This window comes from Talpa europaea, assembly GCF_964194135.1.
Source record: "Talpa europaea genome assembly, chromosome: 2".
Classification (NCBI taxonomy): domain Eukaryota; kingdom Metazoa; phylum Chordata; class Mammalia; order Eulipotyphla; family Talpidae; genus Talpa; species Talpa europaea.
Window position 1 is genome coordinate 130,965,453 of NC_140068.1, and position 144,179 is coordinate 131,109,631.

Genomic DNA, 144,179 nt, shown 5'->3' on the forward strand with positions numbered 1-144,179 from the left:
ACTGCTTAAAATCAAACATGAAGAGAAAAACTTAAAAGCCACAAGAGAAAACAAAACACATTACAGAAAGGAGAAAAACAACAGAAATTGTATCTCCTCACTGGAATCAATAGAGACTAGAAGACACGGCCATGACAACTTTAAAGTGTTAAACAGAAAAACATATTAGTCTAGAATTCTAGAACTAGTTAAATTATCTTTCAAAAATAAAGTTATTTCCCAAAGGAAAAGGTGAAAGAAATTGTCTTAAATAGACTTCTATAAGGAATACTAAAATGTATTAATTTAAGAAATACTAAAGGAATACTAAAATGTTTAGTTCAAAAAGAAAAATACCAAGTAGAGACCCAGTTATTCAGGAAGGTATGAAGAACACTGGAAAAAGAAAAGACATGTCAGTAGATATAAGTGACAAACTCACACACACACAAATACATACATTTTAAAGACTATTAATCTTCTAAGGTAAAAATAGTAACAAGGTAATGTTAGGTTGTACCATATTTAGAAATAAAAAAAAATGTGTGGCAAGACAGAGCACAGGGGAAGAGAGAGTGATAATTAAAAATATGCTATTTTAATATCCTTACATTGTAAAGTAACAGAATTTTGTTATTATATACATATGACAAGTTAGAGATGTATAATATAATCTTTAAATCAACCACTAAGAAAATAACATAAAATGATATAACTAAAGATAATACCTAACATAGAAAATAAAAATAAAAGTGATTACCTAAAAATACTTAATTAACAATAAAAAGGGACGAACAAAGAAAGAGCAAATGCAATAATTAAAATCAAATATCAGCATTGTAGTTTAAAACCCACATATACTAATAATAACTAATAATAAGTAAAAAAGGAATTAAAAGATGCAGACTCAGACTGGCTAAAGAATGCAACATCAAAGTAGATGTTTTTGACAAGTAACACTCTTTAAACATAGCGACAACAGAAAAGGGGGCCTCCCTGGTGGCGCAAGGGTTAAAGACATGCACTATCAAGCTCTCCCCAACCACTGCAGCATGAGTTCTACCCTCAGTCAGCCAGGGCGCAACCCACATGGCACAGCAGACCTCTCCTGTCTAGCCCACTTCTCCCCTCAGCAGTATATTTCAGTAGATCTTCCTGTTCTGCTCCCCACTCTCTCTAGTGAATCCTCTCACTCCCCCCACTCCTCGCAACTCTTGTCTACACCCCAGTTCTTGTGTGCATAAATAAATAAATCTTAAAAAAAAAAGACAACAGAAAAATTGAAAATGAAAGAATGGAAAATATATAGCACTGAAATACTAATTATAAAACATCTTCCATCCCATATTTTATAATAGAAGTAGACTTCAAAGAGTATTACCAAGATAGACATTTCATAATGATAAAAGGTTAAGTCATCAAGAAATCTTAAAAATTTTAAAGCTGTCATATTACTAGTTCTCTTATGAACTAATAAAAAGTATAGACAGATCCAAATTATTGTTGTAGATTTTAGCACCTATCTCTCAGCAATTGATAACAAGACAAAAATTTAACAAAGACATCGGAGATATAAATCAACCTAGTTGAAAGTTATAGAACACTACACCCAAGAACAGAAAAGAATTGTATAATCTTCTCATGTGCACTTGAAAAATTCACCAAGGTAGACTATACTCTGAGACATAAAACAAGTCTCAATAAATGTCAAAAGTCAAAATCATACAAACAAAGCATGTTCTTAGGCTGTAACAGAATTAGATTAGAAATCATTAACAAAATATTACAATAGAATTTTCTGTAATGATGAAAAGGTTCTATATCTGTATTGCCCAAATATGGTACCCATTATCCACATATGACTTTTAAGCAATTAAAATTTGGCTAGAATGGTTTAGCCACTGAATTTTAATTTAAATTCATTTAAATAAATTAAATATCCACAATTGACCAATGAATATCATTGGTTCAAATCCATTAAATCTCCAAATATTCAGAAATTTAAAGACACATTTTTAATACACTTAATACACAAAACCATATTTTCTTGGGTCAAACAAATCTCAAGCAAAACTAGAAAATATTTTGAACAAACTCATAAAAAAACACACGATGTCAAATTTCATGGAATACACATAAAGCAGTTCTCAGAGGGTACTTCATAATTTGAAGACTTGTAGATATCACCTAACTTCTCTGAACCTCCATTCTGATTTCTTAATGGGGAAAATAATGCTACCTACCTAGATATTTTTGTAGGAATTAGATGAGAAAATCTTGCATTGGTTTGTGATTATAAAGTGCTATTACTTTTAGACATACTTTATAAAGATAAGATATCCAAAAAAGCATATTTAGGAACAAAATATCACCCTTGTTTGAATTATTATCTCGCCATTACCTAGCTGGGTGACTGTGGATACTTTCCATAAGGTCACCTGACCTCCGTTCAAAAAAAAGATAAAAACAAAAGCAAGGTAATTTTAAAGTTATTTTCAAACTCTAATTTTTAAGAACTATGAAAGTGTGACATTTCCTTTGTCATGTCTACATGACTACAAAGTGCACTGCATTATCATCACCAGGATTCCCTTCTTTCCTGCTGGATTAGGAAGGAGAATGGTGGAACCATCTCCTGACAAACACTGCACTCACTTCTTCACACGCATCATTCCATTTCCTCCTCACACTCCTCCTGGGGGGCTGGTATTTTAAGAAAAGTGTTACTGAAGAATCTGAGGTTCAGAGAAATAAAATGATTTGCCTAAGTCTGCACAGTTACACAAGAAGGGGCAGTTCTCAAATTTACCCCCCCCCCCTTCTCTCTCTCTCTGTCTCTAACTTCATATTCACCCTCGAAAGTGACCTCGAGGACCCGCCAAGCTCACCAGGGAGCAGGACCCAGGGAGTCTCTGCACCAGAAGTGGACACGCCCGTCCAGTCACCCGCATCCCCGCGGGGAGTGTCCGGGCCTCGCGCGTCCCCGTCTGTCTCGGGCCCAGGCCCGGGGACTCGCGCTGGGCGGGGCGGGGACGCGAGAACCACGAGGAGCCGCGACCCGCCGCCGGGTGACCGCGAAGACGGTCACGAGCACCAGCGCGGGCGCGTCACGCAGAGACGGGAACAGGGGTTTTCTCTGAGAGAACGTGTGACGTCCCCCAAGGACACCTTCTGTTGGGGCAAATGTTTTCTTTCTAAAGATTTATTTATTTACACACGCAAGAACTGGGCAACCCGCCGCCCCGGGGAGGTTCATTACCGGCTCCAGCAGCCCCGTTGGTGTCGTCACGCTCTCCGCGCTCAGCCGTCGCCGCGCTCCGTCCGCTCGGCCACTCCAGCCCCTCCTCCGGCCTCGGCACCGCACCACACTGCGCTGCGCTGCGCCACGCCACGCCACGCACGCCACGCCACGCACGCCACGCCTGTTACGCATGCCACACACGCCACACCACGCCACGCCACGCATGCCACGCCGTGCCACAGGGTGCGCCACGCCGTTCTGCCGAGTGCGCATGTGCAGTGGGAGGGCGGCAAAGCCTGAAGCTTCCCCCTCTTCTTACCGGCACACCCCTTCAGATGCATATTGTTATTCCACACCAACCACCAAAGCACCCACAACCCTCCACCAGTCCATTGTGGTTCCCCCCTTTCTCTCCCCCAACACGCCCTCTGGTAACCTCAATTCTATAGTAGGATTTCTAGGGTTTGATTTAATTGTGTCCGTTCCTTGGTTTTGATGTTCCGTATATGAGTATAATCATCCAGTATTTGTCTTTCTCCAACTTACTTAGTGTAATCCCCTCCAGTTCCATCAGTTCCCTCCATGTTGTTGCAAATGGCATGACTGCATTTTTTTGTGGTAGTTGAACAGTATTTCTTTGTGTAAATTTACCATAAATTCTTTATTCACCCATCAGTCCTCGGGAACTTAGACTACTTCCACAACTCAGCTGTTATAAACAGTGCCGCAATTAGCATAGGAGTTCATCTATCTCTTTAAGTTAGTGTTTTTGCATTTTGGGAAATTGATAGTTAGGAATAGAATTGCCAGACCATATGGAAAATATATTTTACTATTTTGAGAAACCTCCATACTGTTTCCGTAAAGGCTGAACCAGTGTACAGTCCCACCAACAGTATATGAGGGTTTCTTTTTCTCCTCATCAATATTGTTGTTTCTGATATTTTTGTTATGGGCCATTCTCACAGGTGTGAGGTGGGTGGTATCTTGCCAAAGCAATCCAAACCACAAAGAACAGAAGAATTACACTACTAGATTTCAGACTATATCATGAAGCTATAGTAATAAAAATAGTATGGTAATTGAATAAAGCAGACAAGTAGACCACTGGAATACAATTAAACACCCAGAAATAAGCCCATGCTTATACAGACAAGTAGTCTTCAACAAAAGAGCCAAGACTATACATTGGGAAAAGGAAAGCCCCTTCAATAAATGACACTGGGAAAAGTGGACAACCAAATGCACAAAAATTAAACTACACCACTGTTTCACACCATACACAAAAATAAACTCAAAATGTATTAAAGACATGAATGTAAGACCTTAAGTCATAAAGTACATAGAAGAAAAACATAGACAAAACACTCCACAACATTGGCTTCAAGGATGTTTTGGGGGACTTGACTCCAAAGGCGAGGTAAACAAAAGCAAAATAAACAAATGGCAATATAACAAACTAAAAGCTTCTGCACAGTGAAATAAATATTATTAAAATAAACTATCATTAAAATAAAAGATATCTACTGAGAGGAAGAAAGTATTTGTACATCACACATTCTACAAAGGACTGATTACCAAAATCTGCACAAAATCCACAAAGAACTCATACAACTTAGCAAAAAGAAAGCAAATAACCTAATCAAAAAATGGGCAGGAGAACAAAATAGACACTTCTCCAATTAAGACATACAGATGGGTAGCAGACGCAGGGGAATAATGTGAAGGAGTGAGGGTGTCTAGTGGTGGGTGTGGTGTGGTAAAATATACCTAAAGAGGTATAAACCTATACCTCTGAATCATACACAGTGTTGTGAAAAAATGTTATCTCAGTGGTAGACAAAACATTGGTTTTTGTTCTCATTCAGTGAAAATACAAAAATATGAGATAGCAGAATACATCAAAAGAAAAGAATATTCATTGTCACTTATCATCAGGAAAATGCAAATCAAAACTATAATAAAAAGTTCTTGGAATTATACCATATAGATTTTTTGAAAAATTTTCCACACCTTGATATGAAGATGCCTCACTATACCCACTAACAAAGTCCTAGAGCAAGTCTAAATAATTTGAGTCTATAAATATTTCTAAAACATTTTTGAGACACTATTTTCTCAGTACCTTCTATTGTATACTTAAAAAAGGAATTTTTATGAAATAAATTTAAGACAAAACAGTGCTACCTTGCCTAATGAAAGTAGTTATCTTGTCTTCATTTGATTACTTTTTAAATAGTGACCACTTTGGCAACAGCAATATTCATTGGCTTGAGAACAAATATTATCCACATGTATGAGCACGTATCTCAAACACATATTGCAGCATATCTCTGATAACTCACTTCATTTGTGTTTCACAAACATCTTAAAATGCTTCTGAGGTCCTTAGCTTCTGGGTGAAGTCAAACTACATGGACAGTTCATTTACTACATGCAGCTGTAAGGCACTAAACTGAATTTCAGCTATGAGATCTTTCAGTACAAGAAGTACGATGTGGGCCTCCCCTGGTGGCACAGCGGTTGAGCGCTGGGTTGCAAAGCTGCCCACAGCATCTGCAGTGCCGGTTCGATCCCCGGCTGCCAGGCAAGGGTCCCACATGGCGCGCAGACCTCTCCTGCTGCCCACTGCTCCCCTGAGCAGTGTACTTCGGACCTTCTGCCTGTTCTGCTCCCCGCTCTGGCTCTGGTGAATTCTCTCACCTCCCACGCTTCTGATTGTACCCAGTGCTTGTATAAATAAATAAGTCAATCTTTAAAAAAAAATTCTATTAAAAAAAAGTGTATGATGTATTTTATGAAATTCTATTTCTACTTTAACTCATATGAAGAAAAATTGATTATTACCAGTCTGTAGGAGTTGGAAACAGATTTAATATTATGCTGTCACTAAAGCATAATTAAGGGATTTTTTCCCTTCAGCAGATATTATAAATACTAGCATTTGTCCTAAGCATTAATTTTGAAAAGAAATTTTACAAATTGCAATAACATTTCCCTTTTGTATAGGAGTGAATAAATGATTTAACTTAATTTCACTGTTACTTTGATTTCAAATCCTTCTTACATGCTTTCATTAATAACTTAATTTTATCCCAATGAGAGCTAGTTCTTCTTACTCCATCTTTGTATCCCTCATAAGCATGTGTTCTTTTGTTAGGCCTACTCAGCTGCCTGGTCCTGAATATTTAACTTGAAAAGAATCTCCAGCATTTGTCATTAACTGCTAGTCTCTCTGCATCTGGTTTAGCTATGATCTTTGTATATTTATGTGTAGTCTTTTAAGCAGACGTTTTAAAAAGAAAAAAAATGTAGGACAAACTAGGAAAAGAGAATGAGGGAAATTAAGCAAAAATCTTGTACTGTAGCAGAATTTTTATAGTGTCTGGTAAAAAAAATGGGTTTAAAACGAAATTGATAATTACAGAGTTTCTCTAAGCTAAAATGTATTTTCAATGTTTCTATAACTTTTTGAGGGAACATTGATTTACAACACTGTATATAATTTAGGGATATAGGTTCATGCCTCATAAGCTATATGTTTACACACCATGCCTACCACACATGTATACCCAGAATCCTCTGCCATAGACCACTGAGCCTCCTTCCCACTCATCCCCTCTCTAGCCTCTATTCTGCAGCCATATTTCTGGAGTTTGTTTTTATTTGTTTTGTCTGCTCCTTTTGTTTATTTCTCTGTATTTCACATATGAATCAAATCATCCAGTATTTGTCTTTCTTCTTCTTAGTTCCTTAGCAAAATCCTCTCCAGTTCTATGCATGTTGTTCTGGCAAATTTTCATCTGTTTTTAAACTGAGTAATATTCATTTACATGTATGCCACAACTTCTTTACCCACTCATCTATCCTTGAGCACTGAGGAGGTTATTTCTATAACCAATGCAAATAGTGCTGTAGCAAACATAGGAGTGCAAATATCCCTTTGAATTAGTCTTTTTGTAATTCTTCTAATGCATATCTAATTAACTTCAGATAGATACCTAGGAATGTTAGATCAACCATCAGATCTATTTTTAATATTTTGAGCAACTCCATACTGTTTTCTATACGGGCTAGCCCTGTCTGCATCCCACCAACATCCTCCCCAACACCTGTTCTGGTCTTATCAGTATGGGTCATTCTCACAATGTAAGAAGGTAACCCATTGTGGTTTTGATTCATATATGATGAAAAGTTATGATGAACATTTTTTCATGTTCCTGCTGGTCATCTACATGTTTTCTTTGGAGAAGTGTCGATTTTATTGGATAATTTTTGTTGCTGAATTTTGTAGATCTTTGATATTAGTCCCCTGTCAGATATATGATATACAAATATTTTCTTCCACTCAGTGGGGCATCTTTTTGTTTTAATGATAGTTTATTTCACTGTGCAAAACTTTTCAGTTGGGTGTCATCCCATTTGTTTATTTTTGCTTCTGTTTACATTGCAGTTGGAGTCAATTCCCCAAATACATCCCTGAAGTCAATGTGGTAGAGTGTTCTGCTTATGTTTTCTTCTATGTATTTTTTATGATTTCAGGTCTTACATCCACATCTCTATTCCATTTTGAGTTAACTTTTGTATGTGGTATGAGACAGTGGTCTAGTTTCATTTTTCTGCATGTGACTGTCCAGTTTTCCTAGTACTATTTGTTGAAGAAAGTTTCCTTTCTCTAATGTATACTATTGGCTCCTATGTCATAGATTAATTGTCCATATAAGTATGGGTTTATTTCTGTAGTCTCTAAAAAATGTATGTTAGAATTTAGTGTGATAGATAATATTTTGTTATTTTATAAAGAATATGGTAAGTTGGGCTACTTATCTACTTTGGGTTATCTTCCCTCCACATTCAATCTGATGTAAAGCAGACCATTTAGTAGTTTGTTTTGGAATCTTTATGGAGCAGATAAATTTAAAGATTTGGGGATTTGATCCGTAGTAAAGTAAATAAGTAAAACTCCATGTCTTACCTACCTATGAAAGATGAAATAATTGAATTTCACAACTCTGAAATATTAAGACAAGAGTCAGTTTTCCTACTATGTAAAAAAATGAAAGGACATTATTCACCACATTATTCACCACTTCCTGAAAGCACAACAGGGAGTTAATTGAGTAATTATAACTAACTTACTCATAATGAAAATGGAAGTGCTATAGCTTATACTTATTAAAAATCTGAAAGGTTATAATTTGCTCTAGAATTGAGTCAAAATTGAGAACTATCTATTAACTTAAAATATTCCATGTAATGGTAAAATTACAAGTACTTATGACAATTGAAACTAACAGTAGCATCATTCCATAAATTAGCTTTTGCATTTTAAAAATTGCCACAGTATTACCCTTTGTCACAATAGTGGATAAATAATTTTAATGATTTTAATGGATATGGCAATCCTTATTTCATATGATCATTATGAAGTTTACATGAGTAAATTCATATAAAGCATATGTCAAACACAACAGTTCACGTATGGAAAATCTTCAATAAATTATAAACTAACAATTAAATGCTACCTATTTCAAATTACCAAATAAGTAAATATCCAAATCGTGATACAATCTTCCCATTGATGATGGCCTTGATCTTCCACTAGATAATACTGGATAGCTCTAATGCTGAGAAAGGAAACTTTTATATTATATTCCAGCCTTCAACTTTTGCTGTAAATTTTGTTCATTGGACAACACAGACCAGCTCCCCTGTTTTCCACATGACAACTCTTCAAACATTTCTGTACAGCTACATCCTCTTCCTTCAGACCTATCCCTTGACCTATCTTTAGAAAACTGAACCTGGAAATGACCCACTGTAGTTCACCGTAGTATAATCAGGACAGAGCTTAGATTTAATACTTTATTAGTAGTATCTAGAGATTTAATACTTTATTATTAGTCCACCCTTATTCCAGACACTATGTTGGAGGTCAAGTTTAAATATTATTACTGACATTTTGTGTTGCAAATGACAGAAACTTAATTAGCTTGAGTTAAAAGGGAATTTACTAGATTCTGGCAGGTTATTACAGTAGAATGACACTAAGAGAGAAAGATGCACCTCAGCCACAGAAGCAACTGACCCAAGGAAACTAAAAATAGAAAGAAGTCTCTCCTGTTCCTGTCTATACAGATCAGATCCCTGTGTTGCCCCCATAGTGGAGATATGGCTACCTGCCAACCCAAGGTTTTACCTCTTAGACCCCAGACTTCCTAAAAGGGACTGTCTTACCATTCTCAGATCTGATTTTGGACTCGAAATAGATTCTATTTCTTGTTCAAGTGTCCACTTCTGGTCTTATCACCTACGTCATGTTGTACCTTAAGTGCTTATGTGGCTACCATTCTGTATAGGTAGAGAGTTAATTTCTGGAAAAGATGTGCTGGAAGGACAGCCCTGCCAGTGTTCACTGGAGAACACGTTGTTTTAGTTTTCTTTTCTTTTTTTTTTTTTTGAATAGCAATTAGTTTAACCCACTTTAACATTTATATTTAAACCTCAGTTTAGTCTCATGTCCTGTTCTATTCTTGTGATTGTGACATCGTTTTTACTAACTGAACTTCAGAACACCTTTGCAGCCTATATCCATTGCTTTTGTATTCTACTTATCCAGAGTCTGACTTTCACATCTTCGTGAGTGAATGATAAAGTGTACAGAGTTACAGATAGAACCTTGTTGCAGCCCATTAGAAATTTCTTTGGGGGTGAACATGGATCCATTTATCAATACCTTTTGGGTACAATCATTCAAACAACCACGATGTCTTAGAAGTGAATCTTTGTAGGAGCTCATGGATGTAATATCAGAGACACTGAGGTTAGAACACTCAACATCTCCTCATCCCATGGGCGAAAACTATTTGAGGAGCAATGTTCCTGCTGCATCCAAAAGAATAAAAGCATTTCTTTTTTTTCTTTTTTTAAATTAATATTTTATTTTATATAATTCTTATATCATTTTTCATTTTTGCACAATGTCTGCATTTTCATATTGGTTATATTCCCCATACAATTGCACCCCCCCTTGTTTTGACCCAAGTCCTCTCTCTCCCTGCCCGTCCCCCCATAGTGTGTCTCTGGTTTATAGTTGCTTGTTGATTTTGATTTTTACTTTGTATTAATTAGTCTTTTTCCTGCTCCCTTATTTAGGTTTTTAAATTCCTGCTCTGAGTGAGACGATGTGGTATTTTTCTTTTTCTTTCTGACTTATTCCGCTGAGCATGATCCCTTCTAGCTCCATCCATGTTGCTGCAAACTGCATGTGTTTATCTTTTTTGATTGCTTAGTAACATTCCATTGTGTATATGTACCACATCTCCTTGTTCCAGTCATCTATTTCTGGGCATTTGGGTTGTTGCCATAGCTTAGCTATTGTAAATAGTGCTACTATAAACAAAGGCGTGCAGGTTCCCTTTGGAATTACTGATTCTGTGCCATTTGGGTAAATACCTAGGAGTGGAATTGCTGGATCATATGGAAGCTCTATCTTTAGTAGGTCAAATAACCTCCACACAGCTCTCCGTAGTGGTTGGACCAGTTTGCACTCCCACCAGCAATGCAGGAGAGTTCCTTTTTCTCCACAACCTTACCAACATTTGTTGTTGCTAGTTTTTTAATATGTGCCATTCTCACTGGTGTAAGATGGTATCTCATTGTAGTTTTGAATTGCATTTTCCTGATTACAAGTGATGTTGAACATTTTTTCATATGCCTGTTGGCCATTTGCATTTCCTCTTTGAAGAAGTTTCTTTTTAGCTCTTCTGCCCATTTTGTCACTGGATTATATTCTTTGTTTTTGTTGAGTCTCATCAGCCCTTTGTAGATTTTTGTGATCAGTCCTTTATCATTAGTGTCCTGTGCAAAAATTTTCTCCCAGTTGGTGGGATTTCTCTTTGTTTTGGTTATTGTATCTTTTGCTGTGCAGAAGCTCTTTAATTTGATGTTGTCCCAGCTGTTAATCTTTTTTTTTATCCTCTTTTTTTTTATAGAGGCACTTTGTTTAATTTACTTATTATTTATTTATTTATTTGTTTGTTTGTTTTATACATGCACTGGGTATAGTCGGAAGCACGGGAGGGTGAGAGAATTCACCAGAGCCAGAGCAGGGAGCAGAGCAGGCAGAAGGACCAAAGTACACTGCTGAGGGGAGCAGCGGGTGGCAAGTAGGTCTGTGCACCATGTGGGACCCTCCTCCTGTGGCCGGGTTGCCGCCGGGGATCGAACTGGCGCCGCAGAGGCCGCGGGCAGCTTCGCAACCCAGCGCTCAACCGCTGCGCCACTGGGGAGGCCCCCAGCTGTTAATCTTTGCTTTCACTCTCACTGCTTTGGGTGATGTGTCTGTAAAGATGTCTTTGAGGTGCATGTCATGTAGTGTTTCGCCTGTATTTCCTTCTATGTATTTTCAGGTCTTATGTCTAGTTCTTTAATCCATTTTGAGTTGGTTTTTGTGCATGGTGTGAGGTAGTAGTCAAGCTTCATTCTTTTGCATGTAGCGACCCAGTTTTCCCAGCACCATTTATTGAACAAACTTTCTTTGCTCCAGTGCATATTCTTTGCTCCTTTGTCAAAGATTAGCTGACCATAAATCTGTGGGTTTATCTGTATTTTCTATTCGGTTCCATTGGTCCATGTGTCTGTTCTTGGTCAAATACTATGCAGTTCTGATGATTATGGCTTTGTAGTATAGTTTGAAGTCTGGGAGTGTGATGCCTCCATTCCCTTCTTTTTTATTTCAAGCGAGCTTTGGCTATTTGGGGTTTCTGGTGATTCCATATAAATTTCATCAATAATTGTTCTATTTCTTTGAAGAATGTCATTGAAATTTTTATTGGAATAGCATTGAATCTGTAAATTGCTTTTGGTAGGATGGCCATTTTAATAATGTTAATTCTTCCAATCCATAAGCAGAGGATGTCTTTTTTTATTTCAAGATGGGCTTTTCTCTTGGGCATGAAGTGGTGCCTCATTGTGGGTTTACCTTTAAATTTTTTTTTCTCCACTAAAGAGAAAGGCATTTTTTTTTAAGATTTATTTATTTATTTATTCAAGCACTGGGTACAGTCAGAAGTGCGGGAGGGTGAGAGAATTCACCACAGCCAGAGCGGAGAACAGAACAGGCAGACTGACGAAATACACGGCTGAGGGGAGCAGCGGGCGGCAGGAGAGGTCTGTGCGCCACGTGGGACCTTCACCAGTGGCTGGGATCGAACTGGTGCTGCAGAGCCTGCAGGCAGCTTCGCAGCCCAGCGCTCAATTGCTGTGCCACCAGGGGAGGCCAAAGAGAAAGGCATTTTTTAAAAATGAAATCCAAAGCACAGGAAAAATAATTTTCCACCAATTTTCCCTTGGAAGCAAATTCACTTCCTGCTTATATTTCATCCCTTCACTGTTTTGTGTGCTCACTGAGGAAGACTCATTAGCCACCTCCTGTCTTCCCCCTCTTCTTTCTCACTGTCCCCCCCCCCCCCCACTGCTTTCCAGGCCTGCTAAGTTCGGGTAGCCAACAAGGAATTATTGACAATCCGCCCAGTAATGCCTAATGAAAACAGTGCAGGCAGTCACAGATGGCCTACTTGAATAAGTGCGGCAGACCAGCTTTTGGCAAAATATTGGGTCAGAGTCCTTGAAAGGAAAAGACGGCCTAGGTGTGGTATAAAGGACTGAGGGGAAGGGGATGAGGCAGTGAGGAGACACTGACACAGGATGAGGTGCAAGTATCTTCTGCTGAGAGACTCAGCAGGTCTTTCTTTAATCAATTTTAGTAATCAGAAAAAAAATGCATTATCATGTGTAAAGCAGAGACAATCAGAGTATTCTATTCCCATGGACTACTGGCTCCTACAGGTTTCAGCTAGACGGTAGCCTTCAAGGTTAATAGATAAAAAAACAAACCTAACACTAAAACTTATGATTTCAGCTAGACAATTACCTAAGACAGTGGATAGCCGCCAGTACATCTCTATCAACTAAAGCTTAAGCAAGAAAAGACTTTTCTTATTCGCATGGCCTTCAGCCTGGACCGGCTGCTATTCAGCATCAGAACTTTTTCTACCTAGAAACTTCTTAACACAGTTAACTTCATTTAAAAACTTTCCTAAGAAACTTCTAAATAAAAAGGAACTTCTAAAAAAGCAAAAGAAGGACTTACTATAATAGTTGTGCTGGTTTGCTTGTCAGGCATGTACAATAAATTGTCTCCCATTGTCAAGTGGGTCAAATTGTTTAATAACTAATTTCTAAAGAGATAATTTTCCGCGCCATCCACCCACAGTCTGCTGACACGTACAATCCACTGCCCAATATACACTCGAATAAATTTTTTCTCTCTCTATGACCAAGAACAAAAAGCGAAGGGATGCCAGATCTTCAGCCCCACGGTGTGAGGCCCTTTCTCTTTGCTGCTTGTCAGTATCCTATCTGGCTGGGGCAACAAGACCCCCTGCAGCAAATAAGCAAGAGCAGGACCCTTGTAAGAATCTTTCCAGGGAGGGAGAACAATGAATCAGTTTCTCAGCTACCTGGGGTTTCCTCATGCAGGCTTGTCTCTCACCAGCAACCTTATGACACCTTCATTATTGAGGAATCCCAACTCCAATCCTTCAGAGGAATGACATTTTAGGAGCCTTCAAAGGAGAAGCAGATGTTCCTCTAGTGAAGAAGGCAGAGAAAGATGGTCCAGGCAAAGGGACCAGCATATACTAAGGGACGAGAAGGCCTGGAAAAGAATGAACATTTAGGAAGCATCTAGAGGTCAGCTAAATTAGAGGGTTCCCAGGTAGGGCATGGCAGGGCGTGATGGGAACACACTGGCCATGGAGGGCCAGGTCAAGTCCAGATGTGAAAAGTGAAGGAATCCCTTTGTTACAGGAGGACGAGGGGTACCCCAGGACCTCCAAACCTAAATAGGTTCTGCCACCCAGCACATCAAGACAAAACATGCCCCAGTGCATGAAAGTTTCAATGGAAAACAACTTTAATACAATTAGTGTGCAATAAAGAGAAGAAAAACAGGAAGAATACAGTTTCCAAATCAAGCACCAAAAACTACCACCCATGCGCTTGTGGGTAAATGCCCAGCCAAACAGAGTTAGCTCAAAACAGGACCCGAGTCTAAGGCATTTCCTGGTGGGGGCCCATAGGAAAGGGGCAAAAGGGGCCAGGAAAGTCTAGAAGGAAAAGAGCAAAATCAGGGCCTCCCCGTGGTGCAGCGGGTTGAGCGCAGGGCTGTGAAACTGTCTGCAGCCTCTGCAGTGTGGGTTCGATTCTGGCAGGCCAGGGAGATACCCACATGGCGCGGCAGACTTCTCCTTCATCGCCCGCTGCTCCCCTCAGCAGTGTCTTTGGTCCGTCTGCCTGTTCTGCTCCCCACTCTGTCTCTGGTGAATTCTCTCACCCTCCCCTGCACCGGGCCTGTACCCCAGATCTTGCATAAAAATAAAATAAAAAACTAAATAAATAAATAAATAAATAAAAAGAAACAAGCAAAATCAAAATCAAAACCCAAATCAGTATAAAGGCTGCCAGTGTCAGCCTCCCCACAGGTCTCTTCCCCACATCTCTGTCTCTTTCAATTGTTTCCTTCCATATCCCCCAAGTTCCTGGTACAACCCAAGGCCAAGGAGCAAGTACAGCTTCTTCACATGTCTCTCTGCTCCACTGTCTCCTCCAGGTGCTGGTCTTGGTATCCCCTTCCTTCCTTCTCCTGCCTTCTCTTGCTCCCCATCCCTGCTCAGCTCCGCACTTCCATGACGGGGCAAGTGAGACACAGGGCAAGCTAGAAATTAGGCAGTTTTAGGGACAGTGCAGGAGGGGACCTCTGAAGAATTTAGGGATTTTCTCCTCAATAAACTTTTTCTTTCTCAAAACAAACCTGCCTCTTCTTGCTTGCTTGCCTGAGAGTCTGCGAAGTTCCTGCTGCGGCTTCGGAGACACCATCCCGTGGGGGTCTAGTGGCTGGGACTCAGCGCTGCACCTGCAGCCTGGGATCTGTTCCAGGCTGGAAGACTAGGCCTGACAATTCCGGTATCACAAGGAACCTGGAAACTCCCTTTTCCTGGGGATTGCCTTGTTACATCTTCAGCTCTAAAATCATTCCTGTGTATTGGCAGCAAGGTAGTTTCTCCCTGTTTGGATAATATTAAGTATTCACCTGCAGGAGGGTGGGGGAAGGACTTTCAACAATGCTTAAGAGAAACCCACACCTTGACCATTCACTCTGCTATCTGATGAGCACTAAATTAATTTCCATATGAACCCATGATGTGGAGGTAAGACACAGAAACACGAATTACAAGAGAAACAGCCAGCTCTTATTAAATTTCCCAGAAACACAATGTGTGCATTAATTAGTCTAAAGCACCTGGAACCTAATGCAAGAGAGATTTACAGAGAGCAGCTGTACAGAGATGGATTAACCCCAGAAATAGGTTTGGCTCTGAGGCTGATGTTTTCTTTTCCTCTCTGAATGGAACAAGATAAGACACATTACTTACAAAATGTAACCATTTCTGGCAGTTTTACCTCTGATTCCTGCCTCCTAACCCCCACCCCAAGTGCTGCCAGGCACAGAGACTGGTTCTGAACACAAACCCCTGGGGCCTCTTCAGCTCAAGCCCCAGAGACACTTGTGGGTGAATTGTGCAAATCGGGGGGGGGGGGATATGCCAGTTCCTGATCCTCTCAGGCTTGGCCCTGTTTTCTGTCAATCCAGCTTTGCATGAGGAATTGAAGAATTTCCCATATGGCCAAAGGCACCAAGGCACCATCACCACTGGGCTTAATCCTAATGCATTTTTAACTTCCCCTTTTTTAACCAGGCGCCAAGGAGAAAAGACCAACTTGAAAAAATTCCCTGAACAGGCACCAAGGAAGCAAGAGGCATGAATGCCACTTTCTTTGAAAGGCTGAGGCACTGGGAATAGAAGAGTTGTCATAAAATGCAGGCTAGAGCTCCAGACCCCCAGGGCTGTGACTGCGGCCAAGGCCAGTGTGGCACCCTCAGGACAGTTGTGACCTGCCTCTTTATGCTCCTGTGGAGAGTTCAGCAGGTGTGATGGGATTTTTTTGGAGTTAGTGGGTTTGGAGTGCGGGGTCCTTGGGCTCACTCTGGGAAAGGTTTCACCAGAGCTCCCGTTTCAGCAATACGCGGTGAGTTTCCCAGGCAAGTTCCTCCACGAGAACAGAGACATTGGTTATATTTAAAAAGCAGGTTTGTTAGGGAAAGGGACAGAAGAATAAAGGACACTTGCATAGACACAAGCAGGCAGGAAGAGCTGCCCTGAAAGGGACAGGTTGGCTAAGAGAGGCCTGCATGTTTGCAGGCAGGTGGCCTTGAAGAGAGCGGCCTCCGCTGAAGGAGGTCAATGAGGGGAAGTACAGGTCACGGGCAGGTAGGGAGCTGCTGCCCTGCAGAGGGAGAGGGTTGGTAAAAAGAAGCACCTGCATAGGCACAGATGGGCAGAGAGATGGCTCCCAGAGCCTGTGCAGAGACTGCACTGATAAAGTCTTCTCTTGTTTGGGAGGGGCTCACTCCTTGTGAGCCTTAGGTTAGTTGCTTATTTTTTTTTTAAGATCTATTTATTTATGCATACAAGAGCTGGGGTACAGGCCAGAGGTGTGGGGGGTGAGAGGTTTCACCAGAAACAGAGTGGGGAGCAGAACAGTCAGACTGACAGAAATACACTGCTGAGGGAAGCAGCGGGCGAGTCAGGAGAGGTCTACTGCGCCATGTGGGTTGCTCCCTGGCTGGGGATGGAACTCGTCCTGCAGTGGCTTCAGATAGCTTCATAGGTTGCATCTTAACCCCTTGTGCCACCAGGAAAGCCCACTTGCTCATTTTGGATAACTATGTAGAATCTGAAAAGGACAGGAGATTCCACAATGGACTTGATCTCCATATCTTTACCCTTGAACCTTTGCTCTGGACACTGCCTACAGCAGCTTGATACCTGCTTGGATCTTATGCTTTGTAAATTGGGCTTTGGCACCTAAGGATCTTGGTTTCCATAGCTGTGTCAACAGCTATGCTAATCTCTTCTACCCCCAATTCCTGTGTGAGCCAGGTCGCTGGTCTTGTGGGGCCGCCTTTGCAGTTTTGCTATTCCTGTCCTCCATCAGGTGTATACCATGTGAACAGTCTTGTTCTGGAAAGAACAGACTTATTTTGCTGTAATCTTGCTGAGTGATCATGGGCAAGTCACTGAACCCCACATTTTCCTCCACTGTTCAACAGAGAGGTAGACTGGCATGATCTCCAATATCCGCATGATGTTACGATCCTATTATTTTACTAACAGCAACCTTATGCTTTCACATTGTGGTGGACATGGTGATGGGCCTCCCAGATGGTCCTTCTGTAACAGGGAGCTTCCCAGGAAAAGGGGAAGTGCCAGATTCCCTGCCCCACCCAAGGGAGGTTATAGCTGATCAGGGAAGAGAAGAAGCTGAAGAGGAGACTGGAGAAGGAAGGAAGCAGGATGGAGAGCCAGAAGGAGACCTAGAGGAGGCACATGGAGTGAAGAGACATGTGAAGAAGCTGTGCTTGATGTTTGGTCCTAGACGGACTGAAACAGATGTGGGTGAGAGACCAATGGCAGCATTGATCTTGATTCTGATTTTGCACTTTTCCTCCAGACTTGTCTGGCTGTTTCTGACCCTTTTCTATGGGTCCCCACCAGAAGGTGCTTTAGACTTGTGGCAGAATTTTGGGCCTCAGTGGCCCTGCTTTGGTTCAACCCAGTTTGGCTGGGCATTCACCCATGAGGGCATGGGTAACTTTAGGTGCTTGATTTGGAAACTATATTCTTTGTCTTTTCTGTACTGCACACTAATTGTATTAAAGTTACTTTCCATTAAAGGTCTTGTATGTTTTGTCTTGGTGTGGCAGACGGCAGAACGTATTTAGAATGGGCAGGTTTGGGGGTTCTGGGGTGTCCCTCTCTTGCCCTGTAACACTTAAGTGAAGACCTTATTGTCCAGAGTTGGAAAGTGTCACCAGGAAAAATTGCCTCAAATTGCATAAAACTATATACCAGAGTCAATGATGCTCCTCAGTTCCTCCTGAATAAGCAGCCTTCCTGCTAAGCCCCTTCATGGAGTCAGCTTCTGAGAAAGCCCAGCCTGTCAAGGTCACTCCATAGAGTTGTACAGTTTGAGCCTCTGACTGCACGTCACCCCAGCCTTCCTCCCTCATTGTAGAGGAAATGATGTCTCAGATAATGACTTGCCAAGTTCATTCTATAAGCAGGGCTGGGACTAAGTCTTTAGTTTCCCACATCTCAACCAAGTCCTCCTATCATTACTCACTGATTTCCTCAACTTAAACCACTTTTCTTTGCATATGGAGAGAGAGAGAGATGTGTAGACAGAGAGATAAATAGAGTCATCCATCCATCTCCTCTGCGAGGAAGAATAATAAGCAAATGCATGCATTCATGAGCTCATTGCCTCTACTTTATATAAATAAACCATTGGCTTTTGTTTGAGGGAATTTTTTTATGTCCTCGAGAAGCCATATCACATAAAGACAATAAGCTGTGGCTCAGGAACCAGGAAAGGCTTCTTATTCTCAGATTCTCATTCTTGTGCTGCAAATATGCTGCCATTTGAGAGTAGGATTTTTTTCAGAATCCAAGACTGATGGCTGGGGGATAAGAGTGGGGAAGGGGTAATCATGTTATGAAATGAAGGTTCCACAAAAATTGATGTCATTGGGGAAAGCAGTGTGAAGGAGAAATAGGAATTTCTGTATACACACACATATTTGTATATATTTATATACATATATTTTTATATACACATTTATATTTTATATATGTATTTTTAGCAATATCTTGTGATCAAAATTATTTCATAAACATTTGATAATAATAATAACTCTCAATGGTTTCAGTTATTCTCACAAAGAGTGGATGACTTGAGGGATGGGGGAGGGATGGGCAAGATACAGAGCATACTCACAGCACCTCGTTGCCAAGCTAGTGTATTTTGAGTGCCACTCAGTGAGGTAGAGGTGATGAAACTTGTTGCACCAGGCATGTGTTTTTGAAAAACATGCTCTCTATGAAAAAGCTAAGGGACGGACATTCTTTAACCAAAGCACTGAACACTGTCGTCTACAGCACTTGTTTTCTTGTTTGGGTTATATCACCCCAGGTGATTTAAGTCAGACCAGCTCCTTCATTTCATAGGTGAACAAAAACAGAAACCCTGAGAAGAAAACAGCTTTTGCAGGTCGGCCAAAGAGTGACTGATTTAACAAAAGCAAACAATTCCAAATTGGAAATACATACCTGGTCCGTGGTCTGGAGAGCATCCTCTTCTGTTTCAAGAGCCCAGGGTGCATGGGTGGGGAGGAGAGAAAAGCCAGCTGCCGCTAGGCTCCCCGCCATGTGCACTGGCATCGGGACTGCCCCATGCAGGCTGCAGGCTCCAGCCAAGAGTGGCCTGCAGCATGGTCAGCAGGTTGTCCAAGGACGGTCATGGAAGTCAAGTCCTAAGAAAGGAGCCAGAAAGCAAGAATTAAGCATTTCCAGTTTTATAACTAAATAGCATTCCAAGGTACTATCAACTATAAATCAAATGTGATGTTAAAAAGGAAAAGAAACGAATCACCTAAATGGAAATAACTGTCTCCGTTCAAAATATCTTGCAATTAAATATCCATTTCTTCTCTAAGTTCTAATTTTCTCTTAGGAGAAGTCAATGTTTTTGCAGTGACAGTCCAAAGTCATGAGGAGAACAGTGTGAGGTTTTATCCCTGGCACTGAACATTTTAAAGGTATATGTTTTTAATAACGCTTTAAACTGAAATATATCTTATTTATAATCAAGTGCATGAAAATTGGTTTTTACGTTTTATAAACCTGATAAGCACTGCCCCGCTGACCAAGACCAAGAGGACATTTCCTGCTCCCTAGAAGCTTCCTGGAGTGCTTGGATATCTAAATAACATTAAAATATTACGAAAATGGAAACCTCCACCATCCGGGTGGCTAGCTCATCCCAAACCCGGCATTTATCCTGAAGACAGGCCTCCTAAGACATTCAGGCACCCGAGCTCAGAACGCCCCACCCACTGCCTTCTCAAAACAGCACCATGCCTTGAGAACAACTTATTGACAAGGTAAAGGAAGGCTAAGGCCTAGGGTAAGGCAAAACTTTATTCTTTGCTCCCTCTAAGGAGCCATGTGGAATGGGGGATTGCCGCAGACCAGCTTTCAGCAAAATGTCAGGTCTGAAGTCCTTGAAAGGAAAAGACGGTCTAGGTGCAGCGAAAAGGACTGAGGGGAAGGGGATGAGGCAGTGAGGAGACACTGACACTGGATGAGGTGCAAGTATCTTCTGCCGAGAGACTCGGCAGGTTCTTTATACTTTTTTAGCAAGCCGTGAGATGACAATATCATGTGCATAGAAACAAAGCAGAAACAATCAGTGCATCCTTTTTTCCATAGACTTTTGGCCACTACGTGCTCTCAGTAAGAAGGCAACCTTCAAGGTTAATAAAAAACTGAGCCTTACACTAAAACTCATTGTTTCAGTTAAACAATAACCTAAGACAGTGGATAGCCGCCAGGACACCCCTATCAGCTAAAGCCTAAGCAAGAAAAGACTTTTCTTATTCGCATGGCCTTCAGCCAGGGGACAGGCTGCTACTCAACTATCAGAACTTTTTCTACCTAAAACTCCTTAACTCAAATAGCTTCATTAAAAAACTTTCCCAAGAAGCTTCAAGAGAAGGCAAAAGAAGGACCTACTATAATTGTTGTGCTGGATTGCTTGTCAGGCATTTAAAATAAATTGTCTCCCATTGTCAAGTGGGCCAAATTGTTTAATAACTAATTTCTAAACAGATAATTTCCCTTGCTGTTCACTTACAATATGCTGATACGTGTAATTTATTGCCTAATATACTTTCTGATAAATTTTTCTCTTTTTTGTGACCAAGAACAAGCAAAGGGTTGTTAAATCTTCAGCCCCACGGTGTGAGGCCCTTTTTCTTAGCTGCTTGCTAGTACCTTATCTGACTGGGCCAAAAAGGCCCCCTGCAGCCGGGGATGGTGAGAACCTGAGGTTTAAGGAAAACCCGGCGTTTGGGGATGACCTGATAGTTTGTCTTATAAGTTATGGTTTTCAATAAAGAATATTGAACTTAAAAGAGTGTTCATCAGTTTGTTTAATCGCCACTGGGTGGTAGAAACATACACCTTGAAGTTGAAAAACGATGCTTCTGGTGTGTTTAAGTCCCTAAACTGATGTTTGCAGGAAGTTTGCCTTTTCTTTCTTCTGGATTGTAGAATCAAGTGCCAGGTATCAACTTCCATTCCATTTTTTTTTTCCCCAGTGGGAAATTTTCTTCAATTCTCAAGTCAGGATTTACTAATATTTGAAGCTACTGTCACCTGATGATTTTGGAACGGATTTCCCCAACCTTCTTCAGTCCAGTACACATTTCAAAATCCTTCATACTTAGAATCTTCACCCTGAAGATTTCTTCTGTGAGGGGTGTGAAATAGAAAGTTGTGGGCCTCCCTGGTGGTGCAGTGGGTGGAACACTGCACTGTGAAGCTGTCCGCAGCCTCTGCAGTGTGGGTTCGATTCCCGGCCGCCCAGGGAGAAACCCACATGGCACGGCAGACCTCTCCTGCCTCTCCCGCTGCTGCCCTCAGCAGTGTCTTCTGTCTGTCTGCCTGTTCTTCTCCCTGCTCTATCTCTGGTGAATTCTTTCACCCTCCCATGCCTCTGACTACACTCCAGTTCTTATATAAATAAAAAAAATCTTTAAAAAGAAATAGAAAGTTGCCTATATTTTCCAAAATTCAAATCCTGGTTCATAAAAGGGCTTCAATCACTTTCCCCACCTCTCAAAAACACTGTCTCAATTCCTTCCCAGTGCACGTTCTAGTTAGGAACTGAACCAAACTATATTAAGGACAATTATAAATAAAAGACTTGAAACTGTGGATCAGAGGGAGGGATAGTGGAGGAAAGATAATTGTAAATAGATGCCATCATTCCTCATAGGGCCCAAATCAGCCTTTGGAACAAATAAGCCAATTTAATTCCTCTTGTTATCTCTCATAAGTAAGAATTTTGAGGAAATACCAAATGCCTAAGAGTTTAGGACATTTTTTTTTCTTTTTCTCCAAGTGGGAGTTGGAGTTATGTGATTTCAGCAAGGTTGGAGGATGGTGTGTGAGGAGAGCAAGAGGTTCCAGTGGAGCTCAGACTGAAGTCCAGCCCTTGCTATGCAACTAGTGGGCTCTGCTCATGCCTTGACACTTGTTTTGACAAGGTAAAACTTCTATTTACTTCTATAGAGATGGGTTTGCTTTCTGGCTTCAGGAAAAAAAGATTGTTATGTGTAGATGTCTAAAGCGAGAAATACCACCTTGGCCCAAAGATCTATTTATTGTCTCATTATTTGTACTCCCATTTTTACTACGTTTCTCTAATTATATAATGTAAATATCACACATTGATTGTGAACAACTCAAACCATTTATAAAATATGAAACTTTTGAAATATAAAAATATAATAAAAATTATCTTGTCATCTTACCATAATAATAAGCATTAATATTTTCGTGACATTTTTGCATGCATCTCTTTACATATCTATGTGTTTTTACATAAACAGCATTTAGCATAAATGATAATTTTCCTGGGATATCTTTCCACACCCATGTCAGCAGATTTATCCCCATCTCCATTTTCCCCAAGTAACACACGTATCTTAGCCAGAAAAAAACTTGTGGTTTTGCATGCAAATAGTTAATTTGGGTTCATTACCATGGGAACAGGAAACATAAAGCAGGGAGTGGAAGAAAAGTTGATACCAGGGTGCTTTACTGACCTGGGTACTGCCATGGGCAACTGGGGTTCAGTCTCCCTGGGGCCCTCGAAGGAGCTAATTCTGTGGAATACAGAAAATTATCCACCGATGGAAGGAAAGATGGAGGGACCTATTAACTCGCTGATTTCTATCTCCCATAGATCGAGGGTCGCCACCTGGGCTATTAATTCCCTCTCCTAGGTTGTACATGAGTGAGCAGGTGCCAGACCAGTGCAGCAGTCATCTCACAGAATGGCTTCAGAAAGGACCTGAGGCAGCAAGTGACACATAAGGTGCAACTGGACTAAGGTGGTGGAAGGTTATACCTGCATGAAACTGCTCACTATGAAACAATAAACTATAGCAGTAAAAAGGTGAACTGAAGGGATAGAAGACATGAGGCCTGAGAAATGTCCCATACAGTCTACTCCTTACACCACTCAGATCTATTCACGCACTCTGTGGAGTCCAGTCAGTCACAGTCTTTGATGTGGTGGCCAGTGACAAGCTCTACAAAAGACTCTGTTAATGGACCAAGCCTCCACAGATGCATGTGGTCACAACACCATTATTAATGTGCTTTGTCTCTTTCCCACACAGTCATTCCAGATTCCACTCTCCCTGGAGCAAACCTATATTCTTCATCCCTGCAGAGTGGGAGACTGAGTCCCTCACCCCCATCAGGACATGGTTGCTGCATGGCCCGTTTGTATTTCTATTTGGCAAGAAGCCCCAGTTCTCCAGAGTTTCTACATGAGCTCCTTTCTTACTCCATTGTGCAGCAGCAACCCTAGCTCCTCATAGTAATCAGGGTCAATTATTCTGAAAACGATCACAATAGAGTTCATTATGGCTCACTGGCTCAAGGAATATAAATGCTTAGGCAGTAGATATAACATCAAATCCAGCAGAACCTTGCTGGTACAAATATGCCTCCCAACCTCCCACCTCACGTCCCTGGAGAGCCTCTAATCTAATAGGGTGAAGGTGTGGGGTGAAAAGTATAAATTCCTCCAGTGCATCATTAGGAGTAATGGTGAGAGTGGCTGATCCTTCTTCACCTCTTAGTTGCAGGATCCATGCTTTCTCAATATTGGAACACAGATTATATATTGGCCATTACTTCAATGTGTATAGCACATGTTGAAAGCTGTCTTCCACCATCTCAGAGTGTTTTGCCCAAGATAAAATGTTAAAAGTTTTTAATGTCTCTCATACTTCAATTATGCTGTCAACTTCCAGGTGACATGCTGTGTGGTAGAATCAGTGATTCCTGCAGACACGCTGCCAATGTCATACTTACTTCACCATAAAATGTGCCCCTTATCAGAGGCAATGTTATATAGGCTCTATGCTGGTGAATCAGGCAATCTGTTGGCTCTTGAAAGGAGATGCTGGCAGTCAGGGAAGGGAATCTTACATCCAGAATGGATGTCAATTCTTGAGAACAAATCACTCTCCATAACAGTGTAAACTGAGTGAAGAAATCCACCTGTTACCATGTAGCTGTCTGGTCTACTTAAGTGATGTTATCACAGCAAGAGCTTGACTGTGATTTCTTTGACTGGAAATCTGGGCATTCGTGAGTGACAGTGACTGATGAATCACCCATGATGAGAAGAAACTCATGCTACTGGACTCAGGTATGATCAAACCGCCCTTGATCTCGATTTCTATGACTTTCAGGGACTGTTGAATAAGCCCTGGGGTGACCAACGAGAGAGGCTGAGTGTTATCCACACAAAGGGGACATGATCTGTGGTAGGTGCTCTCTGAGGTGAGAACTAACATGAGACACAAAGGTCTTAAACCCTGTGTCCACTCCCATGGACAAAAATGCCTCATTTCCTAAATTCCTTTGACGTTCATCTTCTCATCTTTCGCCTTCTCAGCACTGAATCATTCAGAAAGTCACAAACCACTGCCAGGAGTCTATTTTATAGCCATAACGGAGGGAGGTCAACATTGGGAGGTCAACATTGCCACCATTCAAATTAAGTCATCAGGGCACTGCCTGCAGCTCTTGCCACTCCTCACTGTCTCATTGGGTGTTCCTGGGTAAGGCTATTTAATGAAATTGTAGCCCTGGATATCCCATTACATCTCTAATCTTAATATCTTCCTCCTAAAACATATGTTCTTATAAATGGATGTCCTAACATGGACTGATATAGACATTAATAATGATTCCTTGATTATACTTATGTAATGACATATGGCTGATTTGATAGATATTGCTCATTTACAAAACCCTACTGTTTAACTAAAATTCAATATCCCCAATTTTTTTTTTTTTCTTTCGGCATAGGGATAAGAGGATTCAGCAGAGACAGACTGGGAAGCAGAACAGGTAGATTTACTGAAATACACTGCTAAGGGGAGCATCTGGTGAGATAGGAGAAGTCTGCTGAGCCCTAGCAGGGTCAGCTCCCTGAGCTGGCCTAGATTCAGGCCTCAGTGGTGCAGCACTGAGACTTCACCCCTAGGACACCAGGGAGGCCCAACAAACCAAATTTGCATTACACCTACCATGTGTACTACCTCTATTGTGTACTTTGGAAGATCCCAGGTCACCACTTATTTGGTTCCTGCTCTGTAAAACGCCCGGGTAGAATTCAGAACAGAGGCAGCAGACATGTGAAGGAATCAGGGCCTGAGGGGCCTGGGCAGTGAGTGGTTTGGCTAAAGGGTTTACACTAGTTGTAGATCTTCTGCATAGGCCATAGCAAGAAGGAGGCCAGCACTATGACAGAACTGGACGCAAAAGGAGTGAAAAAATTTGGTTGATACAAAACAAACTTTATTAGTATTTCTATAATGAACAAGAAACCCTGGAGGAAATAAAATGAAAAAAAACGTGAAATCAATTAGGAAACAAAGATTTTTGAATTACAAGAGGAGGGCCAGGTGTCAGTGGGTGGAGGGATAGTAGAAGTTAAACGAGGATATGTGGCTAGAGAGGTGGGTGAGGAGAGGTTTGGGGTCAGCGGTGCTTAGTCAACACCAGAGGTGGGCAGGCAGGACAGGGGTCAGGGGATGGGACCCTGGAGGAATGGCATCAGGTGAGCACCCTCTGCATATGTTGTTCCAGAGCAACAGGAGAGCCCAGACAGACAATGCTGGGTCAGACAGACAATGCCCAGGGTACTGTAGCTGTTCCTGGGCACTCTGAGCTCACTAAACCCCTACATAGCCTGAAACCCTCCAGATTCCAGCAGGATGTCCCCAGGCTGCTGAGCTAATACCAGCCCTGCTGGGGAAACCAGTCCAGGACCTGAAACCTGTGGGACAACCTGCTGGGCATAAGCACACACCACCTATTTGTGGGGAGCCAGGCCCTAGCCAGGCCATAGCAGGGCATGTTGGCAGTGGTGTGTTTACACCAGCCCCACCGCAGGAGACAGGTAGAGGCCAGGATGCTTCAGGAGCTGCCCAGTGTGGGCAGTTCACACCCCACCCCTTCTGGGGAAGCCAAGACTGGCGCAGGATCCCAAAGACTTCTTTGAGGATTTTGAGATAAGAGGAGTGCTGCAGGAGGAACCAGACAATGACCAGGATGCTGCACCCCATGGGGACATTGCTGAGCTCACTCCACCCTGCTGGAAAAGCCAGGCCCTGGCCAGGAGAATGCAGCCTACGCAAGAGCGTCCTGAGCTCGAACCACACCTGTGGGAGGAAGCCACCTCTGGCCAACATCCTGCAGGTTCAAGTGAGGGTGCGAAGGCAGCAGCAGCCCTGCCTGGGGAACCAGCCCCTGCAGGGATCCTGAAGCACAAGCAGAGACAACCCCGGTGTCTGCTTCTCTCCAATCAGCAACTTGGCTGGGCTCTGGCCTGTCCCATGGGCTGCAGGGGAGCCCGACTGTGCTGCTTGAGAAGCAGCTACAGATGCAAGAGGACAGGCCATCAGCCACACGCCAGATTGCCTCTTGCCTTTTCAAACAGACCACATGCTAGAGCCCTGAGCAGGGACCACCCTAAAATAGGGGGCCCTTGGGATTCTGTTCCTCAAATGAGGCAGTTGCAGATGCCAGGTCAGACTGCTCGTGGTCCAAATCTAGCCCGTGTGGTCTCCTCCAAGGGCCACCTGACCCTACCCCGCCCAGCCGGGCCCATGCACCAGCCTGGGCCACTCACCCTCGGACGGCTCCTCCAGGGATTTCGGGTACTGCAGCCAGTTCCTTTGGACATGTGCCCCAATCTCAAAGTTGCAGGTGCACTTCAACCTGGGCTCTGTGCTGGGACAGATCCCACACTGGGCTGTGGGAGGACAGTCGGGGAATTGCACTCTCTGGATCTCTTCACCTTCCTGGACACAAAAGACCTCCTGGGAGTAAACAGACGCACCTGCTGGGTAGCAACCAGCTGGGGCAAGAGGGAGCAGCCATGACGGTTTGGGTCCCACCACCAGCCAGGCTGGTTCTGGTGTAGACATGAGCAGACTCCTGGGTGGGCCAGACCCTCCTTCCTGGAGCACGCACACACTCACTCTCACCGCACACACACCCGCACTCACAGGGGGAAGGGAGGGGTGGGGGCATCAGAGCCCTGGCGTGGTCTGACCTGTCCCCAGGGCCCCCCTAGTTACCTGAGGGGCAGTGCTGGCGCTGGCCCGAGGCGTACACACAGGCTCCTCATGCCTTTCGGCAGAGTGTGACACGAGTTTCGTGGACCTTTTTTGGGTCCACTGCGGGGAGACCTGGGCAAACAGCAAGAAAACGTGGGGCCGGGTCCAGGCCCACCAGGCAAGTGAGCTGGGTCAGGTTTGGTTCAGAACCAACTGCCTGGGGACCAGGGTTCCGAGGTCATGTGTGCCCTGTCATCTCGCGGAGGTGATGTCACTTCCTGGGTCCCCTTCCCTGGACTTCCTGCTCAGACAGATGCACCCCCCCCGCTCCCCCCCCAGCCCGCCACATGGCTGCCTGGGCCACTTCCTGTTGGCCCTCCATACCAGGCTCATCTCACAACACTGACAGCAGCACAGCCTCCCAGAGACCTTGGATGGAGCCATGCAGCCAGGGACAACCTGGGGACCCAGGTCTCTGGCTGCTGACCTGGCTCATCCTCCCTGCCAGGGAGCAGGCCCTGCAGCATCGGCAACTCCAGGCTCCTGTCTCCCATGGGCCCAGAGGAGCTCCAGAGTGTGGAGCCTCTCCCTGGGGAGTGGGCCACACCTCTCTGCTGCCCTTGGAGGGGAGGCTGGTGTCAGGCTCACAGCACTTGGAGGGTCCCACCCGGGGAAGGGCACCTGCACACGCCTCACCCAGGCCTGGCCAGCCCTGCTGGGGGCAGAGACATCTCCCACCCGGGGTGCCTGTCCTCCCACCCAGTGTACCTGTCAGCCCTGCTCCTCTCTGGCCGTGCCCTACAGGGCTTTGCGGTCCCAGTCAAGGTGCCAGGGCCACAGACAGTGCACACGTGCCGGCCACAGATTTCTCAGGGCCCCCAACCTGCTCACACACCTGCCCACCTGCCTGGAGGTTGTATTGACTTGGGACTGGATTCTGACTGGGACAAGGCCACCCAAGGCAGGGGGTGTCCACTCCAACAGTGACTGATGCCAGCGAGGCCTCTTCTGTCTCCTTCCCTGTCCTCACTGGCTGACTCTCCCTTTCTCTTTCTGTATGTCCCTCTGATGTTCTCTCTCCCCCTCCTGGTCTGTCCTCTTCTCACTCTCTGTGTGTGTCCCTGTCCCTCTTGGCCTCTCTGTCCCTGCCCCATTCCTCTGTGTCCCTGTCTCAGTCTCTCTCTGATCCCCAGTGTGCAGAGGACCAGAGGGAGGGAGGGAGGAGCACAGGGGACTGAGGTGATGGTGCACGGGTGCCTTGGAGAAGGAAACTCTATGGGGACTACACCTGAGGGGGTAGGTGGAAAACAAATAGTCTTTACAAGTGAAAAGTGAAGTTAAAAAATAAAAAAAAGAAGAATATAAAAAAAAATACAATCACGCCTGCAGGATCCTCATCCTGGTCCTGGTTTCTGCAGCAGTGGGGGTGTGAACTGTCCACACTGGGCAGTTCCTCAAGCATCCTGGCCTATACCTGTCTCCCACAGTGGGGCTGTTTTGATCCTGTCTCCTGGAGACAGCATAAAATTGGGTTTTGTTTTTTGGTACAACCAGTCACTCTGTGTCTTTCTCTTTGGTGAGTTCAATTCATTTCCATGAAGGGTGATGACATGATGACTTTCTACTGTGCTTTTGTCTTTAGTCAAATCCAGGCAAGAAATGTGTGGTAGGGCCTCCCCGGTGGCGCAGCGGTTGAGCGCTGGGTTGCAAGGCTGCCCGCAGCCTCTGCAGCATCGGTTCGATCTCTGGCTGCTCCCCGGCCACCTGATGATGGTCCCACATGGCGCACAGATCTCTCCTGCTGCCCGCTGCTACCCTCAGCAGTGTACTTCGTCAGTCTGCCTGTTCTGCAACCTGATCTGGCTCTGGTGAATTCTCTCACCCTCCTGCACTTCTCACTGTACCCAGTGCTTGTATAAATAAATAAATAAATAATTTTTTTAAAAAAGTTATATCTCAATAAATTTGCTTTAAAAACATAACAAATAGGGTCTACAAGTTGCCCTGTGTCTGTCCTCCACAGTATCCTCATCAAGGGCTTGTGTGGCAGGGAACTGCCTGAGCCCATGAGGAGCTGAGCACAGATGGTTTCACTGGACAGAAGCTGTCAAGGCGCCTCCTTTGTGTGGTCCTGAGTCACGCGATGAGATGCTGACATCACGCTGCTTCTGTGATGGGAGAGACTTTAGGGGCCTTGGGTGGGAGGCAGCTTATTTTTCATGTGGGCAGAATGGAAATAATGAGTGTCCAGAAGGTCTACTGTGTTGGTTTTCAATTCTCCACCAGTTCTGGGATACACAGGAGGGGAGACGGCTCCCCCCGTGAGTGTGTCTGACTCCCTGGCTCTTCCTCGTGAGGAGAATGAAGCAGAAGGGACGCGCCACGTCACAGAGTCAGGCTCACAGGGGCTGAGACTTCCCGCCCGGGCTCCCCCTCTCTGGGGTGACTCCCTGCACACGGTGGACCCTCAGCTAAGGGGACGCCCACAGGACAAGGACCTGAGGGTTTTCTCCAGGAGCCACATGCAGGAGCTCTGAGGCAGGTCCTTCCACGCTGATCACGGCCATTCAGAGTCGCCAACATCTCGTCCCCATCACAGCCTCGTGGAACCCAGAGCTGGAGCCTCTGAGTGAGGCCCCACCTGCCGCCTCCCCCTCAGAGACTGTGGAGATGCCAGATCTTTGTTTTAGGTGCAAAGGAGGAAGAGATTTGGTACAAACCAGTAAAATATTCAGGCGATAAAGTGATCAGTGGCTGTTTTCTCACAAGAAACAGTGGAGGCCAGAGTAGCTCACGTGACGGTCAAGGTCCTGATTGCAATGAGCTGTCAGACAAGGAATCCAAGTCCTCTGAAGTGTCCTTCAAAATATGTGATTTTTAAAAATCAGTTCTACCGTTTTCAGATTCCCATTTAATTTTGCTGTTTTGTTTTCTTTATACTATCCCCAGAGCGGTGTCTGCAGGGTCACGGCACAGAGGGGCTGTCAGCAGCCTGGAGCTGTGAGCAGGGCTGACTCTAACCTGCTAGCAGGGAGTGGGGCCCTGGAGCCCCAGAATCATTCCCCACAGATGGCCCTCCAGGGCAGCACAGGCCTTTCTCCTCTTGATTCCCTGAATCACCTCCTCTTCATTGCAGGAATCTCCCTGCCACCCCAGCATTGGGGAGTTGGGGAGGATGTTGAGGCTCAGGAAATGGGGGCCTCCTCCTAACCATCTGTCCTCTCCTCCTCTCTCTCCTTCATCAGCCTGAGTGTGTGTGTTTGAGTCACACCAGCCCTGCACTGACAGGAAAGGCCCAGAACCTAAGTGATTCCCTAATCAGTTACAGTTCCAGCCCCTCTGCAGTCCCACCAGGGGAGACAGAGACTCTCCCAGGCCCAGCCAGAGTCGCATCTCCCACACAGACCTTCCCCTCACAGTGTCCCCGATGCTGCCCCTTCCTGGCCCCACCCTTCTTCGTGCCCCCAACACTCCTTTTGGGCCCCATCCCCTAGTCCCCATTTTCATCCTCTGCTCCATTTCCAGGAGCCTCCCTGTCTTCCTAGTCATGCCATGGGGGCTCTCCTCAACCTCCCCTCATTCAGGGATGGAAAATTTTTAAAAGATGTATATTTGTTTATTCATTTCCTTACAGCGTGGGTCATCTTTCTATAGTTATTGTTCCTCTTAGGTGCGGCCCTTCCACCAATGATCCACCACACACCACCACCAGCTCCCCGGGTCTCTCCCCGGCTCTGATCACTCCTGCTCCCCCCTGCTGCAAGACGTGGATGGTGGTTGGCCCCGGGTCTTGGTGTTTTCCTGGAACCTTGTCCTTTTCTTGGGCGAGGCCCTGGGCTCCTGGGTAGAATTGAATGTTAATTCCCTGGAAGCAGAAGCAGAAACAAAGTACAGAGACTCTGGAGTCCAAGGATCCATCCGAGACTGAAGGAACCTCTATATTTGGGGATCAGCCCATAGTCTGGGAATCAGCTGTAATGACCTGGAAACCTGCTTTTGTCCTTTGTCCATAGGACTAAGAAAATTTGGGGACTTCTGACCTGACACTGGACTTGGGCGCCCCCTTGTGAGCAGATCCCTGTCCTGCCGCTGGGGGCCCAGGGAGCCTGGGGAGGGCCTGGCTGAGCAGGAGAAAGGGCGGCTCTGGTCTCCTGTGCTCAGCCCTGTGGCCACACGGGGGCGCTGCCGCGCTGCTCTGGATTTGGTGGCGCTGCCAGGACGGGGCGGGGGCTGAGGTGGGCACAGCTGGGGATGCTGGAGGGTGGCGACCTGGGGGTGAGATGCTCTGTGAGGAGTCAGAGCAGCAGGGCTCAGAGGAGAGGAGACTCCGGAGCCTGCCCTGTGTGTGAGGTTTCCATCTTTTCTCCCAGAACCCCTCTCTCCAGTCCCTGGACGGTGATGCCTGGGAAAACTGGAAAAGAAAAAAATTTTTCTTTATATAACCTATTAAATATTGAGAGTATTTTAAAAAATAACATTTAAAGAATACTGTTCGATTTACAGAAAAGTTGCAAAGGCAGTACACATATTGTTTATCCCACACCATTTCCCTTTTGTTAACATCCTACATGAGTACAGATTTTTTTTTTTTTGCCACTAATGCAGCAATGTTGACATAATAACTAAACGCCATACTTTAATTCGTTTTTGCTAATGTCCATTTTATGCCCAATAATCCCATCCAGTTTGCCTGGATGACAGTTTCTCAGACTTTCCTTGTTTCCTTGGGAGAGGTGTTGGGGTCACAGATGGGGGTTCTTGGGTCACCTCTAAGAAAAACTTCACCAGAGTCCTCCTTTCAGTGGGGTGAGGGCACACACACACACACACGCACACATATGAAAAGAAAGAAGTCCATGCTTGCACAGACACAAATTGTCAGGAGGACCTGATCCTGGAGTGGGGGGGGGGTGTTGGGAAACCTGTTAGTGGAGGCTCATTAGAAATCTGTTGGTGTGTGTGGTGTGGAATTACACATTTTAATAGGTGTGAAGCTGTACTCCAAAAATTTATACAGTGTTATAAACTAGTGTAACACACGCATATATATATTAATTATTGCTTTTGGGTGTTTTGCTTACATTACTGCTAAAAGCCATGATCCATTACGGAGGTCTTACTATGTGGGCCTCTTAGTTGAATCATAGTCTCTGGTATACTATCAGCTTTCCAATCCTCAGATATGGAGGAAATTTCTAATTCCATTTATACCACATCTAGGTCATGGGTAAGAAAATGTTTGCTCCTCAGTTGATCTATGTAGCCAACATCTGCATCAGTAATATAGAGAATCCTTGAATTTCCTCAAATTATGTCCTGGAAAATGTTCCTCAAATTATGTCCCCTGCAGTTATTTCATTGTTTTCCTTTCCTTTCCAGTCTGATTTGGCTAATTTTAATGCCATTCCAATAGGGAACAGTGGTAGAGAAAGAAATAGATGAGATAGTAATACATCACTCCTTAATTCTTGTAGCCCTATGAAAATCAAGTGTTCTCTATGGTGGTGAAAAGAGGAGATTATTTCCTGATGCAGGAGCACTCACAATGTAATGGAAATGCAGGGTTGTATTGCCATGGTTTGATCCATAGCACATTTTGGAATAGTGCCCAAGTCCTGTTTCATAAGCCTAAATAACTAACCTAGACCCGGGTTCCAAGGAGGACCATGAATTTGTGGCTCATGCGTGCACACTCCTCTGCCCCACAGGGGGCATATTGTGGCAACACCCTTGTACAGACTTTGTTTCCTGTGGTTTCCTGAGGGGAGGTTCCCCGAACTGTGTTTGCATGGAATAGCTGTGAGCCATCTACAAACTTCCATAATGGAGTTTCCCTTCATATATTTAAGTTGTATTCTGTTGTATAGTGATTTGTGGACTAGACAATGTAGCAGAAGTACACTGAAGCAAGTTGATTAAGAGTTGATAAATGAATGTAATGTAACAGAATTAGCTGACTGCTTTATTCTCAAAATGTTTATACTTCAGTTAGTTTATGCTTTAGTTGGAATTACCATGTTAATCCCTTCATCATATTGCTCTGTACTATTCTCAAATAGTTTCTCATTAAAGTCTTTTCTCCTTGATCTGCTTTGCAGACTTTCCAAACAAAGACTGCCACCTTTTTCCAATGTATGTTTTTCAAGCATCACAGAACTGGGGTGTAGACCAGAGGTGCAGTGGTTGAAAGGATTCACCAGAGAGAGTGGGGAGCAGAACAGGCAGATGTACTGAAATACACTGCTCCAGGGAGCAGCAGGCATGACAGGAGAAGGCTGCTGTACCCTATGTGGCTTAGCTCCCTCGTGGGGAATTGAACTCAGGCCACAGCAGTGATAGAGCTGAGACTTACTCTCAAAGCCAACAGCGTGGCCCCTTTCCCAATAATTTCTCACTGCACCATTGGCCATATAGAATTTAATATAAAATGAATGTGTCTTTACTGATCAATGAATCATGTCACAGGCAAGTTTTAGATTTAAATTAATTGGTATGCATGTGTAAGGACTACATACTACATGGTTACTATGAATAGTTTTTTCTGAAATTGAAAAGACTCTTTTTGGTAAATGTCAAAGTAAAAACTAATATGAAAATATTTAACCTTTCGTTCTTATTATAACAAAATGGAAAATAACAAATGACAGGGTTTCACATGGTAGCCCTGAAGGATAATGCTTTTCAGATCCCTTTTATCCATCTCTTTTAATAAATAGCCCTTCATTACCTTTTTATGTTACAAGTTTGCATACTGAACCAGATTGCAATGAAATAACAGTCTAATAAAAAACATTATGTTTGAAATAGATGTAGTTCATTCTGTGCCCATAAATTTTTAAGTAGTTGATGGAAAATTGGTCTCTCTAAGTAAGAGATTTTTGTTTTATTTTCAAGTTAGGCTATAGTTTTGGATCTGTGGACAAACCATTTACTCTCCCTGGTATTATCTTTCTTCTAGCTAATTCTGTGAGTCATAGTCTCTTCTGGTACCATCGATATTATTGCAAAGAGGAAGATTTAATCCGGTGGGGTTTTTTTAGTAGCTGAGTAGTATTTGTGTATTGTGCGCCATATTTTTGTAACCAACTCATCTATTGTTGGACCCTTAGGTTGCTTCTAACACTTTGGTATTGAAAATACTATTACAATGAACATAGGAGTGCACATATCCCTTCATATTAGTGTTTTTGTATACTTCAGAGAGATATCTAAGAATGGGATTGCTGGATCATCAGGTAGAACTATTTTTAGTGTTTTCAGAAATACCTATCCTACTTTTCTAGGAAAGGAAACAGTCTTCATTTCCACCAACAGTGGAGTAAAGACATGGATATAAGTTCTGAAATCACAAAATACACAGAAAAACAAAAATGACACAGTTCCTTAATCAGCCTTAGAGATGACTTTTGTCAATCGGATTACATTGGCAAAGGAAACAAAAGCAAATATAAACAAATGGGACAATATTAAACTAAAAGGTTTCTATAGAGTGAAAGAAACCACCATTAAAAAAGCTAATGATTTGGAGAAAATACTTACATATGTCAGACAAGGGCTTAATATAGAAATTTTATAAAGAACTCATTAAACTCATCACCAAAAGAACAAATGTCCCCATTGAAAAGTGGACAGAGATGTTGAAGAGAGCCTTGTCCACAGGAGACAGAGATGGCAGCAGGCACATGAACGTGGTTCCTCCTCTCCTATTCAGAAAGCAAATCAGAAGCAAAATGAGCGATCATCTCCTATCTGTTAAGAGGGTTATTATCAAAATAGACAAGAAACAAGTGATGGTAAAGTTGTGGAGAGAAAAAATTCTTTGTAGATTGTTGTTACAAATTTAAACTGTTCTAATCATGGAAATAGTGTAGCAATCCCTCAACAAAATTAAGAAAATAAATATCACATGACCCAGCTAGCTGACTTCTCTTTAGTTGTCAAGCTTTACCACAAAAATATACAAACTTAAATTCAAAGAGATATATGGAACACCATGTTCATCATAACATTATTCACAACACTCAAGACAGAGAAACAAACTCAGAGCCCACTGATAGATGATAAAATAAAAAAAAGTGACATATATGATATATATATATATCATATATATATACAGTGGGAGACTACTCAGCTATAAAGAAGATGAAATCCTGCCGTTTGCAACAACATGGATTGACCTAGAGTATTTATATTTTGCTATCTAAAATAAGTCAGAGGGATAATAAAAGCACCATATCATTTTGTTACAGGGCAATGAGAGGAGCAGCCCAGACACCACAAACCTACCTGTTCTAAATGGGTTCTGCCGTCCACCGCATCACCACAAACATATGAGACTTTACTGGGAAGGAACTTCAATACAATTAGGAAACAATACAGGAAAGGCAGAGACTACAGTTTCTTTTTTTTTAAATATTTTATTTTATATAATTCTTACATCATTTTTCCTCTTGGCACAATGTATGCATTTTCATTTTGGTTATATTCCCAATACAATTGCACCCCCCCCTTATTTTGACTCTAGTCCTTCCTCTCCCTGCCCTCCCTCCCTCCCCCCACCCCGCACCCCCTCCCCCTGCAGTGTGTCTCTATAGTTTCTAAATAAAGTATCCAATGTTACCAGTCCCCTTGTTGGTAAAAGTCCATCCAAAAGGGATTGGCCCAGAATAAGGTCCCAAAGCCTGCCACAGGTCTAAGGCATCTTCCAGTGGGGACCCATAGAAAAGGATCAGAAACCACCAGACAAGTCTGGAAGGAAAAGAGTAAATTATCAAAAGCAAGACAAAAACCGCCATTGCCACCTCCCCATGGGTCTCTCGCCCACATCTGTGTCACCCAGTCCACGACCAAAAGGCAAGCGTGGTTTCTTCACGCGTCTCTCTGCTCTACGTGCCTCCTCTGGGTCTCCTTCTGGCTCCATCCTGCTTCCTTCCTCAGTTTCCTCTGCAGCTTCTTCTCTCCCTGCTCAGCTCCACCCTCCCTTGGGTGGGGTGGGAACCTGGAACCTCCCCTTTCCTGGGGACCACCCTGTAACAATTTCACTCCTATATAGATGATAAAGAAACAAAACAAAAGAACAAACAAAACAAACCAAAAACAACATCTTAGTTTGTAAGAACCAAATATTTGCTGCCAGAGGGAAACAGGAAAAGGGGCTGAGGAATTTGGGTAAAGGAGTTCTTGTATGGTGAAGAATAGAAACTGTTTATTCAAATGTTAATTTTCAATGTACACCAAAGCCTATCCCTATATAATGGTACAAACCAGTGGAACTTCAGTAAAAATTAAAAGAAAATGAAGTGAAACACAAAGATGTTTATTAGAGCTCATGAAATTTGTGGTAATTCCGAAGCTCCATTTGTATATATATGTAAAAAAGTAAAAGCTATTCTGAGATATTTTGACTTGCTCTCTTAGATGCAATCCTCATACTTTTCCTTTTTTAAATTTTTTCTCCCTCAGCAGTTAATTTTTAAAAACAATGGAATCAACTGATGGCCTATGAAGGGACATTTCAAGGTCTTAATTTCAGAGGACATTTATTCTGATTGCTGTGTGTTCTTTACAGTTTTTGCTCTAATACATGGGAGTCAGAATCTCCAAGATGGATGAGGGTTGCTCAAAGACTCACATTTTGATGCAAATTTCCTAAGTCATCCTAAATTCCAGCCACTTCAAAATTCATGGAGCAAACCCAAAGATGTAAAATTGTGGAGAAAAGGGAAATGATTTCCTTAGAACAAGAAAATGACACCTCAGGCTAAATTCAACCTTGTAAATACAATGAAAAACCAGCCACATTCATTTGTTAATTGTCCTTGGCTATCTCCTTGCTGTAGTGCAGATTTTAGTAGTTGCAAAAGGAACTACAATATATGGTAAATAAAGTTTGAAATATTTATTCTTTGAGGAGAGAGAAATTTGTCAATCCTTGTTCTACAGTCATGATTTGTAAACATTCACGCCCAGCTTCTCTGGCATAGGGAGGGTGAAGAAAGAGATCTGAGCCTGTGTTCTTCTTCCCTTAGCAGGTCTCTGAATCTACAGAAAATAAAGGAACTTTTTAGAGTTTGAAAATCAGTGAATTTATCTTTGATTGCCCCATCAATATTAGCTTGCTAATGCTGTTAATAACATTTATATCAGAAATAATAATAATTCAGGGTCAGTGATATAAGCGATGATTGGATAGTTCATTAAGTGGAACAAACATTATGGTGGAACCATAGCTGGGGGAGGCGTGAGGTATGGGGGTGTAAGAGTGCGGCAGAGATGGAGTAGAGAACAGAAAAGGAGGATTTATTGAAATACCCTGCAAGGGAACAGGGGGCAAGAGGGATCTATACAGCTGTGTGTGAAGGATTTGAGACTTTTACACTAGGGTTCCATAGGGTTTCTTACTTGGGGAGCCAGTTTGCACGGGTTATCGGCTGGGGTGTCTGCTCTTGGGTGCAGACCCTTGACACAGACACATGTGCAGGCCCTGCCTCTGCATTCCTGGAGTTGGGCTGGTTTATCTGCCATGGTGGTCAGTCTAGCGGCCCAGTTCCCATGGCAGCCTTATTGATGCCCTTCTCTGCTCAAGTCTCTCAAACATGACTGTGGGGTAAGAGCGAGAGCTTAGTTTTTAACCTTATGAAATGACACCCTGACACCCGTGTTGGGCCAGATGTATACTGCAGGAGTGACAACATGATCCTTTCTCTGGAAATCACAGTATTTTCTTTCCTTTTTCCAGAATTTATACTATTTTTGCTGATTTGATGGGCTCATGTTTTAATATTTGGTAATTAAACATGGTTTTGACAGGGAATGAGTAATAAAAAAATAAAGCAACCCAATACAACCCCCTTTTGCTCTTTTGATTGTACCATAACTTACAACTTAATTGTCAGAAATTCTCTCTTAAGAAAATGTAGAATTGCTTCCGTGTTTAGCCTTTGGGGATTTGGGGTTCCCTTTTTGGTAATTTACTTGACATTCATTGATATAAGAGTGTTAAGTCATAAAGTGCATGCTTTGGATTGTTTCTGTCAGTAGAGACTTCCAAATTTAATGGATGCAGACAGGTGAAGACCAAGAAGATGGAATGTAAATCGCATATAGGAAATTACCCACTGTGGCAGAAAAACAGAAACCAAATGGTGGGGTAGTGTTAAATAAGGTTAAAATTAAGCCCCTACCCCTTGCCCAGCAGGAAGGTTTGGGAGGCTTGAACACAGAGAGAACGGATAAGGCTGCTCTGGGTCCCAATCTGTAAGATGGATCCCTTTGACCAGGAATGTGGAGGCAAGGCCAGGACACATTCTGGGTCAAAGATCAAGCCCCCAGGATCAGACACCCCTGTACTAACCAGCCCAAAACTAACTCCCCAAAGCAAAACTGACAAAACTATTTATAAAAGGGAGCCCAAAATCTTTCTTCACTTGCAGATCTTTCCTGTCTCCCTAGCTGCTTCTCTTAGCAGTGTATTTGAACAAATGTGCCTTTTCTGTTCTCCAGTCTGCCTCTGGTGAAATTTTTCACCCCTGCACCTCTGGTCTGTCAAGGTATCGTTAAGAATTTGAAAACCAAGCCCCCACTCCTTGGCCAGAGGCAAGTTTGGGAGGCTGGAATGATAAAGGGAGTGGATGGAACTGCCATGGAAACATGGACCTTAAGCTAGTGAGGCCCAGAACTGATGATCCTCTATGCTGATTCAGATCATCAGTCAGGACACACCCAAGACTAGTCACCCTAACCAGTCAATGGTTCTAAAGCGTAGAGACTTGGGACCCAAACTCTGAGCAGTCCACCCTTCCTGTTTCGCCCTCTGCTTCTTTTAGCAGTGTATTTCAATAAATTCACCTGCTATTTCCCATCTGTATCTGGTGAACTCTTTCACCCTGCAACAGGGCCTCCACCTTGATTCTTCCCCACAACATTCTATATCAATAATCTTTGTTAGATAGAGTGGTGTGATTTCTTATAAAAGAAGATGGAACCTAACCTCTTCAAATACACCAATCTTCCATCTACCCAAACCTCTACTCTTTGTTCTCTGAATTCAGCAAATAAAAATAAAACTTAAAAAAAAAAAAAAGCATGGGCCTCCCCTGGTGGCGCAGCGGTTGAGTGCTAGGTTGCGAAGCTGCCCGCAGACTCTGCAGTGCCGGTTCGATCCCTGGCCACCGGCGAGAGTCTCACATGGCACCACAGAACTCTCCTGTTGTGCCCGCTGCTCCCCTCAGCAGTGTATTTTGTCACTCTGCCTATTCTGTTCTCTGCTCTGGCTCTGGTGAATTCTCTTACCCTCCCCCACTTCTGACTGTACCCAGGTCTTGTATAAATAAATACATAAATCTTTAAAAAAAAAAAAAAAGCAAATAGCAATTACATCTACCAAGTTGCTCAGGATAGAAAGTTTGGCAGCATCTTTAATTTCTGTCTTTCCCTCACTTTCTATATCCATCCAAAGCAGCCCTATTAGCTAACATCCTAAACAAAGTACCATTCTGACCCACACCTCTCTCTTTGTCTACTGCAAGTTTCTCTGTTGTTTTCCCTGTTGCATCTTGTTCTCCTACAATCTAGTTTCCCCAATGCAAAGAGATTTTCCTCAAACACAAATTATTCAATTCACTCCACTCGCCAACACCTCTCTCCATTTTCACAATTAGCATGAAGTTCAGGCCATCCCCCTGAATTAGGAAGTTCTGAGTGACTAGTTTCTGTGAATATCTTTGACCTTGTCTCACAATTCCTTATCCTTTGTCCACATGAAACACTGACCTGCTTTTTCTTACTGCAGGGTGATTCAGTCCTTTCTGCCTCTCTGTGCTCCCCTCTGCCATTGTGCTTTCTCCCAAACTTTGCTGTATGCATCCTGGTCTGTAAATAGAGTTCATATTGTCATTTATTGAAGTCTTATAATTTCCATGAAAGAATAATGTTTTCATAGCTTTACAGATACATACATTTTATTAAAAATATCTTGATGGGTTTCATATTTTGATGTTATCCTAAATGGCATTGAAAATTCAATTGGTTTGTTTCGATCCTTTGTACAGATCCTATCACCATTTGTTATTTCTCTGTTGGATATTTTAAAACTTATTTATATTGCTTTTATTCCCTGCCACTGAAAAGTCAGTTTTATCACAACAATCTCTCTATATCTTGATCACTAGAACACTATCAATTCTACAAAAGTACAGTGTAGTTTCTCAATAATTAGTCATTGTTTCTTTTGAGTGAATATCATATATAGGTAACCTTGGAAAAAGTAATTAGCCTCTCTAAATCTCCTTCCTCAGATATTAATATATATGTAAGTGCACATATTGATATATGTAATATACATAGAATTAAACCAATGATACTTATACTTCCTGATATTTATCACTATTAAATCACTTTATTTTGGTTGAAGTGTTAAAAGCAACCTAAAAAACAAAGTATTCTGAATTTCCTAACATTTTTGTTTAGTTTGAAGCACACTGGTACTGTTATGACCTATTGGATTTGTTAGTATATTCCTTCTCAAAGGAACTTTTGTGCATATAGTATTATTATTTAATGTTATTTTTCTACTAAACTGACTGCATGACACAATTACAGCCCCCCCAAAAAGAAAGACAGGCTGAAAAAGAATCCTGAAATTACCTCTTGAAAATTTTAGAATTTAAACCTTACTAGTTCATTGCAACAGCAGTAACTGTGCCTTTATTTTTTTTTTTTTAATTTTCTTAAAGATGTATTTTATTTATGCAAGCACCGGGGTGCAGGCCAGATGCGCGGGAGGGTGAGAGGATTCCCCAAAGACAGCCTGGAACAGAACAGACAGACTGACTGAAATCCACTGCTGAGGGGAGCAGCGGGCGGGCCAGGAGGGGTCTGCGCGCCACATGGACCCTCGCGGGCGCGGCAGAGGCTGTGGACAGCTCCCCAGCGCGCGCCCAACCGCCTGCGCCCCCTGTTTGCTGTTCTTCCCACAGTGTGAGCGCGACAGTAAAGCATCTGCACAAGGCGGGGCCAGGATGGGGACGCCTGGAAAAGCCAAAACCCAGGCCGGGATTGCTCAGGACCGATGAAAGGGCCTCCCGGGCATTCCAAGGGTTGTCGTTAAGCGGCAGCTTTTTCGTTAAGGCTGAGAAACCGCTGGCGGTTCCCTCTGCCAATGGCTGTGGCCTGTGGCTCTGACGCCACAAAGAGCCCTTGTGACGGCACCGGCACCGCCTGCATCAGGCCCGCCCGGACTGCGCCTGTGTCCTCAGGAGCCGGGAAGCTCTGGACAGTGACCTGTGCACTCCGGACGACGTGAGAGACAGTGAGAGCCTGTTTTGGTTCTCTTTTGTTTTATTTATTGGTTTATTTATTTAATTATTTGTTTAGGCTATTTATTTTAGTTATTTTATTTTTCTTTCTTTGTTTTTTACCTTATTTTCCTTGTTTTTGTTTTTTTTTTTTTTTTTGTATTTGCTTATACTCAGGGCTGGTGAGGGTGGTCAGCGTAGTCAAGCGCACAGGCGCTATGTCCCAGGGACGGCAAGGGCAAAGCTACCTGGCGCTGCGGGAGCTGGGGCGGGGCTCCCACGCCAAGGTGATGCTGGCGCTGCATGCGCTCACGGGCACGAAGGTGCTCATCAGGGGCGTCCGCAAGTCCGAGGTGCCCGACCTCCGCCTCCTGGCCCGCGAGATGGGGTGCATGAAGGCCCTTCACCACCCGAACATCGTGGAGCTCTTCCAGGTGGTGGACACCGGGCCGGAGCTGCAGCTGGTCATGGAGTACGTGCAGGGGGAGGACCTGCAGGACTTCCTGGACAGGCGTGGGCGCCTGGGCGAGCGCGAGGCTCGCCCGCTCTTTCGGCAGATCCTCGCGGCCCTCAGCTACTGCCATGCCAAAGGCATCGCGCACAGGGATGTGAGGCCTGAGAACATTCTGCTGACCCGAGAGGGGAAAGTCAAGCTGGTAGACTTTGGGCTCAGCGTCCAGGCCTTCAACCGGGCGCTGAGCAGGTGCTGCTGTCGCCCAGAATACAGGGCCCCCGAGGTCTACCTTGGCCAGCGCTACAATGGCCCCAAGGTGGACGTGTGGAGCCTGGGCGTCGTGTTCTATAAAATGGTGACCGGCACACTGCCCTTCAGGGGCCCAAACCTCTGGGCGATCAGGGTGCGCGTCGTGGGCAGGCGGGTCCAGCTGCCCGACTATCTCACGGAGCAATGCCAGGACCTACTGGCCAAAATGCTGGCACCAGACCCCTGGAGGCGCAGCACCCTGGAGAGCATCCGGCAGCACGCCTGGCTAGCAGAAAACACTGAGGGACTCCTGCCCTTCAGCGAGCCGTCCCTCAGCCCCCAGGACCCGGCCATAATCAAAGGTATGGAGCGCCTGGGCTACCAGAGGCAGGAAATTCGGGAGGCCATTGACGCTAACAAGTACGACAAGGTCATGGCCACCTACCTGATCCTCCGCTCCAGGAAGCAGGCGGGGGAGGAGGACTATGAGGAGGAGGGCCAGGAGCGCCCCAGGCGCGTCACTTTCCAGGTGCCAAAGCTCGTCACCTTCCGGGAGCCCGGTGACCCCGATTCCAAGGACAGCCTCCCGCAGCCTGAGGTTTCGGGGAATACCCCAAGGCCGGGTATCCTGCGAAAGCAGGAAGTCCAAAAGAGGGCAAAGGATGCCACCCCGGGCACCAGGGTCATCTCCGCAGGAGTCCCTGAGCTGGAGGACGCCCAGAAGCACACCACCGCCGCAGGGCCAGGCCGCCTGTTAGATGATGCCCCGAAGGGCAGACCCTCTGAGCTAGGCCCGGTACTGGAGGACGCCTGGGGGGACACCAGCACCTCTGTGGCCAGACCCCAGCAGGAGGACACCAGGGAGCACAGTAGCACCTTGGTGTCAGTCCTCCAGCTGGAGGACACTGGGGAGCACGGCAGCACCACTGAGACAGGCCCCCAGCTGGAGAGGGACCAGGAAAGCAGGGCCAGCACGATCTGTCCAGCTCCACAGGCCTCTAGCACCCCCCTAAGACCTCCCCCAAGACGTGGCTGGCCTTCCAGTGCAGTGGCCCCTTCAGCAATCATCAGGGCCAGAGACAGGGTATTAGATATTATCCTAGAATTTTGTTGCTGCTGTGCAACATTCGAATTGCAGAGCAACAAAGACTAAAAATAGCACCACACCAGACAAAAGCCTCCCCACCCCCAAAGCACAAAGTGGCCATGGGGAACAGGAGTACACCAGGGAAGGTTGAGGCTCTGGAGAGGCTCAGGGACTGGGCCCAGTCACAGGAGCCAGGGGCAGCATGAGACCCATGGGACTGCAGCACAGAAATCTGGGCAAAACTGATGTCCCTGAGCAGAGCAGGTGAAGGGCCAGGAGGGCCACGGAACTGGTGAAACACCTGGAGGGGAGCAGAGTGGGTGAGTGGTGGGGTGTGGAGGGGCTGGGGAGAGCTGAGCAGGTACAGGGCCCAGGAGGGGTATGAGGCTGTGTGGGTGGCCCCAGGGCCAGAGGCAGGAAACCCTGGGCCTCTCTCCCCCATCATAGGCTCAGTTCCCTGAGGACCATACTGCCCCCTTGCTGGGAGAGACCTGCTGCTCTATCCTGGGCACAGGGATGGCATAGAGGATGCAGGAGCTCTTGCAAAGGCTTGGGTCCAGGTGGTAAAACGTGCAGATTGCAAGGAGCAGATAGAGAAGGTCTCTAGCTCCCCTTAAGAAAGACTCGGGGACCAGTATATTAGAATCCAAACAGGACTCTTCAAGGTGGACAGAGTTTATGCACAGACCAACCTTACTCCACACGACCTGCTCAGCTGGAAAATCTGCACATCTTCCTACACCAGGAAGCCCTAGGCTGTGACCAAACTCAATCCCACAGTGAGCATTGTCACCTCAAATTTTTGCAGCTTGGGATTCTTACACAGTGTCAGCCCAGCTGGTATTTCCCCTTTTAAAAATCCTCTCCAGAAGGCCACCCACCCCTCCTCCTCCCTGAATTCAAACCCTGCAGGGTGACCTTAGCCAAATTGGAAACGTTAATATCGCCCAACAGATGCAGGCTTTGGACACCAGTCTCTGCCAAGTAAATCACTGGGTCCAGGAACGAAAAGCTACAGGGGCTGTCTACCTTAAATTTGTGTTTTTCATCATTGTTTAGATGGTGTTCAAGATGGGTAAAATGAAATGGCAAAAGAAAGAAAGCAAAAGAAAGTGTTGAAGGTCTGAGAGAGATTTTGGTGAGAAATCATGTGTACTCAGGTGTCTCCCCCTCCTCCAACACATTCCTGGACTTGCTCATCTGACCAGCAAAGTCCCCTCTGATCGATACTTCGTCAGCCGAAGCTGGGGCCAGGACATCCAAATGTGGACCAGCTCTCCCTTACTGCCATGGATCCTGCCCCTAGTAGGCCCAGTGATTATGATGATGCTTTTCTTTGTTTCTACACCCTGTTTTCTCTGCTTTATCCACGCAAAGCTCTCTGAGATGAGCCTTCGCTCTCCCAGACCCGGGAAAGCCATTCCTGTTATTAACAGATGAGCAACAGGGCATTGCTCTAGGGGTTCTGGGCCAACCTGGGCTGTCCAGCGACCAGTTACTTATTTCCCTAAACAAAGGGATCCCACTGTAAGAGGATGGCAGCCCTGCCTGCACGCACTTGCGGCAGCTGCTCGTCTCGCTAGACAGGCCTTAAAACCCACACTGGGCCAATCTGTAGATGTTAATTCTCCACATCGGCTCCAGGACCTACTCAAGCAGTATGTATGCAAGTGCTGGGCCCAACTCGGGCACGCATCACTGCTCCCCTGGTCCAGGTTCCACTCAGCCTACAGAGCAGAGACCCACTGTTTCTAATCCCATCACTTCAAGCCACTTCCCGTTCTTCTGTCTATACCTTGAAATTCCAGATCAGCGCAGCCTCAGGCAAGGTATTAGCACTCACAGGGCCTCTGAACCTAACCTTATTTTTTTCTTTTTGCCCCATGCTTACTGCATTTCATCCAACACGGGATCCAAGATCCGCCCCGTAGCACCTTTAACCAACTCCTCCACCCATGTCCTCGCGTCCCTGCAAAGACCTTCTCATAACCAGGCCTGAGCCCCCACCCCGGTCTTCGCCCCCGTCCAGCAGGAAGTAGCCAAAGAAAGAACCGTCGCCCCTTTTCCTATCAACAAAAGGCTGGTATGAAAGGTCGATGCAGGGGCCAGGAATGGGGAAGCCCACATACAAACAACAAGATGGCCCTGACACCAGTACCCCTGATTCCATCAAACTGAAACTGAAGCCATAAGCAGGGGAAAACAACTCGGCTCCACGAAAAAACAACTTTGTTCCACCTAAACCTGTTCCCCCCTGCCAACCCAGTTTTCCTGCCTAACCTCTCCTCACCCTATGAAATGACATCTCCCCCCACGACGGGCGTGACTTCAGGGACACCCCACCTTGAATCAGCAAAGCTCGCCTGGGGGCACAATGAATGTCCCTTCCTTTGAGAAAGTTTAGCCTGGCTCCCCTTTTCTTTACCGCGCCAAACCTTTCATCTTGGTGCCCGAAACCTGGAAGGCTGTGTCCCCTGGCGCTGGGGCCGCCTTCCCATCCCTGGGACCTCTCCTCTCCATGGCAGACGCCTCACATCCACCACCGGCCTTGATCCTTGGGGTGAGTCACCTGCCTGACCCTCCTTCCTAGGAGGCCCTCACCCCTGGTTACCTGGCTCCTCTCCTCACCCCCATCCTGGTCGACTGTTCCATAAACCGCGGGCCTACACCAGCCGACCCCCATTGCTCCTGGTTCTGATTTGGGGAAGCCCATCCAGTCCAGGTGTCCCTTTCTCATGCCCTCCCATCTCTCCCTCCTGCAAACCAGTTGTACTTTCCAAGTCTCCATTCTCCTCTCCCTCTTCGCCCTCTCCTCTTCTGCGTTCTCTTGTCCTCTAGATGTTCAGTCTTCACCTCCTTCAGCTCCCCAGGCCTGCCCCCGCTTCCACCTCCCAGCTACCACACCTGCTCTCACAGTCGTCCTCTTTGTCCCCTTAGGGAGGTTGCGGGGACTGAAGGAGCAGGTGGAGTCCACGATCCTTTCCCTCTGTCTGATCTCTCCCAGATTGAAAAGCATCTCGGCTGTTTCACTAAGGACCCCACTACCTACACCAAAGAATTTCGTTATCTTACCCAAGGTTACACCTAAGGTTACACCTATAACCTTCGGTGTCATGACTACACGTTATCCTCTCTTCCACCCTGACCTCTAATCAAAGAGAACTTGTTTTTCAGTCTGCTCAAGGCCACCCAGATCAGGCCACTTCACTGACACAACCATGCCCCAGGCCCTGAAGCAGGTCCCCGCCAGGAGCCTGGCTGGGAATCCCAGACTGACACTGATGCGGGTCGCAGGGGCAGGGCTCGCTGCCTCTTAGCCAGGCTCCAAGCAGCAGCCTGTCTCCAAGGCAGTTAATTTTGACAAGCACGGGAGATCACCCAGTTCCACCCCATACGAGGAGGACGGTGACTACAAACAGCGATGAAGAGCATGTGGGTGCTAGATCTGTTCATAAACCTACCCGGGATGGGTTGGTTGCACTACAACTAGCGTAGACGGCAGGATGGTTCAAAGCAGGACGGCTCTACGCAGACGAAACCCTTTGGAACCTGGGGAGGGGTTGCCAGGTGGCCGGCCACGAGCAGATGGTACTCGGTGGCCAACCTCCTCGCCCTGTGGGCACCTCTCCAGGAATGGCCAGAGGTAGATGGATCCCCAGGGCAGTTGGAACAGGCCCTGTATGAAATAGAAGAAACCCTGAGTGGATGTGTTATAGGACAGGGAGAGGGGCAGCCCAAACCCCGCAAACCTGCCTATTCTACATGGGTTCTGCCATCCGCCGCATCAACACAAAACATAGGAGACTTTAATGGGAAGGAACTTTAATAAAACTAGGAAACAATACAGGGAAGGCAAAGAGTCTAGTTTCTAAATGAAACATCCAGAGTTACCCGTCCCCTCGTGGGTAAAAGTCCATCCAAATGGGATTGGCCCAGAACAAGGCCCCAAAGCCTGCTACAAGTCTAAAGCATCTTCCAGTGGGGACCCACAGAAAAGGGTCACAAACAACTGAACAAGCCCGGAAGGAAAAGAGCAAAATCAACATCAAGATAAAAGCTGCCATTGTCACCTCCCCACGGGTCTCACCCACATCTGTGTTACCCAGTCCACGACCAAAAGACAAGCACAGTTTCTACACATGTCTCTAGGCTCCATGCGCCTCCTCCAGGTCTCCTTGCTCCATCCTGCTTCCTTCCTCAGTCTCTTCTTCAGCTTCTCCTCTTCCTGCTCAGCTCCACCCTCCCTTGGGTGGGGCAGGGAACCTCCCCCTTTCCTGGGGACCACCCTGTTACAGATGCAGTTCCCGCGAGGTGGCAGGAGCAGTGGGATGGGTGTTTCTCACAGCTCTGCTTGAGTCCAGGCAGAAAGAGCAATCTAGAGTCCAGCGAGTATGGGATGAGATGCGGGAAAAGATGCGAAAACTACAATGTTTGAGGATTCTGGAGGAAGAAGTTCGGAGAAACCAACCCACCATTCTGAGTTGCCAGACTCCTGCTCAGAAAGGAAGGAGAGGGAGGCTGGCTCTTTGCCCGAATCGCAGCTGGTGGTGGGAAACCAACCCATGACTCCAGAGATGCCAGACCCCTCCTCAGGACAGGAGGAGAGGGAGGCTGCCCCTTTGCCTGAGTCACAACCAGCAATGGCAAACCAACCTGCGACCCCTGAGATGCCGGACTCCTCTGGAGAGGAGGTGGAGGCTGGTCCCATGCTCCGGGCCCGCCGAGTGGTGACTCAGAAATAAAGCGGCAGCCACCCATGGCCCCAGGTGGGTGGTCAGGCTGCTGGACCACCACAAATGACAGAATTTACTTCCTATCAACCATACACCCAGGCGGAACTGGTGGACTTGGACAAACAGTTTCCACCAGAAACCAGGGGAACCCTTGGCAGCCTGGCTGCTACATTTGTGGGGCCTGGGGCTGGATGGGATCATTTGCACGGCACAAGTGATGGAGAGACTGGCCTCCATGGTTTACACCCATCCTTGCGACAGAGGCTACAGAACAGACAGCAGTATGGCCAGGGCGACCACACCCTCCGGGAATGGATAATGGCTGCCATACGGACGGTCTGGCTGATGCAGGAGACGTGCCGGACACAGTAAGTGGATGGCAGACGTACGCCGAGCTGGTACAGGTCCTTCGGGAATTGGGGATGCAGCAGGCCATGTTTAATGTGAATTCCCGTGGTCCTGATGATGAGCGTTTCACAGCAGGGATGAGAGACTTGGTATTAAAAAATGTCCCCTCATCCTCATTTGGATCCCTCATGGCAGTTGTAGCACCCCATGTGAGTCGTCAGCTACACGACGTCACAACAGTGATAGCCAGCTTGGGCGAAGTTGAGAACTGGCGCTCTCAAACTCAGGAGGGAATATGGGTAGTTGTTGAAAAGTTAAAAGGAATGCCAAGGAGGGAAAGGAATCTTCTTGGCACCACAGAATTTATTAAAGTCACCCATAACCAAATGTGGACAGATTTAGTGAGAGCAGGTGTAGATAGCACTAAAATACACGCACAGCCCAATCTATATTTGTTGGAATTATGGCAGCAGCTGCAAGAAGACCAGAGGTTCACGCCCATGAGAAGGACTGCTGCTCAGAGGGAGCCTGGAAGCTCCAGGCCTCAGGCACATGTCCTGCGCCTGGAAGACACTTGCTGCCAACCCTATCCTCGGGTGAGGCCTGATCGCTTTCAAATAGGGTGAGGGCCAAGGAACCTGTCCACAGGGGACGGGCGGGGACCGGAGGCCACATGTGGAGCTTGCCATCCACTGGTCCCCAACTAACATGCAAAGGGTTTTAGCTCTGGTAGACACAGGAGCAGAATGTACTCTGCTCTATGGAAATCCAGAAAGATTTCACAGGTCTACTTGTATTGATGGCTATGGAGGCCAGAGTGTCAAGGTGACAGCAGTGAGACTATCTCTGGGGATTGGGCCATTACCCCCCAAAAGAGTATAAAGTATATGTGTTGCCCATCCTGGAGTACATCCTGGGGGTGGATGTACTATGTGGCTTATGGCGAGAGACCACAGCCGGAGAGTTTCACCTTAGAGTGCGTGTGGTAAAGGCAGTGGTGAGAGGACACGCTAAGCATCTGCCCACACAACTGCCAGTCCCTAGGCGAGTGACTAATACCAACCAATATCAGTTGCCCGGAGTCTACAAGGAAATTGGGCACAATATCAGAACTGGAGAAAGCGGGCATTGTGCGTACTGCCCACAGCCCCGACAATTCACCGGTGTGGCCAGTGAAGAAGCCGATGGCTCTTGGCGCATGACGGTAGATTATCATGAGTTAAATAAGCTAGTTCCCACTTTGCATGCTGCAGTGCCTTCGGCAGCAGATTTGGGGATCATCTGCTGGTGCCAATGAATGTCTTTTGCCACTAGGTTGGTACCTCGCCTGGACTAACTTGTGTTCTGTTGTATTTTGTTGTTATAGTGTGATGTGTACTATTTACTTTTATGGGACATGGCTGCGTTGTTTATGTTTGCTAAGAAACAAAATTGTCTATATATAGATGGTCTGGCAGAAAACCCTGAGGGGGTGGATTGTAGGGTAAGGTAAAAAGTATCAGGCTTTTCTGCTCTCCCGCCATTAGGAGAGATGACGCATCAGTGCGGGCCTGAACGCAGGCCTGATGGCGGCACCTGGAGTAGGGTGGGGGTGCGGTGTCGAGGGTGGAGGAGGACAGTGGAGTGTGTGGAGGAGAGCGGCGACTACAAACAAGAGCGAGGAGCATGTGGCTGCTAGAACCGTTCATAAACACACCTGGAATGGGTTGGTTGCGTTACAGCGGGGTCCTGGGCTTCACTCTGGGATAGGTATCTGCAGAGCTCCCCTGTCAGTGGCACGCGGCGAGTTTCCCAGGCGAGTTTCTCCACGAGACAGAGACGGTAGTTATATTTAAAAAACAGGTTTATTGGGGAAAGGGAAAGGGGCAGGTTTTGCTGAGAGAGGCCTGCATGGTTGAAGGCTGGCAGCCTTGACAGGTCATAGGCGGGCAGGAAGCTGCTGCCCTGCAGAGGGAGAGAGTTGGTAAGAAGAGGAACCTACACAGTCCCAGGTGGGCAGAGGGAGTGCTGCCCCGAGCCAGTGCAGAGAATTTACAGACACAGTCCTCTTCTGTTTGGGGGGGTCACTCCTTGTGAGCCGTCAGTTGGTTGCTGATTTTGGATAACCACGCAGAATAAGAGGCACTGGAGATACCAGGATGGGGAGTGGAGATTCCAGGATGGGCCCAATCTCCAAATCTTTCCCCTCAGGCCTGTGCTCCACTCCCTAGAGCATCTGATCCTGCTTGGGTCTCATGCCTTGTGATAAGGCCCTGGTGCCTAAGGGTCATGACCTCTACCGCTGAGTTAATGGTCATGCTATTTGCCTCTATCCCTACCTCCTTGTGAGTCAGGTTCTGGTGTCAGGGTACCTCCTTTCCAATCTTTCTATTCTGTCTGCTATTAAGGTATTCCTATTTTGTGAGGAGGGGAAGCTGGGTCCCGAATGCTGGGTGAGTATGGAGTAAGTGGCTCCTACAGCAATCAGAGAATTAATATCTTACCTGTGACATCCAGGGTTACTCTAGGCTTAACCACAGAGACCATGACATTGGGGACCTGGTGACGTCCTTGGGCCCTATCACTTGTCATCCAGGAGGTGTCAGTAGTCAGTCTACTACAGGGCAGGGAGAGGGGCACCCCAGAACCCCCAAAGCTGCTTGCTCTAAATAGTTTCTGCCATCTGCCGCATGGACACAAAACATTTAAGACTTTAATGGAAAGGAACTTTAACACAATTAGTAAACAATACAGAAAAGACAAAGAATCTGTTAGAGGTCAGGGAGAAGGGCAGCCCAGACACCACAAACTTGCCTGCTCTAAATAGGTTCTGCCATCCGCCGCATCAACAGAAAACGTATGAGACTTAAATGAAAAGGAACGTTAATACAATTAGTAAACAATGCAGGAAAGGTAAAGAATATAGTTTCTAAAATAAGCATCCAAAGTTACCCATCCCCTTGTGGGGAAAAGTCCACCCAAACAGGATTGGCCTAGAGCAAGTCCTGAAAGCCTCTCCAAAGTCTAAAGCGCCTTCCAGTGGGGACCCACAGAAAAGGATCAGAAACAACCAGACAAGTGTGGGAGGAAAAGAGCAAAATCAAAATCAAGACAAAAACCACCATTGTCACCTCCCCACCGGTCTCTTGCCCATGCTGTTGTCACCCAGTCCACGACCAAAAGGCAAGTGCAGTTTCTGCACGTGTCTCTCGGCTCCATGTGCCTCCTCCAGGTCTCCTTCTGGCTCCATCCTGCTTCTTTCCTTCTCAGTCTCCACTGCAGCTTCTTCTCTCCCTTCTCAGCTCCCTTCCCTCTCTTCCTTTGGGTTGGGCAGGGAACCTGGAACTTCCCCTTTACCTGGGGACCACCCTATTATCTTGGATATCTCATACAGAAACACATATTTTAACTGTCTTAATTTGTTTAGGTGAGATGTCATTAAATTTTAGTTTTCTTATAATAAGAAGCAAAAAAATAAACCTGCAAGCTCAACAATATTTAGAGAAAGTGATATTGTTTAACATTCTCATTCTTAAACTTAATAAGACCTTAGTTTTATATGAAATTTGGCCACCATTTAAATAGTGATAAAAGAAAAATTTAAGGGAGAGATACCAATTGTAGCTGTTAGTTTTTCTTAGGACAGGAATTTTAAATTAATTTCAGAGTTGCAAATTCTAACATCCCAAAAACCAAATTTCTTTCTTAGGCAAGTACTAGATAGATTGATGAAAACCAAGAAAAATAAGAGAGACTTAATATCAAATACATTTCCTACATACCTGTGAGGAACACAGTGTTGCTAAGGAACTTGCCCATGAGGCTAGATTTTGCTAGGACAAGGGGAAAGAAAGAAGTCAATCTGGGATTTTTCTGGAAAAGAATTTTATCAAGAGATTTAGGACAAACCATCAAAATGCAAACTTATCTTTTTTGATGTAGACTAGGTCAATTACTCTTTTTTTTTTTCCTGAATACTGTGTGCTTCCTTTTGAAAATAGAGACATTTCAACATAAAATATTGATACTCAACATGAAAACTGTAAGGCTTGAATGCTACAAATTCAACCATTAAGTTTTGATCTAGTTTTTGATTACCAAAATCTTAAATCCTGATCTCAAAATTGGGAATTTTTTATTAGACTTTATATAGTTGTCATTTATAACTAATACTCCTAAGGCATTAGATAGTGATACAAACAGATTTTTTGATTTTTTTTTTAAAACTTTGGTCATGTGCATTAGTTTTAAAAAGTAGTTATTCATTTTTTTAATAATAAATTTTATTTTTATATTCCCCAACAATTGCAAACCCCCCCCCCATTCTGACCCCAATCCCTCCCCTCCCGCCACCCACCCCCAAAAAAGTGTCTCTGGTTCAAAGTTTTTTGTTGATTTTGACTTTTACTTTCATATAGTTACTCATTTTCCTGGTCCCTTATTTAAGTTTTCTAGATTCCTGCTATGAGTGAGTCCATCCGGTAGTTTTGCTTTTCTTTCTGGCTTATTTCGCTGAGCATGATCCCTTCCAGCGCCATCCATGTTGCTGCAAACTGCATGTGTTTATCTTTTTTGAATGCTGAGTAATATTCCATGGTATATATGTACCACATCTTCTTGATCCAGTCATCTATTTTTGGGCATTTGGGCTGTTTCCAAAGCTTAGCTATTGTAAGTAGTGCTGCTATAAACGTAGGGGTGCAGGTGTTCTTTGGAATTGATGTTTCTGTGTCCTTTGGGTAAATACCTAGGAGTGGAATTGCTGGATCATATGGAAGCTCTATGTTTAGTAGGTCCAGAAATCTCCACACAGCTCTCCATAGTGGTTAGACCAGTTTGCACTCCCACAAGCAGTGCAGAGAGTTCCTTTTTCTCCACACCTTCGCCAATATTTGTTGTTGCTAGTTTTTTTAATATGTGCCATTCTCACTGGTGTAAGATGGTATCTCATGGTAGTTTTGATTTGCATTTCCCTGATGACAAGTGATGTTGAACATTTTTTCATATGTCTGTTGGCCATTTGCATTTCCTCTTCAGAGAAGTTTCTTTTTAGCTCTTCTGCCCAATTTTTGACTGGATTATTTTCTTTGTTGTTGTTGAGTCTCATCAGCTCTTTGCAGATTTTTGTGATCAGTTCTTTATCATTAGTGTTGTGTAAAAAAATGTTCTCCCGCAACATGGATGGCGCTGGAAGGGATCATGCTCAGCGAAATAAGCCAAAAAGAAAAAGAAAAATACCGGATGGTCTCACTCATAGCAGGAATCTAGAAAACTTAAATAAGGGACCAGGAAAATGAATAACTATAAGAAAGTGAAAATCAAAATCAACAAAAAACTATGAACCAGAGACACTTTTAGGGGGGCGGGGCGGGAGGGGAGGGATTGGGGTCAGAATGGGGGGACTGCAATTGTATGGGGAATATAACAATAAAATTTATTATTAAAAAAATAAATAAAAAACAAAATTAAAAAAAAAATAAAAATAAAAAAAAATGTTCTCCCAGTTGGTGGGGTTTCTCTTTGTTTTTGTTATTGTCTCTTTTGCTGTGCAGAAGCTCTTTAATTTGATGTAGTCCCAGCTGTTTATCTTTGCCTTCACTATCACTGCTTTGGGTGATGTGTTTGTAAAGATGTCTTTGATGTGCAAATCATGTAGTGTTTCGCCTATATTTCCTTCTATGTATTTTATGGTTTCAGGTCTTATGTCTAGTTCTTTAATCCATTTTGAGTTGATTTTTGTGTATGGTGTGAGGTAGTGGTCAAGCTTCATTCTTTTGCATGTGGCAACCCAGTTTTCCCAGCACCATTTATTGAACAAACTTTCTTTGCTCCAATGCATAGTCTTTGCTCCTTTGTCAAAGATTAGTTGACATAAATCTGTGGGTTTATTTCTGGATTTTCTATTCGATTCCATTGGTCTGTGTGTCTGTTCTTCTTCCAATACCATGCAGTTTTGATGATTATGGCTTTGTAGTAGAGTTTGAAGTCTGGGAGTGTGATGCCTCCATTCCCTTCTTTTTTTTTTCAGGAGAGCTTGGCTATTCGGAGTTTTTTGTAATTCCATATGAATTTCATCAATAATTGTTCTAGTTCTTTGAAGAATGACATTGAGATTTTGATTGGAATAGCATTGAATCTGTATATTGCTTTTGGTAGGATGGCCATTTAATAATGTTTATTCTACCAATCCATGAGCAGGGGATGTCTTTCCATTTATTTGTGTCTTCTTCTATTTCTTTTAGTAGTGTGTTATAGTTTTCTTTCTATAGGTCCTTTACCTCTTCGGGCTCAGTGTCCAAGGCTTCCCCCAGGCGCTGAGCACGTGCTGCTGTCGCCCAGAATACAGGGCCCCCAAGGTCTACCTTGGCCAGCAGTACAACGGCCCCAAGGTGGACGTGTGGAGCCTGGGCATCATGCCCTACGAAATGGTGACCGGCACACTGCCCTTCAGGGGGCCCAGCCTCAGGGCAATCAGGGAGTGCGTCCTGGGTGGGAACGTCCACCAGACCACCTACTTCATGGTCCAGGGCGGGGACCTGCTGGCCAAAATGCTGGCACGGGACCCCTGGAAGCGCAGCACCCTGGAGAGCATCCAGCAGCACGCCTGGGTAGCAGAAACGAGCAGGGGACTCCTGCCCTTCAGCGAGCCGTCGCTCTGCCCCAGGACCTGGCCATAACCAAAGGTATGGAGCGCCTGGGCTACCAGAGGCAGGAAATTCGGGAGGCCATTGACACTAACAAGTACAGCGAGGTCATGGCCACCTACCTGATCCTCCGCTCCAGGAAGCAGGCGGGGGAGGAGGACTATGAGGAGGAGGGGGAGGAGCGGCCCAGGGGAGTTACCTTCCAGGTGCCGAAGCGCGTCACCTTCTGGGATCCCGGTTACCCTGATTACAAGGACTCCCCACCCACACCCACCCCGCCGGCACCTGAGGTTTCGGGGAATACCCCAAGGCCGGGTATCCTGGGAAAGCACCCAGTGCAGAAGATTGGAAAGGATACCCACCCCACTCCCTCAACCTGAGGTTTTGGGGAATGCCCCAAGGCCAGGAATCCTGCGAAAGCAGGAAATCCAAAAGAGGGGAAAGGATGCCACCCCGGACAACAGGGTCAACTCCACCAGGTCCCTGAGCTGGAGGATGTGCAGCAGCACACCACTGCTGCAGGTCCAAGCCCCCTGCTAGAGGACACCCCAAAGGGCAGTCCCTCTGCGCTAGGCCCAGAGCTGGAGGATGCCTGGGGGGACACCAGCACCTCTGTGGCTAGACCCCAGCAGGAGGACCCTGGGGAGCACAGAAGCACCGCGGTGTCAGTCCTCCAGCTGGAGAACGCTGGGGAGCACGGCAGCACCACTGAGACAGGCCCCCAGCTGGAGAGGGACCAGGAAAGCAGGGCCAACAGGATCAGTCCAGCTCCCCAGCCCTCCAGCACCACCCTAAGACGTCCCCCAATATGTGACTGGCCTTCCAGTGCAGTGGCCCCTTCAGCAATCATCAGGGCCAGAGATAGAGTATTAGAAATGATCCTAGAATTTTGTTGCTGCTGTGCAGCATTGGAACTGGAGAGCAACAAAGATTAAAAATAGCACCATACCCGGCAGAAGACCCCCCACCCCCAAAGAACAAGCACTCAGTGGCCATGGTGAACAGGAGTACACCAGGGAAGGTTGAGGCTCTGGAGAGGCTCCGGGGCTGGGCCCAGTCCGAGGGGCCAAGAGCAGCATGAGACTCACAGGACTGCAGCACAGAAGTCTGGGCAGCACTGATGTCCCTGGGGCAGAGCAGGTGAAGGACCAGGCAGGCAACGAAACTGGTGAAGCATCTGGAGAGGAGCAGAGCGGGTGAGGGTTGGCGTGTGAAGGGGTTGGGGAGAGTTGAGCAGGTACAGGACCAGGAGAGGGGTGTGGGGCTGTGTGGGCAGAGCCTCCAGAGGTCCCAGGGCCACAGGCGAAGAACCCTAGGCCTCTCTCCCCCATCTTAGGTACTGCCCCCTTGGTGGGAGAGACCTGCTGCTCACCCCTGGGCACGCAGATGGTGCAGAGGATGCAGGAGCTCTTGCAAAGGCTTGGGCCTGGGTGGTAAATCGTGCAGATTGCAAGGAGCACAAAGATAGGCTCTCTAGCTCCCCTTAAGAAAGACACTGGGACCAGTATATTAGAATCCAAACGGGACTCTCCAAGGTGGGCAGAGGTTATTCACAGAGCAGCCCTAATCCACCATGACCTGCTCAGCTGGAAAATCCGCACATCTTCCTGCTCCACGAAGCCTAGGCTATGATCAGTCTCAGTCCCGCAGTGAGCACACCTAGGTGTCCAGTGTCCCCTGGGCTGAAGCTGCAGCTCATCATGGAGTACGTGCAGAAGGGATTTTGCAACTTGGGATTCTTACACAGTGTCAGTCCAGTTGGAATTTCTCCTTTTAAAAATCCTCTCCAGAGGGCTACCCACCCTTCCTCCTCCCTGGATTCAAACCCTGCAGGGTGACCTTAGCCAAATTGGAAACATTAATATGCCCAACAGATGCAGGCTTTGGACACCATTCCCTGCCAATTAAATCACTGGGTACAGGAATGAAAAACTACAGGGGCTGTCTACCTTAAATTGGTGTTTTTTTCATCATTGGTTAGATGGTGTTCAATTCCCTTCTAAAACTAAGGTTTTGCTAAGTCTGGTAAATGCAAGTGAGGTGAGGTATGTGTGTTTGAAAAAAGAAATGTATGGAAGAGGGATATTCTGAAGGGCCTTAAGATTATGTAAAGCCAGATGGGTAAAATGAAATGGCATTAGAATGAAAGCAAGCAAAAGAAAGTGTTGAAGGTCTGAGAGGGAGGTTTTGGTGAGAAATCCTGTGTACTCAGGTGTCTCCCCCTCCTCCAACACATTCCTGGGCTTGCTCATCTGACAAGCAAAGCCCCCTCTGACTGACCTTTTGTCAGCTGAAGCTGGGGCCAGGACATCCAAACTTGGACCAACTCTCCCTTACTGCCATGGATCCTTCCCATAGTAGGCCTGGTGATCATGATCATGCTTTTATTTGTTTCTACACCCCATTTTCTCTGCTTTATCCAGGAAAAGCTCTCTGAGATGAGCCTTCGCACTCCCAGACCCGGGAAAGCCATTCCTGTTATTGACAGATGAGGAACAGGGCGTTGCTCTAGGGGTTCTGGGCCAACCTACACCAGTCCAGCGAGCAGTTGCTTATTTCTCTAAACAAATGGATCCCACTGTAAGAGGATGGCAGCCCTGCCTGCGTGCACTTGCGACAGCTTCTCGTCTCGCTAGACCTAAGGCCCTAAAACCCACACTGGGCCAACCTGTAAATGTTAGTTCTCCACATTGGCTCCAGGACCTGCTCACTCATCAGGCTCTCTCCCCTCCATCACCCTCTTGTCTGTTAGATTTCTACTCTCTTTGTCAAAGACCCTCTCATCTCCCTCTCCCAATCCTCGACTCTCCATCCTGCAGGCTTCACGGGTGTTCCACTCCCTAACGCAGGTAACACCCTCTTCTTACTACGGGGGACACCATCACCATTCGGACAGTGGACCTGCCTTTATCTCAAAGATTACTCCACAGGTCTCCTCCCTGGGCATCACCTGGGAACTACACATTCCCTCCCGACTGCAATCCTCTGGTAAGGTAGAACGGGTAAATGGTCTGACCAGAGACCACCTAGCCAAACTCTCCACAGAGCCCACAAATCCTGGGTGGAGCTGCTCCCACTGGCTTTAGTGCACCTCCGAACCACTCCCCATGGCCCCTTGTTCCTGAGCCCCCTTGAACGGATGTATGGCAGACCTCTTCTTACTAACCATGAGCTCCGCGTCCAACCTACACTGTTGGCTGGATATTTTCCATACTTCTCTTTGCTCAGACAGCTGCTCCAAGAACTCGCAGACCTTTGTCTGCCACAACCTGTGCCTCTGTCCCCTGATGCACCTGTCAACCTGCTGTGCCCTGGAGACCAGGTTCTTCTGAAAGCCATCTCTCCAAAACCACTTCCGCCAAAGTGGATGGGTCCACACACGATCATCCTGACTACACCAATGGCTGTCAAGGCATCAGCTGTCCAGGGTCAAAGTGGTCCCTGTGGACAAGCAGTATGTGTACAAGCACATGGGCCCAACTCGGGTTTGCATCAATGCATCCCTGGTCCACATCCCACTCAGCCTATAGAGTAGAGGCCCTCTGATTCTCCTTCCTCTGTTTCTTTTTTTTTTTTCTTTAAAGATTTATTTATGCAAGCACTGGGTACAGTCAGAAACACAAGAGGGTGAGAGAACTCACCAGAGACAAAGCGAAGAGCAGAACAGGCAGACTTGACGAAGCACACTGCTGAGGGGAGCAGTGGGCGGCAGGAGAGGTCTGCCCGCCATGTGGGACCCTCGCCTTGAGGCCAGGGATTGAACCAGTGCTGTAGAGGCTGTGGGCAGCTTCACAACCCAGCGCTCAACCGTCAACTGCTGCACCACCGGGGAGGCCCCTCTCTTTCCTCTGTTTCTAATCCCATCTCTTCAAGCCACTTCCAGTTCTTCTGTCTATGCCCAGCAATTCCAGATCAGCACAGCCTCGGACCAGGTATTACCACTCACAGGGCTTCTTATCCTAATCTCCTCATTTTTTCTTTTTGCCCCATGCTTAGTCCATTTCATCCAACACCGGATCCAAGAATTGTCCCATACCACCTTTAACCAACTCTTTCTCCACCCATATCCTCGCGCTGCAAAGACTGTCTCATAACCAGGCCTGAGCGCCCACCCTGGTCTTTGCCCCTGTCCAGCAGGAAGTAGCCAAAGAGAGAACCATTGCCCCTTTTCAACAAAAGGCTGGTATGAAAGGTCGATGCAGGGGCCAGGAATGGGGAAGCCCACATACAAACAACAGGATGGCCCTGACACCAGTACCCCTGATTCCATCAAACCGAAACTGAAGCCATAAGCAGGAGAAAACAACTCGGCTCCACGAAAAAACAACTTAGTTCCCCCTAAGCCTGTTTCCCCCCCGCTACCAACCCAGTTTTCCTGCCTAACCTCTCCTCACCCTATGAAATGACATCTCCCCCCACAACGGGCACGATTTCAGGGACACCCATCTTGGGTACGACGCTTGCCTGGGGGCGCAATGAATTGTCCCTTCCTTTGAGGAAGTTTAGCTTGGCTCCCCTTTTCTTTACTGCGCCAAACTGTTACAGGGCAGCCCTGGTATAAAAAGGGTTGTCTGACTGTTTCCCGATTCTGGTGGAGTGTTTCGGATTCTGGTGGAGCTGCCCGGACAGGGCCGGATTTGAGATGGGCAGAGTTGGGGGTCCTGGAGGGCGGCATCCTGGTGGTGAGATGCTCTGTGAGGAGTCAGAGAAGCAGGGCTCAGAGGAGAGGAGACTCGGGGAATGCCCTGGGTGTGAGGTTTCCAGCTTTTCTCCCCAGGACCCCTCTCTCCAGCCTCTGGATAACAAAACCTTGGGAAACAGGAAAGTAGATCATTTTTTCCTTTTACAACCTATTTAGTATTGAGGACTTAAAAAAAAAAAAAACATAACATTTAATGAATACTGTTAAATTTACAGAAAAGTTGCAAAGATAGTACAGTTCTTATTAATCCCACACCATTTCCACTTTGTTAACATCTTACATGAATACAGTTGTCTTTTTTTTTTTTCACAGCTAATGAAGCAATGTTGACACAGTGACCAAACTCTGTGCTTAATTTCATCAGTTCTTCCTAATGTACATTTTATGTTCCATAATCCAAATTGCCTCACTCAGTTACAGCCAGTTCTCCTCGATGTGCCTCTGGCTGACTGTTTCTCTGACTTTGCTTGTTTTTATAACGTTGACATTGGTGAGGAGTGATATTTTGGAGAGGTGTTGGGTTCACAGTTGGGTTCTTGGGTCACGTCTGAGAAAAGTTTCACCACCCTCCCCCACCCACTGAGTAGGCTCTCTCCGACCAACGGAAAGGAGGGAAAAAAAAAAAACTGCAAGAACGAACTACAGATCAAGTGGGACACTGAGTAGAGAGGAACTATTTCAGGCACCGCACCCCACAAATGGGAACTGTGGAGAACGGTGAAGAAATCACCACAGAGGTGATCGAGCGGCTCCGGGCGCCATCAGAGGAAGACAAGGATTCCACGGTGACCTACAAATAGCCTAAGGCCAGCCGAGAACCACTGGGAAAAAGCAAAGGTCAGCAAGGACAGGTCTCTCTGCCACCTCATGACCAGAACAAAATCACCAACTAACTGATTCCCTGTTGGAACTAAGTAAATACAGAGGGAGGGAACTGTAAGGGACAGTGCCCAGCAACACAGCATCAACACTCTGGTGGAGTGTTGTCTCCAGTGCTAGTCTCAGTCTGCTGAAGAGTTTCCGACACCCCTGAAGGAGCACTCCAAAGAGATGGAAGCCACCCTTAGGACAACTTGGATCCTCTCCTTTGGGGACTTGCTGGCGCGGGGTTGCACAGAGAGGAGGGGGCAGATCTTGCTGGCTTTCAGGGCTGCTTCAGAACCCAGGGGTTCTCTGAGCCCCTCTGGCTGCCCCCCCCAACAGTAAATGGACTGAACGGTGAAGAGGAGGAGGAAGAGGAGGACAAGGGTCCCCTGACAAAACTAAGCATCCCGGACGATCTAGACAGCTGCGAGGCCATGGTGAGCTCGGCCCTGGGGCCCCCTCCCTGCCCCACCTTCCCCCTCCCACCAGCACACCCTTCTTCTTGGTTCCCCTCCCTTTGATTAAGCTTTCACCCACCTCTGCTGGGAGCCAGTGGGTAGACACCAACACCATCCTCGAATCTCAGGTGTGCCCACGGAGGCCCTGAGAGGTGTGCCTCCCAACCTCCTGCCGGGCCCACAGGGGCACCCTGCACCTCTGGCCCACAGGTGGCATTTTGTAACTTGGCCTTGGCCAGTGCTGAGGAAGAACAGGCGCGGCTGCACAGACAGCTAAATGAGCAAAAGCTGCTCTGGTGGCTCCTGGCTCAGCAGGTAGCCCCATGGGACCAGGAGACTGAGAAGATGGAGGCCCCAGCCCCCGGGGGGAAAGTGTGCCTGGGGAGACACACCAGGCCCTTCAGGGAGCCATGGAGAAACTGCAGGTGAGTGTGTGTAAGGCAGGAAGGAATGGCCACAGGGCAGGTTTTCTGATCCAGCAGACCAGGTACAGGAGAAGTGAGTCCTGGAAGCCTCAGTGAATTTTGCAGACTTTATTGGGATTTACCAGATACATGGCAGGTAGGGGTGCTAGGGGGCCAGGAGGCTGACAGGCCTCCCAGCCCACAGCAAGTCTTCACTCTTTCTGGGCTCTCTGGCGTTCTCTGGTGGTCTCTGCTGCTCTGCTCTCTCGGTTCTGCTTCTGCTTCTCTGCTTCTGCTGGCGTCCCCGTGACGCCACCCTTAAAAGCCCATCTTAGCCCAGGTGAATCCCATCTACCTATGCCCACACCCTACTCCAGGTGCCCGCATCAGGCATGCATTCGGGACCGCAGGGTTCCATCATCCATCCTATGGGCGGGAGAGCAGAAAAGCCTGATACTTTTACCTTACCCTACAATCCACCCCCTCAGGGTTTTCTGCCAGACAGTCTATACAAGTGATACACACGTTTCTCTTGACGAATATGAACACTGCAGCCATGGCCCACAAAAGCAAATGAAATATATCACAATGAAATATAACAGAACACAAATAAGTCCAGGCAGGGCATCAACCTAGTGCAAAAGACAATTATTGGCACCAGTAGATGATCCACCACTTCCGCTGCCGAAGGCACTGCTCATGCGAGGGAGGGAACCACTCAGGCATCAGCTGTCACACGCCGGGAGCCATCAGGCCTCCCGGCCCCCTCCGGCTGCAGTCTCGGCCACAAGCCACACACCGCATCCACCCCCAGGATGCACTCAGTCTTGGGTTGGTGATTCTGTACTCTTTGGGGGTAATCGCCCATCCCTCAGGGTTTTCTATCTGTGGTCGCTCCAACGCTCCAACATTCAGGCCCCTGCACTCAGGCCAACCCACTGCACAAGCACATGGGTCGGGGATCCGTGGATACAAGTCCACATGCGGCCTCTCTTGGGTCCCCTCTTTGGCTGTGGGCTCCACCACAAGCCACGTTCCCTACCCATCCCCCAAAGATGGGCTCCTCAGCTCCTCACCCTCACTCAACTATGAGCAGGGCATCACCCACAGGTGATTTTAAAAGACTCACTGGCCTTTAGCTTACGTAGTGCTTAACAGCCGCTCAGGGCTTCCCGAACTTAGCACCAGCTTTTGCCTTCTCAGTTGGCTTTTCTCCTCTGCTTAGCTGCTGGGCAGTACACCGGCTGCCTTTGGCCACCAAGGCCCACTGACACCCCCAGACTCCCATCTCTGGGGGTGTACAATCCCATCCTTCCTCAGGGTCCCCAAAACATATCAAACTTGCCAAGGTCCTCCCCCTTCTGGCGGGATTGTTAGTCCATTAGTCCAAGTTCATCGTCTTTTCCCTTTGTCCACACTGGGGAGCTCTGAGTCGTGGTCCTTTCTCCCCCGACGATTCTTGCTGCCTAGGCGGGGATTGTTGGCTGGTCCTCTCGGGCATCTCCTCCTCCAGGCGAGGTCTCATCCCGCAGGTCCCGCACCGTTCCCTTCCCCTGTCCCGCCATGACACGTCCAGCGCTGTCACAGGCAAACACTGTCTGCTGCTCCTCAGTCCCTCCTGGTCTTCGGAGGGCTCCATACCGGTCTACATGGATCATCTTGCTGACTTACACCAATTGTAAGAGAGGAAGGAATGGACACGGGGCAGGTTTTCTGATCCAGCAGACTCGGTCTTGGAGAAGAGTGTCCTGGAAGCCTCAGTGGCTTTTGTAGGCTTTTATTGGGATTTACTGGATACATGGCAGGTAGGGGTGCTAGGGGGTCAGGAGGCTGGCAGGCCTCCCAGCCCCCAGCAAGTCTTCACTCTTTCTGGGCTCTCTGGCGTTCTCTGGTGGTCTCTGCTGCTCTGCTCTCTCGGTTCTGCTTAGGTTTCTCTGCTTTTTCTGTGAATGCCACCCTTAAAAGCCCGGTCTTAGCCCAGGTGAATGCCATCTACATATGCCCACACCCTACTCCAGGTGCCTGCATCAGGCTTGCATTCAGACCACAGGGTTCCCTCATCTATCCTAAAGGCGGGAGGGCAGAAAAGCCTGATAGTTTTATCTTTCCCTACAGTGTGGTTTTCCAGAGGGCTAGGCGGGCTGGGTGCTGGGCAGGCCAGCACTGCTGAGCCCCTGAGCCCGCTGTCTGGCCGAGGGCCGATTTACCGAGCTCATGCAGGAAAAAGTGGGCTTACAGGACTGGATGGAGGAGCTGGAGCATCGATGTATCCAGATGTCTGGAGAGACTGACACCATCGGTGAGCAGGGAGGCTTGTGCCCTGCAGCTGGGGTGCTATGCAGAGGCTGGGGAGACCCCAGCAGCTGAGCTGTCTGCGCGCCCTCCCCCTAGGAGAATACATCGCTCTCTACCAGAACCTGAGAGCAGTGATGAGGGAGGAGCACCAAGAGAAGGAGGAGTCCATAAGCCAGCTGGCCCAGGACAAAGAGGAGATGAAGGTAGTCAGAGCTCTGGCTCCATGGTGGTGCGGCTGGGGGCGGGGCGGGCTTCTGAGCATCTCTGCTTCCAGGTGAAGCTGTTAGAGCTGCAAGAGTTGGTTTTGCGGCTGGTGGAGGCACGCAACGAATGGCGGGCAAAGCCCTGAGCACCCACCCAGAACCCTGCTGCTGAGCCCACTAGCGCATGCCTAGTCCCCAAGAAGCTTGGCACCGCCAACGTCCAAGGTGAGGAAAGCCCCTAACGGGCAGCTGGTCAGGAAGAGCACACTCCGCCAGGCACACAGCATCCTGTCTCTGTCTCTCTGTAGGGTAAAGAAAATATCAGGCTTTTCTGCCCTTCCGCCATCAGGATAGATGATGGATCCTTGTCCTGAATGCATGCCTGATGGCGGGCACCTGGAGTAGGGTGTGGGCATAGGTAGATGGGATTCAGCTGAGCTAAGACTGTGCTTTTAAGGGCGGTGTCATGGGGACGCCAGCAGCAGCAGTAGAAGCCGAAGCTGAAGCCGGTAGAGAAGCCGAGATCACCAGAGAGCCCAGATAAAGTGAAGATTTGCTGGGGGCCAGAGGCCTGCCAGCCTCCCAACCCCCCAGCCAGCACCCCTGCCTGTCATATGCCTGGTGAACCCCAATAACAAACCTGCAAAACCACTGAGGACTCTGACTCCTCCTTTACCCGGTCTGCATGGGATCAGAAAACCTGCGCTGTGCCCTGCTCATGCCCTTACTCTCTCTAAAGAACCAAGTAAGGTGAGCCTTGTCCACGATGTGCAGCCGACCCCGGGTGAGGCCCAGCTGGGCCTGACTCCCCTCGAGAACGCCTCTGCGCAGCAGGTCGTTCAGCTGCTTCAAGAAATGCAGAACTCCCAGGAAGGCGTCACCATTGGAAACAGCCCATGCCTTCCCTTCTTCTACCAGGCTGACGACAACGAGGTGAAGATAATGGTGGTCTAGGCCACCGGCATGGGGCCGGAGGCTCTGCCCCCACCTGGCCCTCACCAACCCATCCCTGTTCCCCAGGCTTTCCCCCCCCCATCCTTTGGCTCTCCTTCCCAGTCGTCCTTTCATCCCTCGGCTTAAAAAAGGGGTACAACAACTCCCCTATCTAATAGGGTGAAATAGGTGCAGACCCTAGCCTCTGAGGTTAGGGCTGTGTCTTCATTTAACTCTGGACTAATCATACTTCCAGAGGCAAGGAGCTAGAAATATCCAGCTAGTTATTTAGGGGGCTCCGTTCTACAATATAGGGGCTCCTTGAATGACCAATTGAATCCTTACCAGGCCTTCTTGCAGAGGGCCTAGGTTATATTAGGCAATTCTGGGCCACGTGCCCCCCACTTCACCCCAACCATGTCGAGCGGGGCAGCACTTTGAAAGCCCAGCACGGGGGCTAAGTACAGACAGAGATACCAGCTGGGGCAGGTGGGCACCAACACCTGTCTAGAGTGTAGCCACAGAGATAGCAGTGGTTTATTTGAGACCACCCAGATCCACAAAGGGGTGGCCTCCCCTGCTCCCTTTTGAAATTTCCCCATGGGCCTTTGCACCCAATTTTGTTTTTGTTTTTCTTTGTTTTGTTTTGTTTTTAATTTTTTGTTGGACCCAATAATTGTTTTGATTTTTCTTTATTTTTTTTATTTTTACTTTTTGTTGCACCCAATTATTCTGGAGGTGATCCCTATCTGCAAAGGGGAGGCCTCTCCTACTACCTAGCAAAAGTCCCCATGGGACTGTGTGCCCGATTATTTTGTGGGAACCCACCTGTTAAGGGTGGGCTCTGCTCACTACACATGTCTTGCAGCTTGAGGTTAACCTGTCCCACTCACAAAAGGCCCGCGGGCATGAGGCCACCCCAATCTGCAAAGGGGTGGCCTCCCCCATCACCCCTCAAGTCCTGCGGGCATGAGGCTACCCCAATCCACAAAGGGGTGGCTTCTGCTGTCCTCCTCACAAAAGTCCCACGGGCATGAGGCCACCCCAATGTGCAAAGGGGTGGCCTACTCCTTCCCGCCTCACAAAAGTCCCATGGGCATGAGGCCACCCAATCTGCAGAGGAGTGGCCTCTCCCGTCCCGCCCCTCACAAAAGATCCACAGGCCTGAAGCCACCCCAGTGCACAAAGGGGTGGTCTCCCCCTTGCCCCCTCACAAAAGTATGAGGCCACCCCAATCCACAAAGGGGAGAACTCCCCCATCCCCCTCCTCACATAAGTCCTGCAGGCATGAGGCCACCCCAATCCGCAAAGGGGTGGCCTCCCCCGTCGCTCCTCTCGAATGCCCCACAGGTATGAGGCCACCGCAGTCCACAAGGGGGTGGCCTCCACGTGCTGTCTTTGCAAAAGTCCCGTGGGCCTCTGTGCCTGATTATCTTGGGACCACCCCGGATTTGCAGAGAGGTGGCCTTCACTGCTTCTTTTACAGAAAGTACCCATAGAGGGGATGCATGGCTTACTCAGGCAATTTGGGGGTACACACTCCCCCAACCCTGTGGAAAACTGGGCTTGACCAGAAGCCGGGCCGGGGTGGCTGGTGGAGGCCAGGCAGAAGGCGCGCGGGCGCCCCGCGGTGTACATACTGTGCTGGGACATGTGTACATGGGACTGAGATGGCCCCTGTATCACAGCGGAGGCTGCGGTGGCCCCTGGGAGAGGAGGTTTCTATGAATCAGTTGACATCGAGGAAACTTATTTATAGATCGCCCAGGACAGAGGAAGGAGGCAAGGCCAGGGAGTGGTTCCTGGTGTTTCACTTTTGTTTCTGAATAAACCGAACTCACCACGTGGTGGGGCCCTGGGTTCTGGGCTCAGGCGCTGCGCTGGGTGTGGGTCCTGCCAGCAGAGGGCAGGCTTCGGGGTGCAAGGTGCATATTGGCGCTGCCTGTCAGGGCATCTAATCCCCCTCAGCTCTCTGACCTGTAGGGCCTGTGGGCTGCTTGCTGCCCCGGGAGGGCCAGAGTACTGGCTTCCAGCCTAGGCATTTCTCCTCTCACCCTGTTCTTCTGGGGCTCCCACCCAGGCCCCATGAGTCCTCCAGGCTGGCACTCTACCCCTGATGGCCACAGCAGGGTTCAGATGAAGACCAGCTAAGTGCAGGTGCTTTCCCGAGCAGCCTGGGAAAAACTGGCGCCTCCCAGGCACCCCTGCGCCCCCATGCTTAAACCTTCCCTTCCCCCTGAACGCCACAGAACACAACCAGCACACAACACGTTGCTCCCCATTGTTCAGAAATGGGTTTCATTCTCAGCCAAGAGACAGCAGGACTGGTCGCGGCCAGAAGCACAAAGCTGCCGGAGCAGCACCCCCATGCTCGGGGAAGGGGCAGGAAGGTGGCTGGGGGGGCTGACTGTGCACAGGCAGGGAATGGCAGGGAGGCTCGTCGGAGGCGGCACGTGTTGGCGGGGGTGGCTGGGGTGACAGTGTTTGCTTGTAGTTGGGCCACAAGACTCAGAAGGACAGCACAGCCAGCGGTTCCCAGCACCAGAGATGTGCGCTTGCACGTGTGTGTGTGCCCGTGTATTTATAGACATGCATAGAGCAGGGCAGGAGCAATACCACCGAGGAGGCACAAGAGTCACCGAGGTCACGCCTGGGGTGTCAGCTCACCACCACAACAGACTAAAGTCACAGATGAAGGGGGAGGCTTGGGGGCTGGGGGCCAAGTCACAGAACAGTCACCCAGGCAGGCCTGGGAAGAGAGGTGTCCCAGGAAGAGGAGGGGTCTGGTTAGAGGCCGAAGGGGGCCCTGGGTCTCTCAGGTTGGATGGACTTGCCTGACCCGATCAGCTGGCAGCTGGAGAGAAGCAGAGAGAAAACGGGGGAGGGCAGAGAAGGGGGAGAGCTGGGAAGGCAGGTGCAGCCTGGGCTGCAGCGCTGGGGGGGAGGTGGGGAGGGAAGACGAAGCAGGGGAGGGTGTGGGCAGGGGTTCTGGATGAGAGGGGAGGGGGACAGGGATGGGGGATGCAGGAGCAGGAGCTGGAGCCTCTCCCTGCTCACTCGCCGGCCTCTCACACACACGAGACAGTGCACCCGTGGGCCAGACATGTGACCGGCCCCCTCCGGCTCCCTCCTCTCTGTTCCCCTGTCTTTCAACCCGCCAGCCCAGGGTCACCCTTAGTGTCAGGAGTAGGCGGCCTCGGGCCCCACGTGACTCCACCATTTCTGATGGAGAAAGACAGGCTGAATACCACTGTTTGCCCCGGGAGGGCAGAGCTGAGAGGATGGCTGGAGGGAGCACCGGGGGCCCCCTGGGGTGGGCAGAAAGCACAGTAGTTCCCCATATGGACCCTGGGGAGGCAGGGAGGGCAGGAGGCCAGATGCTAGTGGCCACAGGCTTATAAGTCTAAGAGGGGAGCCTCAGCAGGCTGGGGGACCACAGGTCGTGTAGGTGAGGCTGGGCCCTTCCTGGAGTGGAAAAGCAGAAGAGCAAGCATCAGTGTAGGGGTGCGGGGGCAGGCAGGTCTGTGGGGCGAGTTTTACTGACCAGCTTGGGTAGAACTCAGAGAAGCCGACTTGCCCAGGTCAGCCGACACTGAGGTCCCCTGGCTGAAAAAGGAGAGGTGACACTATGAACAACAGGCCCAGGTCCACGGGCTGCAGGCAGGCTTCGGTGCTTCACCTGGGGCACAGGGACTGCCGTGGCCCTGTGCTGGCGGGAACAGCAACAGCAGGCACGGAGGGCAAGGCGCTCTGTGGCCTGCCTGGTTGCAAGGTGGCTGCGGGCCGAGGGTGTGGCTTGGACCCTCAGGCTTTCCAAAGCCATCAGACAACCTGAGCCTTCCTGAAGGCCACTCAGTTGCCACAATAAGGAGGAGGGGTCAGACCTCCTCTGCCCTGTGGTGGATCCGGATCCAAAGCTCCCAAGGCGGCTGCCCTGCCCCAGCAGCACACTCACATAGGGGGATGGGGGCTGCACCCCCAGCATGAATTTCGAAGGCTCCCTGACGGCCTGCTCCCTGACAGCGGCACAAGCGGCCTATCAGCTCAACACCCTGCGTGACCATCTGCACTGCAGGTCCTCGAGCCTAGAGACTTCCACAGCCAGAGAACATCCACCTAAGTGGAAGGCCCGGGTAAGACAAGTCTCAGTGGCTGTCTTCAGTCGGAGGTACTTTGGGAACCTGGGGTTGGCTTGCCTGTATGAACTTAAGTGTGTGTGTGACCAATATAGGAATCACATTCTCTCTGAGAGCCAACTTCTGACTGAAGCTTATCTATCACCCTCGCGGCAGATGCCTTCTCTCAAACCTCGGTCCCTTGGAGCTTAGGCCAGATATGTGCCCTAAGCGCCTCATCTTTTACTGCAGCGCTGCGTGGCCTCAATACCAATTGGACAATGGCTCCCACGGGCCGAGCATGGCGCTTTTGACTTCTCGATCCTTACAGACCTAAAGAGTTCTGTCACCGCCATGGAAAATGGTCAGAGATCCCTTAGGGCCAGGATTGCTTTCTCTTGTGCTCCCGTGCCCCCCTCCAGCCCCTCCCTCCTGAAAACTTGCCACACTCTCCAAGTCTTGAGACTCCTCTCACTCTCCCCTCTCTGGACCCTCTTCAACGTTTTCTGATCCTCTAGATTCTCAGTCTTCATCTCCTCCAGCTCCCCAATCCGGCCTCCCCTCTTTTTTTCACCTCCTAGCCGCCACACCCGTTCTGGGTGGTCCTCTTCTGGGTCCCCTCAGGGAAGTGGCTTGGACTGAAGGAGGAATTAGGGTCCATGGTCTTTTCTCTCTGTCTGGTCTCTCCCAGACTGAAAAGCTTCTTGGCTCTTTCACTAACAATCCCACCACCTACACCAAAGAGTTTCCTTAACTTACCCAAGCCTGTGACCTTACTTGTCATGATTACATGTGATCCTCTCTTCCACCCTGACCTCTGACAAAAGGGAGCATGTTTTTAGGTCTGCCCAAGACCATGCAGATCAGGTCCCTGTGACTGACACAACCATGGCCCCAGGCTCTGCAGCAGTTCCCAGCCCAGAGCTGGGGTGGGGCTTCCAGACTGACACAGGCAGGGCCCCCAGGGCAGGGCTCACCAAGACCATTTTATTACCTGTCTCCTAGCTGGTCTCCAAGCAGCTGTGCACAAAAGTGTAAATTTTGCTAAGCTCAGGGAGATCACCCAGTCTGCCTCAGAAAACCCTGCTGCCTTCCTTAGTCGCCTGACGGAGGCGTTCCAGCGCCATACCAGGCTTGACCCTGACTCAAATGGAGGCGCAACAGTTCTGGCTACCCATTTTATATCTCAGTCAGCTCCTGACATTAATAGAAGCTTAAGAAGTTTGAGAGGACTCCCCTGATGGCGCAGATGGCAAAGCGCCGCGCTGTGAGTCTCTCCGAGGCCTCTGCAGTGCCGGTTCCATGCCGGCCGGCCAGCGAGGGTCCCACATGGCACAGCAGACCTCTCCTGCCTCGCCCGCTACTCCCTTCAGCCATGTATTTCGTCAGTCTGCCTGTTCTGTTCTCCACTGTGTCTCTAGTGAATCCTCTCACCCTCCCTCGTATCTGGCCTGGACCCCGGTTCTAGTGTAAATGAATAAATAAATCTTTTTTTTTTTTTAAAGAAGGCTGAGGACTGTCCTCAAACCCCTATCCAGGATCTGCTGAATATGGCCTTGACAGTTTTTAAAAACCGGAAGGAACAGGACAGAGCAGAGAGGGAACCCCGTAGTCTCAAGAAGGCTGGGCTTCAAGCTCAGGCCCTGGTAGGGCCTTGAGACCGCCAGGCCATGTTCCTCCAACCACCGCAGTGCCTGCCGCCCGACAGAGGACGACAACGGGCCCCATGGCCCCCAACCGACCACCGCTGGGAGCCTGCTTCAAATGTGGTCGAGAAGGCCACTGGTCCAGACAATGCCCCAACCCCTGCCAGGACCATGCCCCATCTGCAATGTCCAGGGTCACTGGAAAAGTGACTGTCCCTCCATGCCTGGCTGTGGTGGTCCAGTCCTTCTAGCCTCATGCAACTCTTGCCACCGGCGGTCTTCGGTTTGGCAGCTGAGGACTCAAGAGGCCCGGACTCATCGACCCCGATAAACTTCAAGGAGCCCAGGGTAACAGTCAAAGTAGCAGGTAAGGCCAACTCCTTTCTGGACTCTCCTTTAATATGTTGCTGACATCCTCTTCCGCAGAACTTCTCTGCCACAATCTCAGCAACACACTGCACAACTCCTCACCTTCCTGGGCTCAAAAGGATACCGTGTCTCCCCGTACAAAGCCCACTTTCAGTTCCCACAGCCGTCTATCTGGGTCTTCCACTAACTCCTTCCTCCAAACAGCTGACGGTGGACCACAAACAGGCCATCCGGGACCTTCCCTACCCTGAATCAGTAGAACAAATCCTTTTCCTTCCTATGTTTGGTTGGATTCTTCCGTCACTGGATCCCTAATTTTACTTTCCTAGCCAAGCCACTGTACAACACAGCGAAAGCCTCCCCCGAAGGACATCTCCAATCTCCCGGGGAGGTCTGCAGGGCCTTCCTTTTACTCACACATATCGTCCTTGGGGCACCTGCCCTTGCCCTTCCTCATCCAGAAAAGCCTTTCCTCCTGTGCACAGACGAACGTCGGGGCATTGCAGCAGGCGGCCTTTCCCGGCCTCTGGGCCCAGCCCTGCGTCCTGTCGCTTCTCTCTCCAAGCAGATGGATCCCACCGTCAGGGGCTGGCAACCTTACCTTAGAGCCCTGGCGGCGGCAGCTCTACTCACCCGGGAACCCCTCAAACTTACTCTGGGAAGACCTGTCCAAGCACATTCCCCGCACCGCCTTCAGGCCCTCCTGTCTCCCGGCCCGCTCTCCACTCTCACTCCTGCCCGCTCACAGGACTTCCACGTGCCCTTTATCGCAAACCCTCTGGCGAGTCTCACTCAGTCAACTTCTCTCAACCCAGCCCCTCTTCTGTCTCTGGCCCCCCTTCTGCCGCTCATTCATGCCCTGAAATCCTGGGCGAAATGCAAACCTCCAGACTGGGTTTGGCCGACTCCCCTTTGTCAGCTGCCTACTGGGCTCTGTCTGTAGACTGCAGCTCTTGCAAAGGTGCGCGAGGTCAGCGGAGGGCTGCCTAGGCCATGGTTACCCTCGATCAGGTCATCGAGGCAGGAAAGCCGCCCGGGGAACCACCTCCCGAAAGGCAGAACTCAGAGCACTTACCGGGGCCCTGACCCTCAGCAACCATAAGAAAGTCACCATCTATACGGATTCAACATATGCCTTCCTTATGGCTCACAGTCCTGCTGCGATTTGGCAGGAAAGGGGGTTCTTTTCCACCAAGGGGTCCCCCATCATGAACGTTAAACTTATCCTTAAGCTTTTAGCGGCCTTGCAGCTTCCAGCTGAAGTCGCCATGATCCACTGTGAAGGACACCACACGGACAATTCTTATGTGACCACAGGGAATAACAAGGCTGATGCAGCACCAAGGGCTCCCACCACTCACTCTGCTGCAGATCCTGGTCCTATTCTCTCTCTATCTGTCCCCTCCATCACTCCGACTTAGAACCTAATGAACGCCAAATCCTGAGTCTGCTCTTCCACCCCTCCTTGAATGCAAAAGTCTGGCAGCTGTGTTCCCATCGTCAAACCGGTGCTCCTGGATCACCTCAAGGGGGAATTCACCAACCTCCTTCTTCTGCAGCTCACCAGCTGCGTGGACACTTACCCGGACAGGATTGGCAGGTTGATTTTACTCACCTCCCTACTCACAAAAAAGTAAAATATCTGCTCACAACGGTTGATACAATAACAGGTTGGGTCAAGCCCTTCCCCGCAGCTAGAGAAACGTCTCAGGGGGTAACTGAGGCCCTTCTTAACCACATTATCCCATGCGTTGGCCTCCCCACATCTGTCCTATCTGACAATGGTCCAGCTTTTATCTCAAAGATTACTCAGCAGGTCTCCGCGGCTCTGGGTATCACCTGGAAGCTTCACATTCCCCACCACCCGCAATCCTCAGGGGAGGTGGAGCGCGCCAAGGGTCACCTGACTAAACTCTCCTGAGAGCTCTGCAACTGCTCCGGGAACATGCAGACAAGTACTTACCCCGTCCTGCCCGAATCTTGACCTCCTCAACTGACCTTCCCCACCGCTGCATCCAGGAGACCAAGTTCTGCTCAAATGGCTTCAGCCAAAGCCACTGCAGCCTCCATGGACTGGTCCGCACACAGTCATTCTCACCACGCCTATAGTGGTAACACCTCTGGGAGACCCCTCCTGGCACCATCTCTCTTGGGTCAAACGTGCCCCGGAAGACAAACAGTATGTATGTTGTAACCTGGGTCCTACTAGGATGCGCATTTCTTGTCAAAATCTCCCCTAGCTCAGTGTCCTATGTGTGGAAATTCAAAGTTAGGGAGACCTTTGTCTCAGGATCCACGGAGACTACCCACTTGGTGGGTACTGTAGAGTGCCCACAGGCCGGATGCACAGCACCCATCACTCTCACCCTAACTCTTTCATCAATTAACAACACTATGAACACCATGTTTTCTTTATTTTACCATCAAACCTTAGATCATTGCAAGAATACCTACAAAGAATATGGGGGGTGCCCTTGCCCGTCATGTACAGTGCACCTTCCAGACAAAGGCCGAATGTTCTCTCCATCTGTCATAATACGGGTTTCAATACGAATCAAATTAACTATACTATTTCAGGTCCTTGGGACCTACGCTGGGTACAGGGAGTCCAAGCCACAGGGTACACTGGCTGGCATTCCTACCCAGTGGCAACATTGTCCGTCTCAAGGGAATATGTCCTGACACAAAATGCCACAGTCCAAGTCTCCCAGGACATCCTCCATTCAGAGCAAGTCCTACAAAATCAGCTAACATCATCAGAAAAGACCGAGACACCCCCAACCTGGATTCATATAATCCAAAATGCTATACCCTTCCTAAACGACTCTTTTGGGGCTAATACCTCCTCTTGTTTCCTCTGTGCTTCCCTTCAGAGGCCTCTACTGGCGGCAGCTCCAATTAATCTCAATACCACTATGACCAAGATAACAGACGCTGCTTGCCAGACTCCCCAACTCTCAGTCCCCCTATGGGACTCCAATCACAGCTACCCCTGCTATCCAACTGACGCCCTTGTCGGCTTTCATTCCTGCACTTCTAACATTTCGGTTAAAGGTATCTACCCCTCCTTAGAAAAAAACCTCTGTGTCTTTAGCATCATCACAAAGACAGCTCCCCTCGCTGGCACAGGCCATGCTCCAAAACCGGCGGGCTCTGGACCTGTTAATGGCTAACAAGGGGGGCACCTGCCTGTTCCTCAGGGAAGAATGTTGTTATTGTATCAATGAATCAAAGATTGTAGAACAAAATGTGGAAGCCTTCATGAAACTACGCAAAGACATGGAAAGGGAAAGTGGGGGCTCCAATTCCCCGCTGACATGGTTTCAAAATCCTATAGTGTCATGGCTCCTCCCACTCTTGGGGCCAATACTAATGATGACTTTACTTTTTTTTTTTCTTTTTGCTCCTTCCCTCCTGAAATTCACACAGGCTCACATTCAGGAAATGTCTCCTACCACCTTTAACCAACTCCTTCTCCACCCACATTCTCGCATCCCTGCAGAAGACCCTCATAACCAGGCCTGAGCCACCCCCTTGGCTCTCTGCCAGAACAGAGAGCAGTAATGAGGGAGCAGCACCTAGAGAAGGGGTTCTCATAAACGGGCTGGCCCAGGACAAAGAGGAGCAGCGAATGTGCGTGGAGGGGCAAGGGGTGGAAGGTAGTTCCCTCACAATCCCTGGGAACCAGCCTTATGTCACATCAAGAGCTGGGTGCTTGATTTGTTGCCCCAGCCCCCCAGGACTAACCCCCTTTCAGGTTTCTCTTGTGGCTGCAGATTACCAACTTGAAGGGGACCCAAGACCATGGGACCCGACCCTGGGAGAGGGTTCAGGCTCGCTTGCTCTGTACTGTACCCCACCTTTAAACACTGAGCGCCTACAAAGCCTACGCTTCCCTAGTAAACTTGAAACGTTGGCAACTGCTCTGGGAGACACTGGGAAGAATTGTTTAGTTTGGTTTTTTGCGGGGTTTCTACTTCTCCACGGAGACTTTCCAATTTTTGTCTGACTTCTCCATCTCACATTCTAATTCCTTATGACCCTGGGGCCAGAGTGCCCCCCAATCAGTGCTCTTTGGAGTGATCTGTTTATCCTCTGTGGATCAGACCCCAGCAAACTGACCTCCCAGTTGGGAATCTTCCCCCAGTCGTCTCAACATGGGTTGCTCAGCACGCCACAGGATAAACAGGCGACTGAAGCATCCATTCTGCTTGAGTCTCCTGAGAAAAAAAAGCCTTCTGTGTTAATGCACGTATGCAGACATATGTGAGATTGTAACAGATTGCTCTGAAATGGGCCTGGCTGTGCCCCTGGCTGTCCCCTCACTGCCTCCTGCCATGAGCATCCACTGGTGCAGGAGCTTGAGCAGCGCTGCCTGCTGGCAGCTACTGAGTCATGGCATCCCAGAAGTGCGAGTCTGAAGACTGAGTGAAAATTCCTAAACATTTTTTCTTTAAACCAAGTTATCAGTTCATTTCTTCTGTCATTGGGAGAATGGGATGGGGGGACTACTCACAGCACCTGGTGGAGATGTTGGTGGCATGACGTCAGATGGCAAATCTAACTTGTAAAGTGGGGTGTGAGTACAGAGGCTTGCAGATCTCGTGAGCCTCAACTCTCTTTTTCCTCTCTGCAGTTGAGAGACTACCAAAGGAAAAACATCTTGGGGTCCCCTGCAAGAGACCACTGGAAGTGGTTGTAAGTCATCTGAAGATGTAACTCTTGCTCAGCCAGGCTGGGAGAGGGGTGCTCCAGGGGCAGCTCAGTGAGAGGTGAAGAGCATGAAAGAAGTGGGTAAGAACCCTGGGTCTGAGTGCGGCCTCTCCATAGCTCTGCTGGGGATTTGATTTGGGGAAACAGGAAACACTGTTTAAGCTCTTTGTCCACCTGTGAGTCAGGGTGCTACAGCTCTACTTAAATCTAGGCAGCATCCGTGAGAGGATTGTGCATTCATCCCTTCGTGCGGGGCCTGGTGCGCAGTGAGCCTTCAGTACAGGGCGTCGCTATGGACTTCTTGCTCTGGCAATTTCCCTCATCTCCAGCCTCAAGGGGAAGCCAGTCAGTGAGGACACCCTCTCCCTTTAGGGCGGCACAGATGAGCCCTGAGTGCTCGGGATTAGGTGACCTCTGAGGTGGGAGTCCGTCTTTGCCACCGGCTTGCTGAGTGATCCCAGGGAAAGTCACGTCCTTCTCAGGCCTCAGTTTCCTCAACTGGAAGACGAAGTTGTTGGGTCAGATCAGTGTCTTCCAGACTGATTTGGTAGCTTTGATCATCTCTTGTGGTGAGTGGCCGCTTGGAAAGAAGGCACAGGCCGTGGTATGATCCCTCGACCATGTCTCCAGCATCCATCGTCCAGAGCTGCTCTCTCTTTCCTTCTCTGACCTTCTTGTCTTCTCTAAGCCATTTTTCTCTTCCTCCCCTTGCCCTTGTTTTTCTCTTTTCACCTCCTGTAGATGCAGGACATTCTGCAGGTGCTGGTGTCCAACCTTAACCGCTCCAATGGGGTGGCGCTCCCCCCATTAGACAGGAGGAAGGTGAGGCCGTGCCGAGACCCCCTCTCTGGCTTGGCCTCTCCCAGCGTGCATGCCCGAGGCTTGTCTGCTTGGGGTACTTGGCCTCTGGCTGATTTTATGTTGCCATCATTAACCCTCGGTGTGTCCACGTCTGCTATTTCACCTGCTTGGTTGATCGTTGTTTCCTTCCTGCACATCTTTATCATCCTGGAGAAGATACAATACACCGTGAAGGGTGAGAGGTCATTTGGGAAGAGCTTCCAGAGCAGCGGTGTGAGATTTGGGCCTTCCAAGCCTCCAGGGTGAATGCTCAGGGGCCCGTCCTACTAGGAGAGCCTCAAACACGGGGCTTGCCCTCTGGGCATGTCCCGCAAAGACCAGCAGTCCACACTGCAGTTGATTTTCCAAAGTGATGAATTCATTTTAGCTTAGGAGTGGGAAATGCAGGCTTCGGAGAAAGGGGGCTTTTGTTGTAGGTGCAAGGACTAAGGTGAGTTTTGTAGCAGAACTGCAAGTACGTGAGTTTCACCAGAGATGAGTGACTGGGACATCCTCCCCCACTGTCTTTTAAAAATCAACTGGACACTTACCCATCTCCCATGGGCCCTTGGCAGCAGACACTTTGCTAGGCAGCAAGGTGGGATGTGGTAACTGAGGGAGCAGTTGGCTCTGAAGGGTCTGGAGGCTGGAGGGGTGGCTTTTGAGACTGATGTGTAGAGGTGGGCAGTGTTCATCCCCGTGGAGAGCGGGTGACGTGGGAGTCCCGGGCAGAGGGTGGGTGCAGGAGATGATCAGATTCGGAGCCCAGAGAGCGCTTGGCAAGAAGCTAAGGTGCCTGGGGTGCCCTGGGCTGGGGGATGACCTCTTCCTGATGTGGGAGGGGACACCGAGCTCTGGGTCTCCAGCTGTATTGGGTGGCGTCTCATTGTTACTTCTGTCTGTCCTGGCCCATCAGAGTATGGAGGTGACCGGCTCCCTCCAAACAGAGCATCACACCAAGAGCGAGCTGGCCATGAAACTCGGCCAGGTACGGGAGAAGCTGGCGGAGCTGAAGGAGCTGGTAAGGCCTGCGCTAGCTGGGAAGGGCTCGGAGGCCTCCGGGAGGGAGGTCCTTAGGCCGGGACAGAGATGGCTCCAACTCAGGGCTGGGGGGCACTGAGGACCCTGCAGTCCTGCCAGGTCCGTGACCACCTGTGCCCTAGGCTCTGACATGAAGTGGTGGGTTCCTCGGGACTGCAGGTCACCTCCCTGCTGGAGGCATGAGCCAGTAGGGGAGAGACGAGGGGACGTGGAGACATCCTGGTTCCAGACTTGGCTCTGGGTCGCGCTTCACTGAACAGGGCTGAGCCTCAGCATCCTTCACTTCAGAGAGCACTAGAAAGCAGTTCTGCTTCGGTGAGGGAAGGGGCCTGGGCAGGTGGCAAAGTCCCACAGTGCCTGCCTCAGGAAGAGGGCCCTGTGCCTGTCCCCGGCATCTGTGGGCGCAGATCTGGGAGATGACTTGGTGGCGGGAGCCAGCAGCAGCGGTGGTCTCCACTCTGCTGCTCCACCACAAGTCCGTTGTAGCAGTTGCTCTTCAGAACTGCCCTTTTCTGCATGCTTCCTGGGTTATGGGCAGGACCAATCAGGTGGTCCAGTCAGCCAAGGATGAAGATGGTCCAGGGCCTCCCTGGTGGCCTAGAGGTTAAGTCTCGGCACCATCACCACTGCTGCCTGAGTTTGATCCCTGGCCGGGAGCTGACCCACAGGGCGCAGCAGACCTCTCCTGCCTTGCCAGCTGCTCCCCTCAGCAGTGTGTTTCAGTCAGTCTGCCTGTTCTGCTCACTCTACACCTTTGGCCAATACCCCAGTTCTTCTGCACAAAAAAAGAAAAATAGTCCAACCAGACTTGATGTTGGGACACCCTGAAGAGTGATATAAGCCAGGGTTAGAGGGAGCTGAGGGGCTCTGTTCCAACCTCCAAAGAAAGAAGGGGAAGACTCTGTTCCTGGCCTCCGAAGAAAGGAGGGCCAGAAGCTGAAAGAAGACAAGCAGCATCCAGTAGCCAACCTCTGTGGGAGGAAGAGAGGATGAAGACCTCTGTCAGAGACTGGGCCTCCAGTCCTCAGTCTGACATCACCGGAAAGGAGCAAAGGCTCCGGGCCTCATGTCTGAAAGAGCTGTTTGTTGTTGGTGTTGTCCAGCAACTCATAAAGAGCTTTTAACACTTGGTGTCTCTGACACCGGCTGGGATCCCAACTGAAATGGGTATTCACGGGGCATGAGGATGGGATGCCAGGATAGGCCGCAGTGGCACCCACCTGCCCGGGCTCTAAGACAAGAGAGCCGCCAAAAGCCCCAAAGCCAAAACCAAGGGCTGGAGCATTACAGTACCCATACGATAGGGGCCTACAGGCTAGAGCCGATGGAAGGATAGTGCCTGGTAGGGGACTCATCACTGTGGTTCTCAACCGTGTGCACAATTGCAAGAGACTTCAGTCTGGAAACAACCGCCTTGGGGGCCTCTGCTGGTGGTGCAGCAGTTGAGTGCTGGGCTGTGAAGCTGCTGCCTCTGCTGCCCGCAGCCTCTGCAGTGCCGGTTCGCCGGCTCGATCCCTGGCCGATGGTGAGGTTCCCACATGGCACGAAGGACATCTCCTGCCACCCGCAGCTCCCCTCAGCAATGTACTTCGGTCCTTCTACCTGTTCTGCTCCCTGCTCTGGCTCTGGTGAATTCTCTCACCCTCCCGCGCTTCTGACTTTACCCAGTGCTTATATAAATAGAAAAAAGTTCTATTTGCAGAACTTCTAACCTCCTGGAATCCCTGTGCAGAGTAAGCAGGTGCTCTCAGAGACTCCAGCTCCCTTTAGGGTGGCAGGTGCCAGCACACCAGCAGAGGACCTTACACTACTTCAAAGGAAATTGGCACCCCCTGATCACTGCAGCACTATTTACAGTAGCCAGGCTGTGGAAGGGGTTGTACATTGATAATAGAATATTACTCATCAAGAAATATAAACTCATGCCATCTGGGGCAACATGGATGGAGCTAATGGAAATAAGCCCAAAGGAGAAAGACAAAAACATCACTTAGATATGGATATAGAGAAATTAAACAAAGGGCCAGATTGAGCTATACCTTGAGTCTCCCAGGTGGTGCCTGACTACTGGCTGGGGCTGCAGACCAGCCTAGACATCCTGGCCTGGCAGCACTGGATGGTGGACTGACCCTCTCTAGTTTGACATCAAACTTATTTGACGACAAAGCCTGACTCCTGCTGACTGAGTGCCCCATTGTCTTGTTTCACTTACACCACCACTGGGTCCCCAGCCTCTGCTGTTTACTGGGTCTGAGATGGGTCTTGTACTTGATGCATGTAATTTTTTGTTTCTTTGTTTTTAGATTCATTTTTAATTTATTTATGCATACGAGAACTGGGGTACAGGCCAGAGGGGCACAGGGTGAGAGGATTCAGGCCAGTCACAGAGTAGGGAGCAGAATAGGCCAATCCACTGAAATCCACTGCTGAGGGGAGTAGTGGGTGAGACAGGAGAGGTCTGCTGCCCCCTGTGGGTTGCTCCCTGGTCAGGAATCAAACTCAGGTCTAAGAAGTGATAGCACTCAGACTTAAACCTGTTTTTTTTTTTTTTTTACATCTTTTGATATTATTTAAAATAATAGAAGCACTCCTACTGCTCTACTTTCATAATAAACACGCTCCAGCCCTTGGCTCAGGTCAGGTTTACACGTGTCTTTGTCACCTTTACTCAGTGTCCATCTCTCACGACAGTGCAAGCTCCATGTCTCCAGGGTCCTCTCTCTGCTGCCATTGTATCTGCAGGGGAGGCAGCTTGGGGAGGCAGGAGCCAGCCAGGGAGAGGGATGCTGGCAAGTGAAGAGGAGGCAAAGGCAGAGAACACTTGGGAGATGCTTCCTGGTTCACTGAGAAAAGCATTTCTCAAAGTGTGGTTGTGGAATCCTTGAAGTCACCCAGAGCCTGTCACAGGATTCACGAGGTCAAAACTATTTTATAAACGTCACTAAGACACCATTGGCTTTTTCACTATTTTGACATCTGCTGAGGCAAAACTTACTAAAAATGGAGCTTATATTACTAACTGCAGTTATTCTTCACAACTACTTACCTCAGAAACACAACTCAAAGGCAGTGTCTTTCAAAGTGTCTTGGTTGAAGCATTAAAAATTATCTTCATTATTCTGTCATCCTCAAATCCACATTTTACAGCACCTGATGCGATGACACGCAAGTGCACACACAACACTCCTGCTGCGTCCCCAACTACCATGTGACAAGGAAAATATTTGCATGAGATGAATTAGACTGTTTTTCTTTTTTTGTAGTCAATACCATCTTCACATGAAGGAAAGAATGACAAAATCTGTGGCTATTTGATCTGGTTAATTAGCAGACATTGTCCTGAAAATGAGTGTGTGCTCCTTTGAGAAATTCAACTGACAATTGCTGACTGAGAGTAACTTCACCTTGACCAAATATAAGTGCTCAGAAAAAACCAGAATCATGGAAAATTGTGTCCTATCCCTAACTTGACAACTTCCAGTACTACTTTTACTTTTTGGATTTGTGGTGAAAAATAAAATAAATTTTTTAAAATAATTTGATTCCAGTGTAATGAACATTGAAGAGCTTTATAATTTGTGGAACAATATATTACTTTAAAAAAATCACACATTAAAACTATCTGCAGTTAGTTTTATGCAAGAGAGAACTATGGAAATGTAACTGAATAAGAAATATTTAATGATATTGTTTGAGGTTTCTCTTTGCAAATAACCTTGGAGAAAATACCACCTGTATAGATTTAATTTAGTATCCAAGTGGAATATTCACGATAATGTGAAAACACTACTTCAACATATTTGTGTGAGGCTGTAGACATTTTTTTTTAATAATGAATTTTATTTTTATATTCCCCATACAATTTCAACACCTCCATTCTGAGCTGTAGACATTTTTTCATAGACTTCAACCAGAACCACAGCTAAATGCAGAAGGAAACATGAAAATCCTACTGTCTTCTAATGAGACAGACAAGAAAAAACGATGAGACAGACAAGAAAGACAACTGTAAACATAAAACACATGAAAGATCCACTCTTCCCATTGCCCTGATTAAAGGAAGTTATTTAACAGGCATTGGTTATTGATTATCTATTAACAGGCATTGGATTATTGTTATTATTCTAAATGAAACAACTACATGATCAAACTCGCTTTATTCCCAGTGTGGTAAGTATGGGGAGCGATACCTCCTAAACAAGGTTATACTTGGCGTATTCCCTAATTTGTAAGACTGGACACGGATCCGGAAGGAAAATACTGAGAATCACAGACCCAGTGCTTGGGTCATGGAGACAGGGTGAGGAAGCTTTGGGTGAGGACAGGAGGGGCCAGAGCAAAGCCTCAGGTCCCCAGTTTGGTTCTCATAGTTCCAGGCCCCAGGGCTGTGTCTAGGGCAGGAAGGTTACTGTTGGGGATACCCCACTGTCCCCTTAGCCTCCCTTCTGTCTCCACCACCTGTGCTGGGCCCTGGACACTTGTGACTCCTCCCCAGTTCTCAGTCCCCAGTGCCAGGAGGCTCCCAGGGAAGCCAATCAGCATGGCCCCCAGGTAAGTCTCCACCCACCAGCCTGGAGTCAGGAGCTCCCCAGACCCCAGTAGTGCTGGTCATGGGGTCCCCAACCCTCCTCCTGCTGCTTCTCTCCAGGGCTGTGGCCCAAACCTGGGCTGGTGAGAGCAGGGAGGAGGGAAAAGGCTTCTCTGGTGGAGGCTGTTGGCTTAGGCTCCTCTGTCCCCCCACAGTTCCTCTCAATCCTAGTCCCTTTCTGTCCCCCCACCCTAGCGCCCTCTTCTGTCCCCCTGAGTCCCACTCCTTCTCCACCTGATGCCCCTTTTCAAGCTCTCGAGCCTCCTCCCTTCCTGAACACGTTCTCCCCTCATGCCCCATCTCCCTGGGACTCAGGACCAGTGCAGGGAGGAGGTTCAGCCCAACTTTCACCCCTTCCTGCCCCCAGGCTCCCACTCTTTAAGGCTTTTAGAAATCAAGACCTCCCAGCCCAGCCTCAAGGAGCCCCGGTACATGGCAGTGGGCTACATGGACCACGCACAGTTCAGGAGGTTTGACAGCAACTCTCCAGGTCAGTGTGGAGATGCTGGAGCCCAGGGCGGAGCAGGTGGGGCAGGAGGACCTGGACAAGGAGACAGAACCAAAGACAATAGGCACAGAGGTTCAAGCTGCCCTAATGGCTCCTGGAGGACCTGCATGGCTGCTACAACCAGAGCTAGGACAGTGAACAATGCTTGCCCAGGGCCAGGTCATGCTCCCATTCCCCAGAGACCTTTGCCCCTAGCCAGGGTCGCAGTGATTCCCAGAGGCTATGGCACCTGCCATAGTGGAGGAGGGAGTTTGGGTAAAGCACGAAATGAACAACCTGTAGGCAGGTACTTGGAGTGGATCCCAAGTCTCCTGGAGATGGGGAAGGAGGCGCTGCAGCTCAGAGGTAAGAGGGGCTACAGGGCCTTAGATCTCCCTGAAGCTCACACCCTACAGGGAAAACTGAATGGTCAGAAAAGCGCCCCCTTCTGGTTAGAGAGAGAACTGTCTCTCAAGTTTTCAAGCTCTGGGATGGAGACTGGCCCAGAGGGTCCTATTGTTTCTGAAGGACAGTTAAGGAATCCAGTTTCTCCTGAGAAAGAGGGGAGACCACCCCTGAAATCACCCTGCACAGGACCCTTTTCACCAGCAGCCATCGTAGGAACAATGAGTTTCTCTCTTGAGATCTTGTTTTTTGGTCAGAGAGCATTTTTGGAGATCTCACTCCTGCCTGTCTGTGTTATCACCCTCCACCCAAGACAGCAACAAAATGTTTAGAGACCTGCATCCCACGCTGGGCTCTCACCTACTATCCCAGACTCCCAGACCAGGCTGGTTTCTGGGGTTTGTGCTTCCTCCCTCCAAGCATGTTTTCCTGTCCATTCTGAGGATGGTCATGAGGCTGCTTCAGTGACCATAGAGGAAATAGCAACCATAAAATGTCCGATTCTTCCCGCTCAGGCCCCCAAAGGGCATGTGTGACCCAGCACCCCATCTCTGAGCATGACATCACCCTGAGGTTCTGGGCCCTGGGCTTCTGCCCTGACCTGGCCCTGTACATGGAGCTGGTGGAGACCAGGCTTGGCGGATGGAAACTTCCGGAAGTGGGCGGCTGTGGTGGTGCCTTCTGGAGAGGAGCAGAGATACATGTGTATCTTCAGCATGAGGGGCTGCTGGAGCCCCTTATCTTGAGATAGGGTAACTAGGGGGACTTGGGCACGGAGCCCATTCTCAGGAGAATCAGGAGCCCTTTGAGAACTTCTAAGGGTCAGACTAAGGACTGGGGTCTCCCCTTCCCTTCCCTTCCAGTGCCCCCTCCTCAGCCCTCCATCCCCACTGCGGGCATCACTGCTGGCCTGGTTCTCCTTGGAGCTGTGCTCACTGGAGCTGCAGTGGCTGCAGCTGTGATGTGGAGGAAGAAGCGCTCAGGTGGGGAAGGGAGTGGGGGAATCTTGTCCACTGGGGGCTTCCATGTCCCAGGGAGAACTTGCCCTGCCTGGTTAATGGGAAGTACCATCCATGCATGTGTGTTGCCCAGAGGGCATTTGGTTCAGTCCCCCCTCACCTCCTTTCTGCATTTTTCCCAGTCCTGACCTCGGTCTTTAATCACAGTATTCCAGGATTAGAAGATTCCTTAAAGACTGCGTGGGCTGACTCCTCCCTTGTCTCACATGATGATTCTTCCCACAGGAAGACAAGGAGGAAGCTACACTCAGGTTGCAGGTAAGTGTGGATCAGGGCTTTGATCCCTGAGGCCCTGGGGATAGTGTTGATGAAGCCATTCAGTTTCCATTCATGATGGCGATTTTCATGTCTTCAGATCTTAAGGCCACTTATTAATGGCTCAGCTCACCATACAGACATTCACCTCTTTGACTTCAACTGTGGACAATAATTTACATTGTGGGGTAGAATTGGAGGGGCATTCTTCCTTTGAAGGAAAGAGACCACAGTTATGTGAAGAAGGTGACGAAGGAAAGCACAGCAGCAAGCAGGAAATGGTTGTAAAAATGAGAAATTAGGGCATCGCTGGTGGTGCAGGTAGTTGAGTGCAGTGCTGTGAAGCAGTCCGCACCCTCTGCAGTGGCACGGCAGACCTCTCCTGTCTCACCTGCTGCTCCCCTCAGCAGTGTATTTCAATCCCCTCAGCAGTGTATTTCAGTAGATCTGCCTGTTCTGTTCCCCACTCTGTCCCTGGTGAATCCTCTCACCCTACCGCACATCTGGCCTGCACCCTAGTTCTTGTATAAATAAATCTTTAAAAAGAAAAGAGAGAGAGAGAGAGAAATGACTCAACGCTGACTTTACAAAGACTGAGCACATTATTTTTTTTTGGTACGTCATGGCGCGTTCTATCCTTGTTGTCTTCCATGGATTTTATGGTTTCTGGTCTTAAGTCCCAGCCTGTTATCCATTTTGAGTTGATTTTTGTGTGAGGTGGGAGACAGTGGTCTAGTTTCATTCTTTTGCACGTGGCTGTCCAGTGTCCCCAGCACCGTTTATCGAAGAGCCTTTCCTTGTGACCCCCTCATCTTAACCTTGCCTACATAAACTTCACTGGATGGCACGTTGGAGAAAGGGGTTTACTTCTTCCCATCAGTAGTTGTATTTTAAAATTACAATTCATTTTACGTTCTCCATTGTCTTTCAGCAACCTTAGGTATTTACCTGGAACTATTTCAAAAGCACTTGAAACAATTGAAAGATTAGAGGCATATGTCCATTAAAGAGGAAAGTAAATGATGAACCCATCTGGATCAGGACCATTAATATCTGACAAGACAGAACAGGGAACAGTGTGGGCTGACAGAGCAGCAGGAACAGGCCCTGAAGGGCTGGGAGAGGCAGTGAGGGGGTGAGTGTCCTTCCTGCAGGGTGTCCAGGATCCCCTAGTGTTGTCCAGGGACACCTGCCCTGTGCTCTGTACCCCCCTCTTTTCCCTCTCCACTTGGAACAAAAGGAAGCACTAATGGGGAGACATGTGTCCTCCTGGGGCAGTTTTGAGTCCAAGTCACTTCCTGCTCCCCTCCCCATGAGGTGGGTGGATTTAGGGGCTGGACTGTGCTGAGAGCTGGGGTCGGGGTGGTTTATATCCTGCAGCTGCAGCCCCACCCCCCAGGAAGTCTGGCTGGTCATCTACCCTGGGGAGAGGGGGCGTGGTAGTGCCAGAAAGGCACAGAGCTGATTCTCTATGATCTGAGCAAACGTGTAAAGAAAAGCTCTGGAGCCCTCGGGGGCTTTCTCAGGCTTTTATTGATCTTTTACATGTAGTGCAGCAACCAGGTACACAGCAGACAGGGGTGCTGGGGTGCCAGGAGCTGGCACTCTTTACTGGGCTCTCTGGCAGTTGTCCCTCTCCTGTGTTCTTTGCTTCTCTTGCCAATATAAATACTGCAGCCCTGGCCCACAGACGTAAACAATACAACTGAATATAACAGTGTAACAAAATGCAGGCGTCCATCAGGCATGCGATGCTAATGGCGGGAGGGCAGAAAAGCCTGACAATCATTTACCCCACAGGGTGGGTAACTTTCAGTGTTTTGTTGGGAAACTGTTATCCCACTGTAATAGGATGGTCTCCAGGAAATGGGGAGGTTCCAGGTTTCCTGCCCCACCCAAAAGGAGGGTGGAGCTGAGCTGGGAGAGAAAAAGCTGCAGAGGAGACTGAGGAAGGAGGATGGAGCCAGAGGAGACCTGGAGGAGGCACATGGAGCGGAGAGAAACGTGAAGAAACTGCGCTTGCCTATTGGTCGTGGACTGGGTGACACAGATGTGGATGAGACCCGTGGGGAGGTGACAATGGCAGCTTTTATCTTTGATTTTGATTTTGCTCTTTTCCTCCCATACTTGTCTGGTTGTTTCTGATCCTTTTCTGTGGGTCCCCACTTGAGGATGCTTTAGACTTGGGGCAGGCTTTGGGGCCTTTCTCGGGGCCAATCCCGTTTGGGTAGACTTTTACCCACGAGGGGATGGATAACTTTGGGTGCTTGATTTAGAAACTATATTCTTTGTCTTTTTTGTACTGTTCCCTAATTGTATTAAATTTACTTTTCATTAAAGTCTCATATGTTTTGTGTTGATGGGCGCATGGCAGAACCTATATAGAGCAGGCAGGTTTGCGGGGTCAGGGTGCCCGTCTCCCTGCCCTGTAACACCATCTTCCCTTCCCCTCTGGCGCTCCTCTGGTGTGTTCTTTCACACTCAGAGTGTGCTCTGCCTTTATGAGGCAGATGGCAAAAGCCATTTGGAGCATACAGATTTGGGTGTCCCGGGTGCCCCTCATTCTGCCTAACCGATTGAGGGTGTTTTCTCTGATCATGACTCATTTCCCTTCTCTATTGCTCTGCCTCCACTGGATCCTCACCCAGAGACAGGAATCCCCCAGGAGGAGGACTAAGCCCTCAGTGGGGATCTGACCAGGTTCCTGCTGTTTGAGGCAGGACCTTGTCTTCAGCCCTGGCAGGTCAGGGCTGGGGAGGGACTGACCTTCAGGTAAACTAAAGGAGCAGACAGAGCAGACTAGAATAGGGGCCTGTGGGGGGGGACCCCAACTCCTTGGGGACAATATTGTGTGTCCTGATGCTTCTCCATGACACCTGCTCACATTGAGGGGCATAGGACCATAAGCAGGTGCTGGCCTGTCCTTCATGGGGGGCCTGGGTCTGGGGGGTCTGACCTGGGAAGTCACTGGGTGATGAGGAGGAGGGAAGAGCAGTTTGCACCCGGGACCAGGTGCTGGGAATGGAGGGGTCCAGTGTTTTGAGCAGAGTGGATCTGGGGTGTGGGTTTCACGGGGTGGGAAGGGAAGGGAGGATGTTTTTTTCCAATAAACCTCTTGGTCTCTAGCAGCACAGAGGCTCAGCAGCCCTGAGAGGAGCCAGGTCTGTCCTTGGTCTCAGGGCCTAAGGAGTCACCAGGAAGGGCCCTGCTCCTGCTGGTGGGGGTCCCTGGGCCCTTCTCCCCCCTGAGCCCAGAGCTCCTGGCTGCCCTGCTCCTCTGTGTGGGCCTGGCTGCCTCTTGCCCTGTTTCTCCCCAGCCCTGAGGAGATGGCGCCTGCTCTTGTCCCAGCTCTGTGCTCCTTGGGGACAATAGCATCAGCCTTGTCCCAGCTCTGCCTCCTCCCCTCCCTGCTGCTCCTCCTCCAGCTGCTCCCCGGGGTCCAAATGTAAGTGTGATGACCGAAGGGCATGATGGCTCAGAGTAGGATCTGTATGAACCCATGCAGAAGTGTGAAGGAGTCCTTGAGCCCTCAATGGCTTTTTCAGGCTTTTATTGGGATTTTCAGGCTCTTATTGGGCACACCCCTGCCTGCCATATGCCTGGGGGCCAGGAGGCTGGCAGGCCTCATAGCTCCCGGTGAATCTTCACTTTTTTTTTTTTGCTCCCCGCAGCAGTGTATTTCAGTCAATCTGACACTCTGGTGGATCTCTGGTGGATCCTCTCACCCCCCACCCCTTTCCTCATCGCAGGCCTTACCCCAGCTCTTGTATGCATAAATAAATAAATCTTTAAAAAAAAAAAAGAAAAAGAATCTTCACTCTTTCTGGGTGCTCCAGCATTCTCTCATGGTCTTGTTCTCTCACTTCTGGTCGTTTTCCATTCTGCGACACCGCCCTTACAAGCCCCGTCTCAGCCCAGGTGCACCCACCTGCGCATGCCCACACCCTTCTCAGGTGCCCGCCATGAGACATGCATTCAGGACCACAGGGATCCATCATCAATCCTAATGGCGAAAGAGCAGAAAAGCCTGACAATCATTTAACCTACACTGTCCCTCCCTGTTCTGTGGAAGTGGAAACTGTCCAAAGTAATGTTGAAACTGATGGTGAAGGGGAAAGCAATGAAACAACTGATGCAGTAAAAGGGCCCATCACACCCGCCTGGCACAATTAGCACGTTTACCATCTTAGCATTTGCAAGTTCCTCTCTGAGCAATTTATGACTTGACTCTTTTTTTTTTTTTAAGATTTTTATTTTATTTATACAAGAACTGGGGTACAGGCCAGATGTGCGGGAGGGTGAGAGGATTCACCAGAGACAGAGCGCGGAACAGAACAGGCAGACTGACGAAATACTCTGCTGAGGGGAGCAGGGGGCGAGACAGGAGAGGTCTGCTCGCCAGGTGGGTTGCTCCAAGGCTGGCGGGGATCAAACCGGCACTGCAGAGGCTGTGGACAGCTTCACAGCGCTGCGCTCAACCGCCTGAGCCACCAGGGAGGCCCTGGTCTCTATCTTAACTGGGCCTCATTCCAAAAGAAAGGAGTCAAGTGTCTGGCTCCTTTCCCCTCCCATAGCACAGATCCTTGTCTAACCACCCCCCACCCCCGCCTTTGTCTAAACAGCCCTGTGCTCTACCAAATGGCCTGTGCACTACAAAAAAAAATGAAATCTGTCAAATTTATCAGTGTAACGAATGCTGAAATTCCTGAGTATAAATGGAAATCTTTGTATATGTTGGTGGCCCAGATCTTAGGGGGAGACTCTCCTGTCTGGTGCCCACTAGTGTGATAATAATGAAACCTGTACCCACTTGTCCTTGGAGTGCCCTTTGTTCCTTTCTAGCCTGGCAAAATAGTTTTCAAGTAGGTAGGGCCCTGGGGTCTGGAGCTCTTCCTTCAGGAAGGATGGCTGTGTGGGGGGACCCTGGCTCTAGAAAAATTGGGGTACTTCCCAGGGGAGGGAGAGGGATCAAAACAGAAGAGGGAAGAACACAAAGGATAATGCTGATGGTGCGTGGGTGAACTGGTGGTGGGAATTTTAAGGGGACTACACCTGAGAGTGTTACAGGGCAGGGAGAGGGGCACCCCAGAACCCCCAAACCTGCCTGCTCTAAATAGGTTCCGCCATCTGCCTCATCAACACAAAACATATAAGACTTTAATGGAAAGGAGCTTTAATACAATTAGTAAACAATACAGAAAAGACAAAGACTATAATTTCTCAATCAAGCACCTAAAGCTACCCGTGCCCTCGTGGGTAAAAGTTCACCCAAACAGGATTGGCCTCGAGCAAGGCCTGAAAGCCTGCCCCAAGTCTAAGGCACCTTCTGGTGGGGACCCACAGAAAAGGATCAGAAACAACCAAACAAGTCTGGAAGGAAAAGACCAAAATCAAAATCAAGACAAAAAACACCTTTGTCACCTCCCCATGAGTCACCCACATCTGTTTCAACCAGTCCACGACCAAAAGGCAAGCACAGTTTTTTCACAGTTCTCTCTGCTCCATGTGCCTCTTCCAGGTCTCCTTCTGGCTCTCTGTCCTGCTTCCTTCCTTCTCCAGTTTCCTCCTCCAGCTTCTGCTCCTCCCTGCTCAGCTCCACCCTACCTTGGGTGGGGCAGGGAACCTGGAACTTCCCCTTTTTGTGGGCACTACCCTGTTATAAGAGGAGAAAGCATACATTCCACAAAAATGTAGAATGATGTGGTAGATAGATAGATAGATAGATAGATAGATAGATAGATAGATATAAAAGATGGGGGTGCTCTCCAAAAACTATTGTGATGACATAGTTAAGAGCAGTCTCAGAGCTGCAACAAGAGGGGGAGGGATGACCATTGCTCAGTCAGGGGTTATGATGTTTCAAAAAGTGAACTATCAAAAATGTGAAAATACCTATCCCCTCATTTTTTAATTTTGATTTATTTGTATCAAACACTTGTCAGTTAACTTAGGGGGAAGAAACAGACACCTTATAAGGGAAAACCAATCAGGTTAACTTCAGACTTCTCTGAAGAAACAATAACAATAATAACAGTACAAAACAATAAAGCAAAAACAGACAATTATAAATGAGAGACATCCTGCAGGGGAGGAGGAGGGAGAGGGATCAGAGGGAGGAAGGGAGGAACACAGGTTTCTGTGGTGATGGTGGACGGATACATTGGTGAAAGAAATTCTATGGGGACTACACCTGAGGGTGGGGGAGCAAATATTTTTTTAAAAATGAACAATGTTGTAAAAAATAAAAAAAAATTAAAAAATTAAAAAGAAAAGAAACACTTGTCAGTTGCTAATTCATTTAACTCCACCAATATTTGTATGTTATGTGCTTGGTGCTGTGTACAAAACAGAGACATTCCCTAACTTCAGAGAGCTGCTTTCATGCAGGAGACAGTGAATAATAAAGACAAGAAACCCACCCCATCCTGTAGAGGGGCTGAGAGGAGGGACAGACAGGGAGCAGGTGGGGCAGCAAGAAAGGAGGGTGTGGGGGCAGCTGTGTCCATCAAGGGGGTCAGTGCAGAAGGTGGGATGGAAGCAAAGCCCTGGGAAGGGGATGTTCGGGAGTGAGGTTCCCATGGAAGGAACATCCTGTGGGGGGCTGGCTGGTGCCCGGGGTGCAAGGGCAGAGGGGATGAGGATCAGCTAGAGCAGAGGGAAAGGGAGGGACACAGGAGTGGGTGTCATAGGCCTGGGAAGGGGCCACCCTGTGAGGATGGGGGTGACTGTGGGGATGGGGAGCCCCTGCCAGGCTGTGAACAGACCAGGGCCTGGTTCAGCTCCCAGGTGGCAGGAGAGACTAGTCTGTGTGTCTCCAGGTGAGAGAGGAGGGGCTCAGGCCAAGCTGGGGCAGCACAGGTGAGAAGTGGCTCTTTGAAGGTGCAGGGGGCTCCCAAGGACAGCACAGTCCTGTCCTGTCTTCCTAGGCCTCATCAGGTGAAGGGCCCTGACTGGGGAGCAGGCTGGGTGAAGCTTTTTCTTCTTCTTCTTCTTCTCTCTCTCTTTTTTTTTAAAGATTTATTTATTTATTTATACAAGCACTGGGTACAGTGAGAAGTGCAGGAGGGTGAGAGAATTCACCAGAGCCAGATCAGGTTGCAGAACAGGCAGACTGATGAAGTACACTGCTGATGGGAGCAGCGGGCAGCAGGAGAGGTCTGCGCGCCATGTGGGACCCTCCTCCGGTGCCCGGGGAGCAGCCGGGGATCAAATCAGTGCTGCAGAGGCTGTGGGCAGCTTGGCAACCCAGCGCTCAACCGCTGCGCCACCGGGGAGGCCCTCCTCTTCTTTTTTTAATTGAGGTAACATTAATTTACACACTGCATAGATGTGAGGTGTAGAGCTTCTCATCAGGCAACTGTATATTTCACACATACCCATTAGCAAAAGTCCAATCACAATCCTTCACCAAGATATTCCCTCTACCCTCCGTCTTCTCTGGTCACTGCCATTTTGTTGTGGTCGTTGATTGCTTTTTTCCCTTCATAGTCCACAAATAAGTACAATCCTATGTTTTCTGTCTTTCTCAATTTGACAAAGCTTAATTCCCTGAAATTCTATCCACATTGCTGAAAATGGCGAGATTTCTTCTTTTTGCAGTATCTGAGTACTATTCCATTATGTGTGTGTATGATGTATGTAAATCACATTTTGTTAATCCTTTCATCTGTTCTTTAGAACTTGGGTTGTTCCCTATTTTGGCTATTGTAAATAGCACTGCAATGAAAATAGGGGCCCTGTCTCGTTTTGAATAAGTGTTTTCTTATTCATTAGGTCAATATCCAGAGGTGGAAATCCTGTATCATATTGCAATTCTTTTTTATTTTCTTGAGAACCACTGTATTGTTTTTCCAAATGGCTGTACCAATTACATCCAACCATTAGTGCAAAGGGTCCTTTAACCCTTGTTCCTCACAGAATTTATTTCTTGACTTTTGATAATAGACATTTTTACTGGTGTGAGCAGAAATCTAATTGATTTTTTCAAATGTTGACCCATCCTTGTGTTGCTGAGATAAACCCCACTCTGTCATGATGTGTGATCCTTTTTCATGTGTGGTTGAATTTGGTTTGCTAAGGTCTTGTTGAGGATGTTTGCATCTATGTTCATCAGGGATTAGTCTGTAGCTTTCTTTTTGTGTGATGTCCTTCTCTGCTTTTGGTATCAAGGGAATGTTGGGCTCATGAGATGTGATGGCAGCATTCCCTCTTCCTCTGTGTTTTTGAAGAGTTGAGAAGTCAGGTGTTAGTTCATCTTTAAAGAGTTTGTAGAAGTGACTGAAAATGTCTGGTCCTGGACTTTGTTTTTCAGGAAACTTTTGATTCATGTTTTAGTGTCTTTGCTTGTAGTTGCTTTGTTCTGAATCTTCCTGACTCAGTCTCAGAAGGTTTGTATACTTCTAAGAATTTGTCACTTTTTTCCAGGTTATTTGAGGTCATTCAACTTATTGACATATAGATATTTGGTATTATGATCTTTTGTATCCTAATGTGTCTGTTGTAACTTCTCCCCTTTTGTTTCTTATTCTATTAGTTTTTTTTTCCTTTTTTCCTCCTTGAAAGTGTAGTAAAATATTTGTCTGTTTTGTTTATTTTTTTCAAAGAACCATATTTTGGTTTCATTGATTTTTTTGTCTCTCTTTGATTTCTTTGTCATTTATTTCTGCTTTAATATTTTTTTCCTTATACTGTCTCTTGGTTTCAATTGTTCTTTCTAGCTGTTTAGATTCTTTACCTGAGCTCTGTCTTGACTCTAGGTGTGGCCTGTATTGCTCTGTATTGCCCTCTTAGTGCTGCTTGTGCTGTGTCATTTGTCTCAAGGTATTTTTAAATTTCTTGGTTGTTTTCCTTCTTAACCCAAGAGTGATTTGGTAGTGTGTCGTTCAATATTCACATGTGATTTTTCCCCCTGGTTTCTTTTTATGGTTGATTCGAGTTTGATACCATTGTTATCAGAGAGATAATTGTATGATTTCAGTCATCATGAATTTATGACACTTGTTAGATGACCCAACAAGTGATGTATTCTGGAGGCTATTCCATGTGCACCTGACAAGAATATTATTTAGCTTTTTGGAGTATAGCGCCCTATAAATATCTATTCAGCCCAGATGGTCTAATTTCTCACTTAAAGTTATAGTTTCCCGGAGTTCTGTAGGGTGATGTGTCCTTGATGAAAGTGGAGTGTTGAATTTCTTTACCACTGTTGTGTTGCTGCCAATATCTGTTTTCAGATGTGTTAATATTTGCCTTATGCATTTTGCTGCTCCTTTGTTTGGTGCATGTGTGTTGATGAGTGTTATGTCTTCCTGATGTAGGATTCCTTAATCGTATGATGTTCATCTCTGTCTCTTGTTACCTTTTTTTCTGGAAGCTTATTTTATCTTATATGGCAGCCCCTGCAATTTTGGGGGTGCCCCATTTTCTTGTGTTTTTCCCAAGAACTGTTTTGATCCAGTCTCCTGGAGACAGCATAAAGTTGGGTTTTATTTTTTGGTACAACCAGTCACTCTGTGTCTTTCTCTTTGGTGAGTTCAATTCATTTGCATAAAGGGTGATGACATGATGACTTACTACTGCCCTTTTGTCTTTAGTCAAATCCAGCCCAGAAATGTGTGGTATCTGGAGAGGTTGGTGAGGGCTCCAGGGAACCTGCCTCATAGGTTCCCCGGTCAGATTGCAGGATGGTGTCAGGCGAGAGGCCCAGACATTAACCAGGCAGCTGGGGTTCAGACCTGGACACTGCCATAACCCCTCAGGCTCCATGTCCTTGTTTCTGAAGGGGAATGTGGGGGAGGGATAGTATCAATTCCCAATTCACAGAGTGCTGGGGAAGAATCCCCGAGGTGACACAGAGAAAGTAACTGCTGAGGTATGTAGCCGGCCTTCAGTCAGCACCCTGAGCCACTTCTGTTCCTGTGCCCACCTCTGGCTTTTGAGACCCAACTCCCATGCCCCCTTCCTGCTGAGGAAGGAACCTCCCTGGCTCTGTGTTGGCCCCCTCCGAGGCAACTACTGCAGCCCTTGTCTCCTCACACACCCCAGGCTGCAGGACCAGGGCGGGGTCACGTGGTTCTCTGTGACCCCAGCACCCTGTGGAGTATGTTCCTGGGCAACAGCATGCATTGGGCTTGGGGACCCCAAATGCCTGACTGCAAGTCTGCGCCATCAGAGTCACCTGGGGTGTATTTAGAGAGAAGTTCCCAGGCCTGTCCCCAGAGGCAGAGAGTGGGCTCTGGCTGCCCAGGGCTGGGGAAGGGAAGATCCTTCCACACTGATCACAGCCCTTCAGATCCACCAACATCTCATCCCCATCGCAGCCTCCTGAGACCCAGAGCAGGAGCCCCTGAGCACGGACCATCCTGCTGCCTCCCCCTCAGAGACTGTGCGAATTGCCAGATCTTTGTTTAATGTGCAAAGGATGAAGTGATTGGTACAAACTATTAAAAAAATTAAGGCAATAAAGTGATCAGTGTCTGTTTTCTTACAAGAAATAGTGGAGACTGAATAAGTCACGTGACAGTCAAGGTCCTGATAGCAATGAGCTGTCAGACAAGGATTCCACATCCCCTGAAGTGTCTTTCAAAATAAACCTGATTTAAAAAAATTATTCCTAGTGTTTTAAGATTCCATTTAATGTTGCTGTTCATTTTTTTTCACATTATCCTCAGAGCGGTGTCTGCAGGATCACGGCACAGAGGGACTGTCAGCAGCCTGGGGCTGTGAGCAGGGTTGACTCTGACCCACCTGTAGGGAGTGGGGCCCTGGAGCCCCAGAATCAGTCCCAAGGGCTGGTCCTCCAGGGAGGCACAGGCCTTGCTCTGCCTTCCTCTTGGATCCCTGAATCTCCCAGACACCCCAGCATTGGGGAACTGAACGGGGATGTTCCGGATGAGGAAGGGGACTCCCCTTAACTATTATCTCCCCCATCTCCCTGCCATCTGCAGCATCAAGACAAAACATGGAAGACCTTTCATGGAAAGGATTTTTAATACAGTTAGTGTGCAACAAAGACAAATGAAAGAATAAAGTTTCCAAATCAAGCACCAAAGTCACCATCCCTTGTGGGTAAATGTTCAGCCAAACAGGGTTGGCCCAAGCAGGGCCTGAAAGCCTGTCACAGTCTAAAGCACCTCCTGGCGGGACCCATAGAAAAGGGGGGACAGGGCTGTCAAGTCTGGAAGGAAAAGAGCAAAATCAAGATAGAAGCTGCCATTGTCACCTCCCATGGATTTCTCACCCATGTCTGTGTCACCCAGTCCAAGGCCAAGAAGCAAGTGCATCTTCTTCACGTGTCTCTGCCCCATGCGCCTCCCCCAGGTCTCCTTCTGGTTCCGTCCTGCTTCCTCCCTCCTCAGCCTCCTCTCAAGCTTCCTCTCCCTGCTCAGCTCCACCCTTCTTGGGTGGGGCACGAACCCAGATCCTCCTTGGGGGCCCCCCTGTTACAGTCCTCTCCGTCACCAGCATGTGCATATGTGTGGGTGACACCTGCCCTGCAAGGACAGGCAAGGCCCCAGATGTGCGCAGTTCCCTGGGCAGTTACAGGCCAGCACTGCTGCATCCCCCAGGGGAGACAGACGCTCCAGCTCCCCAGTGAGAGCCTATGTCACCCACGCAGACCTTCCCCCTCAGTGTCCCCCCTGTGGCCCCTTCCCTGCCCGGTCCTCTCTGGCTCTCCCTGCACCCCTTTCCACCTCTGTCCCCTAAAGTCCCCATTTCCATCCTCTGCTCTATTTTCCAGGAGCTTCCCCATCTTCCTAGCCAGTGTCCTGGGGGCTCTCCTAGGCCCCTCCCCTCCTTCAAAGGATGGAGAATGTAAGGTGATTCCCAGGAGGAGGGACGTTCGTCCTTGGAAGCAGAGGTAGAAACAAATGACAGGGACCCTGGAATCTAAGTTTTCATATAAAGAGACTGAGGCAATCTATATATTTGGGGATTTGCCCAGAACCTAGGAACCAATTATGTCCTGGAGACCACTGCAGACTAAAAATAAGGACACTGAAACTGACACAGACTGGGCGCCCCCTTGTGTGCAGATCCCTGTCCTGCCGCTGGGGGCCCAGGGAGCCTGGGGAGGGCCTGGCTGAGCAGGAGAAAGGGCGGCTCTGGGCTCCTGTGCTCAGCCCTGTGGCCACACGGGGGCGCTGCCGCGCTGCTCCGGATTCTGGTGGAGCTGCCAGGACGGGGCGGGGGCTGAGGTGGGCAGAGTTGGGGGTGCTGGAGGGAGGCGTTCTGGGATGAGATGCTCTGTGAGGAGTCAGAGAAGCAGGGCTCAGAAGAGAGGAGACTCCGGAGCCTGCCCTGTGTGTGAGGTTTCCGTCTTTTCTCCCCAGAACTCCTCTCTCCAGTCCCTGGAAAGTGATACCTGGGAGAATCGGAAAAGAGAAAATTTTTTTCTTCTACAACCTATTCAATATTGAGGGCATTTTTAAAAAAATAATATTTAGGGCCTCCCTGGCGGCTCAAGGAGCTAAGACATAGCACTATGAAGCTCTCCGCAGCCACTACGGCGTGAGTTTGATCCCCAGCCAGGGAGCTGCCCATACGGCACGTCAGGCCTCTCCTATCTCGCCCGCTCCTCCCCTCAGCAGTGCATTTCAGGACATCTGCCTGTTCAGCTCCCCACCCTATCTCTGGTGAATCCTCTCACCTCCACATTTCTGGCCTGCACCCCAGTTCTTGTATGCATAAATAAATCTTTATAAAAAAATAAATTGATCTTAAAAAATAACATTTAAAGAATACTATCAGATTTATAGAAAAGTTGCAAAGGCAGTACAGGTCTTGTTTATCCCACACCATTTCCATTTTGTTAACATCCTACATGAATACTTTTATTTTTTTACAACTAATGCAGCTATGTTGACATAATTACTAAATGCCATCTTTGCTACTGTCCATTTTATGCTCCATAATCCCATCCAGTTCGCCTGGATGACAGTTTCTCAGATTTTCCTTGTTTTTATAACATTGACACTGGTGAGGAGTGATGTTTGGGAGAAGTGTTGGGGTCACAGATGAGGGTTCTTGGGTCACCTCTAAGAAAAGCGTCACCAAAGTCCTCCTTTCAGTAGCGTGTGGGCACACACACACACACACACACACACAAGGAAAGAAGATGATGCTTGCGCAGACACCAGCAGGCAGGAGGAGCTGCCCCTGGAGAGGGTGGGTGTGTGAGGAGAAGCCTGTTAGTAGAGGCTCATTAGAACTCTGTTAGTGTGTGTGGTGTGGAATTACACATTTTAATAGATGTGAAGCTGTACTCCAAAGATTTATACAGTGTTATAAAGTAGTGTAACACACACACACACACACACACATATATATTAATTATTGCTTTTGGGTATTTTGCTTACATAACTGCTAAAAGCCATGATCCATTACGGAGGTCTTACTATGTGGGGCTCTTAGTTGAATCATAGTCTCTGGTATACTATCAGCTTTCCAATCCTCAGATATGGAGGAAATTTCTAATTCTGTTTATACCACAGCTAGGTCATGGGTAAGAAAATGTTTACTCCTCCGTTGATCTATGTAGCCAATATCTGCATCAATAATATAGAAAATCCTTGAATTTCCTCAAATTATGTCCTGGAAAATGTTCCTCAAATTATGTTCCCTGCAGTTATGTCATTGTTTTCCTTTCCTTTCCAGTCTGATTTGGCTAATTTTAATGCCATTCCAAAAGGGAACTTTGGGAGAGAAAGAAATAGATGAGATAGTAATAAATCACTCCTTGAGTCTTGTAGCCCTAGGAAAATCAAGTGTCCTCTGTGGTGGCGAAAAGAGATTATTTCCCGATGCAGGAGCACTCACAGTGTAATGGAAATGCAGGGTTGGATTGCCTTGGGTTTGATCCCTAGCACATTTTGGAACAGGGCCCGAGTCCTGTGTCATAAGCCTATATACCTGACGTGGGACCTGGGTTCCAAGGAGGACAATGGACTTGTGACTCATGCATGCACACTTCTCTGCCCCACTGGGGGCATTTTGTGGCACCCCCCTTGTAGAGATTTGGGCCCAAGACCTGTTTCCTGAGGTGAGGTTCCCCAAACTGTGTTTGCATGGAATAGCTGTGAGCCATCCACAAACTTCCACAATGGAGTTTCCCTTCATGTATTTAAGTTTCATTCTATTGTGTAGTGATTTGTGGACTAGACAGTGTAGCAGAAGTACACTGAAGCAAGTTGATTAAGAGTGGATAAATGAATAAAGTGTAACAGAATTAGCTGATTGATTTATTCTCAAAATGTTTATACTTCAGTTAGTTTATGCTCTAGTTTGAGTTACCATGTTTATCCCTTCATCATATTGCTCTGTTAGTATTGTTGGTAGAGTTAAGTTAGCATTGCTAGTATTTAGTGAGGTTAGTGAATACTTTTTGAGTACTATTAATACTAGATTAATAGTACAATTGTTAATATCGCAGGAGAGTCAGCTGTCAGCAGAGGTAGCGCAAGGGCTGGGAGCACAGTCAGGGCTGGTGAGTGTAGTCAGCGTAGTCCAAGTGCATAGGCGCTATACATAGGGCACCTCCCTGCTGACCTCTGCAGGATTCAGAGGGAAGCAAGCCACTCCTGGGGAGTGGGAGGGGACCCTGACCCCGGCGACCCTGAGCTGGTCCTCAGCCTGCCCCGCCCACTGCCCACAGGGGCACCCAGGAGCCCCAGGTACGCACACCTGTCAGGTGTGTTCACTCTATAGTGGGTGCCTGGTGTGCACTGCGTGTCACTCCCGCCTGGAGCCATGCACCGCCCGCCCGCCCCTCTGGCCACCCCCACTCTGCTGTCAGGTGCCTGTCCCTCACCCCAGCAGTGAGGCGACACCTGTCTTACCTCAAGAGCAGCTCCCTTGCTCTTTTAAGTGATTCGATGATTCGAGAATGTCTCCTGTGCACATTTTATTCAGAGGCCTCTCTGGCCGGCGTGCTGCCAGGGTCGGCAGGGCTTCAGAGGACAGCACTGCAGGTCTTGTCCTAAGGGACAGCCCGTGTCCCCGCGGACTGTGGGGCCAGCCCCACCTGAGTATTGGACACCAGCCAGCGCTGCCCAGACACCAAACCCTGCCTGCCCGCAGGCCCTGCCCTGCACCCCACCTTCTCCCTGTGGGGACCACGGCCTGGCCCTCGGGGCACAGCCCCTGCTCACCTCAGTGAGCACCGAGAATGGGAACCCCAGGTCCTCCCGGACCCAGCAGGTGAGCATGGGGGTGCAGAGAGAAGCCCTCCCCGCTGCAGGACACAAAGGGAGAGCGACTGGCCAGCTGGTGCGGAGGCGGCGGCCTATGAAGAGGGTTTTCCAAGAGGGAAATCAGCATGAGGCAAAGCACTCAAAAAAAGTACAAGTTTATCTTCAGTTATTTTGCTTAGAAATAAGCACATTTTCAAAGTTTGTAAGAAGTAATGTGATCAGAGCTGGACCCTTAAAAAGCAAAATCAAAAAATACTGTTTGGGAAATTGAAGGTGAAATCCTAACCATTACAGGCGCGGGGTGCACGGCCCTGCTCTGACTTTCTTTCCAGGCGAGGCCAGGGCCTGTGGCCGCCGCCAGGGGCTGTTGGGCGGGGAGGCGTCCACGGGCGGTCACTGGGCAGCCCCAGGCTCGCAGGCCCTCTCTGGGGGCTGGGGATGTGGCTCGTTGGGCTGCTGGGTAGGGTTCCCAGCTTCCCTGCTGTGGGAATCAAACATCCTGGTAGTTTCACGCTTTTCCTGGGGAGACCCTGATGAATGGAAAGCAGCAACCCCAGGTGGACGTGGGGCCGGCACAGGGTGCACCCCACCCGTGACCAGGCTGCTAGGCCCGCAACTCAGCTGACAGGCTCCGACCTGCCCTACCCATGTGCAGCAACGTTTATGTGCGCGATTCCTTGGTGGCCCTATGAGCGGGACCCTACTATCACCCTGCAGTTGCCCCGAAAGCCTGCATGATGGTGAAGGACCTGGAGGCAAGACCTCCCTTCTGACCCTGGTCTAACGCCCCCTCTGCTCCCTGGCACCCCCTCTGTGCCCTAGCACTCCCTCTGCGCCCTAGCACTCCCTCTGCGCCCTGACACCCCCTCTTCGCCCAGGCACACCCCCTCTGTGCCCTGGTACCACCTCTGTGTCCTGGCACACCTCCCTCTGTGCCCTGGCGAACCCCCTCCTCGCCCTGGCGCCCCCTCTTCCCCGGGAGCCTCCACTCTCTCCGCCTACAGCTGGTGGGCCCTGGGCCTTGGGCTGGCCTAGGTGGTATGGTGGGGTCTGGCATCTGACCTGCATTGAATAAACGCAAACCCATCACCCGCAAACCCATCACCCTCGCACACACTGTGCCCCAGAGGAAGGAAGGAAGGAAGGCGGTACCCTGGGACTTGCCTGCCCGGGCTAATTGTTCTGAGCTGGCTCCTCCCGCTGGGTGCTCAGCCTGGGGAGGAGGGAGGCCCCAGCCTGGGGAAGAGGGTGGCCCCAGCCTGGGGAGGAGGGTGGCCCCAGCCTGGCGGGGGGCTGGTGAAGATGCTACCTCCATGTGGTGGCCTTGGAAGTTGTGCCCACGCTTCACTGGCTTGATTCCAGAGGGGGTTTAAATGATAAAAGAAGTCTCTCTCGCTGGGCCTCTAAGGGTCCAAACTGCAGAATCCCCCAGGGAGAGGGAGCAGAGAGGCCTCTGGCTCCCCTGAGGCCCACCCCCAGGGCCCTCAGCACTCTGGGGAAGGCACATCTGAGGTAACCAGCAGGCCTGGGGTACTGGACCCTCCCCCGCACAGAGCCCACGCCCAGGGCCCGTGGGTCTGGGAGTGGTTCTGAGAGCAGGTCTAAACAGACCATCGGGCACCCCCTCACCCTGTTCAGAGGCGGGGTTTGCACTGCTGGAGCTGGATCCAGACTTTGTCCACACTGTGCTCTGATGAATAACTGTCATCTATGAAACTTCCGAAGAAACGCAGGAGTTTTATAATCATTCCCTTTTTCATACCGAACCCAGTGATGCTCCGTGCGGGGCTTCAAGTGTGAGTCTTAGAATTTCCTTCCATGGACCCGGAAGACCTCCTCCTGAAGGCCCGTCTGGAGCGGCGCCTCTACCCTTACGGGTAGAGATTCCACCCCTCCTGTAACGGCCGAGTCCCTGGAGTGACCCCACGAGAAAGCTCCTGGCTGGGCTTCCTCTGCTAACTGTCCCGTCCCCAGCGAGCACAACACACCCTCGCCCCCAGACCCCGGCCTGGGCCCGCGGGGTGGCTGCCCCCACAGCTCGCCAGGGCTCCCCCTGGACTCCTGCTTCCCCTTCCCTGCCTCACAGACCTGCCCCTGCCTGGGCAGCCCTCCCACCCCTGGGCCTGGTGCACCCCACATGCCCCAATCCCTGGGCTCCGGCCACGTTGCTCTGGGGCCCGCCATGGAATGAGCAGAGCCCCAACTCAGCCGCCCCAGGAAATGGCCGGCCGGGACCACGCACCGCCGCGCCAAGGGGGCAGGTCACTTTGCCTAGACTGAGGTGACTTCAGCACATCTGGTCAGCGTGAGAGTGACCACCGATGGCAGTTTCCGGCACCCCTGCCCGGCCCCTGTGCGGGATGGAGGGGCTGACCGCGTGGGCGTGAGGAAGTGTCCCAGCGACCGCGTGGGAAAGAGGAAGGAGGGATTCTGGAAGGTACTTCCGGGTGAGGATTTGAACATCTCAAAGTATCTGTGAGCTTGTCTTGGTGGAGACGGATACACAGATGCCGACTTGTAGCCGATGGTGCACCCGCACCCAGGGGCGCCCGCCTGAGTGAGAGCAGGCCGTTGTGCTGGGGACGAGGGCGCGTGCCAGGGTGAGGACGCGTGCCGGAGTGGTGCTGCGGGGATGGCACGGGCGCCTGGGGCTGGTCAGGCAGTGGAGGCTGGGGCCTGGGGAGTGGGGAGGACAGCCTGGGGCGCAGAGAGGTCTTGAGGCCAGTCCTGGGCCTGCATGTGCTCCCAGGACCGGGACTGGAAGCCTGGGGAAGCCTGCTCTGGCCGGCCGGCTCGGGACGCAGCTGGGGCGCGTGTCTGCCATGGCCCTGCTGCCTCTTGGAGGTGACGTTTTCCGGCCTCTCCTCCGTCGCACGTCTGCCGGGGCGAGGGGCCCCTCGGATGTCAGCACACCTGAGCTGGGCGCCCCCCCAGGCTCCTCAGGCCAAGCCTCAGGCTGGTCGCCTGCTGGCACGTGAGTGCTGGGGTGACCTTGTGGGGTTTGCATGCCAGTGCCCTTTGCCGGCCACCCTCACGTGGCAGCGCTGATGGGGTGGGTGGCCTGGGCATCCCCAGGTCCCGCTGTACCCTGTGCTCTCACCTGCTGGAACCCGCCCACCTGCCTGCTCGCCTGCTCCCTGGGTGCCTGCACTGCTCTCCTCCCCTGGCCGCGGTGTGCCAGGCGAAGAGTGGGGGCCAGTGTGAAGACCTCACGGAAGAAGCCTGCCCACAGGCCGGGGTGTAGCTTGTTTTCTTCCCCACCTCTAGCAGTGAGAAAGACGGTGATGGAGAGGGGCTAAGGCCAGCCAAGGCCGCAGCCGCAGGGCGAGTGCTGCCCGCGAGGAACAGGAGAGCTGGGGGGTGGGCCATCAGGGGGCCAACTCGGGTGGAGCGTAGTGGACCCCACCTAGCCCAGGACCCTGCCTGGGACCCCATCCAAGAGCCTGGACACTCTTCCCCGCAGCCTCACCCCCATGAATTCAGGTTTCCTGGCGCCGCGGGCACCCCAAGACCTGGTGGTGCCAGCTAGAGCTTGCAGTGGCTCCTCACCCAGTGCCCCAAAATGCACCTGTGCGTGTGCAGCCACCCGTGCCCCTGAGCGTGTTCACAGCGGGCACTCGTGCACGCGCCGCGCCCTTGCCGTCTTCTGTCTGCAAGTTTTCTGAAAAATATACACACGGATAACATTATTTTGGAAAATAAGTTATTAAGTCAAGCACAAGTGCGTCGCGGGACAGTGCCCCCCCATGCAGCGGCCTCTGGTCCTGCTGGCAAGAGGGGGGCGGGGGCACGTGGAGGGCTCCGCTCAGGCCTTTCCAGGCTGAGATGCTGCGTTTTCCTTGTGGAGTTGGGAGACGCCCTCGGTGCAGGTGCTCTGGTCTCTGGAAGTTGGCCTGGGTGGGGGGGTCTCACCATGTGGGTGCGTGGATGTGCTCTCCTGGGCACACCTGAAACTGTAGTGTGAAGCGGAAGGCCGCTGGCACCCGTCTCAGGATGGGCCCCTGGGTACCTGCTCCCTAGATTTTCAAGAAACACCCATTTGTTTGAGTCAGTCCAGTTCAGCATCTCCGGGGCCATCCTAAGCTACATTTTAAAAAAGTTTTCCAAAGAACTGCTTGGGTCCCAGGGGTGCCCCCCGTGCCTGAACCCCCTGGGCAGCAGGGAGTCTCAAAAGTTTGCTTTTGTTGATTATTAACTCGGTTGGCAAACCGTGGAAGAATACCTGGGAGGAGGATTCCCCGAAGGCCAGGCCCCAGGAGACCTGGGTTGTTGAAAGGTGGAGCGAGTTCCAGCCGAGTCACCCGCAGAAGATGGCCAGTCGCAGCTCGCAGAAGGGAGCCAGGGCCGGCGTGCAGGGCGGAGGGCAGCAGGGCTGAGCCGGCAGCAGGGAGGACCGTGGGCGCCGTGTGCCAGGGAGATGGACAGGTAGGCCCAGGGCTCAGAAGGCCACCAGGAGAGGTGTGTTTGGAGCCAGAGGCCATGCCTGTGGGCGAGGGACTGCGAGCCTGAGGCTGCAGGCCCTGCGGATGCTCTGTCCAGGTGGGATCGCTGCCTTGTGGTGCCTGGAGAGCATCAGGGAGGCCCTAGCCCAGAGGCACCTGGTGGCCCTGGATGGCGGGAGGTCTGTGGTACTGGGGCATGTTTATTTCCATAAAGGCTCCAGGGAAGCGGTGAAATGAGATGTGGGGCTGGCGCCTGGGAGGTTCTGTCTCGGGGCAGGTCTTGTTGGCTGAGCTCATTGTAAATCAGGTGATCCAGTCCCTGGAATAGCCAGGACTTGATGTCAGCCCCAAGCAGGTCTGCACCCCCACCCCCATCACCCCACCACCTGCTCGCACCCCCACCCCTGCCACCCCCCACCCCCGCCAACCCCCCACCCTGTCACCCCGGCACCCTGTCCTGCCCCAAAGGGCTAGGCCTAGCAGGTCCTTTTTCCCTTGTGTCTTTGACTGCGTTTGAGGGGGACTTTAGGTGACTCAGAAATGGGGCCAAATGCCCTGTGACCCAACCACGTTGCCCATGCTGACCCCGTCAACCAGGCCCTGGTGGTCTCGGCATTTAAATTCTGCCTTTGTCCGGTCACTGCTCATGTCAGGGAAGTGGAAGCAATGTCAGGAAAGGACCATGTTCCAAAGTGAATTGCATCACTCGCTGCCCTGTGGGGTCACGCTTCCCCTCAGCCTGGGCTCCTGGACTGGCCTGGGGTCAGCCTGCCCCGGGGCAGGGCCCAGGAACAGCAGTGAGCAGAGAAGGCCAGAGACTGTGGTCTGTGCTGTGCGCAGGAGCTGAGATGGGGTCAGAACAGAGACCCAGAGGTCTGGTGCCTCTGAGGAGGAAGGGGAGCGGCTGGGAGGGAGCAGGGCAGGCCGGCCCTAGGCACAGAGAGCAGACACCATGCAGCAGGGCCAGCTCCTGGGCGCAGCCAGCAGGTGGAGCCAGGGGCCTTTTTCACTGTAGAGCTCCAGGGACCATGGCTCCGGAGCCCTGAACTGGCCACTCTCTGCAGCCTCATGCCCAAGCCCCTCGCCAAATCGTCTGCTTTGCGCGCTCTGGTTTCCACCCTAGCAGAGGCCTCTGCTGTGGCAGCTGCTCTGTCCACTTTCCCAGGAGGAAGGACGGGTGTGCCTGGGGCGCAGGGAGACTAGAGCAGTCGGGTGGGAGGGGCAGTGCTCCTTGGGGGGATGTGGCATTTCCGAGGGGGGGGGGTTGTCGGTTAATTCGGGCAAGAGACCAAATAAAGCCACAGCCAGCTCAGGTGCAACCTCTGGGGGAGAGGGGGGGAGAGGGGGTGATGCACCACCCATCAGGCTCCCGGGGAGACAGAGGGGGGCGGTGAAGGAGGGCCTCTGGGTACTTCAGCTTCATCACACAAAAAGTCTTGGAAGGTTTTGGAGAAGCGCCTGAAATAGTCACTAGGGGAGAGGGAGGGACGTGGAAGGGCCTGCGGCTGGAGTCCTGGGCCTGGGCATTACAGAGGTGACATCACGCTCAGTCCTTGGTGAGGGAAGCCCCTGATGGCAGGTGGATGCTGGCTTCATCCAGAACTAGGCTAGACCTTGACAAAAAGGAGGGGTGACTTGTTGACTGGACACAAAGTCCGATCACTAAGCTGGTGTCCACCTGGGTGAGAAGGTACCAGTGGAGATGCAGGCTGGCTCAGCCCTGGCCACACAGACACACACAGACACACTCAGATGCTCAAGTGCCCGGAGGAGGTGTCCATAAACACTGAGGGCAGAACACAGTCTCCCGGGGCTGGGAGACGGGCCAGGTGTGACCTGTTTCCAGATGAGGGTCACCTGTGGGAGGAAAGGGCCCAAGCCCTTTCCAGGAAAACATAGCTATTAATTTTTTAAAGGTTTATTTATTTATGCATACAAGAACTGGGGTACAGGCCAAAGGTTGGGGTGGGTGGGTGAGAGGATCTACCAGAGACCAGAGATAGAGTGGGGAGCAGAACAGGCAGCTCTACTGAAACACGCTGCTGAGGGGAGCAGCGGGGAGACAGAAGAGGTCTGTCTCGCCTTGTGGGTCACTCCCTGGCCGGGGATTGAACTCATGCCTTAGTGGCTGGCGACAGCTTCACAGTGCTGAGACTTAATCCTTGCGCCACCAGGGAGGCCCGGCTATTAATTGTATTTCCTGTGTTTGGCTCAGTGAGCCCCTTCTCACCTGTGGTGTTGAAACTGAAACTTCTAGATCTCAGAGAGCCTGGTGAGTGGAGCTTGCTGAGGCCCTCCCCAACTCTTGCGCCCCTTTCGCCTAACGGGTTGAAACCACAGTGGTTTAAAAGCCAGGCGGAGCCGCGCACGTTCTTCCAGAAAGCTGTCGTGGAGACGGGAGTGCTCGAAGACAGTCTCTCATGTTCCAGATAGCACCGAGGATTTTCATGCCTTGTCCGCAGTGCTTTCCAAGGTCTCTTCCCCTCCGCAGGCGATGGAGCCCCCAAATGTGTCTGCTGTCACTGAGTTTCAGCTGCTGGGGTTCCAGAACCTTCTCGAGTGGCAGTCCCTGCTGTTTGCCATCTTTCTGTTCATCTACGTGCTGACGGTGGTGGGGAACGTCGTCATCATTGCCGTGGCGAGCCATGACCGGCGGCTGCACATGCCCATGTACACGTTCCTCAAGCACCTGTCCTTCGTGGAGGTCTGGGACACCTCCACCGTCGTGCCGCTGCTGCTCGCCGGCCTGCTGTCCCGGGGCCGTGCCATCTCCTTCCCCGCCTGCATGGCCCAGCTCTACTTCTTTGTGTTTTTTGGGGCCATGGAGTGCTTCCTCCTGGCCACGATGGCCTGTGACCGCTACCTGGCCGTCTGCAGCCCCCTGCACTACCCCCTCCTGATGCGCCCCGAGACCTGCGCCAAGCTGGTGGCCGTCTCCTGGGTGACCGGGGTGGGCACGGGGTCCTGCCCTGCCTGATGATCTTCAGGCTGGACTTCTGTGGCCCCAACCGGGTCAACCACTTCTTCTGCTACCTGCCCCTCCATGCGGCTCTCCTGCTCCCGCGTCTACCTCACCGAGATGGTCATCTTCGCCCTGTCCATCGCCGGCTGCGCGTGTGCCTACTCCCCACCCTCGTGTCCCACGTCTTCATCGTGGCCGCCATCGTAAGCATCCCCTCCGCCTCCGGCCCGCGAAGACCTTCTCCACGGCGGCTCCCACCTGGCCGTGGTCACCGTCTACTCCGGGACCACGATCTCCATGTATGTGCGCCCCAAAGCCCACCTGTCCCCTGAAATCAACAAGATCATTTCCGTCTTCTACACCGTGGTCCCCCCACTGCGGAACCCCGGCATCTACCATTTGAGGAACAAAGACTTCCAAGAGGCCATGAGGAAAGTGATGACGAGGAGGGGCCGCGTCTGCGGCCTCAGAGCGCAGGGCAGCTTCTCGCTCAGGTGCGGCCAGTCAGCGGGGCCAGGCGAGGCCCAGTGCGGTGGGGCCCTCGGCAGCGGGCGCTGCCCGGGCTGCCGCAGGTGGGGGCTGCTCCCCGCCCCCCCGCCCGCCGGCCACACGCTGTGGCCCCTGCCGGCCCTGCTGTCCTCGCTCTGCCCTCCGGGGTCCCGCCCTGTGGCCGCGGGCTCCGCACGTCCTGTCCCCGTGCACGGCCGGCCCGAGCTCGTGGGGCCGCGGACAGAAGCCGCCCGGGGGCCCGCGCGGGGTGTCCCGGTGTCGCCCCGGCCCGCGGCAGGCGGCCCAGGGGCGCTTCCAAACGCCAGGCTGGTCTGCAGAGACTCAGATCCCGGGTGTGCGTTGAATGGAATCTTAGGAAAAGCAGTCACGGCGGGAGGAGAGGGCGGGGCGGGTGAAGGGGGCAGAGGCGAGAGATGGACGGGCGGGGGGAGGAGGGAACCGAGGGGGAGGGAGGGGGGCGGGGGGGCGGGGGAGGGACAGGCCGCCGTGGCCCGCGTGGCCGCCCCGTGCAGCTGCCATCCCCGCTGACTCTGGACCCGCCGTCGACGCGCCGCTGCTGACCGGCTGCCCCTGCCCCTCCCCGGGTGCCTGTCCCCGCCGGCGTGGGGGCCGGGGCGGCCTGGGGCGTCTCTGCCTCGGTGGCGTCTGTCTCCGGCCTGCAGCGGAGGCCGGCAGTGCCCGCGGCGCCCCCGCTCCCGCCCCCGCCCGGCTCGGGCCGCCCGCCGCCCTCCAGCTCGCCCCGGCCCCAGCGCGGGCCGCGGAGCTGCTCCCGCCTCCCCGGGCCCCCCCGCCCCCAGGACGTCGTCGGGCCCGGGCGAGGCCTTCGGGCCGGGTGAGCGTGGACCAGGGCAGCGCGCGAGGGAGGCGGGGGACGGGCGGGCGCGGACCCGCCGCCCAGAGGCCCGGGAGGCCGAGGCCGGGCCCGCCAAGGGGCAGCGCGAGGGCGCACGGGGCGGCGGACGCCCAGGACCGGCCAGGGCCCCCGGCCGCCGCTTCCCGCCCGCCGCTCACCGCGGGCGCCGACCAGCCACGGGGGCCGCCGCGGGCCGCTCGGCGAGAGACACCGGCGCCCGCAGCTGCGTGAGTGGTGGGGCGACACCTGCAGCAAGCGACGCCCTGAGACCCCGGGCCCCGGGGCGCCTTCGGGGGCCCCCAGAGAAGAGGCGGGGCCTGCAGCCCGCGCCCCCGCCCGTGTCTGAGCGCCGCCAGCCCTGCTTATAGCCGCTCTCAGGCTGCCCCGCCCACACAGCTGATTGGACTGTTTTTCAATCCTGCGGCTGATTGGACCGTTTAGCACCAGTCAGCTGGTAGCTCACACCTGATTGGGCCAGCCCACAAGCCGGGAAGCACAGGTTGCATAAAAAGGCGCTGAGGCGCCGGTCGGCTCTGGCCCCGCTGCCCGGATGCCGGGGCCGGGCGTGGGGCGGGGCTTGGCCAGGCTCTGCGGGGAGTAGCGGGAGGGGTGACCCGCCGCGCCCGGCGGATGCCCAGCGGTGGTCAGCGGCCTGCCAGGCCGGCGCTGTGGGCCTGTCCCTGACCCCCTGCCCTGGCGCCCGCTGTACGGGGAGCAGGCGGGGCTCCCTGCGCACCGAAGAGAGACCTGCGGGCTGAGGCGGGGCTTCCCCGGGTCGGGTCGGGGTGGCGCTGGGGCTCGGAAATCCTCGGGGTTCCCGGGAACAGGACGCGCCCCTGAGCTAACCTGGGGCCGGGCCGGGGCTTCTCGGGCTTGACTGAGGCGGGGCCGGGGCGGGCGGCTGCGTGGACCTGCTGGGCGGGGGGTGGGGGGCGGGCGTGGGGGCTCCGGGGGCGCCATCCCGCGGCAGCCGGGACGCACGGGGCCCTGCGGGGCCGGGAGACGCGTGGGTCGCGAGGAACGCTGCGAAGGCGAAGGCGCCCGCGCGGGCTGCGGGTCAGGCGAGGGGCGCCCGGGGTGCCCGAGTCCTCGGCGGAGGGGCGTCCCTGCGCCCGGCGCCCCCGCCGAGCCCGCACCGAGGCCTGAGGACGCGCGGGCGCGGTGCCCGGTTCCGGGCCCCTAGCGTCCCTGCCTGGCGAGCTGCCTGCGCCCTCCCTGGCGCCGCGGTCCGCGTCCTGGGCGCCCGGGGCGCAGCCCCCCGCCCCCGCTCTTTGGGGCACGGAGTCCTGTGACACCAGCCCCGTCGCCCAATCCCGTCCCCCGCGAGGTCCGGCTCCGCGCGGCCGGGGGGGGGGGCGCAGCCCAGGTGGCCAGGGGCGCTGCTTCTCCCCGGGCGCGCCGACCCCGGAGCCGCCGGGAACGCCCCTCCGCCGGCGGGGGCCGCGGGGCGAGCCGGGCCTGACCCCCGGGCGGGCGGACGCGCCCTGGGCGCTGCCCTGTCCTCTGCAGCCGGCCCGGCCGAGCCGCGGGCCCGGAATGTCCTCGGAGGCTCGGACGCGCGCCCGCCCGCCCCTCGGGCTTCTCTGTGGCCCTGGAGGAGGGTCCTCGCCGGCCGGGCCAGACAGGCGGCAGACGGACCGAGGGGCCCGAGGAGCCGAACCTGCGGGGCGGGGGCCCCTCGGGAAGCACCCGCGGTTTTTGAAAAAAAGACATGTATTTATTTATTCATGCGCACAAGAGCCGGGGTGCAGCCAGCGGCGGGGCAGGGGTGGCGGTGGGGAGAATCCCCAGGACAGCGAGGGGTGGAGCGGGCAGATGGGCTGAGGCGCCGCTGGGGGGCGGCGTGGCCAGAGCATCGGCTGCCCCTGGGGTCTGCACCTGTCCGACCCACTCGGCGCCCGCCTGAGCCTCGGCCCGCGCGCCCTCGGCGCTTCCCGCCTCGGAGCTGGACTTGGGGACTCTGTGGCGCGTCCCTTAACGCCCGCCTTGGCGCTGCTTCTCCTGATTTTCCCTGCAGGCCCCCACCCCTTGCGTGGAGGGGATCCCGCTGCGCCCACCCCGCCTGCGTCCAGTCCTCCGGGCGCGTGACCCGCGAGGGGGGTGGTGCGCGGGGAGCGCCAGAGCCCCTCGGAGCGGGGGCCTGGGCCTGGGAACTGAAGCGGTGGGCGGAGGACACGCGTCTCAGGGGCGTCCCGTTCATCCCTCACGTTGGGTCCTCACCGGACACACCCCCTTCTGCTAGCTGGTTCCCCTCACCGCCCCCCTCCCCATCAGCTCCTGGCGGGACCTTCCCCACAGGGGACAGACAGAGGCTGCCAGGGAGCCCAGGGGCCCCTTTGGTGTCTGCAGCGCGCGCCAGCCTCCTCCGCGGCTCCTCACCCAGGCGCCCTGGCAGGGTGAGCAACGAGTGCGCACCCCGGCCCGCCCCATCACCCCCTCCCCAGCGCGCCCTGCTCTGGGGCTCCCCAGCGGGGCGCGGCCATAGTTTCGCAGTTGAGCGTGGCCCCACGATGGGTCTCAGTCCCCCAGCCCCCCCCCTCCGTCACGGGTGCCCCCAGGCGCCCCGAGGAGCCCAGGAAGACCCCGGGCGCGCCGCTGGCGCTGAGGAGGCGCCCAGTTCGCCTAATGAGCCCTGGGCCTCACAGGGGCGGTTTGGAAAGTGGGGGCTCCGCGCTCCGCTGTCCCCAGCGCGCCTCCCCTGCGCTCCCTCCACGCGGCCGGGGTAGCTGTGCCCCAGGATGGGAGGAGACCCCGGGGACCCCAGGGGCGCCCACAGACACCAGGAGGGCTCCGGACGCGCCTGAAAGACCGACCTGCGCCGTCCCCGGCTCGAGCTGCTGTCCCGGGTCCCATGGGGACTCCAGCAGGGCGCGGAGTCCCCAGCCCGGACCCGGGCCCAGTGGGCGGAAGCGCCCCCCCAGCCCCCGGCCCACACCCGCGCAGGGGACGGGCAAGGCCGCCTTACCGGGCGAGGGGAGCGGGGCGGGGAGCCTTGAGGTCAGCGCCGAGCTCCCCGGCCGCGGTCACCCCGTCCCCCCAAAACCGTAGTCACCTCCCCGCCCCGGGGAATCCCTCGCGTCCACCGCGCCCCTCACTGACGGGACAGGGGTCGCTGCCCCCCCAACCCAGGGCGGGCCCTGACCAGGGGAGGCGGCGTCTACGCGGACCGGTCTCCCGCGGGGTACCTGGCTTGGCGGGGGCGGCGGCCTGAGGCTCCTCCCCTGCCTCGAGTGTGGCCCCGGGCTCCTACACCACACTGACTCCAGATGGCTGGGGTGTCGGCTCCCTGCTGCGCATCCTCCCTCCTCTGGGCTCCTGCCCGGCTGTCGGCTCCCCGAGAGGGCGGGATGGGGGCCCAGGGGGGCCCTGGAGGGGCCGAGAGCTCGGGCAGGCCCAGCGCCCAGGGATGGCCGGTCCACGCCAGCCGGGGCGCCACACCTGCTGGACGCACGGCTGGGCGGCTCTGGGGCCTGAGCCCCTGGGCGGACGAGCAAGGTCCGGGAAGTGGGGCGCGCGCAGAGCGGCGCGGGGTGCGGGCCTTTCCTAAACTGCGGTGCAGCAGGGTCAGCCCAGGACGCTGCCCGCGGCGGAGCTGCCCCTGCCGCGGGCCAGGAAGGGCCAGGAGCCCTGGAAGCGGCTCGGCTCTGGCTCGGGGGCGGCCCTCGAGGGGCGGGGCCGGGACCCCCCCTTTCCGGCAGCGGTGGGGCCTGCGGGGCAGAGCTGGTGGGCGGGTGGTGGGCGCTGCCAGGGCAGCGGAGCCATGGTGGGGGGAGGGGGTGACCTGGCGCTCCAGCTCGATTTCAGCTTTGGTCTCCACAGTGACCCGTGCCCCTGCGCGCGCGAGAAAACAGGAGGCGAGTTCTGCTTCCCGCGGTCCAGCTTCTTGTGGTCAATAATTATCTTCCTTCCTTTTTAGCTTTTGATACTTTCTAGTGAATTTAAGTTCGTAATGTATTTCTTGACCTTCTATATCAGTTGGAATGTACGACTTCTGGCACATTGAGAATTTATAAAAATGTTATTTAATACCCACAACTGTGCTAGCAGCAAGTTAACATGATAAAAAGAAATAGTGAGATAAATCATTTAGTAACGCCAAGTAAGAAAAAAAATCAGAAATCAATGGTTTTAATTGTGATTAAATGTTTGAATTCATACAACTCAAAGCAGTTAATGTTTTATTAACTTATATATCTAATTACGTTGTACAAGGTTGGCAAAAATGTTGGCAGTGAAGAGTATGTGTTTAGAATGGTCTGATCCAGTTTCTTGTTCAATGCACACACTGGATTCTCATTATATTCCATAACGTTTATTGACCAGTGTAACAGCATCATGAATTAATGTTAAGAGTCACTTATCAGCACTAAAAATAAAAAGGCCAATCACTTAAAAGAGCAGTAGGCCGTTGTCAGCCCAGAAGCTCAAAGGTCAGGATTCTGCCACCTCTTCTACCGCCCCTGGCTGGTCTCCAGATTTGCCTGGTTCCACCTGGAACTCCCCAGGGCTGGACGCAAGGTTAGCCTGACTCAGCCCCTCCCGGGTGAGTGTTTGAGAGTGACTGAATGTCTGATATCCAATTGGAACTGCATTTCATCATGAAATATTTGGTGTGAAATTTTCAAGTATGGAACATCACAGATGGGAAAGTAAAGGATGATGCAGTCAGCGGAGAGGAGCTGAGGCCAGACAGCAGCCACACCCACGGGGCACTTCACTTCCCAAATGAGATCTTCTTCAAATCCTTTGCATGTCTATGAACACACCAAATGATAGTGTTACTTTTTGCACGTAAATCCGATGGCTTTTTTCACTTTAACGAGTTCATAAAAATGCAGACACTCTGTGTGAGATTCCTCTTGATGACCTGCCCAGCCAGGGCATTGTCCTGCCATTCCCACCCGCCCACTCTAGGTGATGAAATAAATGGGGACAACACTCCTGTGAAGTGTGGTGTGAGTCATGGATGGCATCCCTAACACATTTCTAGGAATATTAGATACGAGGTAGACTACTAGCTACCGTTTTGTTTTGAGCAGATTGTTTCTCAAAAATTCCCACCCAATGATTTTTGTAATATTTTAGTAATTATACTGCACAGGAACTTAACTTTCTTATTTCTGCTGTCCACCAAGCGCTGAGTGTGTTTATGGTAAATGTGGTGACACCCATACCAGAGCTTCCAGAGGGTCTCCACCACATCACGTGTGTGGGTCCTTCTCTACAGTGGATCGCAACTGCTCAGATTCTAACTTGGACCCTAAGACCTTGTTTATGCTGTGAAGGCCTCACTCACTAAGTACAGGGGCCTCTGTCCTACCATGACCCCTGATCCCACATGTGACCGTGAGGGTCAGTGACATTAGAGGGGAAGCCGCCTTAGAGACTGGAGATGCTGCCCCAGGGACAACTAAGATGACAACAGATGAAACTGCTGCTGACAACTGCTGACAACTGAGATGAAACCCAGCCATCTTCTCTCTTGGCCGGGAGCTACAGAAATGGAGAACAGCAAAGAGTGGCTGAAAGTTCAGTTACTCCAGTATACACGGAATATCACATGGCACCTAAGAGGTAAAAAGAGCAACAACTAAAACTAAGGGTATATGAAGTTATCTTAATATGATGATGGTAAAGGGAAATGTATAATTATTATGACAAAAATCCACAGCATTTGCTTTTATATATTCTCTTTAAAAATCTTTAAAAATGATTTCTTTCCTTATTAAACTACCATTTTACTTGCTCTCAAGTAAAATGAGCGGGAATGAACATTTACAAAGGAAATTAAACCCTCTTGATAGAGCATGGTCAGTGGTCAGATTGTATAAGTGGGGAATTAGCCTGCAATCATATGTGCTTTCCTCCCTTCTGGTCCTCTTTTATGGCCACTTTCTTCTTCGGGTAGTTTGCTGGAGTCGTCCGTTTATCTTCCGTGTCCCAGTTCTCACTGGGACCTGCCGCTTTTCCTCCCTATTAACTTTTTTGAATGGGAGATCTTACTCACAGCGTCTTCTCGCCGCCATGTTGCTCCGCCCCTCCTGTTAGAATTTTTTAATGTCTTCCGTGACCTTGCTCTTCCCTCCTCTTGGCTCCCTGAATCTCTCTGATACCCCAGCATTCGGGAACTGAGGGGGGATATTCTGGATATGTAGCCTGGCCTCCACTTAACAATCTCCCCCAACTCTCTGCCATCTGCAGCATCAAGACAAGACCTGTAGGACCTTTCATGGAAAGGAACTTTAATACAGTTAGTGTGCAACAAAGACAAAGGAAAGAATAAAGTTTCCAAATCAAGCACCCAAAGTCACCATCCCCTTGTGGGTAAATGTTCAGCCAAACAGGGTTGGCCCAAGCAGGGCCTGAAAGCCTGTTACTGTCTAAAGCACCTCCTGGCGGGGACCCATAGAAAAGGGGGGACAGGGCTGACAAGTCTGGAAGGAAAAGAGCAAAATCAAGGTAGAAGCTGCCATTGTCACCTCCCATGGATTTCTCACCCACACCTGTGTAACCCAGTCCAAGGCCAAGAAGCAAGCGCAGCTTCTTCACTTGTCTCTGCCCCATGTGCCTCCCCCAGGTCTCCTTCTGGCTCCATCCTGCTTCCTTCCTCCTCAGACTCCTCTCCAGATGCTTCTTTCTGTTCAGCTTCACCCTCCTTAGATGGGGCAGGAACCTGGACCCTCCCCTGGGTACCCCCATTACAGTCCTCTCCGTCACCAGCATGTACATGTGTGTGGTTGACACAAGCCCTGCAAGGACGGGCAAGGCCCCGGATGTGCACAGTTCCCTGGGCAGTTACAGGCCAGCACTGCTGCATCTCCCTAGGGGAGAGAGATGCTCCAGCTCCCCAGTGAGAGCCCGTGTCACCCACACAGACCTTCCCCCTCAGTGTCCCCTGTGCCGCCCCTTCCCTGCCCGGTCCTCTCTGGCTCTCCCTGCACCCCTTTCCGCCTCTGTCCCCTAAAGTCCCCATTTCCATCCTCTGCTTTTCCAGGAGTCTCCAATTCCTCCTAGCCAGTGCCCTGGGGGCTCTCCTAGGCCCCTCCCCTCATCCAAGGATGGAGAATGTCAGGTGATTCCCAGGTGGAGGGGCTTTCATCCTTGGAAGCAGAGGAAGAAACAAATTCAGGGACCCAGGAATCTAAGTTTCCATCCCAAGAGTCTGAGGCGACCTATATATTTGGGGATTTGCCCAGAACCTAGGAACCAGTTGTCATGTCCTGGAGACCACTGGAGACTAAAAAGGACACTTAATCTGACACAGCACTTGGACACCCCCTTGTGAGCAGATCTCTGTCCTGCCGCTGGGGGCCCAGGGAGCCTGGGGAGGGCCTGGCTGAGCAGGAGAAAGGGCGGCTCTGGGCGCCTGTGCTCAGCCCTGTGGCCACACGGGGGCGCTGCCGCGCTGCTCCGGATTCCGGTGGAGCCGCCAGGACGGGGCGGGGGCTGAGGTGGGCAGAGTTGGGGGTCCTGGAGGGCGGCGTCCTGGGGGTGAGATGCTCTGTGAGGAGTCAGAGCAGCAGGGCTCAGAGGAGAGGAGACTCCGGAGCCTGCCCTGTGTGTGAGGTTTCCGTCTTTTCTCCCCAGAACTCCTCTCTCCAGTCCCTGGACGGTGATACCTGGGAGAATCGGAAAAGAGAAAATTTTTTTCTTCTACAATCTATTCAATATTGAGGGCATTTAAAAAAAAATAATATTTAGGGCCTCCCTGGCGGTTCAAGGGGTTAAGACGCAGCACTATGCAGCTATCCGCAGCCACTGCGGCATAAGTTTGATTCCCCAGCCAGGAAGCTGCCCACATGGCGCAGCAGACCTCTCCTGACTCGCTCCCTTCTCCCCTTAGCAGTGTATTTCAGTCGGTCTGCCTGTTCTGCTCCCCACTCTGTCTCTGGTTAATCCTCTCACCTCCACATTTCTGGCCTGCACCCCAGTTCTTGTATGCATAAATAAATCTTCATAAAAAAATAAATTGATCTTTAAAAAAAAACATTTAAAGAATACTGTTAGATTTATAGAAAAGTTGCAAAGGTAGTACAGGTATTGTTTATCCCACACCATTTCCATTTTGTTAACATCCTACATGAATACTTTTATTTTTTTACAACTAATGCAGCAATGTTGACATAATTACTAAATGCCATACTTTCATTAGTTTTTGCTAATGTCCATTTTATTCTCCATAATCTCATCCAGTTTGCCTGGATGACAGTTTCTCAGACTTTCCTTGTTTTTAAAACATTGACACTGGTGAAGAGTGATGTTTGGGAGAGGTGTTGGGATCACAAGTCTTGGGTCACCTCTAAGAAAAGCTTCACCAGAGTCCTCCTTTCAGTGGCTTGTGGGCACACACACACACACACACACACACACACACACAAAAGGAAAGAAGAAGCAGCTGCTTGCACAGATGCTGGCAGGTAGGAGGAACTGCCCTGGAGTGGGCGGGTGTGTGAGGAGAAGCCTGCAGGCCCCAGGCGGAGCCTTGGGAGCAGAGCTGTGTCTTCCCAGGGCAGAAAGGGCCCTGAGGTAATGTTCTGGTTGGGAGGGCTCATTCCTTTGTGGGATTGTCATCTGTCATTAAATTAATTACTTCTATGGTGTGACTAGGCTGATTTGTCAGGAGCAGCGAGTCTCTGCAAAGGCTCCATCCCCACATCCCAGCTCTGGTCTGCGCCTCCTTATACTTCCTGCAGCATCTGATACTTGCTATATCAGTTGGCCCAAAACAATTTTTATTTCTATAGTTGGTTTAATAACTGTGCTAATCACTTCTACCTCCACCTCTAGTTTTTTTTTTTTTTTAAAGATTTATTTTATTTATTTATGCAAGCACTGGGTACAGTCAGAAGTGCGGGAGGGTGAGAGAATTCACCAGAGCCAGAGCAGAGAGCAGACAGGCAGAAGGACCGAAGTACACTGCTGAGGGGGAGCAGCGGGCGGCAGGAGAGGTCTGTGTGCCATGTGGGACCCTCCTCCAGTGGCCGGGGAGCAGCCGGGGATCGAACCAGCGCTACAGAGGCTGCGGGCAGCTTCATAACCCAGCGCTCAACTGCTGCGCCACTGGGGAGGCCCTCCACCTCTAGTTTCTGGTCATGTGACCCCTGCACCCTAAATTTTCTACTCTTAGCCTCCATCAAGGAGCACTGCTCAGGACTATTGTTCTTCAACTTAGGGTTTTGTTTTTTTTTTTTTTGACTGGGACTCTGGGTTTAGGGAAGCAGACCCCAGGGGTGCAGGGCCATTGTCCACTCAACACGTCAGTGCTCATCATGTCCACCTGACTCATCACTGATGGTGTTAACCTTCAATGCCAGATTAAGGCAGTGTTACCCAGATACCACCTTACACCTGTGAGAATGACCCATTGAAGTGTGTGGAGAAAAAGGAATTCTGGTGGTGGGTCAGAATGGAGACTAGTCCTGTTAGCCAGCAGAATAAGGGGTTCTTAAACCTGTGCACTCCACATGAGTTATGTCATCAGCTGCATAAAGACAAAACATACTCTAATGCATAACACCTTCGTTAGAAAAGAAAATTAATACAAATCAGTGTGCAATAGAGAATTAATGTGCAATAGCAAAAGAGAAGAAAAGGAATATAGGTAGAATAGTTCCCAAGTGAAGCACCCAAAGTTACCCGTCCCCTCATGGGTAAATGCCCAGCCAAACAGGCTTGCCCAAAGCAGGCCAGCTGAGGCCCAAAGGCCTGCCACAAGGTGAAGGCATCTAGTGGTAGAGACCCATGGGACAGGGGTAGGAAATGCCAGACAAGTCTGGAAGGAAAAGAGAAAAGTCAAAATCCACAAAAACATAAGAGCAGCCATTGTCAGCCTCCCCTTGAGTCTCTCATGCACGTCTTTGTCTCTTTCACGTGTCTCTTTCCATGTCCCCAACTCCTTGGCACAAGTCCAAGCCTGAGGAGCGAGAGTGGCTTCTTCTTGGAATGTCTCTCTGCTCCATGCGCCTCCTCCAGTCTCCTCTCCCCATCGTGCTCCACGTCTTCCTCCTCTTCCTTGGCTTCTCCTCCCTGCTCAGCCCCACCTTTCCTGGGGCGGGGCAGGACACCTGGAACCTCCCTTTTCTATGGAGAGCACATGGTACAGTCCTGCCCCTGTGGAGAACAAACGAGGGTTCCTCAAAATATTCAAAATAGACCTGTCACCCGGTCAGGGACTCCATTCCTTGGTATTTATCCAAAGAAGGTAAAACACTAATTCCGAGGAATATGTGCCTCCTATGGTCACTGCAGCGCTGTCCACCATAACCAAGCTATGGACACAACCTAAGTGCCCAACGGCAGAGGAGGGGATAAAGAACACAAGCTTTATACCCAGTGGAATACTACCCAGCTGTGAAAAAGATGAAATATTGAATTTGCAACAACATGGATAGATGTGGATGGGATGACGCTAAGTGCTGTACCTCCCCCTGCAGTGACCTTTTGCGCAGTCTCTCAACCCTGAGGTGGCCTCATCGTTCACTGCTGTGCTGGTCCGCGGCAGCTAAGTGAAAAATTTTGGAGGCGAAAGTTAAATACTGGATGATTTTATTCATATGTGAAATATAAAGAAACAAAGCAGGGACTGGTAAAACTAAACCAAAACAAACTCTAGAACTGTAACTGCAAAACTGAAGCTATGGGGTGGGGTGAGAGCAGGAAACAAGGTAGGAAGAGGGTCCCATGGACTGTGGTGGAGGACTATGGGGGCCCTTAGGTGGGTGGGAAGTGATAATGAACATCTAAAGAGGGTGACCCTGTGCCTCGCACACATGCAGTGTGTAAACCAGTGTTACCTCAACTGAATAATACAATGAGGGGAAAAAAGAAAAGTTCTTAAGCAAAAGAAAAAAATTAACTGGTCCTCTCCATCAATCACCGGCCTCAGGACTTTGCCTTTGCCTCTTCACTGTCATGCAGGCTGAGGGGCTGGTTTCCCACAAGGTCAGAGGCAGGAGGTGCAGGGACTCCTGGGGCTGCTCAGACACCGCTGGGTAGAGACAGTGCAGAGAGGGCGGCTCTGAGGGGAACCAGAGACAGAGGGTTAGAGTAACCCCAGTGCTGAGCGAGGATCTGGTTCCCAAGGAGAGGGGAGTGTGTGTGTGTGTGTGTGTGTGTGTGTGTGTAACAGCAGAGACAGGATACACAACATAAGATGATGGGAAGTCAATTAACATCAAGCTCCAGAATAAATTAATTCAAATCACACACAGAGTAGAGAGTGTCAGAACAACAACTCAGTAAATACAGTTCCACGGAGAAGCAGTTTTTGAGCAGGACTGAAAAAGCATTGGGCCTGAAGAGGAGGAGGAGGTTTAGAAATACCTAATGTTTGGCTTGAGGTGGAAGGAGCTGGGCAGGAACCCCTCCAGGCCCCGCCCACAATATGGTGGCACCTTCACCCTGACAGCTCCCTCCCCCAAACCCCAATTTTTCTCTCCTTTGGAGTCACCATAGAAAACCCACTGGCCTCAGAGTCAGGGAGCACCATGGGCTGCAGCTACTTTCTCTCTAGACCAGAGCTGGAGGGAGCCACACAGGGGGAGGGGGGAGTGTGTGCCCTGCTGGCCTGGCCCAGGGGCAGGATTAGCCCAGGTCACCCCAGTTACCGAGCTGAGCCTTTGTCCACAGTCCAGGAAGGGAGGGAGAGATGGAGCAGGGTCTGCCTCAGCTCCTGGAGGAAGGTGTAATGTTAGGTGGGTGAACTTAGGTTTCTTTCTCATTCTGGGCTCCCCCATCTCCCCAGGTACCCCTCCATGTGCAGCAGGGAGAGGATCTCAGAGAAACCCAGGCTGGATCCCGCACCTCCCTCCCCACTATCGTGTTTAGGGTGAATCCCCTTGTATTCATGGCTACACTGGAGGAGAGCACAGAAAGGTAAGTATTATTATTGTATTCGCAAGTGATTAGAAGTAAGATTTTTTACTATAAATGCTCTTTTATTTTTGTTGTTGCTGTAACAGTGCTGTGCAATCAGAAAAAAACCTGGGAGAGGGAGAAAGTGTGGACTTGAGTTTTAATGATGCAAACAAAAAAAAAAAAAAAAAAAGGAAAAAAAGCCAAAAATGAAAATAAGACAAACATGGATTATTCAGTTTAACCCATGACACCCTGGAAGTTGCCAGATATCATGATCCCAGAGCAATTAATGTCTGTGGGGAGTGAGACTCAACAGCCCAGCCCAGGAAACACAGTGGGGGATGCAGGGCTCTGACCAGCCCAGGGCCCCCCTGCTGTGGCAGCTGCAGTGAGGAAGGGTCTCCGAGCTGAGGAGTCTGGGAACTCAGTGTGGTCACGTCCACTGGAAACATCCAGAGTGAGGTTGGGTCATCCTAGTGACAGCTGCCTCACTACCAGCCCAGGCCGTCCTACTATTGATAAGTCGAATTTAAAAAATTCCTCCCTGGAGGGAAAGTGTCAGGGAAAGGTGGTGGTGTCCATGCAGGCCCTTCCCTCACAGCCCGGCCCAAGGAGAGTCCCCGAGTGTCTCCTCAGGGGCCTCTGCTGCCTCCTCTAGTGAGCAGAGGACTCACATCACGGGGGAGGGACACCTGCCCTGCCATGTCTTCCCTCCTGGGGATCCTGTGGGGAGTGAGCCCCTGAGCACGTGTGCAGACAGCTCGGGACCCAGCACAGGGAGTGCTTGATCCTGAGGGCTCCTGGGCCTTTGTGGGAAGGAACTTGAAATATAATTAGGTCTCCCCAGCTTCTCCTGGAGCTCCCAGAGGGACAGGGCTGTGCACACAAGGGGAGCCGCATCCAGAGTAAGGTTCTGTGTCTTAATTGTCTCCCCAAGAGGACATTGCCTGCTCCCTAGAAGCTTCCTGGAGTGCTTGGATATCTAAATAACATTAAAGTATTACGAAAATCGAAGCCTCCACCATCTGGGCGTCTAGCTCATCCCAAACCTGGCATTTATCCGAAAGACAGGCATCCTAAGACATTCAGGCACCCGAGCTCAGAACGCCCCACCCATTGCCTTCTCAAAACAGCATCATGCCTTGAGAACATCTTACCGACAAGGTAAAGGAAGGCTAAGGCCTAGGGTAAGGCAAAACTTAATTCTTTGCTCCCTCTAAGGAGCCATGTGGAATGGGGCATGGTGAGAACCTGAGGTTTAAGGAAAACCCGGCGTTTGGGGATGACATGACAGTTTGACTTATAAGTTATGGTTTTCAATAGAGAATAATTGAACTTAAAAGAGTGTTCATAAGTTTGTTTAATCGCCACTGGGTGGTAAAAACATCCATCGTGATGTTGGAAAACGACGCCTCTGGTGTGTTTCAGTCCCTAAACTGATGTTTGCAGGAAGTTTGCCTTTTCTTTCTTCTGGATTGTAGAATCAAGTGCCAGGTATCAACTTTTATTCAATTTTTTTCCCAGTGGGAAATTTTCTTCAATTCTCAAGTCAGAATTTACTAATATTTGAAGCTGCTGTCACCTGATGATTTTGGAACGGATTTCCCCAAACTTCTTCATTCCAGTACACATTTCAAAATCCTTCATACTTAGAATCTTCACCCTGAAGATTTCCTCTGTGAGGGCTGTGATAACCGACTCTTTGAAATAGAAAGTTGCGGGCCTCCCTGGTGGTGCAGCGGGTGGAGCACTGCGCTGTGAAGCTGTCCGCAGCCTCTACAGTGTGCGTTCGATTCCCGGCCGCCCAGGGAGAAACCCACATGGCACGGCAGACCTCTCCTGCCTCTCCCGCTGCTCCCCTCAGGAGTGTCTTCTGTCTGTCTGCCTGTTCTGCTCCCCACTCTGTCTCTGGTGATTTCTTTCACCCTCCCAAGCCTCTGACTATACTCCAGTTCTTATATAAATAAATAAATATTTAAAAAGAAATAGAAAGTTGCCTATATTTTCCAAAATTCAAATCATAATTCATAAAAGGGCTTCAATCACTTCCCCCACCTCTCAAAAACACTGTCTCAATTCCTTCCCACTGCACGGTCTGGTTAGGAACTGAACCAAACTATATTAAGGACAATTATAAATGAAAGACTTGAAACAGTGGATCAGAGGGAGGGATAGTGACGGAAAGAAAATTCTGAATAAACGGCATCATTCCTCATAGGGCCCAAATCAACCTTTGGAACACATAAGCCAATTTAATTCCTCTTGTTATCTCTCATAAGTGAGAATTTTGTGGCAATACCAAATGCCTGAGAGTTTAGGACATTTTTTCTTTCTTTTTCTCCAAGTGGGAGTTGGAGTTATCTGATTTCAGCAAGGTTGGAGGATGGTGTGTGAGGAGAGCAAGAGGTTCCAATGGAGCTCAGATTGAAGTCCAGCCCTTGCTATGCAACTAGTGGGCTCTGCTCATGCCTTGACACTTCTTTTGACAAGGTAAAACTTCTATTTACTTCCATAGGGAAGGGTTTGCTTTCTGGGTCTGCTTTCATGTGTAGATGTCTAAAGTGAGAAATCCCACCTTGTCTCATTATTTGTACTCCCATTTTTACTGTGTTTCTCTAATTATATTATGTAAATATCACACATTCATTGTGAACAACTCAAACCATTTATAAAATATGAAACTTCTGAAATATAAAAATGTAATTAAAAATATCTTGTCATCTTACCATAATAATAAACATTAATATTTTGGTGACATTTTTGCATGCATCTCTTTACATATCTATGTGTTTTTAATAAACAGCATTTAGCATAAATGATAATTTTCCTGTGGATACCTTTCCACACCCATCTCAGCAACTTAATCCCCATCTCCATTTTCCCCAAGTAACAAAAACTTAGCTAGAACAAAAACTTGAGATTTTGCATGCGAATAGTTTATTTGGGTTCATTACCATGGGAACAGGAAACATAAAGCAGGGAGTGGAAGAAAAGTTGATACCAGGGAGCTTTACTGACCTGGGTATGGCCATGGGCAACTGGGGTTCAATCTCCCTGACAAATAAGGTGCAACTGGACTAAGGTGGTGGAAGTTGATACCTGCATGAAACTGCTTACTATGATACAATCAACTATAGCAGTAAAAAGGTGAACTGAAGGGATAGAAGACATGAGGTCTGAGAAATGTCCAATACAGTCTACTCCTTACACCACTCAGATCTTTTCATGGGCTCTGTGGAGTCCAGTCAGTCACAGGGTCTTTGATGTGGTGGCCAGTGACAAGCTCTACAAAAGATCAGTTAATGGGCCAAGCCTCCACAGATGCATGTGGTCACAACACCATTATTAATGTGCTTTGTCTCTTTCCCACACAGCCATTCCAGATTCCCCTCCCCCTGGAGCAAACCTACATTCTTCATCCCTGCAGAGTGGGAGGCTGAGTCCCTCACCCCCATCAGGACATGGTTGCTGCATGGCCTCTTTGTATTTCTACTTGGCAAGAAGCCCCAGTTCTCCAGAGTTTCTGCACGTGCTCATTTCTTATTACATTGTGCAGCAGCAACCCTAGCTCCTCATAGTAATCAGGGTCAATTATTCTGAAAACAGTAACAATAGAGTTCATTATGGCTCACTGGCTCAAGGAATATAAATGCTTAGGCAGTAGATATAACATCAAATCTAGCAGAACCTCGCTGGTACAAATATGCCTCCCAACGTCCCACCTCACGTCCCTGGAGAGCCTCTAAACTAATAGGGTGAAGGCGTGGGGTGAGAAGGATAAATTCCTCCAGTGGATCATTAGGAGTAATGGTGAGAGTGGCTGATCCTTCTTCACCTCTTAGTTGCAGGATCCATGCTTTCTCGATATTGGAACACAGATTATATATTGGCCATTACTCAATGTGTATAACACATGTTGAAAGCTGCCTTCCACCATCTCAGAGTGTTTTGCCCAAGATAAAATGTTAAAAGTTTTTAATGTCTCTCCTCCTTCAATTATGCTGTCAACTTCCAAGTGACATGCTGTGTGGTAGAATCAGTGATTCCTGCAGACATGCTGCCAATGTCATACTTATTTCACCATAAAACGTGCCCCTTATCAGAGGCAATGTTATATAGGCTCTATGCTGGTGAATCAGGCAATCTGTTGGCTCTTGAATGGAGATGCTGGCAGTCAGGGAAGGGAATCTTACATCCAGAATGGATGTCAATTCTTGAGAACACATCACTCTCCATAACAGGGTAAACTGAGTGAAGAAATCCACCTGTTACCATGTAGCTGTCTGGTCTACTTAAGTGATGTTATCACAGCAAGAGCTTGACTGTGATTTCTTTGACTGGAAATCTGGGCATTCGTGAGTGACAGTGACTGATGAATCTCCCATGATGAGAAAAAACTCATGCTACTGGACTCAGGTATGATCAAATTGCCCTTGATCTCGATTTCTATGACTTTCAGGGACTGTTGAATAAGCCCTGGGGTGACCAACGAGAGAGGCTGAGTGTTATCCACACAAAGGGGATATTATCTGTGGTAGGTGCTCTCTGAGGTGAGAACTCACATGAGACACAAAGGTCTTACAACCTGTGTCCACTCCCATGGACAAAAATGCCTCATTTCCTAATTTCCTTTGACGTTCATCTTCTCATCTTGCTCCTTCTCAGCACTGAATCATTCAGAAAGTCACAAGCCACTGCCAGGAGTCTATTTTATAGCCGTAACGGAGGGAGGTCAACATTGCCACCATTCAAATTAAATCATCAGGGCACTGCCTGCAGCTCTTGCCACTCCTCACTGTCTCATTGGGTGCTCCTGGGTGAGGCTATTTAATGAAATTGTAGCCCTGGATGTCCCATTACATCTCTAATCTTAATATCTTCTTCCTAAAACATATGTTCTTATAAATGGATGTCCTAACATGGACTGATATAGACATTAATAATGATTTCTTGATTATACTTATGTAATGACCTATGGCTGATTTGATAGATATTGCTCATTTACAAAACCCTACTGTTTAACTAAAATTCAATATCCCCCTTTTTTTTTTTTCTTTAGGCATAGGGATAAGAGGATTCAGCAGAGACAGACAGGTAGATTTACTGAAATACACTGTTAAGGGAGCATCTGGTGAGATAGGAGAAGTCTGCTGAGCCCTAGCAGGGTCAGCTCCCTGAGCTGGCCTAGATTCAGGCCTCAGTGGTGACAGCGCTGAGACTTCACCTCTAGGACACCAGGGAGGCCCAGCAAACCAAATTTGCATTACACCTACCATGTGTACTACCTCTATAGTGTACTTGGGAAGATCCCAGGTCACCACTTATTTGGTTCCTTCTCTGTAAAACGCCCAGGTAGAATTCAGAACAGAGGCAGCAGACATATGAAGGAATCACTGTCTGAGGGGCCTGGGCAGTGGGTGGTTTGGCTAAAGGGTTTACACTAGTTGTAGATCTTCTGCATAGGCCATAGCAAGAAGGAGGCCAGCACTATGACAGAACTGGACGCAAAAGGAGTGAAAAAATTTGGGTGATACAAAACAAACTTTATTAGTATTTCTATAATGAACAAGAAACCCTGGAGGAAATAAAATGAAAAAAACGTGAAATCAATTAGGAAACAAAGATTTTTGAATTACAAGAGGAGGGCCAGGTGTCAGTGGGTGGAGGGATAGTAGAAGTTCAACGAGGATATGTGGCTAGAGAGGTGGGTGAGGAGAGGTTTGGGGTCAGCGGTGCTTAGTCAGCACCAGAGGTGGGCAGGCAGGACAGGGGTCAGGGGATGGGACCCTGGAGGAACGGCATCAGGTGAGCACCCTCTGCATATGTTGTTCCAGACGAACAGGAGAGCCCAGCAGGCCTGCTGGGTCAGACAGACAATGCCCAGGGTACTGTAGCTGTTCCTGGGCACTCTGAGCTCACTAAACCCCTACATAGCCTGAAACTCCCCAGATTCCAGCAGGATGTCCCCAGGCTGCTGAGCTAATACCAGCCCTGCTGGGGAAACTAGTCCAGGACCTGCAACCTGTGGGACAACCTGCTGGACATAAGCACACACCACCTGTTTGTGGGGAGCCAGGCCCTAGCCAGGCCCCAGCAGGGCATGCTGGCAGTGGTGTGTTTACACCAGCCCCACCGCGGGAGACAGGTAGAGGCCAGGATGCTTCAGGAGCTGCCCAGTGTGGGCAGTTCACACCCACCCCTTCTGGGGAAGCCAAGACTGGCGCAGGATCCCAAAGACTTCTTTGAGGATTTTGAGATAAGAGGAGTGCTGCAGGAGGAACCAGACAATGACCAGGATGCTGCACCCCATGGGGACAGTGCTGAGCTCACTCCACCCCTGCTGGAACAGCCAGGCCCTGGCCAGGAGAATGCAGCCTATGCAAGAGCGCCCCCAGCTCGAACCACACCTGTGGGAGGAAGCCACTTCTGGCCAAAATCCTGCAGGTTCAAGTGAGGGTGCGAAGGCAACAGCAGCCCTGCCTGGGGAACCAGCCCCTGCAGGGATCCTGCAGCACAAGCAGAGACAACACCGGTGTCTGCTTCTCTCCAATCAGCAACTTGGCTGGGCTCTGGCCTGTCCCATGGACTGCAGGGGAGCCTGACTGTGCTCCTTGAGAAGCGGCTAGAGATGCGATTGGACAGGCCATCAGCCACATGCCAGATTGCCACTTGCCTTTTCAAACAGACCACATGCTAGAGCCCTGAGCAGGGACCACCCTAAAATAGGGGGCCCTTGGTATTCTGTTCCTCAAATGAGGCAGTTGCAGATGCCAGGTCAGACTGCTCGTGGTCCAAATCTAGCCCGTGTGGTCTCCTCCAAGGGCCACCTGACCCTACCCCGCCCAGCCGGGCCCATGCACCAGCCTGGGCCACTCACCCTCGGACGGCTCCTCCAGGGATTTTGGGTACTCTAGCCAGTTCCTTTGGACATGTGCCCCAATCTCAAAGTTGCAGGTGCACTTCAACCTGGGCTCTGTGCTGGGACAGAACCCACACTGGGCTGTGGGAGGACAGTCGGGGAATTGCACTCTCTGGATCTCTTCACCTTCCTGGACACAAAAGACCTCCGGGGAGTAAACAGACACACCTGCTGGGTAGCAACCAGCTGGGGCAAGAGGGAGCAGCCATGACGCTTTGGGTCCCACCACCAGCCAGGCTGGTTCTGGTGTAGACATGAGCAGACTCCTGGGTGGGCCAGACCCTCCTTCCTGGAGCATGCACACACTCACTGTCACCGCACGCACACCCGCACTCACAGGGGGAAGGGAGGAGTGGGGGCATCAGAGCCCTGGAGTGGTCTGACCTGTCCCCAGGGCCCCCCTAGTTACCTCAGGGGCAGTGCTGGCGCTGGCCTGAGGCGTACGCACAGGCTCCTCATGCCTTTCGGCAGAGTGTGAAACGAGTTTCGGGGACCTTTTTTGGGTCCACTGTGGGGAGACCTGGGCAAACAGCAAGAAAACGTGGGGCGGGTCCAGGCCCACCAGGCAAGTGAGCTGGGTCAGGTTTGGTTCAGAACCAACTGCCTGGGGACCAGGGTTCCGAGGTCATGTGTGCCCTGTCATCTCGCGGATGTGATGTCACTTCCTGGGTCCCCATCCCTGGACTTCCTGCTCAGACAGATGCCCCCCCCGCTCCGCCCCCCCCCCCCGGCCTGCCACATGGCTACCTGGGCCACTTCCTGTTGGCCCTCCATACCAGGCTCATCTCACAACACTGACAGCAGCACAGCCTCCCTGAGACCTTGGATGGAGCCATGCAGCCAGGGACAACCTGGGGACCCAGGTCTCTGGCTGCTGACCTGGCTCATCCTCCCTGCCAGGGAGCAGGCCCTGCAGCATCGGCAACTCCAGGCTCCTGTCTCCCATGGGCCCAGAGGAGCTCCAGAGTGTGGAGCCTCTCCCTGGGGAGTGGTCCACTCCTCTCTGCTGCCCTTGGAGGGGAGGCTGGTGTCAGGCTCACAGCACTTGGAGGGTCCCACCCGGGGGAGGGCACCTGCACACGCCTCACCCAGGCCTGGCCAGCCCTGCTGGGGGCAGAGACATCTCCCACCCGGGGTGCCTGTCCTCCCACCCAGTGTACCTGTCAGCCCTGCTCCTCTCTGGCCGTGCCCTACAGGGCCCTGTGGGCCCAGACAAGGTGCCAGGGCCACAGACAGTGCACACCTGCCGGCCACAGACTTCTCAGGGCACCCTGCCTGCTCACACACCTGCCCACCTGCCTGGAGGTTGTATTGACTTGGGGCTGGGTTCTGACTGGGACGAGGCCACCCAAGGCAGGGGGTGTCCACTCCAACAGTGACTGATGCCAGCGAGGCCTCTTCTGTCTCCTTCCCTGTCCTCACTGGCTGACTCTCCCTTTCTCTTTCTGTATGTCCCTCTGATGTTCTCTCTCCCCCTCCTGGTCTGTCCTCATCTCACTCTCTGTGTGTGTCCCTGTCCTTCTCTGCTTCTCTGTCCCTGCCCCATTCCTCTGTGTCCCTGTCTCAGTCTCTCTCTGATCCCCAGTGTGCAGAGGACCAGAGGGAGGGAGGGAGGAGCACAGGGGACTGAGGTGATGGTGCACGGGTGCCTTGGAGAAGGAAACTCTATGGGGACTACACCTGAGGGGGTAGGTGGAAAACAAATAGTCTTTACAAGTGAAAAGTGAAGTTAAAAAATAAAAAAAAAGAAGAATATAAAAAAAAAATACAATCACGCCTGCAGGATCCTCATCCTGTCTTGGCTTCCCCAGCAGTGAGGGTGTGAAATGTCCACACTGGGCAGTTCCTCAAGCATCCTGGCCTATACCTGTCTCCTGCAGTGGGGCTGTTTTGATCCTGTCTCCTGGAGGCAGCATAAAATTGGGTTTTGTTTTTGGTACAACCAGTCACTCTGTGTCTTTCTCTTTGGTGAGTTCAATTCATTTCCATGAAGGGTGATGACATGATGACTTACTACTGCGCTTTTGTCTTTAGTCAAATCCAGGCAAGAAATGTGTGGTAGGGCCTCCCCGGTGGCGCAGCGGTTGAGCGCTGGGTTGCAAGGCTGCCCGCAGCCTCTGCAGCATCGGTTCGATCTCTGGCTGCTCCCTGGCCACCGGAGGAGGGTCCCACATGGCGCGCAGACCTCTCCTGCTGCCCGCTGCTCCCCTCAGCAGTGTACTTCATCAGTCTGCCTGTTCTGCAACCTGATCTGGCTCTGGTGAATTCTCTCACCCTCCTGCACTTCTCACTGTATCCAGTGCTTGTATAAATAAATAAATAAACAAATCTTTAAAAAAGAAAGTTGTATCTCAATAAATTTGCTTTAAAAACATAACAAATAGGGTCTACAAGTTGCCCTGTGTCTGTCCTCCACAGTATCCTCATCAAGGCCTTGTGGGGCAGGAAACTGCCTGAGCCCACGAGGAGCTGAGCACAGACGGTTTCACTGGACAGATGCCGTCAAGGCGCCTCCTCTGCGTGGTCCTGAGTCACGCGATGAGATGCTGACATCACGCTGCTTCTGTGATGGGAGAGACTTTAGGGGCCTTGGGTGGGAGGCAGCTTATTTTTCATGTGGGCAGAATGGAAATAATGAGTGTCCAGAAGGTCTACTGTGTTGGTTTTCAATTCTCCACCAGTTCTGGGATACACAGAAGGGGAGACAGCTCCCCCGTGAGTGTGTCTGACTCCCTGGCTCTTCCTCGTGAGGAGAATGAAGCAGAAGGGACGTGCCACGTCACAGAGTCAGGCTCACAGGGGCTGAGACTTCCCGCCCGGGCTCCCCCCCCCCCGGTCCCTCTCTGGGACCCTCAGCTAAGGGGACCCTACAGGACAAGGACCTGAGTGTTTTCTCCAGGAGCCACATGCAGGAGCTCTGAGGCAGGTCCTTCCATGCTGATCACGGCCGTTCAGATCCGCCAACATCTCGTCCCCATCGCAGCCTGGTGGGACCCAGAGATGGAGCCTCTGAGTGAGGCCCCTCCGGCCGCCTCCCCCTCAGAGACTGTGGAGACGCCACATCTTTGTTTTAGGTGCAAAGGAGGAAGTGATTTGGTACAAACCAGTAAAATATTCAGGCGATAAAGTGATCAGTGGCTGTTTTCTCACAAGAAACAGTGGAGGCCAGAGTAGCTCACGTGACGGTCAAGGTCCTGATTGCAATGAGCTGTCAGACAAGGATTCCACGTCCTCTGAAGTGTCCTTCAAAATATGTGATTTTTAAAAATCAGTTCTACCGTTTTCAGATTCCCATTTAATTTTGCTGTTTTGTTTTCTTTGTACTATCCCCAGAGCGGTGTCTGCAGGGTCACGGCACAGAGGGGCTGTCAGCAGCCTGGAGCTGTGAGCAGGGCTGACTCTAACCTGCTAGCAGGGAGTGGGGCCCTGGAGCCCCAGAATCATTCCCCACAGATGGCCCTCCAGGGCAGCACAGGCCTTTCTCCTCTTGATTCCCTGAATCACCTCCTCTTCATTGCAGGAATCTCCCTGCCACCCCAGCAGTTGTGGCTCAGGAAATGGGGGTGTCCTCCTAACCATCTGTCCTCTCCTCCTCTCTCTCCTTCATCAGCCTGAGTGTGCGTGTTTGAGTCACACCAGCCCTGCACTGACAGGAAAGGCCCAGAACCTAAGTGATTCCCTAATCAGTTACAGCTCCAGCCCCTCTGCAGTCCCACCAGGGGAGACAGAGACTCTCCCAGCCCCAGCCAGAGCCGCGTCTCCCACACAGACCTTCCCCTCACACTGTCCCCGATGCTGCCCCTTCCTGGCCCCACCCTTCCTGGTGCCCCCACCACTCCTTTTGGGCCCCATCCCCTAGTCCCCATTTTCATCCTCTGCTCCATTTCCAGGAGCCTCCCCGTCTTCCTAGTCATGCCCTGGGGGCTCTCCTCAACCTCCCCTCATTCAGGGATGGAAAATTTTTAAAAGATGTATATTTGTTTATTTATTTCCTTACAGCGTGGGTCATCTTTCTATAGTTATTGTTCCTCTTAGGTGCGGCCCTTCCACCAATGATCCACCACACACCACCACCAGCTCCCCGGGTCTCTCCCCGGCTCTGATCACTCCTGCTCCCCCCTGCGGCAAGACGTGGATGGGTGGTTGGCCCGGGGTCTTGGCGTTTTCCTGTAAGCTTGTCCTTTTCCTGGGCGAAGCCCTGGGCTCCTGGGTAGAATTGAACGTTAATTCCCTGGAAGCAGAAGCAGAAACAAAGTACAGAGACTCTGGAGTCCAAGGATCCATCCGAGACTGAAGGAACCTCTATATTTGGGGATCAGCCCATAATCAGGGAATCAGCTGTAATGACCTGGAAACCTGCTTTGTCCTTTGTCCACAGGACCAAGAAAATTGGAGGACTTCTGACCTGACACAGCACTTGGGCGCCCCCTTGTGTGCAGATCCCTGTCCTGCCGCTGGGGGCCCAGAGAGCCTGGGGAGGGCTTGGCTGAGCAGGAGAAAGGGCAGCTCTGGGCTCCTGTGCTCAGCCCTGTGGCCACACGGGGGCGCTGCCGCGCTGCTCCGGATTCTGGTGGAGCCGCCAGGATGGGGCGGTGGCTGAGGTGGGCAGAGTTGGGGATGCTGGAGGGTGGCGACCTGGGGGTGAGATGCTCTGTGAGGAGTCAGAGCAGCAGGGCTCAGAGGAGAGGAGACTCCGGAGCCTGCCCTGTGTGTGAGGTTTCCAGCTTTTCTCCCAGAACCCCTCTCTCCAGTCCCTGGACGGTGATACCTGGAAAACTGGAAAAGAAAAAAAAAATTTTCTTTATATAACCTATTAAATATTGCGAGTATTTTAAAAAATAACATTTAAAGAATACTGTTCGATTTACAGAAATGTTGCAAAGGCAGTACACGTCTTGTTTATCCCACACCATTTCCATTTTGTTAACATCCTACATGAGTACAGATTTTTCTTTTACCACTAATGCAGCAATGTTGACATAATAACTAAACGCCATACTTTAATTCGTTTTTGCTAATGTCCATTTTATGCCCAATAATCCCATCCAGTTTGCATGGATGACAGTTTCTCAGACTTTCCTTGTTTCCTTGGGAGAGGTGTTGGGGTCACAGATGGGGGGTTCTTGGGTCACCTCTAAGAAAAACTTCACCATAGTCCTCCTATCAGTGGGGTGAGCGCACACACACACACACACACACACACGAAAAGAAAGAAGTCGATGCTTGCACAGACACAAATTGGCAGGAGGACCTGATCCTAGAGGGGGAAGGGCCGGGGGGGTGTGTTAGGGGAAGCCTGTTAGTGGAGGCTCATTAGAAATCTGTTGGTGTGTGTGGTGTGGAATTACACATTTTAATAGGTGTGAAGCTGTACTCCAAAAATTTATACAGTGTTATAAACTAGTGTAACACACGCATATATATATTAATTATTGCTTTTGGGTGTTTTGCTTACATTACTGCTAAAAGCCATGATCCATTACGGAGGTCTTACTATGTGGGCCTCTTAGTTGAATCATAGTCTTTGGTATACTATCAGCTTTCCAATCCTCAGATATGGAGGAAATTTCTAATTCCATTTATACCACATCTAGGTCATGGGTAAGAAAATGTTTGCTCCTCAGTTGATCTATGTAGCCAACATCTGCATCAGTAATATAGAAAATCCTTGAATTTCCTCAAATTATGTCCTGGAAAATGTTCCTCAAATTATGTCCCCTGCAGTTATTTCATTGTTTTCCTTTCCATTCCAGTCTGATTTGGCTAATTTTAATGCCATTCCAATAGGGAGCAGTGGTAGAGAAAGAAATAGATGAGATAGTAATACATCACTCCTTGATTCTTGTAGACCTAGGAAAATCAAGTGTTCTCTATGGTGGTGAAAAGAGGAGATTATTTCCTGATGCAGGAGCACTCACAATGTAATGGAAATGCAGGGTTGTATTGCCATGGTTTGATCCATAGCACATTTTGGAATAGTGCCCAAGTCCTGTTTCATAAGCCTAAATAACTAACCTGGACCCGGGTTCCAAGGAGGACCATGAATTTGTGGCTCATGGGTGCACACTCCTCTGCCCCACGGGGGGCATATTGTGGCAACACCCTTGTAGAGATTTTGTTTCCTGTGGTTTCCTGAGGGGAGGTTCCCCGAACTGTGTTTGCATGGAATAGCTGTGAGCCATCTACACACTTCCATAATGGAGTTTCCCTTCATATATTTAAGTTGTATTCTGTTCTGTAGTGATTTGTGGACTAGGCAATGTAGCAGAAGTACACTGAAGCAAGTTGATTAAGAGTTGATAAATGAATGTAATGTAACAGAATTAGCTGACTGCTTTATTCTCAAAATGTTTATACTTCAGTTAGTTTATGCTTTAGTTGGAATTACCATGTTAATCCCTTCATCATATTGCTCTGTACTATTCTCAAATAGTTTCTCATTAAAGTCTTTTCTCCTTGATCTGCTTTGCAGACTTTCCAAACAAAGACTGCCACCTTTTTCCAATGTATGTTTTTCAAGCATAACAGAACTGGGGTGTAGACCAGAGGTGCAGTGGTTGAAAGGATTCACCAGAGAGAGTGGGGAGCAGAACAGGCAGATGTACTGAAATACACTACTCAAGGGAGCAGCAGGCATGACAGGAGAAGGCTGCTGCACCCTATGTGGCTTAGCTCCCTCGTGGGGAATTGAACTCAGGCCACAGCAATGATGGAGCTGAGACTTACTCTCAAAGCCAACAGCGAGGCCCCTTTCCCAATAATTTCTCACTGCACCATTGGCCATATAGAATTTAATATAAAATGAATGTGTCTTTACTGATCAATGAATCATGTCACAGGCAAGTTTTAGATTTAAATTAATTGGTATGCATGTGTAAGGACTATATACTACATGGTTACTATGAATAGTTTTTTCTGAAATTGAAAAGACTCTTTTTGGTAAATGTCAAAGTAAAAACTAATATGAAAATATTTAACCTTTCGTTCTTATTATAACAAAATGGAAAATAACAAATGACAGGGTTTCACATGGTAGCCCTGAAGGATAATGCTTTTCAGATCACTTTTATCCATCTCTTTTAATAAATAGCCCTTCATTACCTTTTTATGTTACAAGTTTGCATACTGAACCAGATTGCAATGAAATAACAGTCTAATAAAAAACATTATGTTTGAAATAGATGTAGTTCATTCTGTGCCCATAAATTTTTAAGTAGCTGAGCAGGTACAGGACCAGGAGAGGGGTGTGGGGCTGTGTGGGCAGAGCCTCCAGAGGTCACAGGGCCACAGGCGAGGAACCCTGGGCCTCTCTCCCCCATCTTAGGTTCTGCCCCCTTGGTGGGAGAGACCTGCTGCTCACCCCTGGGCACACGGATGGTGCAGAGGATGCAGGAGCTCTTGCAAAGGCTTGGGCCTGGGTGGTAAATCGTGCAGATTGCAAGGAGCACATAGATAGGCTCTCTAGCTCCCCTTAAGAAAGACTCTGGGACCAGTATATTAGAATCCAAACGGGACTCTCCAAGGTGGGCAGAGGTTATTCACAGAGCAGCCCTAATCCACCATGACCTGCTCAGCTGGAAAATCCGCACATCTTCCTGCTCCACGAAGCCTAGGCTATGATCAGTCTCAGTCCCGCAGTGAGCACACCTAGGTGTCCAGTGTCCCCTGGGCTGAAGCTGCAGCTCGTCATGGAGTACGTGCAGAAGGGATTTTGCAACTTGGGATTCTTACACAGTGTCAGTCCAGTTGGAATTTCTCCTTTTAAAAATCCTCTCCAGACGGCTACCCACCCTTCCTCCTCCCTGGATTCAAACCCTGCAGGGTGACCTTAGCCAAATTGGAAACATTAATATGCCCAACAGATGCAGGTTTTGGACACCATTCTCTGCCAATTAAATCACTGGGTACAGGAATGAAAAACTACAGGGGCTGTCTACCTTAAATTTTTGTTTTTTCATCATTGGTTAGATGGTGTTCAATTCCCTTCTAAAACTAAGGTTTTGCTAAGTCTGGTAAATGCAAGTGAGGTGAGGTATGAGCGTTTGAAAAAAGAAATGTATGGAAGAGGGATATTCTGAAGGGCCTTAAGATAATATAAAGCCGGATGGGTAAAATGAAATGGCATTAGAATGAAAGCAAGCAAAAGAAAGTGTTGAAGGTCTGACAGGGAGGTTTTGGTGAGAAATCATGTGTACTCAGGTGTCTCCCCCTCCTCCAACACATTCCTGAGCTTGCTCATCTGACAAGCAAAGCCCCCTCTGACTGACCTTTTGTCAGCTGAAGCTGGGGCCAGGGCATCCAAACTTGGACCAACTCTCCCTTACTGCCATGGATCCTTCCCATAGTAGGCCTGGTGATCATGATCATGCTTTTATTTGTTTCTACACCCCATTTTCTCTGCTTTATCCAGGAAAAGCTCTCTGAGATGAGCCTTCGCACTCCCAGACCCGGGAAAGCCATTCCTGTTATTGACAGATGAGCAAAAGGGCGTTGCTCTAGGGGTTCTGGGCCAACCTACGCCAGTCCAGCGAGCAGTTGCTTATTTCTCTAAACAAATGGATCCCACTGTAAGAGGATGGCAGCCCTGCCTGCGTGCACTTGCGGCAGCTTCTCGTCTCGCTAGACCTAAGGCCTTAAAACCCACACTGGGCCAACCTGTAAATGTTAGTTCTCCACATCGGCTCCAGGACCTGCTCACTCATCAGGCTCTCTCCCCTCCATCACCCTCTTGTCTGTTAGATTTCTACTCTCTTTGTCAAAGACCCTCTCATCTCCCTCTCCCAATCCTCGACTCTCCATCCTGCCAGGCTTCACGGGTGTTCCACTCCCTAACGCAGGTAACACCCTCTTTTTACTATGGTGGACACCATCACCAGTCGGACAGTGGACCTGCCTTTATCTCAAAGATTACTCCACAGGTCTCCTCCCTGGGCATCACCTGGAAACTACACATTCCCTCCCGACTGCAATCCTCTGGTAAGGTAGAACGGGTAAATGGTCTGACCATGGACCACCCAGCCAAACTCTCCACAGAGCCCACAAATCCTGGGTGGAGCTGCTCCCACTGGCTTTAGTGCACCTCTGAGCCACTCCCCATGGCCCCTTGTTCCTGAGCCCCCTTGAACGGATGTATGGCAGACCTCTTCTTACTAACCATGAGCTCCACGTCCACCCTACACTGTTGGCTGGATATTTTCCATACTTCTCTTTGCTCAGACAGCTGCTCCAGAACACGCAGACCTTTGTCTGCCACAACCTGTGCCTCCATCCCCTGATGCACCTGTCAACCTGCTGTGCCCTGGAGACCAGGTTCTTCTGAAAGCCATCTCTCCAAAAGCACTTCCGCCAAAGTGGATGGGTCCACACACGATCATCCTGACTACACCAATGGCTGTCAAGGCATCAGCTGTCCAGGGTCAAAGCGGTCCCTGTGGACAAGCAGTATGTATACAAGCACATGGGCCCAACTCGGGTTTGCATCAATGCATCCCTGGTCCACATCCCACTCAGCCTATAGAGTAGAGGCCCTCTGATTCTCCTTCCTCTGTTTCTTTTTTTTTTTTTTTTTAAGATTTATTTATGCAAGCACTGGGTACAGTCAGAAACACAGGAGGGTGAGAGAACTCACCAGAGACAAAGCGAAGAGCAGAACAGGCAGACTTGACGAAGCACACTGCTGAGGGGAGCAGTGGGCGGCAGGAGAGGTCTGCCCGCCATGTGGCACCCTCGCCTTGAGGCCAGGGATTGAACCGGTGCTGCAGAGGCTGTGGGCAGCTTCACAACCCAGCGCTCAACCGTCAACCGCTGCGCCACCGGGGAGGCCCCTCTCCTTCCTCTGTTTCTAATCCCATCTCTTCAAGCCACTTCCAGTTCTTCTGTCTATGCCCAGCAATTCCAGATCAGCACAGCCTCGGACCAGGTATTACCACTCATAGGGCTTCTTATCCTAATCTCCTCATTTTTTCTTTTTGCCCCATGCTTAGTCCATTTCATCCAACACCGGATCCAAGAATTGTCCCATACCACCTTTAACCAACTCCTTCTCCACCCATATCCTCGCGCTGCAAAGACTGTCTCATAACCAGGCCTGAGCGCCCACCCTGGTCTTCGCCCCCGTCCAGCAGGAAGTAGCCAAAGAGAGAACCATTTCCCCTTTTCAACAAAAGGCTGGTATGAAAGGTTGATGCAGGGACCAGGAATGGGGAAGCCCACATACAAACAACAGGATGGCCCTGACACCAGTACCCCTGATTCCATCAAACCAAAACTGAAGCCATAAGCAGGAGAAAACAACTCAGCTCCACGAAAAAACAACTTAGTTCCCCCTAAGCCTGTTTCCCCCCCCCCCCCCCGCTACCAACCCAGTTTTCCTGCCTAACCTCTCCTCACCCTATGAAATGACATCTCCGCCCACAACGCGCATGATTTCAGGGACACCCATCTTGGGTACCACGCTTGCCTGGGGGCGCAATGAATTTTCCCTTCCTTTGAGAAAGTTTAGCTTGGCTCCCCTTTTCTTTACTGCGCCAAACTGTTCAGGGCAGCCCCGGTATAAAAAGGGTTGTCTGACTGTTTCCCGATTCTGGTGGAGTGTTTCGGATTCTGGTGGAGCTGCCCGGACAGGGCCGGTTCTGAGATGGGCACAGTTGGGGGTCCTGGAGGGCGGCATCCTGGTGGTGAGATGCTCTGTGAGGAGTCAGAGAAGCAGGGCTCAGAGGAGAGGAGACTCGGGGGAATGCTCTGGGTGTGAGGTTTCCAGCTTTTCCCCCCAGGACCCCTCTCTCCAGCCTCTGGATAACAAAACCTGGGGAAACAGGAAAGTAGATCATTTTTTCCTTTTACAACCTATTTAGTATTGAGGACTTTAAAAAAAAAAAAACATAACATTTAATGAATACTGTTAAATTTACAGAAAAGTTGCAAAGATAGTACAGTTCTTATTCATCCCACACCATTTCCACTTTGTTAACATCTTACATGAATACAGTTGTATTTTTTTTCACAGCTAATGAAGCAATGTTGACACAGTGACCAAACTCTGTGCTTAATTTCATCAGTTTTTCCTAATGTACATTTTATGTTCCATAATCTAAATTGCCTCACTCAGTTACAGCCAGTTCTCCTCGATGTGCTCTTGCTGACTGTTTCTCTGAATTTGCTTGTTTTTATAACGTTGACATTGGTGAGGAGTGATATTTTGGAGAGGTGTTGGGTTCACAGTTGGGGTTCTTGGGTCACGTCTGAGAAAAGTTTCACCAGATTCCCCCTTTCACATACACAGTGAGTTTCCCCACAAGACAGAGACTTTTTGTCTCTGCCAAAGAGAAGTTTTATTATTTCTTTTTTTTAAAAAATGGAAAGAGTCAGAACCCTGCTACCCTCCCCCACCCACTGAGTAGGCTCTCTCCGACCAATGGAAAGGAGGGGAAAAAAAAAAAAAACTGCAAGAACGAACTACAGATCAAGTGGGACACTGAGTAGAGAGGAACTATTTCAGGCACCGCACCCCACAAATGGGAACTGTGGAGAACGGTGAAGAAATCACCACAGAGGTGATCGAGCAGCTCCAGGCGCCATCAGAGGAAGACAAGGACTCCACGGAGATCTATAAATAGCCTAAGGCCAGCTGAGAACCACTGGGAAAAAGCAAAGGTCAGCAAGGACAGGTCTCTGGTGCCACCTCATGACCAGAACAAAATCACCACTAACTGATTCCCTGTTGGAACTAAGTAAATACAGAGGGAGGGAACTGTAAGGGACAGTGCCCAGCAACACAGCATCAACACTCTGGTGGAGTGTTGTCTCCAGTGCTAGTCTCAGTCTGGTGAACAGTTTCCGACACCCCTAAAGGAGCACTCCAAAGAGATGGAAGCCACCCTTAGGACAACTTGGATCCTTCTCCTTTGGGGACTTGCTGGCGTGGGGTTGCACAGAGAGGAGGGGGCAGATCTTGCTGGCTTTCAGGGCTGCTTCAGAACCCAGGGGTTCTCTGAGCCCCTCTGGCTGCCCCCCCCAACTGTAAATGGACTGAACGGTGAAGAGGAGGAGGAAGAGGAGGACAAGTGTCCCCTGACAAAACTAAGCATCCCGGACAATCTAGACAGCTGCGAGGCCATGGTGAGCTCGGCCCTGGGGCCCCTTCCCTGCCCCACCTTCCCCCTCCCACCAGCACACCCTTCTTCTTGGTTTCCCTCCCTTTGATTAAGCTTTCACCCACCTCTGCTGGGAGCTAGTGGGTAGACACCAACGCCATCCTCGAATCTCAGGTGTGCCCACGGAGGCCCTGAGAGGTGTGCCTCCCAACCTCCTGCCGGGCCCACAGGGGCACCCTGCACCTCTGGCCCACAGGTGGCATTTTGTGACTCGGCCTTGGCCAGTGCTGAGGAAGAACAGGCGCGGCTGCACAGGCAGCTAAAGGAGCAAAAGCTGGTCTGCTGGCTCCTGGCTCAGCAGATAGCCCCATGGGACCAGGAGACTGAGAAGATGGAGGCCCCAGCCCCCGGGGGGAAAGTGTGCCTGGGGAGACCCACCAGGCCCTTCAGGGAGCCATGGAGAAACTGCAGGTGAGTGTGTGTAAGGCAGGAAGGAATGGCCACAGGGCAGGTTTTCTGATCCAGCAGACCGGGTAAAGGAGAAGTGAGTCCTGGAAGCCTCAGTGAATTTTGCAGGCTTTTATTGGGATTTACAAGATACATGGCAGGTAGGGGTGCTAGGGGGCCAGGAGGCTGACAGGCCTCCCAGCCCCCAGCAAGTCTTCACTCTTTCTGGGCTCTCGCGTTCTCTGGTGGTCTCTGCTGCTCGGCTCTCTCGGTTCTGCTTCTGCTTCTCTGCTGCTGCTGGCGTCCCGGTGACGTCACCCTTAAAAGCCCATCTTAGCCCAGGTGAATCCCATCTACCTATGCCCACACCCTACTCCAGGTGCCCGTATCAGGCATGCATTTGGGACCGCAGGGTTCCATCATCCATCCTATGGGTGGGAGAGCAGAAAAACCTGATACTTTTACCTTACCCTACAATCCACCCCCTCAGGGTTTTCTGCCAGACAGTCTATACAAGTGAGACACCCGTTTCTCTTGAGGAATAGGAACACTGCAGCCATGGCCCACAAAAGCAAATGAAATATATCACAATGAAATATAACAGAACACAAATAAGTCCAGGCAGGGCATCAGCCTAGTGGCAAAACACAATTATTGGCACCAGTAGATGATCCACCACTTCCGCTGCCGAAGGCACTGCTCATGTGAGGGAGGGAACAACTCAGGCATCAGCCGTCACATGCCAGGAGCCATCAGGCCTCCCGGCCCCCTGTGGCTGCAGTCTAGGCCACAAGCCACACACCGCATCCACCCCCAGGATGCACTCACTCTTGGGTTGGCGATTCTGTACTCTTTGGGGGTAATCGCCCATCCCTCAGGGTTTTCTATCTGTGGTCGCTCCAACACTCGGCTTTCATAGCCACCAATGAAACATGCAGTCCCTGAACTCAGGCCAACCCACTGCACAAGCACATGGGTCGGGGATCCGTGGATACAAGTCCACATGCAGCCTCTCTTGGGTCCCCTCTTTGGCTGTGGGCTCCACCACAAGCCACGTTCCCTACCCATCCCCCAAAGATGGGCTCCTCAGCTCCTCACCCTCACTCAACTATGAGCAGGGCATCACCCACTGGTGATTTTAAAAGACTCACTGGCCTTTAGCTTACGTAGTGCTTAACAGCCGCTCAGGGCTTCCCGAACTTAGCACCAGCTTTTGCCTTCTCAGTTGGCTTTTCTCCTCTGCTTAGCTGTTGGGCAGTGCACCGGCTGCCTTTGGCCACCAAGGCCCACTGACACCCCCAGACTCCCATCTCTGGGGGTGTACAATCCCATCCTTCCTCAGGGTCCCCAAAACATATCAAACTTGCCAAGGTCCTCCCCCTTCTGGCGGGATTGTTAGTCCATTAGTCCAAGTTCATCGGCTTTTCCCTTTGTCCACACTGGGGAGCTCAGAGTCGTGGTCCTTTCTCCCCCGACGATTCTTGCTGCCTAGGCGGGGATTGTTGGCTGGTCCTCTCGGGCATCTCCTCCTCCAGGCGAGGTCTCATCCTGCAGCTCCCGGACTTTGCCCTTCCCCTGTCCCGCCATGACACGTCCAGCGCTGTCACAGGCAAACACTGTCTGCTGCTCCTCAGTCCCTCCCGGTCTTCGGAGGGCTCCATACCGGTCTACTTGGATCATCTTGCTGACTTACACCAATTGTAAGAGAGGAAGGAATGGACACGGGGCAGGTTTTCTGATCCAGCAGACTGGGTACAGGAGAAGAGAGACCTGGAAGCCTCAGTGGCTTTTGTAGGCTTTTATTGGGATTTAATGGATACATGGCAGGTAGGGGTGCTAGGGGGTCAGGAGGCTGATAGGCCTCCCAGCCCCCAGCAAGTCTTCACTCTTTCTGGGCTCTCTGGCGTTCTCTGGTGGTCTCTGCTGCTCTGCTCTCTCGGTTCTGCTTAGGTTTCTCTGCTTTAGCTGTGAATGCCACCCTTAAAAGCCCAGTCTTAGCCCAGGTGAATCCCATCTACATATGCCCACGCCCTACTCCAGGTGCCTGCATCAGTCTTGCATTCAGACTACAGGGTTCCCTCATCTATCCTAAAGGCAGGAGGGCAGAAAAGCCTGATAGTTTTATCTTACCCTACAGTGTGGTTTTCCGGAGGGCTAGGCGGGCTGGGTGCTGGGCAGGCCGGCACTGCTGAGCCCCTGAGCCTGCTGTCTGGCCGAGGGCCGCTGTACTGAGCTCATGCAGGAGAAAGTGGGCTTACAGGAGTGGATGGAGGAGCTGGAGCATCGGTGTATCCAGATGTCTGGAGAGACTGACACCATCGGTGAGCGGGGAGGCTTGTGCTCTGCAGCTGGGGTGCTATGCAGAGGCTGGGGAGACCCCAGCAGCAGAGCTGTCTGCGCGCCCTCCCCCTAGGAGAATACATCGCTCTCTACCAGAACCAGAGAGCAGTGATGAGGGAGGAGCACCAAGAGAAGGAGGAGTCCATAAGCCAGCTGGCCCAGGACAAAGAGGAGATGAAGGTAGTCAGAGCTCTGGCTCCATGGTGGTGCGGCTGGGGGCAGGGCGGGCTTCTGAGCATCTCTGCTTCCAGGTGAAGCTGTTAGCGCTGCAAGAGCTGGTTTTGTGGCTGGTGGAGGTGCACAACGAATGGCGGGCAAAGCCCTGAGCACCTGCCCAGAACCCTGCTGCTGAGCCCACGAGCACATGCCTAGTCCCCAAGAAGCTTGGCACTGCCAACGTCCAAGGTGAGGAAAGCCCCTAACGGGCAGCTGGTCAGGAAGAGCACACTCCACCAGGCACACAGCATCCTGTCTCTGTCTCTCTGTAGGGTAAAGAAAATATCAGGCTTTTCTGCCCTCCGCCATCAGGATAGATGATGGATCCTTGTCCTGAATGCATGCCTGATGGCGGGCACCTGGAGTAGGGTGTGGGTATAGGTAGATGGGATTCAGCTGAGCTAAGACTGTGCTTTTAAGGGTGGTGTCACTGGGACGCCAGCAGCAGCAGTAGAAGCCGAAGCTGAAGCCGGAAGAGAAGCCGAGATCTCCAGAGAGCCCAGATAAAGTGAAGATTTGCTGGGGGCTGGGAGGCCTGCCAGCCTCCCAGCCCCCCAGCCAGCACCCCTGCCTGCCATATGCCTGGTGAACCCCAATAAAAAACCTGCAAAGCCACTGAGGACTCTGACTCCTCCTTTACCCGGTCTGCATGGGATCAGAAAACCTGTGCTGTGCCCTGCTCCTGCCCTTACTCTCTCTGAAGAACCAAGTAAGGTGAGCCTTGTCCACGATGTGCAGCCGACCCAGGGTGAGGCCCAGCTGGGCCTGACTCCCCTCGAGAACGCCTCTGCGCAGCAGGTCGTTCAGCTGCTTCAAGAAATGCAGAACTCCGAGGAAGGCGTCACCATTGGAAACAGCCCATGCCTTCCCTTCTTCTACCAGGCTGACGACAACGAGGTGAAGATAATGGTGGTCTAGGCCACCGGCATGGGGCCAGAGGCTCTGCACCCACCTGGCCCTCACCAACCCATCCCTGGTCCACAGGCTTTCCCCCCCATCCTTTGGCTCTCCTTCCCAGTCGTCCTTTCATCCCTCGGCTTAAAAAAGGGGTCCAACAACTCCCCTATCTAATAGGGTGAAATAGGTGCAGACCCTAGCCTCTGAGGTTAGGGCTGTGTCTTATTTTAACTCTGGACTAATCATACTTCCAGAGGCAAGGAGCTAGAAATATCCAGCTAGTTATTTAGGGGGCTCCGTTCTACAATATAGGGGCTCCTTGAATGACCAATTGAATCCTTACCAGGCCTTCTTGCAGAGGGCCTAGGTTATATTAGGCAATTTTGGGCCACGTGCCCCTCACCTCACCCCAACCATGTCGAGCGGGGCAGCACTTTGTGGAAGCCCAGCACGGGGGCTAAGTGCAGACAGAGATACCAGCTGGGGCAGGTGGGCACTAACACCTGTCTAGAGTGTACCCACAGAGATAGCAGTGGTTTATTTGAGACCACCCAGATCCACAAAGGGGTGGCCTCCCCTGCTCCCTTTTGAAATTTCCCCATGGGCCTTTGCACCCAATTTTGTTTTTGTTTTGTTTTGTTTTGTTTTTAATTTTTTGTTGGACCCAATAATTGTTTTGATTTTTCTTTATTTTTTTTTATTTTTA

The 144,179-nt window shown here is 50.1% G+C and overlaps 1 pseudogene across 1 annotated transcript; it reads left to right on the forward strand.

Moving 5' to 3' along the window:
• Positions 1-106,875: 106,875 nt before the first annotated feature.
• Positions 106,876-109,074, forward strand: LOC311188337 (olfactory receptor 11L1-like; annotated as a pseudogene). The gene is made up of 2 exons: positions 106,876-108,185; positions 108,651-109,074. The product of its transcript is annotated as an olfactory receptor 11L1-like (transcript).
• The last annotated feature ends 35,105 nt before the right edge of the window (positions 109,075-144,179 follow it).